General features: G+C 43.4%; 2 protein-coding genes across 5 annotated transcripts; both read left to right on the top strand.

Annotated features, from left to right (window-relative positions):
* The first annotated feature begins 277 nt into the window (after positions 1–277).
* On the top strand, positions 278–92502 carry OXSR1 (oxidative stress responsive kinase 1). Of its 3 annotated transcripts, XM_051612536.1 has the most exons (18): positions 278–445; positions 19699–19811; positions 30690–30798; positions 43360–43501; positions 57081–57136; positions 66479–66588; positions 70037–70138; positions 73402–73535; positions 75573–75621; positions 77873–77938; positions 78174–78296; positions 82834–82869; positions 84021–84215; positions 86701–86774; positions 87713–87765; positions 88176–88244; positions 88874–88938; positions 89835–92502. In XM_051612536.1, the coding sequence occupies exons 1-18, from the start codon at positions 376–378 to the stop codon at positions 89907–89909; spliced, it is 1641 nt and encodes a 546-aa protein (XP_051468496.1). In that variant the 5' UTR covers positions 278–375; the 3' UTR covers positions 89910–92502. The 3 variants fall into 3 exon arrangements, with proteins under 3 accessions (XP_051468496.1, XP_051468497.1, XP_051468498.1); XM_051612537.1 differs by lacking the exon at positions 88874–88938; XM_051612538.1 differs by lacking the exon at positions 78174–78296.
* A 1317-nt stretch (positions 92503–93819) lies between these two features.
* On the top strand, positions 93820–101262 carry LOC127381783 (solute carrier family 22 member 13-like). Of its 2 annotated transcripts, XR_007888794.1 has the most exons (11): positions 93820–94204; positions 95336–95439; positions 95790–95944; positions 96504–96672; positions 97053–97173; positions 97773–97867; positions 98058–98272; positions 98747–98855; positions 99010–99220; positions 99682–100090; positions 100304–101262. XR_007888794.1 is itself a non-coding variant. In XM_051612535.1 (10 exons), exons 1-10 carry the CDS (start codon positions 93833–93835, stop codon positions 99775–99777), a joined length of 1647 nt encoding a protein of 548 aa, XP_051468495.1. In that variant the 5' UTR covers positions 93820–93832; the 3' UTR covers positions 99778–101262. The 2 variants fall into 2 exon arrangements, 1 of the variants encoding a protein (XP_051468495.1); XM_051612535.1 differs by having other exon boundaries at positions 99682–101262.
* Positions 101263–103338: the final 2076 nt, after the last annotated feature.

Here is a 103338-nt window from a genome sequence, read left to right on the forward strand (position 1 = left end):
GCCGGCCCATCCCGTGAGGCGGGGACGGCGGGGGTCCGGATAAACCGTGAGGCGGCGGCGGCGGCGGGGGAGGGGAGGGCGGCCACGCTCAAGATGGCGGCGGGCGGCTCCCCCGGGGGGGCGGGCGGGGCGTGCGCGGGTGACGCGGGCGCGCTCTGGGCATGGGCAGGTGGAGGCAGCGGGCGAAGTTTGGCCGGCGGTAGCGGCGGAGGAGGGTTGTTGCGGCTGCCGCTTGCCGGGTAGGGGCTGGGCCGGGGGGTCGGGGGCAGGCGGGCCTGGCAGGGCAGGGCAGGGCAGCGTCTGTCCTCTCCGTTCCCTCGCTGCTTCGCGGCGCTCCCCCTCGCGGCGCCGAGAGCGGGCGGGCGCGGCGCGGCCATGGCCGAGGACCCCAGCGCTCTGCCCTGGTCTATCAACAAGGATGACTACGAGCTGCAGGAGGTCATCGGTGAGTAGCGGCGGGGCCTGAGGGAAGGTGGGGTTCTCTTCTCCCCGGGGGTGTGTGTGTGTGTGTGTGGAGGGCACCCCTCCCTTCCCCGGGGGGGGTTCCCGCTGGGAGCAGCGGGAGGTGTGGAGGGGGTTTGTCCCCCCGCAGCTGAGGTGGGGGCACTGACACACACCCTCCTCTCGACGAGGCAGAGCCTGTCTCCCTTCCCCGTGCGTGTGGAGGGTGTGAGAAGCGTTTGTGTCCCCCCCCCCGGCGCCTCGCCCCGAGTGCTTGTGGGGAACCTCTTCACGGAGCGCGGCTCTGCCCGCTCCCACCAGGGAACGCCTGCTGGGGGGGGGTCTCACCCCCTTCCCCCCCTTCCCCCCCACCCCCCACACTCCACTCCTGTCGGTGGGTTCAGCCCCACACCCCACCCGCCGTGGCTGTGCGTGTCCAGGCTTGGGGCTCCGCTTCTGCCGCTCCCCCTGGGGCTGCTCCCCCTCCTCACGCCTCGAGGGACCCATGGGGAGGGGAGAGGGTCTGCCCGGCAGACGTGTGGGGCAGTCCTGGGGGAGACACACACACACACCTGCCTGGCAGGGGCTTCTCCCGCCTCCTCTGTGTGTGTGTGTGTGTGTGTGTAAATCCCCGTGGGGACGGAGCAGGGTGGGCTCCACGCTGTAGGGGCTCTTCTGCCTGCCCGTCACCGGGTCGGTTCGGATGTGCTGGGTGTGAGGTGATGTGCGAACTCCACAGCTCACAGGGGTTTTCTTCTTCCAGGGGCACCCTCATTCTTTATGGGGGGGTGTGTGTGTGTGTGTGTGTGCGTGCAGCTGCTCTGCCGGCACTTTGAGAGCCCTGGCTTGGTTTGGTCCGTGCAGGGGATGGAGGGTTTCGTAGTGCCGCTGGACGAGCCTTTTATCCTGGGTTTTTGCTGCTGCTGTGAATTTTCATTCATTGTCCTCGTGGCTCGAGGCCCCAGCCCTTGCTCTCTCCATTAAATGATTTTTGTTCTCTCCCTCGCTCTCTCTTAACTTTAAGCTGCACAGTTACCTAAAGGCCTCTCGCTGTACTGATTTATTGGCTGTCTCGACCATTTTGCTGGGATGTGTGTTCGAGGGATATGTTGCCCTAGGGCACGTATGTGACACATCTGAGGTGGTGCTACAGGTGACTCTAAGGTCAGTGCTGCCCATCTCGCTCTCCGGAGGCATGAAATAAAGCAGGAGGTGGCAGGGCAGGCTCCTGGACAAAGGCTTTTAGGAAGGACGTTAATTTTTAGAGTAATCTTTGTGGAGCGCTTGTATTTTGAAGTTTATAAATGGTGTAGTGCTATCATGCTCAGCCTTCCAGCTCTGCCTCATGGAGAGACTAGTTTTCTGTTAAGGAGGGTGGGAGAGTTTGTGAAAATGCTGTTTTAAGAGATTAAATTCTTGGCATTGTTTAAAAGTAGGAAGGAACTAAAGCTATGGAGGGGGGGAAATCCTTCTGAAAATCCCTGTTGCTCTGTCGGATCAGGTATTGTCCTCTCCCTTTGCTCAGTGGGAGCACCAGTGCTTTAGGAAGAAGACAAACTCCCCCGAAAGAGGGAACGTGTAATCTTGCAGATCAGTCCTTTAAACCTCCTTTGGAAAAAGCGCCCTGGGGAGGATAACGTTCAGCCTCTTTGAGGAGATAAAGGTGTGGGGAGGAAGGGGGAGAACATGCTACCCATATCCCAGGGAAGAGGAACTGCATCCGTGTGTGTAGGAAATGCTATTTTTTTTTTTTGTTTTCCCCTTGGGAGCCTGGGAAGGGGTGTTCTGGTAGCGCAAATGAAGGTTTTTGAGCTTGAGTATCCTCCCATAGGAGTGAATGGACAATCTGATTCTTTGTAGCAGGAGAGCAGGGTGGGATGGAGACAAAAGGGAATGTAAATACACTTCTGCTCTTGGGAGAACTTGCCGCTGGAGACGCACATCCTACAGCCTCAAAGTAATTAGGAGGAGTGCAGAGATATGTTGTCTTGTGTTAACTGACAGAACTTGGGGAGAAAGCGAGAAAGAAGTACTTAATTTCCTCCATATAATTTCCCTGTTCCTCTGTAAACCAACTTTCTGGATGTTGCCTGCTCACTGAAAAATTGTGTTGGCGTTACGGTGTGCAGCGGAGGTTACATTGAAATGTGTGTATTGCAAGCATATGATTTCTCTTTAACTTTCCCATCCCCCCACCATTACTAATTTCAAACATTGGTGTGTCTGCCAGTGTCCTGGATGGAGATGTGACACCAGTTTCCTAGCACGTATATGATTTGTGGGACAAAATGTCACTGTGTTAACTGAGCTCGACTGCCTTGCCTCCTGCTCCGTGTCTCCTGTAAACCTCAAGGTTTTTTTCTTTTTGTTTGAGCTCTGCTTCTGTAGAGCTGTAAAAGTCTTCCAGCAGAGAACAAAGAGACGTCCTGGTGTGGAAAGAGATGAACCTTGCACCGGTGCTTTTAAAGGATTTAACTTGTTTCCTGATGAAAAACGTTGCTCTTTACATTTAGAGTCTGGCAGCCAGTAGATTACCAGCTTGGCTATTTTTCCACATCAGAATAAGGGAAATTCATGTGTAGTCCAATTCCTTAATTTGTGCTGCTTTTGCCTGAAAAAACCCACGTGGGGCTTTCATTTGATGTGGATGGCTCTGTACTGCTTTGGTGCAGGTATTGAAAGAGCAAGTTTTCTACCTGCAAAGAGAACTTCTGTAAAACTGCCCTCCTGATATTCTGGCTAATAGTGAAAAAAATTGATTACTCAGCACTGGAGATGACTCATGCCATTATAAAGCTATGAATTAATGGCTGCATTTACCATACTTGGTTAGTGTTAGTAACTGCTGACTAGTGTCCTTAGGTTAACCAACTTCTGTTCCACTGAATCAAGGAACCTTACTCAGGATCAAAACCTGACTTTAATTTTAAAAAAGGATAAAACGGAGGTGGGGTAGAAGAAGCAATTAATAAAGCATTCCTATGAAATGTATGCCCAGCGTAGTCTTTGCAGGTGAATACCTCCTCTGGAGATATCTAAATTTTCATCTTAAAATAAAAATGTAGCCTGTGCTGGTGGTTGTGAAGGTGGACTGAGCCTGGATTGCATATAAATCACAGCAGTCATCTTCTTGGTGCCTGAAAAAAAAAAAAAAAAAAATTACCTCGTGCTGCTTGTGATCAGATACACATGTAGGTTCCCTAGAATCTCAATATTCCTGGTAGTGGTAGTGAAGTTGACTGGATCTGGGTCATTCTCATTTTGCTACTTTTTTGGAAAGATGAGAGCTGTGCTGGTTGTGGCTGTTTGATTTAAGAGCATCCCCTTGCTGTGAACAGTTTGTGCCAGAAACAGAAGATAAATTAGTGGTGGGAGTGCTCCCTCGCTCTGTTCCTGTGCCCTTTCTCCCCTGACAGATTCCTGCATAGTGATGAGGACAATGCAGGCTGCACAAACAGATGTGGTGGGAGTTTCTTCACCCCTCAGATGTCAAGCTTAAATTGAAAATTGAAGTAGCCATTTAGTGAACAATCAAGTTTTTTAATGACTGTGTTTTGTGTAGCTCTTGAGTTGGGCTTTGCCTGTGAACATATTGATCTTTTGCAGTTGAGTATTTAGATTTCTAGCCATGTCCTTCTTGAGCTGTACATGGGAGCACATGTGTGACCACGTGGGAGAAATTTTCTTTTGCAGATACAGAGGAATGCCTTAGAATTAAGGTTTCTGCTTCCCCACATTTTATCACAACGTCTATGGTCACCCATCTCAAGCTTGGGTGGTGCTGAAAAAGCACTGCTGCCACTGCAAAAGAGCAGTCTGTGAGTGCTCACCAGATATGATCCAAGTCTTTGGATGTAAAAACCAAGCTGGAAGGGGAGGCTCTTGTCCAATGAGAACTTTCTAGGTTTCTCCTTTGAATTGTGGTGTTGAGTTTCACCTGTGAGCCTTAGGTGCTAGTTGCAGCCAGTTTCATATTACTAACTATTAAAAACCCATTCAAGAAAAATGTTACACTCTATAAAATATAACTGCCTGAGAACTAAATTGAGTGTTTAGACTTCAGTTTTGGTGCCATATGTTTTGTTTTAGCATTTCCTCACGGATTCCCACTCCTCCCCTCAGCCTAGCTAAACAAAATTGTTGCCTACAGCATATTCCCAGTATTCACACTGGTTAATTCATTTGAAGACTTGCTTTGTGTGTGCTCATTTGTAAGCTTTTTTCACTTAAAGTTGGTAGGAAAGCCTTTTTTTGTTCTTGTTGTTTTATATTATGTTAAAGCTTACATAAAATTATCTTTTGGCAAATGTAGATTATAAAATAATACTAGTAGAGGTCATTCATAATACTTGGTCTGCTTGAGCACTAAGGTAGGTGATGCTGGGTACCACAATTTCTCAACTGCTTGGACACAGACAAATATATCCTCTTGTGTTTTCCTGAGTGAGACTGATGAGCCAGGTTACTCCTACATCCAGACCACCTTTTCTTTGAACACTTGGCACGTCTCATTTCTTTAAGACCTTTGATACCATCACTTTACTAGAATAGGGCTAAATTGAGTTGATCTTCACCTCTTGGTAAGTAGTTGTGTGTGTGTCTTTGCGTAGTTTGAGTGCTTTCATGATGGGAGGATAAAATGCACAAAGAAGCTGAGGACATACAAAGCCAAGTGGTAGTGGAAGAGGCTGGCTGGGAAGAATACATGGTTGTTATCAAAGTGGTGTGGCTGCTTTTCTTGCTGATTTGAGGGGAGGGCAGAGATGGTTCCCACTGCTTTTGGCTGTTCTGGAGTATTAAAAACAACCCAAACCATATGGAGTGTTTCATGTGGAAGCAGTTCACACTTTCCTGTGGTTGGTTTCTGTGCAGTAGTTGCTTCTAGTGCTGCTGATTAATGTTTAACGCTTTCATTTCTCAAGAATGCCCTTTAAATATTTTCAATTGAGTGCAAATATCTTGGCTAATGCTGGGAAATTTGGATGTGATGTGCCACTGAGCACACCTGAGTGGCATATATGTTGGCTGACAAATGCATGCCTGGGAGGCTTCTTCCTTCTGCAGCTAATGAAATCTTGGAGAGGATCAACTCTTCCTCAGAACATTTGTCTATTTAAACTTGGCAGCATCTATTTTATTTCTGAGTGTTAGCAGCTTGCTCACCAAGTCAGTGTCTAGAGATATAATCTTTTATTAGAAGTTGGTGCTGTTTAAAATGATGGGCAGTAACACTGGTTCTTACTGCTAGTGATATTATTGAATAGTGAAAAACTGCATTTTGGTAAACTTTTTTTTAAGACTTTCCCTGAAGTGTGTGATACCCATCATAAATCTCTGTAGCAGTAAATTTAGCTGTGGACATGCTAATGGTGTGCTTGTAAACTTGGTGTTATTAAATTTTCTTAATAGGCAGAGACAGACTTTTCAGAGCTTTGTGGGTGTAGAAGAATAGCTGTTGGAGCAGTGGAATTTGGCATTGCAAAGTATTTTAAATATCAGTATCCTGGGACTTTCCAGATGAGTTTAGCCTGTTATCCTGCACTCACTTTAAAATCAAACAACTGAGATGCAGATACAAAGAACTTGGCTCTCCAAGTTGCTGCAGTTTCTTGTGACTTCACTTAAGGGAGTTCAGCCTTGACATCTCTAAAAAAACCCATCAAAATCTGTCCTTCCAGCAGTCATGTGGGGAAGTCCTGGAAGCAGGGTTAGGTCCCTGGCTGACAGGCAGTCCAAGCTCTTTACCAGAAGGTCATCATTCTTGGTGTATGAAAGGAGATGTGGTACCTCTGATGTGCAGAATTATGCATATGCTGATGAAGGGAGCTGTGCTCAGAGCAAAATGCAACTTGTATGAGGAAGAGAAGATCACTGGAGCAAATAGTGTCAGTACAGCTAAGTGACAACAGGGTTACAGGTATCTGAATAGGTCCATGATGCCACTTCAGTGTTTCTCATGTTCCTTTTGTGCATGAATACAAGTGAAGAGACTGACCTTAGCGTGGGATTCTGTCAACTCTGAAGTTTGATCCCTTTGCTTGTGTTGTTTGCCTTGAAACACTGCTCATGTGTGCGGTTCTCATGTTAAGCCTCAGAGCCCATGTACTCCATGTTTTTAACCAGGTTGTGTGACTGTATCACATTCTACCAGCAGGTAGGGATTTATGGTGATTCGAGTGCAAAAAGGAAAAATCCATCTTTTTTTTTTCTCACCCTTTCTCAATAGCTATAATATCCCACAACATTTTTTTTCCAAGGCCTGTCTTTCACCACTCCCCAAGGTTCTTGAAGATTGGTATTTCCTGATGTGTGTGACCTGCATTAAGCAAAAATTCTGCATGCCATTTTTTTTTTCTTTTGCTATTAAGAGAAATTTCACCCTGGAAAAAAATACTTGGTTATGTATCAGCCTTCACCAAACCTGAGTCTGACACAGTCTACAAGGATTTCTTGGACGTCTTTGGTTCTGGGAGTTCTGCAGGGAACAGCTGTCTTCGAGTCTTAAAGGCTTTGCAAATCCCATTCGTGGGTGAAGTACAGAGTAAATTCAGAGCACTGATTCACCTTCTCATCAAATTGCCAAATTAGCTGAATTTTCCCTCCACCTCCCATCCATTAAACTTTTATACAGCTTGTACAGCGTGCTTGTGAAACAGCACTTCCAGACTCTTATCACTCACTTGAATTAAAATGCATTTTTGAGGGAATACAGAAAAGCTTTTCTGAATGAGGTTTTAGTTTCTTGCCAAATTTCAATTTTATGCTCCTTCCATTTTGTCTTGAAAGTTACTGACTTGGGGGTGGGGGAGAGAAAAATTCCTTGGTTTGTTTCAGTTCACTGTTTCATGCTAAACTGTCTTAATGCTGTTCTCTCAAATGGATGTTTCCTTCAGGCAGGAAATAAGCCTATGTAAATTCATCCTGGAGAGAAAAAGTATGAGCAGCTGTTAAAGAAGAATAGTGCAAATTGAAATACTCCAGTGATTGTCTCTTGGTGTAGTAAATTCTCCTTGGGTTTTGCCAAAATGTTACTGCTTTGTAGTAATGAATGGCAATTTAAGCAAAGACTTGACTCTTTTTACTGTGAGCACCTTGCTGTTGATAAAGCTGTGTGGGAGGATGCTGTTTCCTTTTCATCTATCCACAGAATTATTAATTTGTTTAATACTACAGAGTAAAATTTTGACCTTGAGTACCCCACTGAGTCTTCTGGTGACTGCTGTTTGTCTTAGAGCGGAGTTAATTGAAAATTTTGCAGTTTGTTAGAGGGGAGAGTGTTGTGAAGTAGGAAAGTGTTCTAAGAATCTAAAAATAATCCCAACCATGGAATTTTTGTTGACGTGCTTGAGGTCAAGGTATGAGTTCATACTTCATATGTATCTTCTGACAATTTGTAAGTTTTGTAAAACTGAGGTTTTTTCCTAAATACTGGGTGAAAGCTTAGTAGCTACTATTGGACAGGGTGTGCATTTTCTTTTTCAAATTGGTGTAAGTTAGGCTCTTGCTCATTTTTTGGTCTTCAGGGGATTGTAAGTCCATTTACTTGGGTTCCAGAGTTTGTTCCAGCTCTCTGAAAAGAAAGTTTTGAAAACAGTGCAGAGAGTAGTAGAAAATGGTAGCATTTGAAAAGTGAGAGCGCAACTTAATAGCTGTGGGATGATAGCACTTAAAGGATATTTTTTCTTAAGAAAGTTGGTTGGCTGTGCTCAGAGCTGATACCTGTTGAGGTAAGTGGGGCAGTACAACGGCAATCAGACAGTTCAAGCCATCTCCAGCTTCAGGCAAATAACACAATATTAGGTTATCTTGATGGCTTAAAAACTCATAAAGAAGATGCCTCTTGTCATGGAGAAAACACCTGTCCTGCAAAATCCCCAGGGCTGGATTTCATTATGTCAATTTTCAGAATACAAATGGAAAGCTGCTGTCATTATTTTGCTGAGATGCAGACCAAGAAAGGAGTGCTGGGGTCAAGGAGTCCAGTTCCCTGCTAGAGCTGATGCCAAATTGTATAATCCCTATACCAAATTAATGAGGGCTTGTATTTGAAATGGCGCATGGGGGGATTACAGGCACACGTTCTATTAAACACTCAAACCTCTGTGTGACCCTGTAATTGCTGTATGAAACAGCTGCTTAATGGATTCCCTGTGACAGTGGGAAGTAACAATGTCTTCTCTCTTATAGTGTGTGTCTATAGCTCAGTGTTTTTCTGATGCAGCTAGCTTTATGTTCAGGCTGTATCTGCAAAGGATGTTTCCCAGTGAAGGCATGGGAGAGCTGCAGCTTGGTGTTCATGCTGTCTTCAGACCTTAAATGTGCTGTGAGTTCTTAAGATCTGCTCCTGGAAATTGAGTCCTTTGGAAACTTGATGTGTTATATGTCCTCACTGATAAGAACTTCACCTCCTAGACCAATTTTTTTGTGAGCCCCTTTCCATCTTTCACCTTGTGAGGTAGTGTGCTGAGCAAGTTGAAAGCTGAGGCCCCAAGTTCCATCCCTTCACTGAAGGAAAAATTGTAATTGAGGATGCCAAATGCTTTCTAATAAATAACATGGTAGCAGCTAATAAATACTTGTGTATTGACTTTGAGCAAACTGTACTTTGCTGGAAAAAGTGTCTTGAGCATGGACTCTCTTCTTGTTCAACAACTCACTGATGCAAATCTATATTTGAACAGCTGATGGACTAGCAGCCTGAGCATAGTTATTTGTCTGGATCCTGAGGCTCAGGATGGTTCTCATTACACTTGGTTTAAAGAATAATTTTTAACCAGTGGGCTAATCTTGTGTGCTGAGTGCACTAATAGATGCAGAAAATACTTATTCAAGCTATTCCCTGAAAAGAAAGGATAATAGCCTTCAAGAGAGGACATAGCTGATACTTAAAAGCTTATTTACCTAAAATAACCACTGTACTATCAAACATCTGCACTGTATGCAGACAGATTGTTATGTTTTGTGGAATCCTGGCCAAATAAAATATCCTCTCCAGTTGACAATTACAGTTGAGACAGAGTTCAGAGATAAAAGACTGGGAGGAAAGAAAGGAGAATGCTGGCTTGGCTACTGTACCAGGGCTGTTTTGAGCCTTGGTAATACCTGATGACAGCCAGCATGATATTTACATTGTTGCATATACCATAAAGACAACTGACAATGATTAAAAGGGAAGGATAAACCTTCCCTAGTAATATTGCTGTGTTTGGAAAGGAGATGTTTGAGCCTGCTTTCCATCGTGTAGAATGAACGCTGCATAGCTGCAGTGCTTTTTAAATTAGCCAGAGATGCTGGCACAAAATCAAATAAATATAACTGGTTTCAAACTGAAAATCTAATTTAGGCATACTAATAGCATCTTAAGTAAATGTGGCATGTCACACATGACTTGTGTAACTGTGCTATGGAATTTCCCATACTTACTACCATGGGGAAAGTGGTCATGAAGTTGTTCCCCAAATCACCTGAGCACCTTGTGCAACCAGAGGGCATTTGTATTTTCTGGCGAAGTTCTAGTCAGACCATCAATGTGTCAGTAGTGTTTCTATTCTTTTTAAGGTGAACTTCAGGTTATATCATACCTGCTTCAGGGTATGATGGGGATATATGCTAGTTTGAATTAATTTGGTGTGCCCCAGGGACTGTAGGAGGTTAGGCATACAGCCAGCAGCAGCACCCTCCCTCTGGCTGCGTTTCTCTTCTATCCTTTAGTGTTTGCAGTGAAAAGGTTGGGGAGAATATCAGATGAGCTGCCACCCCTGTTAATTCTTCTCTGCTGATATAATCTGTGACCAATGGCTTTTTCTCTTGCTTTTTGCTTGTGTCTAGGGTAGTGCTGGACACCTGGGTGGCTGCTGTGCTGTGCTCAGCAGTGCTTGGCCCAGGGAGGCAGCTGCAAGCCTGGCTCAGCTGCATGCACTGTCAACTGGTGGCTGTGGGTGAAGCTGTTCATTGGTGAAATCAAGCAGCAAAGTGACCCGGTGACAATTTTGTTGGATATCTTTCTTGATATGACAGGCTTTGCATGGCCAACCCTATTCCTCACCCTTCACTCCAGTCCTGGCCTGTGCTGTATTGACAGGCTGACCATTTGTCTCCAAAGATGTCACTTCTGTTCTTAGTCTGTAAGGATTCCATCTTGAGTGTTTGCTGAAGGTGGGAAAACAGATTGTTTTTCTGTGCTCAGGGCCTAAGAGATAACAAAAGAGTTTTGAGAGAACAATGCTATGTGGGGTGGGGTGAAAATTTCCATAAAGACTCCCCTTCCTTTCTGCAGAAACCTTGGCATTGAGTTGTGCAGTTTACAGTAGCTAGATCTCTAAAGCTTAGGAATTAAAAGTCATTTATTTATTATGTGAAGTTCAGTGAGGCCATGGGGAGATGTACCCAGCCCCGGCTATTGTCCTTCAGTTGCTGGTGGCTCTGGTGGCTCACTACTTACAAGTGACTGGCATGGGTTTGTATTCCTCATTTTGAGTTCCTGAACTGAACCAAAGACCTGGTCGGTAAGTCTGCAGTGTGGAGTGTTTCTGTGTTGATGGACTACTGGAGGGGAAGGGTGTTTAAACAAGTGCTGGCAGCACTGTGTGATCTTCACTGGTTTATCATCACTCTCCTCTGTACATGGAACATTCTGAGTCCTGAGAAAGACATTGTCTTACATGGGCAGAAGCCTTTGAGCTCTGAACACAGCACTTGGTTTTCAGTGGTATTGTCAACAACAGGAGCTCTCATCAGGATGGTGAATAATTCATTGTCAGCAAGTTTACATGCAGTTCAACTGTTTTGGCTGTATTTCTAATTTGATAGCTAAGTTTTAGAAATCTGCTTTTCCTTATTTTCTGAAATTCTTCAAGCTTACTGGATTAATGGTGGAATATTAATTGTCTGTTGGACACTGCAGGTATGAGCACAAAATGATGGAGCAAAGATTTTAAGGGAAAATATCTAATTGAGTCTTAACAACAGAAATCCCTCGTGTGCAATACTGTTTGAAATAAATGAGATCATAACTTGCAGAGACCTTGCACCTTGAGCTCTGGCTATACTGGAATAAATGACCAGAGTCACTAGAAAGAGATACACCTACAATTTAAATGTAACAAACATAGGATTTCACAAGTAATAACTGGCTTTGTCCCATTCCTCCTTTCATTTCTTTCATTACAAAGTCTAGACTGTAGTCATCCAGTGTGCTGGTGCAAAATAGAAATTATTGAAGTATTTAAGCCTTAATTCTGTGCCTGGACATATTACCTCCCAATTATTACCCTTTCTCAATGTCTTGTCCAACACATGCCCTGTGTCTTAATGTACGTGCAGTCACCTTTGGCTTGAACCCAGCTAAATGTTTGCAGCATTTGGCTGTGCTCAAGGTGAGCTTGAGAGAGAAATGAATGTGCTGCATTTGATGATGTGAGTTATGCTATATTGAAGGGCAGGGTGACATTTTGACATTGACCGCACAGAAATGCAGAGTTTTAGAATAATTTATTTTAAACAGGGTTGAGCTATTCTTTTTAAAGCCTTTTTCTCAGAAACACAAGGGCTGCTGCTCTCTTGTAAGTGTGAGGGTTCAGCTATTATGCCTGCCTGTAGGATTGCTGCACAGCCATAGTGCAGATGTCTTCATATATAGTGTGTACTTCTGCTGTGATATACCGTCAGTGGAGACTGCTGATTTTCCTCCACCCCAATATAGACTTTAAAATTGTCTTCCTCACCATTGTTCAGTTACATCTGCTTTTGCTCACTGGCCTCACTTATGATTATTTATTTCTTCCCTGCACTCTATTAACAAGTATTTCTTTCCCTTTTCTCTATTCAATATCTTTCTCCATGCACTATAGATCACATACGGCGCTACTGGAGTTGAGAGAGGGTGCACCAAGTTAAACCTTGCAGCCTCTAGCAGGGTTTTAAACAAAGTATTGACATCTTCCACTGTGGATGTGTCATCCTTCAGCTTGTGGATAAATGAATGTAAAGCCCTGATTGCACTCTCTATGGGAACTACTATTTGTAGCAAATCCAGACCAGGAATGAAAGATGTGGGAGTGAGTGTGGCAGTGTTGGTGCAGCCCCTGGGAGCTTCCTGGGCGTAGGTGCATGTCTGCACTCCCTGTGTTACTGTGGGAGGGGAGCTGCTCTCTTAGGGCTTTGTAGTGTTTTTGTTGTCCTGGCCATGGATTGCTCTTCTGCTGCTTTAGTTCCCTGAAAGTTTTCCAGCCAGGCAGAGAACCAAACTGACTGAATATTCCCTTACTGGTTTCACAGCTGCTTGCAGTGTTTTTAACAGCAGCATTGGAAGTCAGCTTGCTGTTTGGGTTTGTTCTGAGCAGTGATAGAAGCACCCAAGTGATCTTCCTATGGATTCAAAGCTGTAACTTCTTTTCTAGCATTGTTAACATTTGTAACAGTCTTCCTGAACTGGGTAGATGACACTTTATGGTGAAGCTTTCTCCTCACTGTGGGTGAGCAAATTTTTTTTTTATATCCTCTCTGTGGCAGTATTAGGAATGTTTCTGGGTCACATTCTGAATTCCTTTTGGTTTTATTAATGCTATTTGTAATTGTTACTGCGGATTGTGTCTTCCATTTTGTAGTAGGAATTTGACATGTAGTAGAGATGTGGCTGGAAGAACTGTTACTGTATTCAAGGACCATTAACACTGCATTACTTCTCTCTTCCTGAATGGTGGGATTTGTGCCAGGGAGACTTCTGACATCCAGTGAACTCTTCTTACCAAGTTCTGCTTGGGGAAAGGAGTAATCCCAGTCAGTACTGAGATGGCTACAAATTTAAGAGTGGTTTTTTTTTTGCTAGCTTGTTCTTTGCAAGAGGCCTCTTCTCACTAGAAACCTCAAATGAAGTGTAGAAAACAGAGGCATAACTTTGTCTTGACAGCAAATGGACCAAACAGTGGAAGATCAGTTTGAGTTTGCAATCTGGTGTTTAATTAGATCTGCATCTGTCCTGTGCTCTGTAAGAACATTTAAAAAATTCTATTCCCAGTCTTACAGCTTTTTGTTTTCTTAATGTATTGTCCTTGGAACAAGTAAATGTAGAGCAGGGATCCCACAGGTCTTTGGTGTGAGGCTGTCAAAGAGCTGAAGCATCTGGAGGTTCCTGTCCCTGTGCCTGCAGTGGCAAGTGTGAATACTGAGTCTGTGTTCCAAAGCCTTCTGGGCTTTGGGTGTCCTGTCTGTGTTACATGGAGCAAGGACCATTAATGTTGCATTCTTGACCAAGAGACCCTGGTGGGGGGTGACGTGTGTGTGTTTGATTCCATTGCTGGATCTTCTGCTTGTTGCAGATGTGGAATCCCATAAAAAGGTGTGAAGCAAACTGCTTCTATTGCTGCTTTGGCAGATGATTTCTCTGGTGGTTGGAACCAGCGAAGTGTAAGACAAACCTGTTGTGAGATCATGCCAGAGCCGACAGGACTTAGTTCTAAATTTTATCTTTTTTTAATCTTAAACTGGATACCTGGAGCCTGAAAGCCATGGCTTGGTCCAGAGCAGCCTTGCAGGGAAGTCTTTTGTGTGCATTGTTCATAAGAGGAAAACCCAGGGGCACAATTACAACCAGAGCCTCCGTCACGAGCGGCTTTCTGGCACTGCGCTCCAGATCGTGGAGGATGGATTCCAGATCCCACTTAAAAATAGAGGGAGCTTGATTGTGTGCTGGGGGATAGTGAAAGGAGAGGGCAGGGCTGTGCAAAGGTGTTCATCTGAGTGTAGTCTAATGCTGGAGGAGACTTGGGAACATGACTTATGGGGCCAGGCTGGGGGATCTGAGTTTTTTCAGCCTTAAAAAGAGTGAGCTAAGGGAGGATGCTGTTCCTGTCCTCAGCTACCTAGTGGGAAGTTACAGAAGAGCTGAAGCTGGACTCTACAGAGGTGCACAGTGAAAGGCTGTAGTTGGGAGCAATGTTGGAAAATCTGATTAGATAGTGAGGTGAAGAAAAGCTCTACCAGGTGGGCGGTCAAATGCAGGAGCAGCCGAAAAGGTTGTAGAAACATCTATTGTTAAAGATATTCAAAATTAGACTGAATTTGACACTGAGGAACCTGATCTGACTTGGGATTTGGCCCTGCTTGCAGCAGGAGAGTGGGCTAAAGGCCTCCAGATATTCCTTCCAACTTAAAGTGCTTGTAATGTTCATTTGACTCTGGAAGAGGGTATTTCCTTTTTGGAGGGGATTTGATACCACATTGAGATAGACTGATGCTCCAAGACTGTTATGGTAGATGTCCCATGTTGACTGAAATATGTGTGAGAATTAACTGGAAGGGAAGTGTGCACATCTCCCAGGGTACCTGAAACTCAGTTTCCAGTAGTGGGCTGGATTTAAAGTTTGGGCAACATTGTTTTCTGTGCGCTTTCCAGTGTAGCTACTTTAAATTACCCTGGCACTTGATGGGCAGATGCTTTTCTAGAGCAAGGTTTTGCTGTTTGTCTTGTGACCATTTAGCATGACTGTTCTCATTGGTTAAGCAGATACCTCAGCCAAAGGGACCTCTGGCTTCGACTGCATTTCCCTGGGAGGAGGCATCAGTGCAATTCATCCTGCTTTTACTGGGAGAGCTGCAATGTCCTTATGTGGCTGTGAGAATCCAGTTATCTTTGGAAACAAAGTGCATTTGAACGTTCTATGTCCCCAGATCAGTCCCCTGTCTTTTCACTCCCCTAAATAGCCTTGAAATTATTGGTTTACATCAACTTTGCCAGAGATTTCAGAGGGGAAGCATTGCTTTTCTTTCTTGTTTTGTTTTGTTTGTGTTTTTTTTGTTGTTGTTGTTGTTTTTTTGTTTTGTTTTTTTTTTAACTAAACTTTATATAAGTTATGTGACAGCAAGTGACTGCAGAAGAGATGGTGTCCAGCCTTCCTTGAAGGCTGCCAGTGGATTTTTGTGGGGAGTTTGTCTTAACTTTAGGAGAGGCTCAGGCTGGAGCTCTAGATGCTGAAGGTACAGGGAGTGTGGACCCAGCAGACTAGAAGAGATATCCTGGAAAATTGGGCTTAATTAACTGTATGCTTGGGGGCTTTTTGGTTTGAGTTGTTTTCATCCTTTCAGAGATTTATTTTATTTCAGAAAGAACCATTTAATCATAGAAACATGAAAGAAGCAAGAGTTAGAAAGGATATGTTTTCCTCCTTAGGCAGTGTTTCCTAAAGCAGGTCATGACCCTCTTATGCAGGAATTTTGCAGCTTCTATCCTGAGGGCTGGAACTGTATCTGAGAGCCTACAGAGGCAAAAGCAGGGGGTACTAAACAGATCCTAATACCCACTTGGGGTCTCTTTCCTTCCCCTCAGCCCTCAATAAAATGATCTCCTGCTTTTCAGGAATAAAGCAGCAAGCATTTGGCTGTGCCCAGTTTTCATTGTTTTGCTAAACCCTCATGCTGGAAGAGATTAAGTAGGGAGCAAATTTTCTCTGAAAGCTGATCTTGAGGGAGGGAGGTGGAGGGGAAGAGCCTCAGCACTGACCTTGATCAGTGTCTTGAGGGGAGCAAGCATGAGCTGAGCACGGGAACATTAACCCAGTGCTTCCCACTGCATTGAAGCTGAGTAGTGTGTGGGGTTGCAGCTGGCTGTGGTTGCAGAGATTTGTGTCTGCTGGGAGAATTGGTTTGTTTAAGTTGTGCCACTTTAGCACAAATTACCCTTATTGTTTTCTCTCTTTGAAGGTGGTTTATAGCAGCCAGGGAAATCAGTTCCCACCTTTCCCCAAGTATTTGTTACATGCTTCTAAACTTTAAAAAACTTCCTTGCCAGGCTTTTTCTCTTTGTTGGTGTCATCATCTCTATCTAGGCTTCTTTTCACTTAGCAATGTGGTTAGCATCCTCACTGCAGCTTCTCTCCTTTCCTTCTCTTGCCACCCTGGAATTTCATAAAGAAATTGGTTGCAAAGCATGACGTGGCTGTGTTGCTATGTTTTCTCTGCTCTTTGAAGAAGCATGGAAACCCGTCTTTGTTCAGTCTCAGAAGCACGGCACGCCACTGCTGCTACCAAAGAGCAGCTTGCTTGTGGCACATCGTGCTGCAGCTTGGCTTAATCCTGGCTTGATACGCTTTTGAGATTTCATTGTTTCTCTATAATTAAGTGCTCTGGGGGAGCTGAAAGAAATGGCGAATTAGCAGGAGAGGGGGGAGTGGGGAGAGCAGGTGGTGATCGAACTGAAGAGAGCTGCCAGAGAAGTAGGAGCAGCAGAGAATTAAATGGGAGGAGTCTTGAGTTGGGATGATTCCCTGCCATGTGCCCAGAAGGATTTAGTTTGGGATTTCATTGCTGTTCAAATAATGCCGAACAGATCAGGACCCTGTAGGCTGGGGCATTTCCAAACAGCTAGTGAAAAGCAGTTTTTGCCCAGAAGCTCTAGTGATCATTGATCAGGCAGGCTCAAGGATTGGGAAGAAGCTGTAGCATACACAGTCCTGCTTTTAATTAGTCTGCATCTATTGTTTCTCATAGTCTTAAAAAAAAACACCAAACAACAACAAACATAAAGCCATTCTTTGTGTAGTCACTTTTATAAAACGCTGGACTTCATTGTTGTCTTGTGACAGATTTGGTCTATAGTAGTGCTATCATGTCTGGATTGTAAGAAACACTTCTGCCAGTTGTGCTTACACCAACTGGGTTTAACTGGCACAGAAACCTGGTATGTCATGATGTGGGGGGAAGCAGGTGTTATGCTGAAGTTGTTGAGTGTCTGAAATACCCAGAAGGAATTTTTGAGCACAGATACTCTTCTTAAGAATTGTGCAGGTAGCTTTAGAGAGGAAAATGTGCACTTCCCAACTAACTGAAGAGTGAAAAGGGTTGTGTGACAAGACAGTCCTCTGAGATGCACAGTCATAAATCTTTGCAGCATCTGGCTTGTGTTTTCAGCCTCTATTACAATGCACCAAGACTTCCAAAGAAAGAAATAATATTGGTGTTTTGAATGTGTCAGCAGCAACATTTCTTTTAGGATCTAACTCTTTTCAAAGGAATGATAGAGGCACAAATGTTTGTTTTTTTGTTCTGGCTTCCAAAGGCTACCAGCAGTGCTAGGAAATGCAAACTCACTTGTTTTGCCTTTTGTCACTACTCCTGCATGTGCTGCTGCCATTATTTTGAGTCACTTTGTGTTTCCACTTATCTCCCTCCAAACAAGCAGCAGAAAAATTTGGAGAAGCGGGTACAGGGAGGCAGAGAGGGGCAGGTCAGTGTAACCAGGATTCACAGTGTGTGGGAATATCTGTGCTGGGGCTACTGCTTTTGTGTTGGAGTCTTTCCTGTACCTGTGGGACAAAGCAACCATGGGGAGTGTATGTGGAGGTTTGCTTTTGGGATGTTTGTCCTGTGCTGCTTAATGTGTATTTCAGTGCTGCTCCTGGTAGTCTGGACAAACTCACCTGTCAAAATCCCTTCCTTTTGCCTTTTCTGAGTGGTTTTTGTTAATGTTTACCTAGACATAAAAAACATCATTTCCATCCTTTGCTCAGGACCCTGCTTATAGCACTCAAGCATTGTTCTCAGAGTTCCCTGTAAATATTCTTGCCCCTATTGCTGTACTTTTCTTCCACATAAGCTTCTTTTGGTAGCTTTGTTTTGCCCTCTGCTACAAGTAGTCTCTGAAAAATATATGTTCAAGTAATTAATGGCCTCAATCTTGAACTTCTTAAAAACCCATTTGCTTCATGAAATAGCACAGCTTTAGCAATATTGATGTTTTGTGTTCTGCACATTGCTGCCTTCTGCCCTTAAAACATAAATTCTTAAGTGCAGGGAACCAACTGGTGAGCTGAAGCTGTTGTCTAGGGTACAGTTGCAATGCCTTATAAAATGAAGTGAAGCTCCTGTAGCTCCACTGTAGCAGGTACTGGTTGAAGATCAGAGGAGCAGAGTCCCACAGTTCAGAGCTTTGTAATTGATTTCAGTGTGACTTTGGTTGGTGCAGTTTCCTTTATCTTTCAGGTCTGGATTACAAGCTTTTTCCCCACTAAGCAGTTTCTTTGAGTTTGGCTGTGACTTTGTGCAGCTTTCTGTGAGAAGACTATTGGTTGTGGTTGCAGGGAGCTTCAGTAGCCTTTGTTTGAAGATGAGATTGAATGTTTTTGCCCCCGGTTTATCTGAATGTACTAGAAAAATAGTAGTCTGCAAAAATGTTGTGCTTGACCTGTATTGTGGAATCTGAAAGTATTTTTTACAGTGTGAAGAAAAGAAGAATCTGTTGAAAAGTGTTTTATTCCAAAAAGCAGAAGAGCTGTTCTTGTCTCCATCATCCACTCAAAAGTAGTAAATGAGTTATATGTGGTGGGATAATGAACAAAATAGGGGAGGTTTTATTTTTAATAGCATTTTTTTTTAGTATTGGCAATAGGGAGCTCATGAGTTATTTTCCAGCTGTCCTACCCCTTTTTTATTAATTTGAATTCCTTTTCAGTGAAGTGTGTGAATAAGAGGAGCCAAGACCAGGGTAGAAAGTAAAGCAACAAGGTGTCCTGTTGATGAGATGTGAATGTTACAACTGTTTCCAGACGCCATCAAATAAGGGTTTAGCATCAGCTAGATTTTAAGTCTAGCTGTTGCAAACTCCTTTTTATAGCAAAGGTTATGATATTGCTGAGTGGTTGCAATCCCAAACTGTTATCCCTATGTCTAGCAGATGAACAAATGTACATTAAAAGAGGGTGTTTTTTCCCCTATCTGAATTTAAATGTTCTCTGGCTGTGATTTTTCAACCCAGACACCAAGGCAGTGGGCTACTACATGAGAATTAGAGTCGAACAGGCTTGAATGAAATCTACCTTGTGTTTTTGCATAAAATGAGGGGAGATGAAAACAGCAACCAGTACCTGAAAATATTTGAAAAATGTTGTTAGTGTTGGTAGGAAAGTGTGACTTGTTTTGATACTTTGGTGAAGACATCACATTACAGCCTGTCTTTTAAAAGCACACAAGAAGAATTAGTCTTCAGTTTTAAGTAAGCTGGAGTCTGGAGGTTTTTAATCTGCAGAGCTGTACTGATCCCTCATAAAGATCCATTTGTTTTTGCTCAGTTAGCCCAGTACTTCCATGTTGCAGCTGGAGTGATCTGCTGAGTTGCACAGAGTGGGGAGTGCCTGTGGGGTTGCCTTCCTGGGGTTTTCACCTGGCTCTGCTGTCTTTAATAACCAGCACTCCTAATTTTGTTGCCTGACATCCCTTCCTTTCTGCAGAGCTCCCCTAAGATGTTGCTAACTCTTTTTTCACCCGCAGGGAGTGGAGCGACTGCAGTGGTGCAGGCAGCCTTCTGCGCTCCAAAGAAGGAGAAGGTGGCAATTAAACGGATCAATCTTGAGAAGTGTCAGACAAGCATGGATGAACTCCTGGTATGTAATCAAAATTGTCTTGGGAATTGTATTCTGGTTAGTGTGCCTTAACCTTTCTTGAGGTAATGTGAATGTGAGGAAACATGACTGATTTCGCAAGAGGCAGTTCAGTTGTCCTGATTGTAGGACACAGTACATAGAATGTTAAAATGATCCAACTGTTGGAGAACTTCAGGCTATTTGTTTAGAGCTAAGCACTTGTATAATCCCATTGTTTTGAACGGAGCTAGTGTGCAAGTGTGAAGCTCAGCTGTGCTCACAAGAGCTCTGCATTTTGAGGGGGATCCAGAGCTGTGTGCTTCCAGAATTGTTAATATTTAAGGGAATCATTTTGCTTTCTCTTCCATTCCTGTAGTTCTTTAGTTCTTTTTTTCTTCTTCACCTGTAAAGAAAAAACAAACAAACAACAACAACAAACTAGCTGCTCTTCCTCACCTCTTTCTGGTACTGTTACCAGCAAGGGATCGCTCTGGCAAGCTGCCATGTGGAAACCTCAACTAACTCTGAGCTCAGGACAAGAGATAGTCCTTTGGAGCTGTAATTGTAATTTTCTTCTGCTATTTGCCTCTTTTCTCAGGATTTTCTCAATGGAAAACAGCTTTGGGCAGATAGCCAGAAAACTTTCTCACCTGGCTTGTATGTTGATGGGCTGCTTTGTGTTCTCCTTTCTGTGTGTGTGAGCTGGTTTCTGTGTGAGCGAAATCTGTAGTACTGCAGTTGTCACATCCACCTCACATGTGGAAGGTCCCTGGATTTAAGCCAGGCAGAAACAGGCATACCTGTGAACATTGAGGGGTCTTTGCTGAAGGTGAGAAAACTTCCTTTGGAGCTGTAATTGTAATTTTCTTCTGCTATTTGCCTCTTTTCTCAGGATTTTCTCAATGGAAAACAGCTTTGGGCAGATAGCCAGAAAACTTTCTCACCTGGCTTGTATGTTGATGGGCTGCTTTGTGTTCTCCTTTCTGTGTGTGTGAGCTGGTTTCTGTGTGAGCGAAATCTGTAGTACTGCAGTTGTCACATCCACCTCACATGTGGAAGGTCCCTGGATTTAAGCCAGGCAGAAACAGGCATACCTGTGAACATTGAGGGGTCTTTGCTGAAGGTGAGAAAACTTCCTTGAGTAGAACTTCCTATAGTAAATATTGGCTGGCAGGGGTTGAGGAATGGTGAGGAGATGAGGCCATGTACCACCTCTCATTTTAAAACAACTCTCTAGGGGCTTTCCACCTGCGTTTTGACAGCCCTGACGTGTTAACTTGGGCACTTTTTTTTTGCCGATTGCAATTAGAAAGTTAAAAAATGCAGGAGTCCTACACTAGTACAATATTCAGCAGGGCACTTGAACCATGGTTCCCGTTTAAATCTAGTGACTAATGCTGTTTTTATCATTATAGGTATCTGCAAATCTGCTCTTATAAGGAGGAAAGGCTCCATCCAAGCTATCACATTTTAGCATGCCTGTGAAAGGTTGCATGTAGGACACTTAAGATGGCCTGTGTTCAAATCCTCTTATGGTTCGTGCCAGTGTAGGATTTAGAGATCTCTTCCCTTTTCACAGTCAGTCTTTGTGTCCTGGTATCAACCCTTTGCACTCTTCAGTCTTTTTTTGAGGCTTGTCCATACTTCTCTGCCTCAGTTGTGTTCCTAACTGTATTGTCATGATGCAGTAATTGAGATTGCTAGTGTTTGAGTGATTGCCAATTACAGCTAAAAGGTTAGGTTCAGAAAGATGCTGTGGAGACTTGGCATGTAATTTTAGATAAGTACTTCTAATTGCATATTTTAAATCTCTGGCTGACTCGTTCCACACAATGATTTTTCTTGTTATGGGTAGGACTGCAATGAATTGCTGTTGTCAGCTCCCTTAAGCTTCCAATTTTGTGGCCAGATCTAGTGCTGGTCCCTCTGGAGGCTTGTGTCTGTAGTGAAGGCAGATGTTTGTCTTGACATCATGTGTCAAATACTGTTCATTAATGTCAGGGATGAAGACAGGAATTTGAAGTCTTCCCATACCTGCTGTCAGTAAACAGACTTCTCATGACTTGTCTTGTAGCATTTTATAGATGACAACACAGGCATTAATGGCTCCAACTGATGAACTTGGACATGGCCTATAAAAATTAACTGCTTTAATAGTGAGATATTAGGCCAGGAGGCTGTGCAAAAATGGAGAGATTGACCTGACAATTAACTGTTCTCCAACCAAAGCCCACCAGTCCCTTCTCAGAAGTCATGTTTCAGGCTGCACAATACTGAAGATTTTATTCTAATTGTTTCATACAGATTCTTTAGGAGGGTAAGGCCTTCCCTTTCAGCCTTGGATGTGGTAGTTGGTGGGTGATTCTCCTTTTCTATGTACTCCAGAGAGCAGATGCATAGCCTAATCTTTGAAATAAGCCTTTGTGCTGTGCCTTTAGTTGTGCTCCCAAAGTTTGTAGACCCTCTAGGTAACTTGTGCATGATTTGAAGAGCATAGGTAAGTGATTAGTGCCTGAGAGTTCAGAGGAAAGAGGAAGAATCAGGCTCTGAGTGATTTTGGGATAATTGCTCCCTAAACAAGTTCTTGCCTGGACCTGTGGCAGTTGAGCTTTACTTACCAGATTTAAGCTGATCTCTTAATCATTTTTGAAAGCTCTTTAAAAGTGCAACTATAGGTATTCTTGAAGTTTAAATCATGCAGAAATGGAGGAGGGAAGAAGATGGTTCTGAGCTGTAGTAGCTTCATGGGGCACTGGTTGCCAAGGTAGACACACGAAAAATTTTTTTCCTGGGTCTGTTCTAAATTTGTAAGCTTATAGGATGTCAGTTCCCAGTGTGAGAGCTGAAATGATGCAAGTTCCTGAATTTCCTGCTGATTTCCCTACTCTGTCCCCTAAGCTTCCCTACTTTTTATCATCTCCATATTTGCTTCAAAGGAAATATTCTCAACCATTTCAGACTTGTAGTCTCGCTTCATGGCAGTTTCCTTGATCAGTTTTATTACCTTTTTGAGCAACTACTTCTTATTGCAAGATCATTCTTTTCTTCAAAAAAAAAAACGCAAACAAAAACCACCACAAAAAAAACCCCCACACCCAAACCCCAAAATCAAAGTCCTTTAGATAACAGTGGTTTTAAGAAGCAAGTGCAAAGATAAATGCGATTAGTTTATACTGGGCTAAATTATCTCTTTTCTTTGCCTTATTCTCTCCCCTGATACAGTTAAAAGCATCAACTTGGGCTTTTATTAGATCGATTATCCTTCTGCTGTGCTGAAGGTGTCTGAGCACAGTAGTCAGCTTAGGGTAAACTTTTATGTATTGCCCAGGGACAGGGAATCTGGGAGCACCTCCTGGCCTGTGGAGATGCCATGCTTCAGGTGATTAAGTGGTATGATTCATTAAGGGTATTGATCTTGATCCTTGTATCTCAACGTATGCTTGAGTGCTGTGGGTGGTTAGGGATAACCTGCACACCTTTGCAGGTGCTATATGACATTCTAGCTTAATGCAATGGATTCATTTATTGCTGCTATAGAGTATGGAAACGTAAGAAGGACCAAATATGTTGCTACGGGAGCAAACCAGGTCGAGGCAGTTCAGCTCTTCATCAGGAGTGATAATTGCTGTTAAGAATGTAGAGTGGCAGGAGTAATGCAATTCAGAGATGTGGCTTTTTCTAGCCCAGCTATTGAATTAGGTGATGTTAGTCAGGAATTTATTTAAGTGCTTGATTTTTATCTTTTTCCCTGTATGTTCTTGAATGCTCGCAGATTTTTCCTAGAAGGAAAAAAATGTACAATGTAGTTTATAGTGGTTCTTGCTCACCAGTGTAACTGGAAGTGGAATGTGTGGAGAGGTTGTCAAATGCAGCATTGTCTACAGTTGGTCTTGGACTTGGTTGTTTGTTATTGAAGTTCCACTTCTTACTTGTCTTGCAACCCACAGTAGTTAAACTTATGCAGCATTTTGGTGTGTCCTTGAAAACATTCCACTCTTGTGGTGTACTTCATTTTTGGACACTGTTCCCTGTCTTCTTTTGCTCTTGCCTCTCCTGTGCTCTGTGGGATGCTGCTTGTGTTGCTACTGTTGCCAATCCTTGAAACCATGGTAGAACATCTGCCTCAAGATAACCATGCTTCAAGCTTTGATCTTACATGTTTCCTTGTTTTAAAGAATTATTTATAAATGACCTTAAATCTCTCCTCTGTCCAGCAAACTTTGTTTTCATGCAATTAAAACTGATTTAGCTTTATTTCATCTAGGTGGGTTTTTTTTCCTCCGTGCTTTGAGTGTAGTGGATGGTATGGGTTGTTCACTGGGCAGTTAGTAGGGAAGTTGAAAAACAAAGTAGAACATAAGCTATGGGATATTTTGCATTGGGCTTTGCCAGCTGGGGAGAACTTCTGTGTTCAGTTCCTAGGTGATTCAGCAGGAGACAAGTTCAGGAAAGAGCACGTGGTGTTGCTGCTTCTAGGAAGATACTCCAAACTCTTCCTAGTCCAGAGACTAGACCATCCCTGGATGTATTTAAGGGTCATTTGGATATGGTGTTGCTGGATATGGTTTAGGGGAGAACTTTGTAGGGTAGGCATGATGGTTGGACTTGGTGATCCCAAGCAGCATTTCCAACCTGAGTAGTTGTATGATTCTATGACTGATGGAGCTGTGTCTGATAGGTCTGCATATAAGAGGACTGAAGTGAAGGTACTACTCGTCCACTGCTGTGATCAGAGGGCAGTTACGGAAGCTGAGGAACCAAGTGTAACTGCAATAAAAAGAAATGTCCTTTTGAATTTCATGGAATTAACCTGGGGAGCTTGCTGCCAATAATATGGAGATCAAACATTGCGTGAGATTAAATAAATCAACCTATACTTGAGAAGGTTAAATTAGATAGGATTTAAAAAAAGGATTATGAACTCCCCTGGTTTAAAGCATAAGCCAACTGTTAACTGCCCAGGCTTAGTCAGAAGTCCTCCCTCTGGGCAGATAATTGTGTAACTGCTTGTTACAGGGTTTTACACCTTCTTTTGAAGACTTGGACAGGATATTGAACTGGCTTTGATCTGACAGAGCAGTTCCTACAAGTGAATTACCCAGTCTATAAGGTTGTTGGGAACAAAGCAGCAGACTGCTGTAGATATAGTACAGGTGTGTCATCCATGCCTGTCATCTTATGGGAATTTCCATTATAATTAAATTTCCAGTCCTGTGGATCTTTATGCTTGCTCCAGGGGAAGAAGTCCCCAAGTATCAGTGCCAGAGAGTCTCATATATAATGGGTGCCTTCTGCATGGTTACTTGATATGTCATGTTATGTGTTTCTTGCGTGATGGGATTTGAGCTTTACAAAAGACTTTAATCTATGGTGGTTGCAACTTCATTGTATTGCTTTTCAAAGCAGCAACAACAGAAATCTTAATTACTGTGCTGGTCACAGAGTTTTTTTTAAAGTTCCATATGAACATGAGGATTACTGCTGGGTGAAATACTGAATGTAGGATGTCTCCCTTCACTTGGACTGGATGAGCATGGGAAGGTGGATGTAAATAACTTCAGAGAGTTTCCAGTTGACTGCATGGACTCACCACAAATTTTAAATGTTGAGCTGTAAGCGCTGGTTATTGAGCTGAACAACCACAAGGGTCAGCAATATGTTAATTGGCAAAGTGGGTAAAGTTGGCTTCATTTTTATCTGTGAGATGAGTCAGTCGCTTGCCTATTTGCTTCATGGCTGAAACCAAGATTAAATGGGTGTGTATTAATTGTTCTACCATAACAGTTTAAATATCTTCTTCCTTCAGTACATTGTCACTAATACTGCAGGGCCTTGACAGGGAGAGCAACCACTGAGTGATGCCTAAAAACAGCCATTGAAATGGGCAGCTGCTGAATGATTTGCCATGGGGGTTGTTTGTGCCCATCACCTAAAATGAATTTGTGGAGGAAAACTTCTTAGCCCTTTCAGAATAATTTCTTTTCCACTGTTGCTCTCTGGATGGGCTAATCTAAACCCTTTTAAACTGTGCCAGTCTTATCTCCTGTAGCCACATCTTGAGGTAAGGATCTGAACTGGATCATCAGACCATGGAAAATGGATGATCATCTCTGATTTTGAGCTCTGTGCTCTTTCCTCATCTCCTTCCAGAAAAGCTTCTCATGTTGATTGTGGTAAGGGAACATGGAATTTTTTTATGTGAAGTTTGAAAAAGGGAATTAATATTCTCAATTTGACAGCCATTTAGTTAAACCATTAGAATTTCACTTCGAGCAAAATTTGAACACTTATGACTGCCTGTAGAACCAGAGTTCTAAATCCTGCTTTGAAAGGATGAAGAAGAGCTTTAATGCCTTGTGCCTGGAGATTTCAGCAAAGAGATTAAGTTCTTTGCCAGCCATAGTTGGAGCATTGGTCCTTCCTATTGAAGGGGGAGATCACATCTGACCTGCTTTGATTTTTATTTCCACTCCCCCCCCCAGGCATGCTTTCCCTCCCCAGTTCTCTCATGGTTGTGATTGCCTTCAGACAGGGTAGCCAAGTTGACAGCCTTCTTCTGGATCCCTCTGCAGTTGCAGGTAACCACAGAAGGTTGCTGCTGCTGTTGGATCTCTTTGAGTTCCATGTCAACATGTAGGAAGTGCAAGTAAATAATTATTTTAATCCTTGTATTTGAAAGCAAGTGTCTTTGCTACATGCCTCAGGGACAGATAAACAGGAGAGTACAAGGTGATGATGTGAACAGAAAATACCAGTAAGAAAGTTCAGCCTAGTAGCTTAAACTTACCTTCTTTGTGTCTTTGCTCCTGTTAATGCAAACTTCAGTTGTATGTCAGTGAGCAAATAAACCTACTTTCAAAATAGCAGATCTCCAGAAGTATGTCTGACTTGCATGAGACTAATAGGTTTCTTACAATTCTAAATTATACTTCACAGCAGTTTTATTAGTATTTCACAGGCCTTGAAATGCTTCTTTTATTGCCCACAGAAGTGCTGAAAACATTCATTAGAACCCTTAATGGAAGACACAGAGGCCTTTATAGCTTATCCCAGTCTTTTTGCTTTTGGTATTTGACAGTACAGATATTTTTAATATCTAGCCTGGGGTGAGTATGTAACCAGTCTCCAAACCATTGCTTGTGTCTAGACATGTGTTTGTCAGTAATTCATTCTCCATAGCTGAGCAGAAGGCAGTGTAATTTATGGATCCTGAAATGGGGAATTGGCGGCAAGGTTGAGCCTCATAACTGAAGCCATCAAGCGTGGGGGTGTCTGTACACCAGCAACTGGATGGAAGGGCTGATCTGTGGCTGGTTTGAGGAGCTTGTACTAAGTGACCCAGGAATGTTGGCAGAGCAGGAGTAAAGCAATTTTTCCTAGCTTGTATATACAAGTTTCTGACTTGTATATAAAATTTTCTAACTTGTATATAAAAGCCCAGGTACTTTGTGGTGTTTAGCACTGTCATCATTACAAAGGTGTAGAATTTGCTGAGATTTTTATTAGGAGTCTTCCAATATAGTTTTGATGCTAGTGGAAGTGAAGGGAGCACAGTTGTAACTTGGTTAGTTCTTTTTGTGTAATTTGTGGATAGCAGTCTTGTTAGGGAGGAGGTGGGAAGAAGAAATCTTTGCTTTGACTGTTGTGTTTGGAGAGCAGCAAACTCTTTGAAAAACTGGAAATGGTATTGAAGCTGCACTTACTATACACAGGGAAAGACTATTGTTGCATTTTAATCCCCTCCTGCTCCCTCTTTCTCTAAGTATGCTTTTGAGCAGAGCTCCCTGGCGATGCTTGATTGGGATTCCTGCTGTAGCTACAGCTCTTCAGTCCTTGCATTTGTCCTGCTATAGCACACACTATTGCCTCTACAACAAAATTGGCTTGGTTTCAATTAAGGGAGGAAGCGTTTAAACCACAAAGCCCACTGTGATTTGCCACAATCGCTTAAAACAATTGTATGAGTTGAGCCTCCAGGATGTTGGTCTCCTCTGTGGGGGTGAAGAGGAGCAAAGCTTTGACGTAGCTGGTGAGAGATTAGCCTAGAAAACTACTGAAAATGGGGTGGGGATCTGTGGGTGAGACTCAATGTCCCCTGACTGCTGCTCTTATTGATAATAATGTAATAACACTGGAAATCATAGCTTCTGATGCAAATAATTGGAGCTGAGCTACAGTGTGTGAGAAATCGTTTAATCTGCCTGTGTTACACATCCACTGGTTGACAGAGGTGCTTAATTGCACAGATCATGTCTGTGACTTTTTTTTTTCCCTCTCTTTGCACACCAGAGCATATGACAGACTTGAGCTTTTTTTTTAAAAAAAAAAAAAAGAAACAAACTTGTTCTTCCCAGCCCAGGGAGCAGACTGGTAATAAAGGAAGAGGAAGTTCTTGGAAAATAATGAAATAGTAACTAAGCATCATGGAATGCTTGCAAAATGCTGTAGTGCAGAGCTGCTCCAATGGCAAAGATCTGATCCAGGTCTAGGCTCTTAAGTAAACGTGGTCCAGACTTTGTCTCACCATCTCCTGAATTCCAGTGGGATACATGAATATATATAAAATATAAAATGTTTGTATATATTTCTTGTACTACTCTCTTCATCTCCCAGGGAGCTGGCTCAAAATATTTTGAGTGGTCTAGCTAGGAAAAGATAAAAACAGCTCCCCTAGGTCATTTCTGCAAAGGGTATATTTTAGATAGGGCTGGTTGATATGATTATTAGCTAGTCAGCATCCTGCTTGCTTCTTCCTGTGTATGTGTGGTTTCTTTAAGTGTCAATCTGGGCACCTGAATTTGCTTACACGTTTAAAAGAAAAAAAAAAGTAAAATTAATTTAAAGCCTTAGGCTGAATGCTAATCGTGGGCTTAATGGCTGAGACAATGTCAGGTTTATGGATCCTTTAACTAGAGGCTCAGTCCAGTGCTCTGAACAAGTACAGAAACATCCAAGGGTAATTAAATGAGTTCAAAACTCTAAGCTTAGTGAGTTTTGGAAAGGTGGTGTGACTCAAGTGCTGCTCTTTCACAGACAGCAGCCCAGCCAGGTTTTGTGCAAAGTGCATGCCAGGGCACAAACCAATCACTGAGGCTGAGCTGTGTTATCCAGGGCCCCAGTTCCCATCCATCCCCTGGTAGAAATTTGGAGCAGGGGAGTAAAAAGACCATTTTTGTTGCCAGCTTTTATTGTTGAGGGTTTTTCTGCATTGCAAAGAAACCTAATTAGAAGGCATTAGAAAACTCCAGAGGTGCTGATTTATTTCCTTTTTGAAAAATAGTTTGACACAAGTGTTTGAAAGGAAGGGATCTGGAGCTGTCAGAGTAAGCAGAGGATATTGTTTCAGGCTGTATTTATTTTCACAGAGTAGTTTTTAGTCAAGGAGTGTGCTACACCAAGACAAATAGCCTAGTCCCTACTTTTCAAATATCCTTTCCTGTTTAGAAGGATTTTTCTTTAATCTGCTTGTTGGAGTTTTCCTGGAAAGTCAATGCCTCTTCTTGGGAAGCAGAAAGAGGAACCAATTGTGTTTGATTCCTCAAATGCACCTATTCCCTGAAAAGCAGTATTAAAGTGGATAAATCAACATTAGCATGTTTCTTTGTCACTGTGATTGCCAGCTAAAGGCTTGCCAAGAGGGAAGCAGTGTGCCTTTACTCTATGCCCAGGCACAAGCAAAGCTTTGTACATGAGCAGGAGAATATGCTGCATCTTCGGGGCATTCTAGACATGGCCAAGCCCCTAAACCTTCTTGGAGCCTTCTCTTGTACTTCATTGTACTGGGGAGGAAAGGATCAGGGTGTGAAGGATCTTCTCTTGTGTGCTTGGGGTTATGGGGCTCAGCTGAGTCAGTGGATGGGGAGGGGGCTGACAGTGAGCAGTGAGTAAACCCTTGTAAAGTAAGTGGCATCCATATGTTCAGTGAATGATTTTCTTAGTTGAGAGCAGAAGTTCAGGATGCCAAGGGTGGAGTAGGAGTGTCTGACATGGGTTGATGTTGCAGGGTTCAAATGGAAAGGTTTAGGGGCTTGGCTGCAGCTGCCAGCTTGGCAGAAGCACAAAGGCCCAGCTGGATGTAGTGCAGGGTGCCAGGCTTGGCTTAGTGGACAGCTTTTGTCTAAGGGTAAACTGGGAGGCTTTCTGTCCAAACTGGTGATTTGTGCTTGCATAATGAAAAATCAGTCCATGTTGTCTGTGGTGGTGTTCCCCCCATAACCTGGAAAACCTCAACACTTGACCTATAACCAAATCTAATATGAATCACAGTCAAGACTCAAACAACTTATCTGATCACTTTGCAAATTTACTTTGTAGTAACTAACCACTTTCTCATGACAAACTGGTTTCCCTTTTCTTCCACTATGAGAAAAGATATAGCTATGCTTTCTGCCTTCAATCTGCTTGAGCTAAGCCATCTGCTTTCCTGCTGGGAAGAAACATTAGGAATAAGAAGCCTTTTCTTCCCAGACGCAAATATTTCCCTTTCTCATCCAAATTATAGTCCTCAACTGATTAAGCATCTGTTGTATAAAGTCTCATTGAAAAGAGGAGTGTCATGAACTTCTTAGGTTACAAACTGGTGTGAATGTTGGTGTATACTATGTTGTAGATGCATGGAAGTGTTTTGATTGTGACCATTGTGTTGCCCTTGCCCCAACAGCTTTTTGGTCAACTTTGTTTCTTTTTCTAGACAAATAGGAAGAGCACCCTAAAATACTTTTTGGGCCTATTATGATTCAGGCTGAATGTTAAAGAATATGTCTGGATTTTCTGTGTTTAGCTTCTAGTTATCCTTTTTCTTTGCACTTTCTTCAAACGTGTTTCAAGGAAGATAATTTCTGTGTCTGAGAAACAATAATCACTGGGTCCAACTGCTAACGCTTTATTTTTTCTCTACAGAAAGAAATTCAAGCCATGAGTCAGTGCCATCACCCCAACATTGTATCTTACTACACTTCATTTGTGGTGAAAGATGAGCTTTGGCTGGTGATGAAGTTACTTAGTGGAGGTGAGTGGTCCAATTTCTTTACCCTAAAAGGCAACATAAAAAGCTGTCTCCTTGTAACACCCTTTCCCTTGTTTTCCTCCTAAGCTTTCCACGTGAGAATTGAGACATTTGAATAATAATATTTAACTTTAATCCATTCCACTCAGAAATAACTTCACATGCTATTTACATCAGTAGTGACACCTAATTACATGACTGTGCTAGCTTTTTTTCTCCCCCCTTATTGACAGTATTTCATAGAGTTCTATATGTATTTGCTGAATGACTCACTTGAGTATTTGAAAACTGGAGCATATGATTTCAGACATTGATAAGAGAAACTTCAGTGCAGACATAGTTGTTAAAACCATCCTAAACTTCCAGGAAGTAGCTCACTGTTGTCTTCTCAAATAATGGATCTGAAATGATGCTTCTCAGGTCATTGTTAATAAAAGTTTCTTTATCTTGCTCTGTAAGCCTAGGATAAGCTTGATTTTGAACTAGAGGGATGTGCAACTAACTCCACTGAGCTCAGGCGTTTCCACTAGCTTTATTGTGAGAATTGCAGCTGCTCTTGCAAGTCCCATTCCTTCACCTTTTTCTCACTTGCAGCTTGGAGGCCTGCATGGTGCTAATGGCTTGTTAGTAACCAGCTAATCTCCTGATATTTTAACTTATTTATGTATATGCTACACTTGTGAGAAATATTAAATCACCTCTATTTTGGGCAGAGCTACTCCTAGAATGTCAGTATGGCCTAGTATGGCCTTAAAAAGCAGGAGAAGATGAGTGTGGGTGCAGCTTGATTTGTGTAGTGTCATTGTTCAGGTCACCACCTAGTTAACAGAGAGCCAGGGAAACATACCTCTTTCTGGCTTTATTTGCTCAGAAACTGGAGAAACAGCTTTTTTCTCTTGTGAGAGAGAGAAAGTTTGAAAACTTCTTATCAGTAATGCTTGTTTGATGTCATCATATTTTCCAGGATCCTTGTTTACGTTACAGTTGAGACAAGAAAGGGAATCAAGTTCTGGTTGATAACACAGAAGACTGTTACTAAATCTTAGGCCTGTATTCAGGGAGTCTTGATTTTCCTGGCACCCTAGTGAAAAGGAATTGAAATCTGAAAAAAATCCAACTGTTTTCTTGCATTTAGAAAAAAAATTCTTGACTTCCCTGTTCTTGGCTTAATAGTAAGGCCTGTAAAATGTGAGAAGATGATGTGGAAAAATCTGGCTAAACCTGCTGGCTTTTACCACAAGAGCTCAACAATGACCATAGAACACATGTCTTTGAAGATCATCTGTAGAGAATTTTAGCAGTTCTCTTGGGGGCAATCAAATTTTATGCCAACTTAAGTCAGTCTTAAAGGGTTTGTAATGTCTCATGTGCTCATGTGTCATTAAGCAATCCCCTCTCTTGGAGGGACACATAACAGGTCATTAAAGATACAATTGCCCTTTTTGTGTCAAAGAATCCCCTACCAGCTTAGTGCAAGCCGTTTTGCTGTGTGTATAAAAGTGTGTCTTTGGGGAGTTGAAGAAATAACATGAAGAAATGACATTTCAGGGGTGCAGGAGTGGCAGCAGCAGTGTTCTGTGTATCTTTCAGGAGAGCACACAACCCCTTTGAAGAAAATGCACAGCTGCATTAGTATTTTCACAGCAGTTTTCTGTCAGAACAAAGTCAGGATTGGACTTATAGTTTTAACTCCAAATATTGCTTCTGTTTGTGCTAATTTTTGTGTGGTTTGTTTTTTTGGTGTAAAACTGGAAAAAAAAAATCAGACTATCTTGTTATTATCAAGGTACCACAAATGTAAAAGCCAGACTGGAAAATGTCTAGGAAAATAATAATGGCTTCAGAACCAGCCACTTGGTGGTGTGAATGATGACCTGTTTATCATTTAATATTCACACTGAATGGGCTTTTACATTATCCAGACTGGTAATTGACCCTTCTGCAGCTTTGGCATTAAGTGGGGTACTTTCAGTGAAGTAGTGCTAAGACTTAAAACCATAGAATCATAGAATGGTTTGGGTTGGAAGAGACTTTAAAGATCATTTAGTTCCAACCCCTCTGCATGGGCAGGGACACATCCCACTAGACCAGATTGCTCAAGGCCCCATCCAGCCTGCCCTTCAACACTGCCAGGGGTGGGACAGCCACAACCTCCCTGGGCAACCTGTTCCAGCATCTCACCACCCTCACAGGAAAGAACCCTTTCCTAATGTCCAACCTGAATCTCCCCTCTTTAAGCCTCAAACCATTGCCCCATGTCCTCCCACTACACACCAGTGTAAAAAGCCCTACCCTAGCTTTCTTGTAGGTCCCTTCAGATATTGGAAAGTTGCTCTAAGGTCAGCACGGAGCCTCTTCTTCTCTAGGCTGAACAACCCCAACTTCCTCAGCCTGTCTTCATAGCAGAGCTGCTCCAGCCCTCTGATCATCTTTGTGGCCCTCCTCTGGACATGCACAAGGAGTTCTATGTCCTTCTTATGTTGGGGACTCCAGAACTGGACACAAGCCTCCAGGTGGGGTCTCACCAGAGCAGAGTAAAGGGGGAGAATCACTTCTTGACCCACTGGCCGTGCTGCTTTTGATGCAGGCCAGGACACAGTTGCTTTCTGGGCTTCATGTGCACATTGACAGCTCATGTTAAGGACATCTCAGTGCTGCTTTACTCTGTTGCATATGTTGAAGACTCGAGTCATGCAATAAGTGTATTCTTTCCCCCATAGCATTTCTATGAGCCAATGTTAAATTTTCTCACTTGAAATAAAACATTTGGGGATGGGAACAATTGCTAAAATAGACAAAAAGACTTTTAGAGAATGACTTGTCACTACTTTTTATGCAGGAAGGTACCTTGAAAGGTATTTTTCAGCTGTTTATACTGTTTTCATGGCTGTATTTTGGAGATCTCATTTTAGTTCTTGTAGGCAAATTCTACAGGATAATCTTGAGGATGGGTGAAGAAACTTGTGCATCAGAGCCTTCTGACTGAAGGGCTTTTTCATTGACTTTTAATGAGACTATTTCCCGTTGTTTTTAGGCTGAGTGATTTATGTAACAAGAGACACTGTAAAAACTGCTTCTCATTCCTTTCAGCTTACTACTTATCAGTAATAAACGGGTTGGTTTTGTAGTCATCTGTTGTCTGGTGGGACAAATAATTATTTGGGTTTCTCAACAGGAAAAACCTTTGTGCTGCTTTTATAAACCAGAAAGGAGGAGGAAAAAAATAACAGGGTGCAGGCTGACTTCTTTATTCTATCTAGCTATTCAGAGAGCATGGTCTGAGATTTGTACATCCCAATAAGTCTATGTCAAATCTGTTTTGATGTCCATTCTGTATCTTGTTTGTGGCTTTTGTACTTGAGTATCTCTTCTGGGTAAAAATTCAGGCTCTTAATGCTTCTCTTCCATTAATATCAGTGTATGTTTGCATGTGTCTTCAGGCTGAAAATAGTTTTAATTTCAGCTTAAACTGACCTTATTACCTTGATAAACAACTGACAAGACAGACCAGTCTCTCATGCAAACCTGTTGTTCTAAGTACAATTTATTTTCTGGTTGTAGAAATTTTGTTGAAATCTTAACCTAGTCACATGTGCAAGTATTTTAGAAATGTCTCTGAGGGAAGATTCTCTAAATCCATGAGAGTATTGTTGGATGACAGTGCTGTGCTCCTCTGAGCAGCCCACCAGTGCCCTCAAAGGCAGTTTAATTTCCTTGCTGGCTTGTTGCTGAAACAGAACCTTTTGTTTCTACTTGACAAATACTGTGTTGGTAGGAGATACCATTTTCCACCTCTGAAAGTCGTCAGCAATGAGGAGGTGATGAACTGCTGAGCTGTTGGGGAGTAACACACAACTGCTGATCTGCATCAGAGCCAAATCTGAGGTTGAAGCTTTTGCTGAAAGCAGTTTGAACTGGCAGATTGGGCACTGAAGCAGATGTAGAGCGTAGATAGTGCTGATGGCATAAATGTGGCTGTGATGATATCCAGCTGGTAGTGACAAGAGGTGCCGGTGAGTCCAGTTCTCACACTCTTTCAGATCTGGTGAGGTGTGCCTGAGTTGGGTTTGTGAAGTATCTGCTGTTTCTGTTCCCCTCAGTAGAAATTTCAGAGCCTTTCTGACGAAAGAGTTTTGTAGGGATCCAAGCTTAGCAATGTCAACTAGCACCTTGGCCTCTTGGTTCAATGTTACTCCTAACTCAACTCCAGTGGCTATTTCTATACAACTGCTGACCTGCTCTTTGCCTCGCTGGCATTCCCCTGTTGTGAATTTTACTCATGCCTTTTTAAAGCCATTTGAAGCCCGGTCCTTCTCTCTAACTGCTGTGGCTTTTTAGCAGAAAGAGGAGCAGCTGTCCTTCTTGTGCTTTTTCTGATTGTGACCTCTTTGCTCCTCTGAATTCTTGCTGGTTTTAACAGGAGCTCTTGTTTCACAGGTGACCCAAGGCCATGGTGAACTCTACAAAACAGTTGCTTGTATGAAGCAGCTGCCTGTGGTGGCTTACTACATCATACAATTATTTTTATTGTCCTAGCCTACAGCAGATGAGACCTCCAAAGTATTTTTAAACTGTATAAATCCTTTAAATAATGAAACAATTCCATATAGGCCTCTTGGATCTTCTGCCTTCTCAAAGGCTCCTAATTAAGTTTGCTAAGGAGATTACTGTACTGAAGCAGTTAAAACTTCTATTTACCAAAAGTTTTGAAGATTATCTGATCAACTTCTTTCTTCAACCTTTGATCTTGATTATCTGATCAAGTGCTTGGCCAGCAGTTCAGCAAACCAGACCCAAAGGGAGCTATGGCAAATCTTAGGTCTCCACCAGTGAGACAGGACATCTCGATCTACTTCAGCTGTGTTAACTTCTGATCTGGCCACTCCTAATTCCAGCAGTGAGTTATGATCAAAGTGTAAGCCCACAGGTTCTTAGAAAGCCTTGTGTTTATGTTGAATTATTTTGTTAGGAGACAGCTACACTATCTTGAGTCCATCTGGAGGGTCTTTAATTTCAAACAATTAAGGATGGGGTAATTTAGAGGAAGAAGATAAGGACTCTACATGATAGCAGAACATGAAGTGTGTAGATATATTGCCACTCCTAGCTGTAACAGGAAAAGTATGAAAAAAATAGTTTGTCTTCAGATTTTCTCCTCTAAGTGCCTCAGACTCAACTGCAATAGACTGTTTTGCCTCCTTTAAGGTAGGAAGCAATATAATACAATAATTTGTCCTATTTCTTACACATCCATGCAAGTGCTCTAAAGGGAAGGAAGCAAAAAGTGGAAGTTTCCTTAACTCTCCCTCTGTGCAGAGGTGGTTTAAGCAGGGTTAGGAAGAAACTTCAACACCAGAACCTGAGCAGTCTACTTCAATGTCTTTTTCCTTTATTTTGTATAACTTGTTCTTACCTTTCTTATCTTCACTTTGGTGTTCTTTTGCTCCGTCTGTATTCCTCTGCCTCAGAAGTACTGAATCCGAGCAGCTGTTCCTTATTGTTTTGCATTTTCTTTCTCTGTCAGAGGCTGACAAGATGCAGATTTAATTCTTGGCTCAGACAGTCAGGCTCACCAAAATCACTGGCTTCTGCTGAAATGTCTTAAGAGAAGCAGCAATGAATCCCGCCAACTCCTGGTTCTCAGAGATGCAGCGTGTTTGTCATCAGTGTCCATCAGGTTTGGGACAGATACTGATTCTCACAAAATTGTGTAGTGATCCTCAGTGTAGTTTTCCAGCCTGTTGATGCCAAGCCTCTGAATGACAAATCAGTCCAGGTACTGTTACCTGCTTCTTTTGTTGGAAATTAAGTCAGAATATTCTTTTTGTTCTGCTTTCCAGACAAATTTACAGGATAAGTTAAATGAAAACTCCTTTATGTTTGTCCTGTCACTTAGGTTATACTATAACATGCAAGATATGGCTCCCACAGCACCTAGCTCTGCTGTACATTTCTTTTACCTCTGGGTGCATATACAATTCCAGCTGTAAAACCCTTGCATTTACCTGTAATCTTCTAAACCAGCTTTCCTTTCTGCTCAGGTTTTCCTACCCGTCTCTGCTTCAGCCCCATGTGCTGAAGCATTAAGCAGTGTCACTGAGGGCTGTCACTTGGACACTTTCTCCCTCTCCTGAGGAGGAACACCAGCAGCAGGCTTCCTAAATGCCATTGCCTGTGCTTGCTCATGTAGGTGAGGTCAAAGAGCTCTGGATTTGGAACAGGAAGTGCGGGTGATTGCGGTGGCTTGCTGTTGAAAGTGAATCAGTGGAACAATTAGGACTTCTTGCCCCTAGGGTGTGATTATACAAAAGTTTTCTCCAGCAGTGAAGCTTGTTTAAGAAGTTCCTGGCTGCTCTGTCTCCACCCTGCCTGGAAAACTGCATTACCAGTTATTGCAATGATCTCATTTACAGTATGGCTTCGTAAGCAGATGCACTGGGACAACATGGAGGTGGTGAACTGGGGAACTCTTTAATCTGGTTTTGCTGCTGAAGAAAACACTGGAGAGGCACATAGTACCAAGTGTCGAAGGAGATGGTTTTACTGGGTACATATGTGGGGTGCAGGACAGAGCTGCATTGACTAAATTTCAGGACACTTCTTTGCAAATGGTCTGCCTGATATCAATGCACAAAAAGTGAACATCCCTCTCTTAGAAATTCAGGCTATTGGTCTGCTTGAGGATTTCTTGTGTCTTTGTCACTCAGATCTTGCTCTCATGGGTGGAAATCCATTGCTTGCTTCTAGAAAGTTAGAACTGGCTTCTGTGGATCAAGTCAGGTCTAAGCAGATAGGAGTCCAGCCATGCAAAAAAGGGAAAAGCCAACTGTGGGGCTTCCTGCTCTTCACTCCTGGGGGCAGTGGAGGTAGCAGGAGGTGTCTGTTCTAGTTGTGGACCTGGATAGAGATTAGCTTCTCTGCTGCAGAACTGGTATGAGCAATAGGGACCCCAGAAAAACCTGCTCACTGTGTGTTTGTCTTTGACCTTCAATAGTTAGAGGCTGGATTTTGTTGGGTGAGGTTAAGTCTGTACAGTGAGTTCCTGGGGACTTCCGCTGTCATCAGGAGCTATTGCATTAGCAGCTTTCAGAGCAGACTAGGAAGCTTGTGAGTTTGAGTAGAAAACCAATTAACTTTCAATTGCTATATCACTTTGCACTGAGAGATTGGGCTTTACTAAGTAGATGCAATACAGTTTGTGTCTGGTGTCAGAACATACTGAGACACTTTAATGAGACACTTCAATTAACAGTGAATGATGAATAATGTGAGATGCTTTATCAGGTTGCACAATATCTTGAAGACTTCCTCTTGGTGTGCTGCTCAGTGTATATTTGAGCAGGAATTTGTTCGTAGCTGCTTTTTTTTTCCACATCAATCTCTAAATGTCCTCTCCTTTCTTTTGTCTTCTTTTAGGGCTTTGAGATCAGTTGCTCATCACCAGAGTTCTTTAAACATCCTTAATAATGACAGCATTATTTACATTTAGGCTCCAGTTCTGGTTCTTTCCTCTGTCTTGTTTTGTCTTTTCCTGATATGCTTTCCCTTCTGGGCTTGGAGGAGTTTTCCAGTCAGTCTTGGCCAAATTTAATTTCTTTCTCAGCTTAAACCTGATCCTCTGTGCTGTGTTTCTGTAGCTTCTACTTGGAAAACTCAAGAGGAGGGAACTGTTGTAATCAAATGTAGTACCATGTATAATAGACACTAGAATACTTCAGCGTTACCTGAAATAGAAATTTTAATCTACATAGGAGTCAAATTATTATTATGTTTAAAAACACCTTGCAGTGGTTTCTTTTTCCTTTTGTTCTCTGATATAGAATGGGTGCCATATTTCCTGTGTGAACCTCATTGTCTGTCCACTAGATTATGAGAAATTTTTTGTCTTACTGATGAGATTGAACAGTTTGCACCTGAAGCACACAAATCCATACAAAAACTATATTTAACTCTTAAACTGAGTAACTGGAATCATGCTGGTGTTCTGAAACAGGATGATGGATTTGTGAAGCACCTGCTCTTGTGTAGATCAGATCTTGGTTCCAGTTCAGCTGAATTAGTTTCCAATTAATTTCCTAAAATCATACAATGCTTTGGGTTGGAAGGGACCTTAAGATCATCTACATCCAACCCACCTCCATGGGCAGGGACACCTCCCACTAGACCAGGTTGCTCCAAGCCCCATCCATCCTGGCTCTTGAACACTTCCAGGGATGGGGCTTCCACAGCTTCTCTGGGCAACCTGTTCCAGTGTCTCACCACCCTCATAGTGAAGAATTTTCTCCTAATGTCTAACTTCAATCTCCCCTCTTCCAGTTTTAATCCATTACCCCTTGTCCTCTCACTATGCACCCTTGTAAAAAGTCCCTCCCCATCTTTTCTGTAGGCCCTTCATGTACTGGAAGGCCATTATGAGGTCTCTGTGGAGCCTTCTCTTTTCCAGGCTGAACAACCCCAACTCTCTCAGCCTGTTTCCATAGCAGAGGTGCTCCAGCCCTCTGATCATCTTTGTGGCCCTCCTCTGGACTTTCCCCAGGAGCTTCTTAGGTTGGGGACTCCAGAACTGGACACAGGAATGCAGTAGAGGTCTCACAAATGCTGAGTAGAGGGGGAGAATCACCTCCCTTGACCTGCTGGCCACACTTCTTTTGATGCAGCCCAGGATGTGGTTGGCTTTTTGGGCTGCAAGCAAACATTGCCAGCTTCTGCTCATGTCCACCATCACCCTTAAGTCCTTCTTCTCTGGACAGTCTTCTATCCATTTTCCACCCAGTCTTTATTTGTGCTTGGGATTGCCCTGACCCAGGTGCAGGACCTTGCACTTGGCCTTGTTGAGCTTCATGCAGTTTGTATGAGCCCACCTCTCAAGCCTGTCAGGGTCCCTCTGGAAGGCCTCCCTTCCCTCCAGTGTGTCAGCCTCACCGTGCACTTTTTGGTGTTGTTGGCAAACTTGCTGAGGGTGCACAAATTAAGCAGGATTTGCCCTTGATGAAGCCATCTTGGCTGTCACCATCACCCCTTTGCTTTTCATGTGTCTTAGCAGATCCTTCAGGAGAATCTGCTCCATGATCATGCAGGGCACAGAGGTCAAACTGACTGGTCTATAGTTCCCTGGGCCTTCCTTTTTTCCCTTCTTGAAAATGGGAGTTGTGTTTCCCCTTTTCCAGTCAGTGGGAATTTCTCCAAACTGCCAAAGTAATTTCTAGCAGTTAACATATTACTGGACTGGGAACAGGCCACTTTGTGCAAAATGGTCACTTTTCCCCTTAGGCTAGGGATGAGGCTCTGACCTACTCGTCTGTAGTTCAAGTGTAATACAATTTAAGAGAGAAAACTTGTTTCCATCCTAAGGCAGTGGAGATCTTGCCCTGCTAAGTGTGTCACACACTTAACTCAGATCCTTGGGAATGACAGCATTTCAGCATCAGCCTGATAAATCCAATGCAGTATCTGCCTTCTAACAGAAAGTGTTTCCTTCATCAGTTAAAGTCCCAAGTATCTTTGTGCTTGAGTTTCTGTTTGGGAATCTGGGTATTCAGTTGCTCCATGCCAGGCTTCCTGAGCTGGAGTGCCAGAAGGTTTTGAACACAGCATGAAGCAGTGTATGGAAATGCAACCTGGCTTGATTCTTCATATCCTGTGGTGCTGTACTTGATGAAGTTGCAATTTGAATCAGGAGTCAGTACCTACCTCCCAAATTTACTGATGTCTGAGGTGGAAAAAATGGTGTTGCTGTGCCAGTAGCAAAACTTTTTCCCCTGTGCAAAGTGGGGATCATCCAAATAACACTTTCTTCAACTGGAGGGTGGCTCTGGGCTGGCTTTTCTGCTGTTTCCTGAACCTGAGTATTTTGCTCGTGGCTTTTTTGCTGTTCTGCTTTCTGTAGAAGACTGGAAAATTCCTCCACTTCTTTGAACATCTGAATGTGAAAATGGATTTTTAAAAATGTTCTTGGAAAGTGGCAGTCTGGACTGGAAACAGAGTATGGGTGTGAATCAACCCTTTCACAATGAAGGCTGGCTCTGTGCATGCCATCTTGTCTGTCTAACCCCCACCCCCTTTTCTGGGTTAAATACAACCTCTGACTTGGCTAAATAGAGGACTTTTTTTGACCAAATGAATTTGAACACCATATGATCTGCCTCCTCATGTTCCTTGAGCCCTTTGCAGGAGAGGGAAATGTTTTTGAACAAACTCTGCTAGCAGAGTTGTGGGTGGAAAGAGGACGAAACGAGTACGTGAAGAACCACATATTTTCACTGGACTTCTAAAACAAGTGACAGTTTGTTCTCCAGATAAAGGCACATTTGAGAGCAAAAACCTGAACACTGACAGCAGAGGCTTTTTTGGTGCATTTTTCTTAGGTGTCACAAATATTCTTGTCCAAAATAAGAAATATCGAGGCTTGTAAGCATGTCCTTTTTAGAATCCCAGGTGAGTCCTCGTGACACACAGCAGAGGATCCTTTTCTTAAACACTAGACCCTAAAGGCAAGATACCAGTGAAGGGGAGACTACTGTGATGTCTGGGGTTTCAGTTTACTTAGGTAGAGATAAGCTTGCTCCTTTGCAGGAAGTCAAACAAATGTTGAAACAACCTGAGTTACAGCTGGGTGAAACCTTTGGCTAACTAATGAAGACCTATGTCAAAACTCACTGGAAGATGAGTGTGTTTACATGCTCAGACAGGGTAAGGGATGAGTCAACACTGCTAAGGGTATTCTTGCATAAAATGTTGGGGAGGATGCAAATGTGTGTTCCTTCCTCCTTCGTATCCTCCTTTTCATTGGCTCTGAAACTCATCTGTTCAAAGACTTTGCTCACTACCAACCAAATACACGTGTGGGGTTTCTTTTTTTCCCTCTGTTTATTTATGGGGGGAGGATTAGTGGGTGACTTGGTGTATGCTGTGATGGCAGGCTCTGGTGGGCCAGAGAAGATGGAAAGCGTGTGGCTTGGCAGAGTGGGGAATAGTGACTCTCCTGACTGCTAAAAGCTGTTAGATAAACTTGGCATGTGCCATTCATTTCTCACAAACGAAGGGACAGCTCGATCTCATTTAATTGTTTCCTGTGCACTTCAAATTGTGCAAAACAAGCTTTTCCATGTTGTGTTCAGATTCAAACCCTGCAGCCTTTTTACTTTTAGGTGACAATCCAAAAGTGAAGTACTTTGCTAAGCAAAAACCTATCTGCATGATTGTTTTGACCAAGAAATTCAAATAGGATGGTTAATAAATTAAATTTTAAAAGGGGAGAAGTTTTTTGTCAACTTTAACATTAAGAATAAACAGAAAAAAACCCAACCTCTATTGTATTTTTCTGCTTGCTTCAAGAATTTACAAGGTGAAACTTGTAAATTCTTCATTTACCAAATTAATGAAAGTAAGTTGTTGTTTTTTTCTTCAGCTTTTACTATTCTTGAGATAATTTTTTTTCTCGTTTTGTTTTGTTTGAAGTTAGGAAAAATGAACTTCCAGCTTTTCTAAACTAGCTCAGTTAGTGCTGAGAGGTTCTTTCCCTGTAAACTAGCTGTTCAAAGACAGTCAAGGCTGGAATTTCTGCTCTGCAGTTGTGCCTGGTTTTCTCATTATTTAAGAGTAACTCAGCACTGCTGACATTACTTTGTGTCCATAGCTCTAAAAATCCTACTAGCTGACAATCCAGTCATTAAACCATAGAAACCCAAGTTTGGAGGGGCTAAATAGCACAGGCCTGGAAAACAGGCTTAGACATCCCATACTGGAGCAGTAAAAGTGTAGTTCTGAGAAGACTGTCTTCAGTCCAGATGCGAAGGATACAGTACACAAGATAACATGAAAACAGGACCTTGCACAAGAGGCTTGTTACTAGTCACTGATTCCATTTATTCCTGGGTGCAATTCAAAGAGGTGGTGTGCTTTAAAAAGTGTGATTTGTCATGAAAGATGATGCAATTCACACCACAGTTGGGAGAGAGTCTCTGATGTTTCTAGGGAAGGATCTAAGCTATTTCAGTTTTGTATGCAGTGAAGTGACTTATTGTCAGAATTCATGCTAATTTATTCTCTCTAATAATTTCCACCATTTTCTTTTAGGACTGTTATCCCTTAGTGCATTAGATTTTTCTTGCTATTCTTCTGCATCAAGTGTGTAAGAGCTGAAAAAGAGTCTAATTTTATCAACTTGTTGCCTTTGGTTTGTGAGTCCTGGCAGCCCCCTGCTTTTTCCATTTCCCCCTCCTGCTTTTCTGGGACTTGGTACTAAACCAGCTGTAGCATCAGTATCTCTTTAAAACCCTTCCAAGAGTCCTGTGTATGTGTAGTTGGCTTGTTCAAATAACTTCTCAGTTACTTATGATCACAGGGATTTTACAGCCCCCCTTGAGGATCTTCAGGCATGTGAGGTGTGCATCGTTGCCTCTGCTTTGCTGCAGCAAAGGCTTCAGCTACTGACTCTGATCTTGACCATCATTTATTCCCCTCCCAATAAACTCCTCAGACCTGTGTATTGAGTGATAATCAAGTACACTAAGCTGTGAATCAGTTATTCTGGCTTAAACTAACATGTTTAACTCTTTTATCTAGGCTCTGTTTTGGATATTATAAAGCACATTGTGGCCAAAGGAGAGCACAAGACTGGTGTCCTGGATGAACCCTGTATAGCCACAATCCTTAAGGAGGTGCTGGAGGGGCTGGACTACCTGCATAAAAATGGACAAATCCACAGGTACTTTCTGTTTTTCTTATCTTTGTCCCAAAATGCGTGTTGCTGAAATAGAACAGTTGAGCAGATTAAGTGTCATCCTACAACCAGCTGTGAGGGCATGGAAAGAGGAAAATAAAGTTGGGAGCTTAATCAAAAGTCAGAACTCAAATGTCTGTATAGTAGCTGCTGCTTTAGAAAATACTAAGATTAGGGTAAGTTTGGGTAAACTTTGAGGTATCAAAAGTTCTCACATAGAGAATGTCTTTCCAAATGTCAACATCCAGCTGCAAAGTGTAGTTGTTGGAGCTGGAACATTTCAGCTGGTTTTGTTCCTTGCAGAGCTGCAAGTCCCCAGGAGCACTGCATACAAAGTGACCAGTTTAATAAGGAACCATTCAAGCCCTGTTCTTTATTTTTGTTTTGTTTTAAGGCTAGCTGCAAGACCATTAAATTTGAATTTGGGTAATTTCATTAAAAAAAAAAAAAGGAAACAAAATGGATGGAAAAGCTTCTCTAGGCAAAATTAATGGTCTGTGATTTGATGGATCACTAAAACTTGTGGATTTCTCTGTTGCTGTGTCATTTGGGAGGTATTTTTAAATCATGTTTTCCTCTCCCCTGGTGTCAAGGTGTGGTGTAGCTCAGGAAGAGAATACTAAGTCAGTATGTTCTGCCCTTAAAAAGAATGAGATGTGCTGAAAATAGAATATACCACTTATGGGTAATATACACATAATCCCAGCCACATTCTGCTGCTGGGAACAAGAGCCTCTTCTTTCTTGGGAATTTTGTGAGCTTGGCTGTTGTCTGGTACAATGTCATTATAAGCATTGTTGATGCTTTGCTGAAGTAAGTTTGTCTCTCTCTGATAACTGTGAAAGAGGAGGTAACTATTTTTGCCAAAACGTTGTTTTAATGAGAAAATGAGTATTTATTTCATATTTTTAGTCTAACTGGCTGGCTTTTATAGATTTGTCTTGGGTTAAAAAGAAGTGGTTGGAAACAATCATGGTGGAATTCTTTTCTCTGAAAAAGTATCAAATTTCAGTTTCCAGTCTCTATTAAAATTCTAACTGAACAAGAATGGTTGTCTTCACTGAGACAGTTTGGATTTCACAGCTAGTTGCTTAACTTTGTTTTTTAGATATAAGATTTCAGGCAGCTCTGGAAAGTTCAAGTAACAGACTGACTTACTCACTGAGTACCTGATAAATTTTCACCCTTGCCATAAGTAATTTAAAAAAACATGCTCATCTGTGACTTGCAATTAATTTGCTTGACTGATTTATTTCATCTTCTGGTCTGATGAACTCAAAGGATATGTTAAAGCAGCAGTAACCTGTTAAATATCAGTTTTTCTGAAGATGTTGCATAGTGATTTCTGTACTGAAAGAGAAGGTGGTTCTCCATTTGACTTGCTGTAGTGAAACAGCAAAACTAGTAGTTGTGGTAAAAGTTAGAGAAAATACATGAATGTGTGTTGGGTTTTTTTTTCACTGCACTTAGGAAAAAATATGATGTTCAAACTGCTTGGTCTGAAGAAAATGTGGTTCATATTGAATCATTTGGAAGCAGACTGAACCAAACCTGCTGTGATCATTCTTGCTGTGCTTGCTTCAAGCATTTTGCCCTTATTTAGGGGACCCGAGCAAAAAAACCAAAGTTGTCATTGCTGCAGCTTCGGGTTGTGGTTTTGCCTCAGCTATTTTGCATGTGTTGCACCCCTGTATTTTGAGGCTGCTCTGACAGTTGCATCATGTTTTATCAGAAAGAAAGACACCACCTTTGGGTTATCTCCTTGTGTTGGGGGCAGGGTGGTCTGTGAAATTCATAGAAGTGGTAATAGTCAAGATACAGAAGGAAAGTGGTGTTTCCTACCTGTGATGCACAGGATGGTTTTTTAACTGTTGGCAGAAAGCAAGCTTACATGCCTCTGAGGGATGAAGCATGTTTCCTTAATGGAGTTAATCGTGCTGTCTTGCATTTTATCCAGATGTGTGTACGCTGTTGAGAATAACACAGTTGAAAGTTGTAGTGCAGATGGGGCCTTTCCTCAGGCATAGGAATATCTTTATGGTTTTCCCATTTTGCTTAACACAAGGGGTCATCATGTTGGCCATGCCTGATGGGAATGGCAGGTGGGAATCTTGCAGTTGTGCCAGAGATGCTCTGAGAGGAAGTGTTTAAAATAACTTAACTTTGGTCCCCTGGGTCAGCTTAAAGTATCTGGCTCTAAAGGAAATCACATCAGGTGATGGCTGAAGGGCTGAATATAGTGTCTGTGATGGGGGGCAGCTGTGGGGTGAACTTCAGGCCAAAACAAGGTCAGCTGTAAAGGGTCAAAACTGAATGGCTTCGGTTAGACCTGGAATGACCAACCCATAGCAAGCAGCCATCCAGCAGAGCAAAGTGTTCAGCTGGTTACAGTAAAAAAAAACAACTCATACAAATGAGTCCTAGGAGAAAATGGGTTGATAAAGTTAGAGACACAGTATGGATGAAATGAATGTGATTAGCACACCTGAAGGTGGACAGCCAGGCTAGTGGCAGAGATTGAGGGATGAATATCTGGACCCAAATGTAATTTTCTGGACACAGTTGCCCTGAAGCAGGGACAGCTTGTTACTGCTGTAAATCATCAGTGAGGTCAGAGAATGTGTCTGACAGTGGAGCTGCTCGATGCTTTTAAATTGTACATCATCTTAAATGGGTAAATTAAGTTAGCACGTGGAAGACTGGCTTAATGAAATTCTGCTGCTGCTGAATTTTACTCCGAATAAACCCGCCTTGAACTTAATGCCACTTTCAATTAAGGTTCGGGGAGCTGGCTTTGCATGGAAGAGTAAATCCCTCCTTTGGACAGGGGAGTAGCTTGACAGTATTCTCTAGCGGAGATTAGAAAGCCAAATATCTAGTGAAGGCTTAAATTATATTTGTTTACTTTCCTAATGAACAGCCAGAGCGAGGCGGGGGCTTGAATAGATGCCATTGTTCAGCAGCAAATGCTTAAGTCTCCCACACTGTCCAAAGTCATATTATTTTGCTTTTTGTCTTGCAAAAGCTGTTGGGAACAGTGTCTGAGGCCTGACAGAAAAGACAAAAAAGAAGGCAGAATCATTATTTTAATGAAATGCTTTATAGCAAGATAACAATTACAAAAGATCCTCATCTTTCTCTAAAATCCCCACTGCCTCCAATAGCTCAGAGCTGGCACCTCGCTGCCTTCATTGCCACGTGCCTGTGCCAGCTGCTGCTCTTCCTTTTGTGGTGTTCTGTGTAGCTTGGTGATCCCAATGACAATTTGAAATCCTAACAATCCAGCTCATCTTCAGTGAGTTAAATACCTGGGCACCAGCCAGCATGCTGAGAACAGAGGACCCAACTCAGAAACCTTCAGGTGAAGCTGTCATGCAGGAATCTGCTCAAACACATTTATTTTTTTTAATGGAAGTTGAGCAAGACTGACATGCTCTGAGAGGTTGTTCCTGGGCTAATCTTGTCTGGGTGACACACAGGGTATGTTGCACCTCTTCCCCACTTGGACTCTGATTCTTGTGTGTATTTGGGGATCAGCAGGAGTTTGAATGACTTGGAAATAAAATTAAAGCAAAACCAACCCAAGAGGTTTTATTGCTTAAAAGGACTTGTTGGAGGGAAGTTCAAGGCTTTTTCAGGTGGTGCTCTTTATGGCAGTCTGATGAATCATGCTGATTAACTGTTACAAGGTCTCTCTGTCTTTCTCCCTATTTTTATCTCTGAGCTTATCTTCTGTTCATGATTAGCTGTTGTGTAACTGAATATTTCAGTTAGCCCAGGTGAAATGATACGCTGCTCAAATACAATCAGATTCTCCTATGGCAGCATAATAAATGTGATACTCATGCTTTTCTGTAAAAACAAAAAGGCTTAGGAAGTGGTTTAGGGTTGCATGCACTGGAAATATTGGCATGGCAGTGATCCAGCTATTAATTTGTTTGCTGCTCTACTTCTTAGGAGGTGGGAGGTACAACCGCACATTTGATATGTGGGGTTGGATCAGTTTGTGTCCCCATATGGAATGTTTTGGGGAGGAGTTTGGTGTCCCTTCAAAATCAGCTTTTAGAGTGTGGGGCAGCAGGGTGCTGTGGCAGCCAACTGAATGTTGCCTTGAAGAGACCCTGGAAAAAATACTCTTGCTGTGGTTTATGCCAAATATCCTAGCTTCTTTTTTGAACCTTAGGATGGTTTTGACATGGGGTTGAAGTGTAATTGTCTGCCTATTTTACCTATGTTAAGAGAAAATAATTCCTCAAAAAAGAATGTCTGTATGTGAGCACATACACATCACCAGTACTTGCATGGGGGGTTTTGTCCTCTTGTAGTGAGTTTCAGCTTTAAGATGAAGGAGCTGATGGATGTATTTTGGCAGAATCCAGCAGTCCTACAGGATTCAAGCTTAATTTTCATGTAGCTGATTAATGAATTGATAGTCATGCTGGCAGATATTTTGGTTAAACTGGATTCCAGTATGCCTCTGATTATTTTGATCACTGAAATACTGTATTTTTTTGTTTCTGTAGCAATACTGTAGGGTAACTTCACAGCCCTCCTCTCCACGGTGCTGTCATCTTGCTTTGGGGATTGTTTTCAAACTGAAGTTTGGTAGGGGAGGCTTAAGGGATGGATAACGGGATGTGGAGCCTTCCACCTCTAATTGTCAGTTTGATTTTAAGTCGGGACACTATTAATTTGAAATCTAGGTATTGCTCAGCTGTGGAAAGTGGAATTTTATATTTGGAGAGTGTATTTTGTTGTTTTCTCCCTTCTAGTATGGGATGGGCAGAAGTAACCCTTAGAGGTAATTAATATACATTTTAAAGCTTTTATTTTTAAACAGTTCAGTAGCCAAAACAATAGAAAGGTTATTGGCTGTCTTGGTGGGAAGGAAGATGTTACTCTAGATTGTACTGAGCAATTTATTCCCCCAAATATACACCTTGCTGTGCAGTGTCAAGGGCACAAGGACCCTCTCATTCCCACTCTGTACACAGCAGTCAGACTGCGATGTGTTGTGGTGGTTTGGAGAACCAGCATGTTCTCCTGGTGGCTGTTTCTTCCACTGCATCATGCAGAAATGAATTGTTTTTAAAAAGAAAAGTTCCCTTGTGGTTGCAGAGAGAAAATACAAACCAGACGTAAATCCCAGATCTTCAGACAGCCATAAACAATAGCTTCTGTGGAGACAGTTTTCCTCAGAGGGGATCAAGACACAATCTCTGCCCTGAAGCCTGAAAACCTGGCAATTAAAACTTTGATGGTAAATATCACTGCAGATGAAAGCACAGGGGGCCCTGCAGTGGCTTCAGGCTACTGTCAGTGCCCCAACCCCCAGGGGTCTGTGTGTTAGTGGCTCACAGGGTGATGCCTGAATCCAAGTGCTTGCTGTACGACTGTTGCATTCAGGTGTCTGTCCTGGAAGCATTCTCCTTGAACCCAAGTGCTGCTCCTGGGCTTTATCACTGAGCGTCCTGCCATTACTCCAAGTAACTTCAATTTAGTCCAAGGGAAAAACAACTTTTTGTATCAATACTATGCACTGCATTAAAAGGGAGGTGAGTTTTTAGGGTTTTCTTCCCCCTTGGTTACAGAGATGAGAAGCAGGAAGAATGTCACTAAGAACAGGAGATGGAGGTCAGCGTGATCTCTGAAAGGTTCAACAGCAATGACAGATTTTGGTCAGTGATTCATAACTGAGTTGCACACTCAACTAATATGGTTTCTAGCAATTCTCAAGTTGTCAGGAGTATTTGGATTTGATGTGTTTCCAGGGGAAAGCTGTCTGAAGTGTTAATTGTATCAGGTGAAAAGGTAACAGACTCTCTTAGCTGGTCACATGTACACTAAGCCAGTCTGTTCATGACATCCTTCTCATGTCACTGCTTTTATCAAGTGTAGATTACTGGGACTAGATCAGCCAGTACAGGCTTTTGCAGCATCTCTCCAGCAGTAATTGTTAAAATCACTGCTTGTTGATCCTTTCTACTGCAATGTATCAACTGAATAACCAACTCCATGAAGATGGCCTTGAATACTGTCTCCTGCTATAATGCAGATTTTCTGAGCTCCATAGATTTTAAAAGCTGCATATGTGGAGATGCCTTAAACATTTGCTCAGACCACAGCAGTCTTTTCATTAGTATCTTAGGTTAAAGCATGAGAAAAAGGTGATTTACTAAATTTTTGTGGTAAAATATTAACACACTTGAAAATTTTGCAAGGCTGTGTCAAATTATTTTTGCATGTTTACTAAACCAAATTATATTCTGTCTTGCAGAGTTCTCTTAAGCTTTACTTTTAATGTTAAAGTTTTAATATTTCCCAACCAAAAGTGTAACAAAGCTCTCATACAATTAGGGTAGCATATAGGGAACTGCCACAGAGAAATCTATAATTTTATGGCAGCCTGGAAAGCATCACCAAGGGAGTGCTGAGAGGACTGTTGTCGTTGTACAGACAACTAATTTTATAACTGTTTTCTCCATTTTGTAGCACTAGCTTGTAAGAAATAAGGAGATCTTTCCTCTTCGTATGCTGGCCATGCTTAAAACTGTCATAGGTTTTGGAGAAGGAAGTGGAGCTGGCAAGTCTCTCTTGAGCTCCAGTTGTCTTGAATTTCTCCTGTGTCATGTTGCAAACACAGCTGAATGAAAGCTGTGGGTGACTTTGTAGATATGGATGGCTCTTGGCTGCATAGGGGAATGCCTTGGACCTTGCGTGTATAGATACACATACCTCTTCTCCAGAACAGGGGTGCTTATTGCCTTTTGGAAATTGAGGTCTTTCTGAGCCATCCTTTATACAAGTTTTTTCCCCTATTTGATCCAAGTTTGACTACGTGTTTCCTGCAATGAACTTTCATCTCTCCATCATGGCAGCGAGATGTGGGCTTTCCAGTTTCTTCTGCTACCTGATCCATCTTTTACTCAAACTGGGGCTATCTGCATGTGGTAGTTTTGGGAAGAGTCCTGTTTCTGAGCACACTATGAACATGCTTTAGCATGCAGGAGATACTGCAGCATGGGTGGTGTGCATCACTAGCATTGCCACAGGAAGCATCTCCACGTCCTTGCATGTTAAATCATTTGACATGAAACATTGAAATAAGGCCACATTATAACATGACTCCTTTCTTTTCACTAGTGACCAAGGTAAGGCCTCCCAGAAATACCTGGGCCTCCGTGGATAGGAGGCAGGCCTTGTGACTCCAGAGCTTGTTCTATGTGTTGCTTTTCCTGCAGCAGCTGTTAAAGGAGCTTTGTACCTTGTCCCCATTCCAATCCTTAGGAAGTAGGATCAGGAAATGGAAGGGTTGAATAGATGAATTTGTGGAAGAAACCCTAGTACATTTTTAGCTGCTGTTCAGTGGTATGAAAACTTTATTTTCAAGCCTGCTGGGCAGAGCCCTTTCCTTATGGGGGGTATGAGAGTAAAAACTGAAGTTCTGACTGAATAGAGGAAACTTTAAAAAGCCATATATGAGGTTAGAGATGTAGCTTCTCTCTTGCATTGGATGCTGAACCTGTTAGGAGCTGTAGCTGCTTGGCAAATTCTCCTTGCCAGAAGTTGATATTACAGCAGTGATGGGGTGAATATGTGAAGCAACAGCCTCTGTTGTGGGAGGAAGAAGCGGGGCTATGAGTGTTGGTATGATCAGATTCTCTCCATGCTGGGAGATAGGGCAAGTCTAGTGTTTGTAACATTTTATTTTCTGACTCAAAGAGCTGATCTGTCCGAAACCTGGCTTTTTAAGGTTTTAATTTTAGCTGGAGCAGCTTCTCCAACACTGCTGTGCATTTGAGGTTACTTGAGCACTGATGCTGGGCTGGAGGCATGGTGATAGCTGGGAGGTGAAGGCCAAGGTAGACACGATCTGTCATTGAATGGCATCTTCCTTTACTTGTCTTTAGCCTTGTAAACATATGGGAAGAGAAGGAACTAATGGGAGACCAAGACCATCAAAGGCAAAGTTGGCACAGGAACAAAATGTGTAAGCTGGTTGTAATGTGCTGAGATAAAGGAAAGTTGCAGATGTTGTGCTAACAGAGACCATGTGACAGACAGGAAGGCAGTCAGTGATGTGACATGCCACTTGCTGTCTCACTTCATGTTAGGACTCACACTGAGTTAGCCCAAGGTTTGCAGCTCTTTCTTTACTGCCTCAGCATCTCAACATCCCCTGGAGTTACTCAGATAACTAAGATGACAGAGTGGATTTTGGGAGGTTCTCCTGCAGCACTTTTTGGTGAGCCCACCCTTGTTTGAGTTGACATAGCAGCTTAACCTAAAATGAATCAGACTTCTGAGTCATGGTTTCTTGGACCCCAAATACTGCTTGAAGCAGCAGTTCACTTCTGCAGCAGTGGAGGGCAAAAAAATCAGGAGGATTTTTGCCTAGTGAGTGCATTGCAGATCCTCTGAAGTGTGTTATGTTTTTAGCTAAAATAAAGTACAACAGGAGATTAATTTCTCATGTAGACTTACTGGGGTTTCTGTTTGCCCATGTCAGGAGACTGGATGCAGTTATCTCTCCCAAGAGGTCTCTTCACCAGGCTGTGATCTGCCTGAATGTTGAGGGCAGGGCACAGTGAAGACAAATAGTCGATGTACTTGAACAGCTTGTCTTGTTGGAAGCTGACAGTTCTTTCCAGTAAGAGGCTTTATCTGCACACCCCTCTGCAAAGCCACAGTCTGTCAGTCGCTTCTGCCTTTCAAAGTCTTTCTTCATGCTGCTTAAAAGAACCAAAAAAGAACTATTTAAAATTCCTGAAAACACTGGATTATTCATCTAACTTTTTCTAGACATTAAAATGACCATTAAAAAGCCCTTAAATATTCTTATCTTCCTAGCCCCCATGAAGCTGGGGCTTTAAAAATGCCTTCACCTTTAAAAATGCCTCTCTCCTTGGAGAAGTGGAGTAAATCATCAGCTGCTTTGTGCTGCTGGCATTTAGCTCCTGCTTGGAGGCCCTGATCTTTCACCCTGGCCCAGCAGCTGGCAGAGCAGCTCAGAGAAGATGGCAGAAGCAGTTGCTGTGCTTCCCTGATCCTGAGCAATAAAGCACATCACTGGGCTGGTCCCCTGCTGTAGTTTATAGCAGCCTGGCTGCTGCCACTGGTCCCAGCTGCCAGTGGCCACAAGGACCTGCTGAGAGGGCTGTGGATGAGCAGGGCTGAAGCAAGCTGTGGACTTGGCTCTCTCTTCCCCCTGCTTATGCCTGCCTTAGCAGGGAGGCTGGAGAGAGGAGAGCTGCTTTGCCAGCCCTTAGCTGTTGGAAGACCTTCAAGCTTTGAGAGATGTTCCTGAGTCCAACTTTGCAGAGTTAAGTACAACACCATAACAGACAGTAATTGCATCTTGCCCACGAGTTTGGGACTTGAGGCTTAACCCTGTGGCATGAAAACTTCAGTACCTGGGGCTTTTCTGAGCAGAAACATGGAACATGCTAATGTTGTACATTGTAACACAGTTGTCTTGAATGCCTTCTTTTACATTGTGCTGAACATGCTGACATTTGAGACAGTAAAAATACTATTCTGGTAGCATGTTCCAAGGCTAGTTTCCATTTTGCAGCTCTGTCTCAAGTGGTAAAGCTTTTATGTCTTGGCTTTTAAGGCAAAGGGGAGAGGTGACATAAGTAGCAGCATATAAATGAAAGAAGAGCAGTGCTCAGGGGAATAGTGCTTTTTGGTGTATAATGTCACAAATTTCTTAATGTTTAACTGTATGTAGAGATATTGTCCTGGGAGTATTTTGCAAATTACTCAGAACAATGCAAACTCCAGCAATCAGTTGCATTCAGTATAAATATTTTGAGTTGCTCATTACCATTAATGGAAAATAGTAATTCTTGTATCTTGCACCGTCTCTTTTTAAAAATGAAAGTTGGCAGGACTAACCACTGCTTCCTCATGCCAAATTATGTGCTATAGAGTTCAGTCCATGAAAATTTATTGTTCCAGTTGATGTAAATTGCATCTAATGGGCAGATGACTCATGGCTGTGCTGACAGCCAGCATTGCATCCGAAAGGCACATCTGAGCAGGTTGGAAGCAATGACGTAAGCAGATCTTAACTCCATTTCCCTCTTCATGTGACAGTTTTCTTCTCAGTTCTGGGCTACAGGAATCCTGGGATGCCACTTTTTGCTCAGGTCACTTGTATCATGGTTGCAGTGGCCTTAAATTGTTTTTCCCAATGCAGACTTTGGAACAGAAGCTAAGTGAGTCCTATTTGATTTCCAAACAATATTAAGGAGCTTGTTTGAAAAAACAGTAGCTTAGCATGTTTCATTGTGTTTCTTGGAAGTGCTGGTTCTTTGAAGTCTGTAATGTGAAGTTTTATTGCATGTGCCAGGATTGCAGAGTTGCAGCTGGTTATTGATAATGCTGCTCTCCATTATGGACCAGTAAGTCTTGCTTTTTCCCTTAGTGTCATTACCAGTATATGGAGGTGCCAAGGATGGAAGGCTATGAGTGAGGGCAGATCTGATCACTTACCAGGATTCTAAGGACTCGTGTAGCTTCTTATAGTGGGGACAAGCCTTTAGAATAGAGTTCCTGTAGTTTTCACTCCCTCTGAATTAATTGTGAGCAGAATCATCTCACTGCCTTCCTGTGCTCTCCAGTCTCCTGTAGCTGGATACTTGATGGTAATTCTCTTGGACTGGGGATTGGTTTTGGTTATATCACCTAATGCTTATGGCCCAACCCTAACCTGGAGGCTTTAATGTGATGTGACTGGTACATCAGCCTTTTGGTTATGCAGGGAAGCTAAACCAGTTTGGAATGCAGATGGGGAAGGGTTTTCTGACCGGCTTCAAAACCTTTCAGGGTTGATGTGGAGAATCCACCCCTCTTCCCACTCAGGTTGTGAAGTATGAGATAAATAGAAAACATAATCATTATTTTGTGGAAGGGCCCTTGGAGGCTTTAGAAGAGCAGAAGATGGCAGCTGCAGAGCAGGTATGTCCAGAACTCCAGTAGCATTTGTTAAGCTACTGGCAAGAAAGAGTTTACTCCAGCCTTCTGTAACTTCATGTAAAAGGTGACATAATTACTGTTTACATGACAGCCTAAAGCTGCTTCCTGTTTCCACTATGGTAGTTATGCCAGAGGCACACCATTTATTCCAAGTGGATCAGCCCAGGGACATGGTCATTAGCACATTAATAGAAGAAGTACCTTCAAATTGTTGTACTTGGCAATAACTATATCCTGGAGTAACAAACTTCTCACCATTCAGCTTGCGAGTTTATAAGCATCCCCTGATGAGAATAAACAGGAAAGCACTGTTCCCCTCTCCCCTGCCCATTGCTTTAAATGCAATTATTTCACCTTAAAGATGGTTTTAAAGGAGAGCCTAATTTGAAGGCACTGCTGGTGACCCCAGTATCTGCTAAAGAAAAGGATCTGTGTTCACCCACTGTTACTGCTGCTCACCCTGTGCTGTTGCAGGGGTGACACGATGCCAATACACTGGGGTGAGGAATGGGGAAGGTGGAAGTTGCCTCTGTGGTGCAGAACCTCTGAAATGGAGTTGGTGTCCCCAGGCAGCTTCCTGTCAATCCATTTTGCTGCTCTGGGGTGGAGTAAACCAAGCTGGGGTGAGTAATGGCCTTCTCAGAGGGTTGGTCACCAGGAGGAAATGCCACATCAAATGGTGATTTAATTCTGCAGCTTGACTTGGATATTTGGCAGTGGCTGTTGTTGGTATCCTGGATTTCTTGTAGCAGCAACTTGTAATTTCTTGAACTAGCTTGAAGCACACTATTTCCTGACTTTTGTTTCCAACAAGAAAATATGTAAATTTACATGTTTCCAAGCTGAAGTTCAAAAGAAAACAAGCCTCTGCATTGGAGGGGGCCAAGGGGCTGGAGTCCTTTGGCTCTTTTTTCCTATGCAATTCAATCCAAGTGCTTGTTTCACCACTTTTTGCACTCCAAGCCTGTCAGCTTGCTGTGCTGTGGTAGAATGCTCTGGTGGTATTGAATGCTTTCTGGCTGCTGTTGCTACATCAGTGAAATCTGCCTGGGTTTTTTTTGAAATCTGCAGTGCATGAGGATTGAGGCTTCATCCTTAATTCTGCTTAGACATTTCCCTGGCACTTCATTGTTGGACAGGGTCTGCTTTGGGGGTTCTCTGAGCTGCACATGCTGAAGTAATATTTACTAGCACTGTCATACGGACAGTCCTGGTTCACTGTAGTTCTGCTGTGTGCTGGGGAAAGCCTTGCCATGCCAATGTCCTAGAGTGGGTATTGGGAACCATCTAACAACTGTTAATGCCAGAGAGGATGTGTTTAAAATTATCCTGGCCTGGAACTGGCAGCAGCCCAGACTCTTCTTCAGAAGAGCAAAGCCAGGAAGGAGATTTCCAAGGCCTGACCAGAGCTCTCATGCCAGTTCTGTTCTCATGATGCACAAGGGAGGAGAGGAAAAAAATATCTTAACTTTTTTTTGTGTGTGTGTGAAAGGATTTGGAATATTTGTGGAAGGCAGTGGAGGGAGAATCTGCTTGGTTTGTTTTTTGTTTTTGTTTTTCCTTTTCTCTCCCATGCAGATGGTGGCCATTAAGGGGAGGTGTGTTGGGAATTGCTATCTATCCCCTAGCATCCATTCCCCAGGCAGTTGCATTGCTTGTAGCCTTTCTTGAGGCAGGACCTGCATGGGCTCTGGGTCTGCATGGTTCTCTAACCAGTCCATACTTAGCAGCCATGCTCAAGAACATGGATGTCGACTACAAAGGTGCTTCTCCTGGTTTTGTGTGGGGAGCAGCCTGTGAAAGTAAGCTGTAAAACTTGAAAGCAAATTTGGAGTGAAAGCAGCATTTTTTTGGCTAGAAAGAGGATAATACAGTAATTTTTCACAGCATGTGCCGGATATTCTTGTGTGTTTGTTGATTTCAGTAAAAAAAAAAATAAAATTATGGAGACTTTAGTGAAAAAGTTGAGACTTCACAAGACAGTTGAGTGACCCCACTTGCCTGTTCTCACTGTCTCTGTTGTACCAGCTCTGCTCATCTGACCCTTGGTAATGTGGTTCAGCTCATTAAGCCATAAGTAAACAAAGTTTTTCTTCTGTCTGGATTTTTCCCCAGTGTATGGGGCCAAACTGGCCTCCCAAGGAAGCATGTGAACTCCTCCAGGGCTGGAGAGAAGTGAGACTTGGGGCTGGAAAAGAGTAGGATTCATTCAGGGATAGTAAAATCAAAAGGATACATGAGTATCAGGTCAGTGCTAGGTTCTGTTTCACATTTTTAGCTAATTAAACAAGCTGGGACAGACCACACTCCTTGTATGTTTGAGGGTACCTTCTGATAAGTTTTCAAGTATTTTTTGGTGCATATTACTTAAAATGCAAGTAGCTATAAATCCTACAAATACCACTTAGTGTCTGTCTGCTGAAGTTTCAATTGGTGTTAAGTCCCTGCTGTTCCTGCAGGATTTGAAGCAGAAGGTGCTAATGCAAGAAAACAAAATATAAGAAGCAATGTTTCATGTATTTTTGTTGGTCGAAAGGAAGATTTAATGACTTCCACTTACTGTTGCTTTATTTTTCTGCAGGGATGTGAAAGCAGGAAATATCCTTCTTGGAGAAGATGGCTCAGTGCAAATTGCAGGTAACTTTCCTGGTGGCTTTGGATTAACTTCAGGGTTAACTGTATCCAAATAGGTGGTTTAATGATCAGGGAGGAACCTACATAAAAACTTTAGCTTCAGGAAGTGCAACAGTTCTTAAACAAAACAAATAACAGCAGAAAACACAACAATAAACAAACCACCAAAAAAACCAGTGGATTTTATTACATCTTGTTATCTTAAAACAACTGTTCTTTGGAGTAGTAGCGATCAGCATGAATAAATCCTTTGACTGATAAGTCCTTAGAAGCAGTAGATTAGATAAAATTCTTGGCATAAGCTGTTCAGATTTTAAAACCAGCAAGTTCATAGGCTGGGAAGGGGACTGCACAGACCACAGTGATTTATCCCTGATGTGGAAGGTGGCTTGCAGAACGACTGCTGTGAACAGTAGGTAGATTTATTGGAAGGAAATTGGTCTGTTTGATGGTGGAAGTCACTTGCAACTTGGCCTTAACTGAAGATTTGCTGGTCAAACTGCTCACGTGGATGCTCCCTAGTCCACTTCAGTTGAACCAAATGGCAGAATGCAACTGACTGTCCTAGCCCAGCCCAAACTGGGATGAACTGGAAGTCTTGGAAGCAGTTGTGAAAGCTAAGGTACAAGGTAGGGAAGACTGGTAAGACGGTTGCTTTAGCTAATACAGATGTACCTGGAGATGTCTGTTGTAGTCACTGCTGACATGGGCTACATCAACACAGGTGTGTTAGAAACTGTGGATGGATCATTTGTGGAAATGGGTGTTGTGTGGTATTTGGGGGGGGGGAAGAAACAAAACAACCCACAAACACTACTTTTCTGGTCTTTTATACGTGTTTCTATAGACATTGCTGTTCTTTCCAGAAATAAAAAAAATATTATTTTAGATTTAAATAAGATTTTTGGAGAGCACATTTAGAACCTGTGACACTTTGGTTTTCCTCTTCCCTGTGTGCCATTTTCCTGTCCTGAGTGTGATTGCTCTCTGACTGTCCTTTCCCTCTGGCCTGTTCTCTTCCCCTGAATCCTGTGGCATGAGGGCTGGAAAGGCATGATCTCTTAACTCAAAGGCAGAGCTTGCATCTGCTCCTACCATCTTAGCAAAAGTCCTTTTAGGTGTTTAACTTTGTCAGGCCCATAATTAATTGGAAAGAGCCATATCTGTTTGAGGTTTCTTTTTTAGTGCCTTTTAGTGAGCTAAGCCGTTGTGCTGGGGGTTAAGGGACAGGGTTTTGCAGCTTTGTGGCTGTCCTGTCAGGCAGAAGTGTCTGTTGCATTGGGTAGCACTGAGGGTATGGACCTTTGGTTTATGTGTGCCTGGATTTGCATCTTGGAATGAGGTGTAGATTTTCTCTTGGGAGGCAGAGCACAGTGCAATGCACAGGTTTTTATAGGCAGCTCTTCTCCCTTTGCAGAAGGCTATAAGCCATTTTACAGGACATAACATCTAAAATACAAGACTCCTGTTTAAAACCTGAAGTTATTTTGTTTTCCTTTTTGTCTCCCAGTGCTCTTAGTGCCTGCTGTTACATTTCTGATGGATTGTAAATAATTCATCCAGTGTGGCAGCTGATGGAAGGTTGGGAGTGGCTTCTAAAATGCTCAAAAGAGCAAACTTCATAGAGTGAAATCTTACAGTTTTTCAATAATGAGGCCAAGATGCAACATTTTGGAGTTGTAATTGTAGAGGGCTTTAAATTATGTTCTGGGAGAGGCTGAAATAGCTGTTGCATTAGAGCAATGCACTGTTGTTCCAAGTGTTTCTGCCAGCCTAGCAGAAACCTGCTTCTGTTTCTCTTTCACAAGAGTGGAAGGACTTGGCTTTCTTTCTTAAGGCTTACTGATGGTAGGTAGCTGTTAATATAGATATATTTTTCCTGCTGAGTAATTTTTAGTTGATAAGTAATTTTAAGGTTGACTGGTCTTACTTATACAACTTGCAGAGGATTTATTTTGTCTGTGATTTGTGCACGTTCCCCTGGACTCAACTGTCTCCTAGTGGTTTGTATGTGCAACATATCCTGTGAAAGCTACATTGTGAGATGTGCAAAGTTCCCCCTTTACAAATTATTTCTTTGAATGTGCAGCAGGACTAATGCTGTAACTTCTGAGGCACAGCAGAGCCACTAAACTTACCCAAGGTCAGCAAGTTCACCACAGGGACGGGAAGCTCCTTTCTGTGAAGGCAGCTGATGACTTGAAAGAAAGAAAAATAAATGAATGACTGAATGCTAGACAAGAGCCTGACCTGGTCATAACATGAGATTTTGTTTCTGTGGGAATTTCTGACACTTAAGCTTCCTTTCCTCCTGACCCAGGATGATATAGCAACATTTCTTGTAAATTTTTTTGAGGAGGGGAAAAAATGTTGGAAACAAACCAATACCAATAAACTGAGTTTTGTTTCAGTGAGATCAAAGCACTTGTCTTTGACAATAATATTAATGCATATTAGGAATAATTCTGTTGACCGCTGAGTGCTTCAATTATCAACTGGGTGACATCACTACGTTCCCATGAAACAAAGTGTTTAAGTTTCACTGGAAAGTTACACCACAAGGGAAAAAAAAAGGTTGATCAACTGTGGAATGAAGCCTTGAGGGTTCATTAGACAGAATGGGGCACCTCCCTTGAAGGAGCTGGTTTACTGTACATAAAAAATGCAAATAATGTAGCAGGAAAGAATGACTTCAATTCTTTTGTAATGACTCCTTTCAGTCTTGACATCCCTCTATCAAAACTGTCTGTGAACAGTTGTTAAGAAGGTCTTGCTCAATGTTTGGCTTCTGTGACCTGTTCCTGTGGGTTTCCTACTGCTTGACACAATTCATGTTTCTTGTCTCGGAAGAAATGTAAATGTTGAATGTAAACTGTAAGGAATGTAAGTTTCAACCTGGAAATCCTTGGAGAGAAAATCAAAGCTGCTTTCAAGGTTTAGGGGGGAAAAAAAAAAAAAAAAGCTTGACCCTGTGGTGGAGGAAACCCCACTGCCAGGCTGTACCTCCACAGCATGTCAGGGAATTTGATTACTTGGGAAAATTTCACTGTATAGAATTCGTGGTAATGATTTTGCTGCAGGATTTTACAATTCTAATTACTTTCATTAATTTGGGCTGTGGAGTTCTGTTAAGGCTGAACAGCAAAAGCTGATGAAGGTGAATCCAGCATTTCTCAGGTTCTGTTAGTAACTCCAAATTGGGTATGCAGCAGATGTGAAAGCTGCTGTGGGAGCTCTTCGAGCTGAGATGGGCACTGGTAAAATGAGGGAGGAGAAATCTGTGATCATGGGGGCGTTTGCTGGAAGTAAGAACTCTAAAAATTCCTCTGATGGCCTGTACAAATGCCCAGCTTCAGACTCCTCCCCAAGTCCTGGGATTTGGTATTTTTACCCATGGCTCTCTTTTTAACTCTATAGCTCCTTTTGCTTTTCCAGTGTGCATCCACTGAACCAAGGCATAAAACTGCCTTTAACAGATCCAGCTGAGCAGCGAGACCTGAACTGAGACTCTTTGCTTCTATCCTAACGTAATTTCCACCCCCTCCCCCTTCCAAGGCTTGGACTTGTGGCTTAGGCCCAAGTTTTTGGAGCCTGTTACAACTCAGAGTATCACTTTCTCAGTTTGAAGTGTTGTCCTGCACATTGAATTAATTTATCTTCTGGAGAGAGCAGGACCCTTTCCCAGATACCATTGTTCTGGGCTGTGCTGATGGCGGTTGCAATGTAAATTGAGATAGCTGCATTCTTTTGTATTCCTGCCTCTCCATGGCAATTATTGTATTTTTTTGTTTAATCAGAGCATAAAACCTCTTCCCCCTGGCAGTTATTGGCTCCCTGGAGTCTAAAAGCTGCCAGGGTAAAAACACTCTTTGTCAACATAAACTGCATCAACACCAATATTGCTGCATAAACCAGGAGAGTTTGCACAGTAAGTGAGGCTCAATATTCTTCAGTTTATTTAACTGTGCGGGCCCTATAAATTATTGTGAAATGAAATGAGAATTTTGATAGACTAAGAAGGGATGGGAGAGGTTGCGGGAAGTTCTCCCAGGGTGCACGAGACTCACTTGGTGTGAACCACACTCCAACCATGGCATGATTTCAGCACCATACTGAGGCTGAGAGCAGAATAAATACTTCTTGCCCCACATTTTATCCACTCGGATATTAAATAATGCTGGCACCCACCCCTTGGTGGTTGAGTGTGAAGAAGCAGGGGGTCTAACTGGAGGCTGAAAGGCTCATGTCCTTCCACGTGTGGAATTTTTCTGTTGTAGGGCAAATAACACAATATCTTCAGGTTTTAAAACCAGTTGGGGCTGTGAACGTGTCCTGCAGGGCGCCTGGTCTTTCTGCTGTGGTCTGGGCAGGCTGTGTTGCCAAGCGGTTGAAGTAGATTGAGATTTCACCAAGTTGTTCAGGACTTGCTAATTGATACTGGGCAAATTGCCTAACCCCCTCTGGCTTTATCTATTTATAAAATGGGGATAGTTAAGGCCAGGCAAAACTTGTGTAACTGAATTTGTGTAACTTTCCACAAATCCATGCCAGCTTGTCACCGGTTCGCTGTGTTCCTGACTGCTCTTAATTCATTATACTAAAATAGAGCTCTACATAAGCATCGAGCTATGATGCAGGCAGTGTCATTCCCCCACTTTCCCTTAGGAAACTAACTTTGGGAGCTGAAATTGCTTTAACAAGGGGCAAGATTAAATTGCTTTAACTAGAGGAGAGCAGTGCCAATTGCAGGGCTGACTTGAGCAGCCGGTGTTATTTCACAGATACTCTTGAGCCTCTTCTGTCTTTCAAAAAAGGGCTGAAAGTATTTTTCTTGGTGGTTGGTGGAGAGAGTTTTGGTGCTTTCACTAGAGCAGCGTGGTGTAAAGTAATGTATTCCTTATGTTGCTTTTAATATCTGTTTCCTAAAGAGATGTTCTGCTATTTGGTTGTTTAAACCGCTCGTGAACCTCTCCGAGGGCGTTTGCTTTACCTGGCCTGGGCTTTGTTATTCTTTAGTTCCTTTGTGCAGTATTAGCATATCTATTAACAAGCTGTTGGGGCTTGGTTTTATTTAGATGCGATCCATGTTTACTCACCAGAGGGATTTTGTGCATCTTTTATGTATCTTGACAAGGCTAAACTTGTGATGCAATAAAGCTGCTGCTCTGCTTGTGAGTTGATTAGCAGTGTATGGGACTGTAGAGATCTACCTTTCCAAATGAGAATTTGGAAGAACAAGTGTCTTTATACATCCAAACCCACTCTATAACCACGTAGTCTCTAAAAGGAAAGAAGTTTTTGGTTCTTGTTCTTCACTAATCTTCCTTTTAACTAGTGTCTCACCACTCGCTGTGTTCTCAGCACAATTGCTATTTACCACTGTCCTCCTTCCTGCCAGACATTATTCATCTTCAGTGCTCTAGAAGCTGTCAGATTTGCAGAAAAACACTACATACAACTGCAAATGTTTTCTGATGATGAACAACTGAACAGAAAGGTGACCAGTGAAAAAAAAACACTTTGTGCTGTCTTCTGAAATGTGTTTTAGTTTTGCTTCAGGAGGGATAATATCTCAGCTACCCAAGTTTAGAAACAACTTTGAGAGGTGTGAAGCCAAGATTGGTTTATTCTGTTGTTCTGCTCCCATTGAAGCTGGGAACTACTTTAGGGTCTGGTCCAAACCCGCCAAACTCTGTAGAAGTCTTCAGGCTTTGGTCAGTAGGCTCTGGTCCTGGCTCTTAGTTAGTGCAGAGTTATCTTTCTGTTCTACCTACCTGAGGTTGTAGGTACTTAGACTTTTTAGGAGTAAGGTAGTGTTAGAGTATGAGATGACCAAAGAGAGATGACTTTTAATGGCTGACTTCTAGACTTGGGTAATATAAGTATGTAAGTACAAAAATGAAGTATGATACTGTAGAAATGTGTCTTCCTGAGGTGCACAGCAGCAATGGTGCCTGTTGTGGTCCTGCCACAAGGTTCTTGTGTTGATAGAATTGTTCAGACTGAGTTTATTTTTCTGCAATGCAGTGTAGTCAGAGGAGATTTTCCTTTCAGCTTTTGCCTTTCATGAGTGTCCAGAATAGTTCTCAAGTTGAACAACTTGGATACTTTAATTGAACAATTGTTGCCTAACGCCATGTTTTTTCAAACACTAGTCTTCAACTTCATTGCCACAGTAGAGTGTTTTGTAGGGTGTGTGGTTTCACACACTGAAAAAGACAAAATTGGCCTTTCTTTCTGCAGAGCCTGCCTCAGAATTGTCATTTCTATTCTGGATTGGTTTTGCTCTGGAGATTTTTGTTGTTTTTAAATAAGTTTTTGGGTTATATTGCTGAAACGGGTCCAGCAGATGAATATTTTCTACACTGCTTCAGAAAAATTGTTAACAAAATGATCCTACCACTTGCATCCAGACACCGTGTAGACTGTTCCTTGCTAGCAGACTGCTGGAAGTCTGCAATCCTTGGGCTCCTTTAGGCTATTTGACAGTCGTTGGATTCCCAGTAGTGGTGGTTACTGGTATTGCAGGCCAAATCCGAACATTCCAGTTCCTCCCTGCTTCTGGTGGTGCAGTCCTTTCCAGTTATCCCCGCAGTGAGCCAATATAAAGCACAAGCTGCCAAAGAAGAGTACAAATGTAAACACTCCTGAGCTATCTTAGCTCTGGAATTTCATGACCTTCCCCATTTCCTAGAGGGAAGTTATCCTTTGCAATAACCTAGTTCTGTTTTAGCCTTTCTGAGGGTAGAGAAAATGAGACATGGGTTCTACCAACTGCTTTTAAGTAAGAACTGAACCCTAACTTGTAGATAGGATTTTGTTTTATTGCTTCATTGTTATTTCCTGTGAGCAGGCACATGCTTATCTTAATATCTAGGACTTGGATAAAGTTAGTAAAATGACATTTGAGAAGATGGTTTCCAAGTACTTTCTTACAGCAGAGTAGCACAGGTGGGTTGTGCCTGTTTTAGCCCACTGGAAATTAGGGGAAATTGATGGGGAAAACATTGAATAAATCAACCATGTAACAGAATACTATTTAATTCCATTTAAGCTTTCTGCTGACCTCAGAGGGCAGACAAGGGCACAATTTTTAGCTGGAATTGATTAAACCCACATTTATGAAATGTGGTGAATGCTGTGGGTGCTGTGTAAAGGGCTTGTGTTTTTACTGCTGGAATGCTTTTGCTCAGAATGGCATTTCCTTTACCCTCAAAATGACTACATGGAAACTTGAGGTAGGATAATATACACAAGTTCAAATACAGCACATCACAATAACTTGCTGATGGCATTTGGACAAGTTTCTGTTAGTATTATCTTATTTAAAAGAACTTCTAATTGTTCTTGTGTTTAGAACAATAGGTCTTGTGAGACTTCCCGTAATGAGGGGGAAAGTGCAAGTCATTTTACTCTGAACTTTTTAGGAAGCTCGTTCAGTTTTTTGAGAAAAGCAAAGATGCTGGGTACACACATGGAAGGTGTCAGAGCAAAATCACAACTGCAAAAAGCGGGCTTCTGGAAAAATACAAATTTCATTGCTGACAGGCATAGTGACCCATCTAGATGTGCTAAAATGTCAAGGTTAGCAGGAAGACATACACCTGGGAAGAGTGAAGAGAACAGGACAGTGCAGCTGGAAGAAGCTGAACCCTAATGACAAGCATTTGCTAGTGCTTGTTTTAGCCCTGTGATTTCTGTGGAATTTTCTTTAATCTCAACTTTAATCCATGTCCAGTACTTTAGTTAGTGCTAAGTTCCTGTCGTTGGAAGCCTCTAACCTAAGTGAGCTGGAAGCTTTCAGCATCTTATTCTTCTGGGTGATAATTTCAGTGGTGTTTCTTAAATGTTAAAAGACTGGTGAGAAGGGGCTTGTTGCACTGCTGGTGTGGTGCAGAGGGAAGCTTGGCACTGTCCTCATGTAGATGCCATTGCTTCCAAGTTGCAAAGAGGAACCTTTTGTTGCTGTTGCTTCCTCAGTTAGGATAACATCCTTAGGCTGTGAAATAACTCTGTGGCTTCTCAGAGTGAAAGTTCTCTACATTTAGTTACCGATGTTAGCTGAGTTTCAAGAGTTTTCAACCCAGTTTGGGTCAATAATGTTCTGTTTTTATGTGAAATATCCCTTGAACTTCAGAGACCAATCCTTGAAGCCAGTCATCAATCTCAAAAATTGCATTTAAGATTTTTGATTGCTTGAACTGTGTTTAAAAAAAGAGCAGTAGATAAAATTGAGTTATGGAGAATGACCCATTGCAGGTGTCTAATTATTCAGTAGATAAGCAGTGTAGTTTAGAGCAAATTGAGAAGAAATACTTCTACAGTTTTGTGTTTACAGCTTCCCTGTCACCTGATTTATTTTGCTTGTTTTTCTTTTTTCCCAGAGGAAGGTTTGCTATCCTCTCTTGAATGACTTGGATGCCAAATCTTCTGTAATGCTCTTCTCTGAACAAACATACTTTATCCCATTGTTGTCCCTGCACACACCACTGCTGCTGTTCACAGATCCTGCTTTCTGTGTCATTCTTAATTGCATAAAACATCAGTGTTATCTTTGAAAGCAGTTTTTCTGAAAAGGAATTAGTTACTTTCATACAATTACCAGGGATTGTATGGGGCATCCTTGAATATCCTCCAGCTTGTGAAAGATGTTTCAAGGGGGGGTGAGGCTGTGAATACCTGTCTGCAAGGCAGTTTCTGGGCTAGTTAGCAGCACGTGCTGCTCGATTTAGTAAGGCTGCTGTATCCTCAGGAACCCATCCAAGTTCCTGTGAAAGCACTGAGCATCTCAGTGATGGAAGATTACCAGGCAAAGTCTGTTCTGGTAATAAAACATCCAGAACATGGGGCTGATACTGCAGGATGCAGTTAGGACAGTTAAATGTTTATAAAGTCTGGTAGCTTTCTATGTACTTGACTTCATTGCTGCAAATACTATTAGGATGCTAATTGAAGTGCAATTACTGCTTGTTATGTATGCATACAAATGTAAATAAAGCCCTGGCAGTCAGAGGCAGGTTTGTACTGTATCAGGTCTGCTGGGGGAGTGCAGCCCTGCTGTAATGTGACCAGTGGGCCGTGATAGAAAGTGGAATTTTCCTCTCTGCCAGCCAGCCCTGAAAGCTCTGCTGTCCCTGCTAATTTGAGTGGTGGACTACAGGCTGTTCATGTACCAGCCCACTTAGCTAACTGTTGATCATTCTTCCTTTATTAGGAAGCTCCTCATGCATAACTGTGTGATCTAGTGCTTAGTAGATGGCTGGGAATATGAGGGGAAAGTGGGGACAACCCTTCAGTTTGTTTGAGATGTGTTCTTAATCAAATCTGCTTTTGTTTTCTTTTCAGACTTTGGTGTTAGTGCGTTTCTGGCCACCGGTGGTGACATTACCAGAAATAAAGTCAGGAAAACTTTTGTGGGCACACCTTGCTGGATGGCACCAGAAGTTATGGAACAGGTGAATTTTTTTTCCTAGTATTCTGTTAGCTGGTTTGCACTTGGAATTCCCTATTGTCAGCAGTGGCTGCGTTTATTTCAAACTAAGATGAAAATTTGATATCCTGTGAGGCTTTATTAAAACCACAGGATTTTCTTTTATTTGCCTGTTTCAGCCAGGCTTGTACTGGGGAAATACTAAGTGTTCAGTAGGTTTTTGCTCTGTTGCTTCTCTTCAGGCTCCCACCTCAGGTAAGGATGAGACAGCTCAACTGTTGCATAAAGAAGATTAACCTGCCTGTCCCTCTTGCCTAAACATGAGGTAGAATATAAATAGTTTTACACGTGGTAAATGTGCACATACATAGCTCAGTAACATGCTCTTCTGCATCTGCAAATAAGAGAATTTGGGGTAGCTAATTGCAACCTGTCAGAGAGGGGTGTTATTGCATTAAAATAACATGTAGCTGACTTTATTCAGCTTTTTAGTTTCTCTTGGCTTCTTGTGAGTATCCAGACTGTAAATACTGAGGAATGCTTGCCTCTCCACCTTCCTTGTCTGCCTTTTTGGCTAGCTAAAAGGTACCATACTTCCTATTGGGTGCAGATAGATCAGTTTTTGTTTTCCACTACTTTTAGTCTAAACTATAGAAGCTTTTTTCTATGTGACTTCTGATGAAGGCCACCTGGAAACTTTACTTAATGTAAAATATCACTGCAGATGTCTGAGCAAGATCTGCAAATTATGGCACAGGCTATTTGTAGTAGCTGTCTGTTGCATTGATGTTCATTGCCATAAGCATTCTGGAAGTTTTCCCTCATCCTCTTAAAAACAGTTTGACAGAAGGCTGGACTCAGGGTTTGATTTTTGGCCAGTAGAGGTACAACTTGACTGAATGTTTTTTCCATTTTTTCCTTCTAAGAATCTTTGAAACAAAAACATTTTGGGAAATCAGTGTTTTATTAAAGTAACCCTGGTTACTTTTTTTCCTTCCTGTTCACAATAAAATACTTTGAACTGTAGGAGGAACTTAAATAAGACCTGTGTGTATGTGTGTGTGTGTGTGTGTATATATATATATAAAAAACATGAAATGCAACTAAAATGGTGGTAGAACTTCAATGCATTTTTTTGAAAATTTAAAGCTTCTTGAAGGATTAAGATAACTTTGGAATAACTTAAATATGCTGTTGATGAAAGGCTTTTTCAATGGTTAGCCTTTAAGTGGCTCCTCATGGTGGTGTTGAGGGGCTGGTGAGTTAGAACACTCCTGTAGCCTCAGGGTGTAAGTCTGACACCACAGAGTACAACACACACTTCCCAAGTCAGGAGACATCTCTGCAAACTTGCTTCTGAACTGCTTCACTGTCATATACTTCTGGATTTTTGCTATGTTGTTTTTTAAAAAATAAAACAGTCTGTTTCTAAAATCAGATCAAAGTTGTTGTCCCCTGCCTGTCTGCCCTTTGGGTCCTGTCCTGCTGCACAGGACCAGGCTGGCTGGGACCTTATTGTACTGCTCCAGGCTCACTGTAGGTAGGGTGGCTAAAACCTGCATGACAACAGAGGGGAAAGATCTTAAGGAGGGTGTTAAAAAGAGCAAAAGAAGCTTTTAGTGACAAAGGGGGGATTTTTGATGCAACAGATGTGTTTCCAAAGGAGGCACATTTTCTAAGGAGTCCATCCACGAAGGCTGCGCACATCTAGCTTGTTGCAAACATGAGGTGGCAAGGAGGTATTTTAGATGCTGCTGTGAAATCGCTTCCATGTCCGTTTGTATCATCATGCTGCCTGCCAGCAGGTGTCACTCTGAGCCGCTATATGCAACCCGGGGAAAAAGGACGAAGGGGTTGCTGTAGGTTATAACACCTTCTGTATGTAGGTGTTATCAACCCAATTCCATCTGGTTTACTTCAGCATCTTTAAGTTCCTTTAGCATGTTAATAGATGATCACCTGGCATTGTCTTTTAATGCACCTTTACTCAAGAGATTTATGGCCAAAAAAAGGTGATGAGGAAAACAAGTGTTATTGCTATAAACTAAGTGCAGGGTGGTGAGTAGTATATTTACTGGACAGATGTCAAGATGAACTGCTGTAGACAGTTTGGAGCTTCATAGCTTTCATTTGCATGCAGGATTATAGGATATGATTACAAGAAAACCCCACTAAACAGTTACAATCCTGGTGGGGAATGGGGAGTTGTACAGTGTATAGATCTGCTGCAAGACTGAAAGATAAAGCTTAGAAATGTCCCAAAGTTGTTCTCAAAACCTTAAAGTAGTGTGAAGGGAAAAAACCTGCCCTTACAGCATATTTCTTCCTGCACTGTTCTTTTCAATTATCTGTGCTTATTTAGTTAAATGATTTTAAATTTGTTAATAATGATTTCCATAAACTTCAAGAAACCTTTCAGACCTCTGAGGCTCATGAAAATGATGCCTACAGAGTTCAAGAAGATAATGCAAGATACTAACTCCTCTTGCTACAGTAAATTTCAGTTCAGCTGTAATATTATATGAAAAATAGCACAAGAGTTTTGTTTGTTTGCTAAAATTCATCATCATCTTAAAGGTAGTTTGAGAAACATCTTTGGCTTCATCACAATAAGTGGTGAATCTTCCTAAAGCCTGTTACTTTAGCTGAACACAACATCCCCATTAGCTTTCCTCTGATTCAGGATTCATTTTTCCATAGACTAGTGAGAAGAAAATACAAACCATTCTAAGCAGCCAAAACACTTTGATTTTTGTGCCTGCTCTTGAAGTTAGTACATAATGTCTGTCCCCTGCAGTGGAGAAAGCAAGTGCCAAAATATTACCTAATGATAATGAGGAAGTAACCACTTTGGCATATGAAATATTTTTTCCTGTGCATGAGAGGAAGTAAATGCTATAAATTTTCCTGAACAAGTCTGTGTTTAATGTCAAGTGCAGGAGCTGCTATTAATTAGTGAAGGGAAACAGTAGTCTGCTGACAGGAATGAGGGGCCTTTTACTGAGCTGCTGTGTCCTGAGGTTTCAGGACTGAGCATGTTTGCAGTCAGATTGATGAAGTGGTTGACTAAAAGTGTAGTGAGGTGTATGTCCCAAGGCGATAACAGTCCATCCATTAAATATGAGAGTTCCATTGTACTGTGTAAGGTCTTTGTATCTTCGTGTAGAACTCAGAGCCAGGGTTAACCCATTGCCCCTTCATCTTCTATGTATGAAGAGGTTTATGGCAGAGCAATCCTAGTTGCACAGGCCCCAGCTATAGCTTTCATCAGACTATGACTTCTAAAACACCTCCTTGAAGGAATAAGGAGCTGGAGGGAGAGGAGAGAGAAGAGTTCTTATCATCCCTTTAACATTATAGTGCTGGTCTTTCCAGATTCGAGGGGAAGGGAAGGAAAGGGAGAAAGGCTGAAGAAAATGATTGTATTTCAGGAGAGCCAGAGGCACATGCTAACACACTCTAATATTTTTCAGGTCAGAGGATATGATTTCAAGGCAGACATCTGGAGCTTTGGGATCACAGCTATTGAACTGGCTACAGGGGCAGCTCCTTACCATAAATATCCACCGATGAAGGTGAGCAGGTCTCCAGATACTTGTGCAAGATAAAGGATCAGTGTGTTCTGTGTGTGTTTCCAAGAATCTGGCCAGCATGTTTTGTTCAAGAGTTTGTCCTCTCAGCTTGCACTTGTGGATCATGATGTTCTGGGGTTTATCTGAAGTCACCTTTTAAAAATATGCCACTTGAACAGCATTGTCTGAAACTGCAGTTTTTATTTAGATCTGGAGCCTCACCAGGGTCACTATCCTTGAGTAATGTGCTGTGTGTTAATACTAGAGCCTCTGAAGGTAGCAGATGTTTCTAGGGCTCCCATCCTGCAATTACAATGGCATTTGGGAATCCAGTAGCTCCTAACTCATTAGAACAGGCACATCCATGTATTGCTATAAATGCCAGGACTTCATACTGGTTAAACTCTTGTAGAGCAGAATTTTAAGATGTATCGTCTGTATGCAGGGACTGCTGAGTAGATGAGTGGTTCAGAAATGCCACTAAAGTTTGTACCATATCAGTGATTGTGGCAGAGCAGTGAGGAGTGCTCATTAATACTTCCTTCTGTCCTGTGATTATTGGTAGCATTTTGCAGTAGCTACTGCAAGCAGTACTTCTGTTTGTGGTTTGAGTGCCTGGATTGTAGCTTTGAATACAAAGACTGCATATTTGCTATTGGGCATTGTCATATGGTAGATAGAATTATGAATATCCAATTCTGTTAGGTATGGGTTTCAGTCATAGAATCACAGAATCATCAAGGTTGGAAAAGACCTTCAAGAACACGAAGTCCAACCCTCCACCCTACAACCCCTAACCACTAAACCATCTCCCTCAGCACCACATCTGCCTGTTTTTTGAACACCTCCAGGGATGGGGACTCCACCACCTCCCTGGGCAGCCTGTTCCAATGTTTCACCACTCCTTCTGTGAATAAATATTGTCTAATATCCAATCTGCACCTCTCCTGGCACAACTTGACCCCATTTCCTCTTGTCCTATCGCTGGTCGCTAGGGAGAAGAGACCAACACACACAACACTACAACCTCCTTTCACGTAGTTGTAGAGAGCAGTGAGGTCTCCCCTCAGCCTGCTCTTCTCCAGGCTGAACAGCCCCAGCTCCCTCAGCCTCTCCTCATAGGGCTGGTTCTCAAGACCCCTCATCAGCCTAGTTGCCCTTCTCTGCAGCACTTCAAGGTCCTTCTTATCCTGCAGCACCCAAAACTGCACACAGGGCTTGAGGTGTGGCCTCACCAAGACCAAATAGAGGGGCCGGATCACCTCCCTGGTCCTCCTGCTCACACTGTTTCTGATGCAGGCCAGGATGGTGTTGGCCTTCTTGGCCACCTGGACACATTGCTGGCTCACGTTCAGTAGCTGGCTGTCTGTCAGCACCCCCACGTCCCTCTCTGCTGAGCAGGTCTCCAGCCACTCCTCCCCAAGCCTGTGGCACTGCCAGGGGCTGTTGTGGCCAAAGTGCAGGACCCAACATTAGGTCTTATTGAAACTCCTGCCATTTGCCTTGACCCATCGATCAGGCCTGTCCAGGTCCCTCTGCAGAGCCTTCCTGCCCTCAAGCAGATCGACACTCCCACCCAATGCAGTGTCATCTGCACACTTACTGAGGGTGCACTCTTATCCCCTCATCCAAATCATCAATAAAGATGTTAAACCAGAGCAGCCCCAGCACTGAGCCCTGGGGAACACCACTCGTGACTGGCTGCCCAGTGGATTTAACTCCACTGAACACAACTCTTTGGATCTAGCCGTCCAACCAATATTTTATCCAGCAAATTGTGTGCAAATCCAAGCCACGAGCAGCCAGCTTCTCTAAGAGAATGCTGTGGGAAACCTTGTCAGAGGCCTTGCTACAGTCAAGGTAGACAACATCCATAGCTCTTCCCTCATCCGATAAGCAGGTCACCCTACCATAGAAGGAGATGAGGTTAGTCAAACATGACCTGCCTTTCACTATAAGGATGGTGAGGAACTGGAATGGGTTGCCCAGGGAGGTTGTTGATGCCCCATCCCTGGAGTTTGGATGAGGTTTTGTGCAACCTGGTCTAGTGGTAGGATTCCCTGCTCATGGCAGGGGAGTCGGAACTTGATGATCTTTGAGGTCCCTTCCAACCTTAATGATTCTATGATTCATGAACCCCTGCTGACTGGGCCTGATGACCTTGTTGTTCTGCATGTACTGCATAACTGTACACAGGATGATCTGTTCTATCAGCTTCCCTGCAGGAGGATTTGTTTTATTTTTTAAATGTAATTGCATTTCACTGCAGATTAATTTTGTTATGCAACAAAATGACCCATGCATTAAGTGACCCCCCCAAGGAGAAGGAGTAAAGGCAGGGAATTCTGTCATGGACTGTATAATTTCAGCTAGATTGATGGGCTCTTGCTGCACTAAGCAATATAGCTGTTGAAAGCTATTTAAATGTACTATGTGTTGCTTCCTTTTCTAAAAATAGATATTCATATGTATGTAGGTGACAAGTGAAAATGGAAATGAGTAATTTTCTTCCTTCAGAATATCTGAGTGATGTGAACGGAATAATCAGGTTGGTTTGATGGGTGCTTGTGTGAGAAATGTCTTCACCTACTGAATTTTTTTTATGTTGTCCTTCTGCTTTTTCATTAATTTGACTTCTAGCTGAGAAATACCTGCAGGGAGATCCAAACAGAGCCTTTGAATCAAATGCCTTGCACATCTGCTCATCTCAGATGAGGAAGGCTGGTAGAAGTTCTGCTGTGCCTATGCTTTTAATCCTACCAAGAGGCTCTGAGAGCACATCCCAGCCTTGTGTTTGGCCTGCAGACTGCACTGTGGGCCAGGAGATGGGATGGAAAACAGTAGTGTAAGTTGTTGGGTATAAATTAGCCTGGCTTCCCAAGGAGAGGAGGTAGAGGTAACTGTCTCTAGATCCTGTTGTATGAGTTTTAAACCTCTGAGCTGACAGTCAGAATTTGCAGAGGCATGAGGATTTTGAAAAGAATTGCTTCTACAAAGTTAGTGTGGGAAGCAGAGGGAAGAGGAGAGACCCTGTAATTGCCTGAGGAAAAGGTAGGTGAATTTTTGCTGCCTGGTGGATGGGGAGACAGTCTAAATTGTAAGAAACTTCACTCGGAGCTCAGGCTGCCCTCAGAGAGCCATTGTAATGAAACAGTCCTTGTTGACTCAGGTGCTTGATGAAAAGGATTGTCTAAAGCAGTGTTCTCAAGATCTGGCTCTAACCAAGGCAAGAAAAATCTCATTGCCAATAGATGTAATCCTTTCAGGTCTTAATGCTGACGCTACAAAATGATCCTCCATCTTTGGAAACTGGTGTGCAAGATAAGGAGATGCTGAAGAAGTATGGGAAGTCATTTAGGAAGATGATTTCATCGTGTCTACAGAAAGATCCAGAAAAAAGGTAAGAACCAAAAAAATATTTTAAGGCCCTTAAAACAAAACCACAAAACTAATTGTACTCTGTAGTTTTGAAGCTGGTGTACACTGTCTCTCCACCCTTTCAGTCACAAGGAACACAGCAGTCCTCCTGCGTGGCAGCACATTCTCTTGGCTGTCCTTATTTTTAAGGATAAATGTCTGGCATTGTGCCTGGCCAGAGCACACATCTTCCACTGGAGTTAATGAGAGTGCATCCCAGTCCACTGTGTGTGTTGTGCCATTCTTTCCCTGGCTACCTCCAGCAGGTGACTGCAGTTCATGTTTTGTTGCCAGTCAGAACTGCTCTGTGTTTATAAATTGGAAATTACATGTTGGGCAATATGTGTTTACTTGCAAAGCTTCATAAATAAACTTCTTAAAATTGGCCAGTGCAGAGAAGGCTTTCAGTGTAGTTTTGACTTGCTTGATTATAAGTTTGTAGGGGGATGGGAAATACCAGGAAAAACACTGGTAAATTTTACCAACATGTTTTCATCGATGCAGATTGTGTAAGTGACCTGATGACACTTCCAGTCTTCCTTGTAACATTAACTTGATTACTCAGTGATGTTAGAAATACTACCAAGGGGGTGGTGCATATGTTGTGGTTTTCCCAGGATAGCATTTTATCCTTATGCTATGGCAGCCCTCAAAGCTTTGGGAGGGTCCAGCTGTCTGTGGCACTGCTCAAAACATGTCACATAGGAAAGCTCAGACATGTTTCTATGGAGGACATTTGTACCCTTTGCCACTCTGTGGAGCTGTTTAAAGGAGTGTTCATCCTGCATTAAAAATAGTGTTGCTTAAAATGTGAAGGTAAAGAAACAAGCATTCCCTCAGATCAGTTTTTATACCTTTTAGTTTGTTTGGTTGTTGTTTTTTTTTCCTTAGTAGAACAAACTAATTCTGGAAAGGGAAAAAGTCCCTTCATAAAATAATGATAATGAAGACATTTTTCAGTTCCCTCTTGTGATGGATCCAGGAACAAAGGGTTCTCACGCATTGAGAGATGGGATCTCTCTTCTAACAAGCTTTACACTTGAAATGTTTAATGAATCCAGTGAAGTGCTTGATAAATGCTGATACCAGGGTTTTTTTTCCCAACATGATGTTTTTTCTGCTTTCCAAAGCATATCCTGTCCCTGCAGGTCAGAATGTGAGCTGATCTGAATTAAACGTAATCACTTTGAAGCACAGCATATCCCTTCTCTCACTATCATCATCCTGGCTGTGGGTGCAGGAGGTTGGCAACTAGAAGAATCAGATATGCTTATGCATATTGTATGGGTTCTCAAAGAGAAGGATTTAGTGCCATTACTTATGAATTATTTTTGGGGCTCCCTTGCTATAAGGGGGATGATATTTTGTTAGAGTAGTCTGAGGTGAAATAAACCCTGTGATGAATGGCCTTGGCAAGTCACTAATTAAATTCTGTTACTATTTAAGCACAGTTGGCAGTGTGGGAAAAGCTGTAAGCTGGTACTTTCTCATGTAGACCTGAGGCTTTAGAAAGCTTCTTCTAAATTGACCAAGGGATGTCTTTTACTTTCCAGTCCTTATCCTCAAATCTAACTTAAAGGGAAAATAATTTGTACTTGTTCTTATTCTGTTAGACAAAGGTTGATCACCCTGCCTGTGTTTAATAGAACTACTTACACACAGATAATCAAGTATCTCAGAAATAATTGTTACTTGCACATGGCAAGGTCTGCACTCTTACTGTAGGTGATGATCCTTCATTTCGTTTCCGTGTTCCTCAAGTTCAGCAGCTTCTCCCCCCTGCCCCCAAGTTATTCGCTGCTTTTGAACAGAATAGGCTTTGATCAGAATACACTTGAGTGTTTAAAAGACTGCTGGTGTAAAATTTACTTGGAGCATTGACTGATTTCTAGGGGAATTGTGCAGAAGAAGCCGATGTCCTTATGAGATGCCATGTTACAACAAGCTGCAGCAACCTGGAGGACTGTTGTGTTGAAAGGGAGCATTTATAATTCTTTTCTACATCTGTTTTTATTGACAGACCGACAGCAGCAGAACTCTTAAGGCACAAATTTTTCACGAAAGCAAAGGTAAGAAAACACTTCCTAAAATTGTCTGTGGAGAGGACTTTTCAGAGGTACGATAGGTGTGGTGACAGCTTTATTGGCATGTGTGGGCTGTTTCACTTAGGGCCAGCATAGCTGAGTGAGTTGAATGGGTCATTGTGAACAACCAGAATAAAATCCCTCTTCTGGACCTCCTTGTGTATGCTGCTCTTAGGAGACATTATCTATAAATTCTTGAGCATTTTAATGTCTTTCTGTGGCTTTTGGGTTTTGTGTTTTTTTTTTTTCTTTTAATGGTGCCATTCTGGCTGTTGGTCCAACTATAAAGGTCTCTGTGGCAATAAATGTAAATTATATTTTAGTAAAGTCTATAGTCAGTCTGTATGCAAAGCAGTGAATGAGGCCCACTGTGCAGAGGGCTACCTAAAACTATTTCACCCTGTGTTGCCTTATGGAAAACGAGGATTCTGTCATATAAAATAGTAGGAAACTCCCATTTCTAGTCTGGAAGTGAACTGCCAGTGAGCATTTATGTAATTACTGCCTGGAGATTAGTGTATATGCAAGGTCTTATTGAGGAAGACAGAAATAATACAGAGGAGAATTCATATTTCCATGGGAATGAGGAAATATGTTCTGTTTGCTTATAGTTTTCTATGGCATGTTTGTGATAAAAATAAATGGGTGTTATAGCAAAACACTGTCAAAAAGCTATCTGATAGTTGGGGTAGCACAGCAACAGCACCAATTAAAGTAGTCTTCACCTCCTGGATTAAGATGCTTAAATGAAAATGGCCTTGTCTAGATATCTGTATAGGAGTTGGATGTCCTATTGATGTTGACAGAAATCTTAACAAATGCAACCAAGGAAGTCTAGAGAGTGATCCAGTTTATGAAATGCAGGAGTTTGCTTTCAGGCATGTTTAATTGATGCCTGGGCTCTTGATGATATTAACTAGGCTTTCTTTGTCCATAATGGGATTTTAGACAACTGAATGCTCTGTATCTAAATGCTGGGTGCACGCTTGGTGTCCAAAGTGACAAGATAGTTTACACATTGCTGACCTTTCTCAGTTTGGTTATGCGAGTTCTGGTTCATGTTATACTTCATTGTGTGTTAAATCTCCTTCATGCTTTCATTAAGCTGCTGCAGAGTAACATATTAGCATATGTGGTGATAGAAAATTAACATTATTGTAAATGAGGCAACACTTAAAGTGGCACCCAAAGTGAAATTGTGTGCCAGCTAATGCTTAGTGTTGAATTACTTTCATACATCAGCCAGTGCCAAGCTGACAGCTGTGACTTGAGGACAGAGGAATCCAACTGCTATACATCTGTGTTGAACCATATATTTAAATACAGTCTATTATGTAAAAACATGCTTTGATGAGAGCCACTTACCAGGAAGTGACAGTGTGTGTCTTGAGGCTCCCCATCCTATGTGCAAGAAACCATCACAGGGGAGTTCTGGGAGCACTTCATGGGCAGAGGCTGCAGGGCTACCCAACCTCAGTCCTGTGGTGTGAAATATCCAGCCAGGTCCCAGTGCTAAAGCCAGGGTGCTTGTTTGGCCTGCCCCTCCTGTAGCCAGCAGCTTGGCAATTTTCCCAGTGGCTGGAAAACTGTATGCTCAGGAGCCCACATGTTAGCCAGTCGAGAGTAGCTTCTTGAAGAGGAAATTTAATGCAGTAAAGCATAACAGCAGGTTCTCAGTATTTAATGTGTTGTGATCACACATTTACTTCCTCTCTAAGTGCCATGCACTTTATATTTTTTCAGCCACTCTTAACTCCTGTTGCCCTAATTCCTGAGTCTCATTACTCCAGCATATTGAAGTTCCTGCATCCCAGCCTGCCTGACATCTGAGATTTGCCTTTGGCAGTTGAACAGACACAAATTTAGGGGCAAGATAAAACAGAGTGGATGGATGCAGGTGGTGTAGTATCTGGGAATGGAAGAATGCCAGATGTCTCAGCAGGGTATCAGATGCTGTGATATAATAAGTATGTTTCCTAGTGAATTGGACAGAACAGTATACAACTGATCAATTGTTAATTCCGTATCACTTTGCATAGAGGAAAGTGCCACTGCCAGCTGAGAAGTTATTTAGGATGAAATATCATGTACTGTAGTTAATATCTTAGAAAGAATGAGGATGAAACATATAAAACACCTTCTGCTAGAAATAGCAAAATAGTTTCTTTATTAGGGACACTGGAGCAATCAAAGGGCATTTCCAGCAATGCAAATGTTTGGTATTTTTCTTTTGCAGAATAAAGAATTTTTACAAGAGAAGATGTTGCAGAGAGCCCCAACAATCACTGAAAGATCCAAAAAGGTACTGAAAAATCTCCTGGGCTCTTGCTCTTACAGTTGTACTAGTGTTTTATGCTTGTGTTCACATTTTAAATGCTTATTATTTTAGTACAGCATTTTCTAGTTACAGAGCTAAACATTTCCATAAAATACCCAAGCATCCTGGTGGGTGTTTCAACCTGAGGATGTTCTTGTACTGTCTCTCCTAAAAAAAGATCAAGTGCTTGACACATCAGTTCTGTCTTTGTGCTGAGCAGGTCCGAAGAGTCCCAGGTTCCAGCGGGCGTCTTCATAAGACTGAAGATGGTGGCTGGGAATGGAGTGATGATGAACTAGATGAAGAAAGTGAGGAAGGCAGAGCAGCAATTTCACAGCTCAGGGTGGGTCCTCCAATTCCAGTAGCTTTACTGTCTCTTGTTTTCCAACTGTGGTATCTCTAAACATCCCTGGGAAGCACGTGGCCTTGTTCTAAGTATGATACACAATAAATTATAATCCCTCACTTCAGGTTTGTAGCTGAGCCAGAGAAAGACTGAGGTTAAAGGGATTGTATTGATCTCTTTTCTGCCATGTTCTGGGGCACAGCTGGTCTCCTTCAGGAATGCTGAGCATTGGGAACGTGAATTCAGACAATCTGCTGCCAGCTCAGCGTAGTAGTTCACTTGAGCTAGGATATTCTTGTTTTTAAGGGTGCTGACTCTGAGATGCTTTCTTCTAGAAGTGTCAGGAGAGGCTTTGTCCTACTGCCCTCTCCAGGATGGAGCTGAAATCGATAGGGCCTGTGCTTGTGGCTGATACCTGAAACACACAGGGCCTAGTTCTGGCCCCTCAGTTACAACGAAGTGGATTTGTCCTGGTAGAAAATATTAAGGCATCTCTGAAGTCACAGTGATTGGTCTAGCTCTTGAAAATTCTCAAAAAAACACCTCACCCTCTCCCAACACGTGCTCAAAAAGCTCCAAACCCAGAAACACAGGAGTAATGCATACAGATCAATTAACATGGCAATAAATTCCCATATTGTCTTCCTCCCAGAAGTCAGCAGTGTGGATTTTGACTGTCATGGCTTGCCTGTTCACTACAGCAGGGAGTTTGAAGAGGACTGTGTTTTAATCATTCTGGAATTGAATGACTGAGACAGTGGAGAATTATTAGAGGAAGCTTTTCAGTACAAAAGGGGAAAAAAAAGCAGTATTGGTTTGAAGGATTTAACTTTTCTCTGTTCTCTTTCATTGGTCTTCCTTCTACTGACATTTTGTTTAGACACTTAACCATTAAATGCAAGATTTTACATCCTTTTAGCATCCCTTGAAATGCTTGAGGTTTTTTTTAAGTCCACTATCAGTATAGTAATTCCATACTTTGTGGCAACAACTATTGTGATTTTTTTAAGTGCTCATTTTATCTGGCTTTGTATTACATAGTCAAGGAGGATCTCTTGGTACCAAGGGGCTACTACTGAAATTCTTGATGCTTTATGAGCTGAAATCTTCTATCCTTTTTAGCCTAAAATATAATGAAGTTTTAGGAAGCAATATGGTAAAAGATCCTAATTCTATTTCAGAGGTTACTTAGAACTCCTCTCTTGTGTCCAAGCTCAGGGTACTATGACTTAACACTGGTTACTGTATTGTGGACAGTACTTGCTTATTTCATTCCTCTTATGCAGGAAAAAAAAGCAGCTTGGCACGTGTTTACAAGCTCCTTTTCAAGTCAGTTGTTGTTTTTTTTTTTCTCTTGGAGCTTTGGCATATTTCCTTGCACTGTTGTCTGTTCTGACTGCTCTGCTTTGGGTGGTGCTTGGTCTTTACTTCTAGGTCTCTTGGTCAAGAAACCTTTAGGATGGACATTGGCATACTAGGTCTCAATTCAGTTACCTAAATACAGGTGTGTATTGCCATTTTGGGGGCATTTTGTGTAGATGTAACACAGAACTTTGTGAGAACTGTACCTTCCTGGAGGTCAGGAAGGGCACCATGGCATCTTAGACCTCACCACATGCTTTCCTAGATACTTGAATGTCTTTCCTCTGCACAGCTTTTTAAAAAATAATTGTCTTCAGTCCATGTAGCTCTTGCAGGATGATCCCTTTCCAAACAATCTTATGACTTGTATTTAAACAGCTAGTGTTTGCCACAAATACAGTGTTGTTCTTGAGGACTAGTATTAATCCTGTGGCTTGACCTTATTTCAAACACAGGGTGTAAATTCCACCTGCCTGTAATCCTTCAGCAATTTTAACCAAGTTGTAAGATAGAATAACTTATATTAACTAGGTGTCTGTCACCTTTTATTCCTGCCCGTGGCAAAGGTGTTGGACAAGATGGATCTTTAAAAGTCCTTTCTAACCCAAACCATTCTTTGATTCCATCTGTACCTGTGTTTAACTGGTGTCAGACTTTAAGTCAATCTGCAAGCCATTCTTTTAACTTTATTTGCTAAAACACTTCAGTGTTATCCTGCCTAAAAGCTTCTGCATAAATGTGAAGTGCATTTTTTTGCTTGTCTCCACTTCTCAGAAAACGTAAAGTGAATTTAATGTGTATAGACATTTATTTTACAAGTCTCTTGCTAGGACTGCAGCTGAAAGCAGACAAAATACTTATTGCAAACAACCAGAAATATCTGGCCAGATATTTGAATCAGAGAATCATGAAGGTTGGAAAGGACCTCTGCGATCATCAAGCCCAACCTTCAGTATAAAAATAATAACTAACTTACTGGCTCCAACATTACCTTTTGGAGATAAAGACTTACTGAACAACTTTGTTCTTGATATTTAAAACCTTGAATTCAAATGAGAGCAGTCGTGCCATGTGGGCTCTTAGCTCATTCACCTTCTGTTACTCAATAAATCCCTGCAGCAGTCTCATTGCACTGGTTACTCACATCACCTCTCATAGCGCAAGAAAATGTAAATTAGAACTTACTAATTTCCACATATTCTCTAAGTCATCCTATTTGTTCCTTGATCACAGAATCACTTAGGTTGGAAAAGAGCTTGAAGATAGAGTTCAACATCTTTATCAATGACCTTGATGACAGGTCAGACTATCTTCTCAGTAAGTTTGCTAATGGCATGAAGCTAGGAGGATTGGCTGATTCACCAGAAGGCTGTGTAGCCATTCAGCAAGACTTGGACAGGCTGGAGAGCTGGGCAAAGAGGAACCAAATGAGATTCAACAAGAGCAAGTGCAGAGTCTTGCTCCTGGGAAGGAACAACAAAATGCACCAGTACAGGCTAGGAGGTGATCTGCTAGAGAGCAGCTCTGTGGAGAAGGACCTTGGAGTCCTGGTAGACAACAAGTTATCCATGGGACAACATTGTGCACTTGTGGCCAAGAAGGCCAATGGTATCTTGAGGTGCATTAAGAGGAGTGTCTCCAGCAGGTCGAGGGAGGTTCTTCTCCCCCTCTACTCAGCCCTGGTGAGACCTCACTTGGAGTGTTGTGTCCAGTTCTGGGCTCCCCAGTTCAAGAGGGACAGGGATCTACTTGAGAGAGTCCAACGAAGGGCTACAAGGATGATGAAGGGACTGGAACACCTGCCTTACTAGGAAAGGCTGAGAGACCTGGGGCTTTTAGTCTGGAGAGGAGAAGGCTGAGGGGGGACCTAATTAATGTCTATAAATACATGAGGGCATCAAGGAGGCAGGGACAACCTCTTGTCACTTGTGCCCTGTGATAGGATGAGGGGCAATGGGTGCAAACTAGAGCACAGGAAGTTCCACCTCAACATGAAGAACTTCTTTACTGTGAGGGTTACAGAGCACTGAACAGGCTGCCCAGAGAGGTTGTGAAGTCTCCTTTTCTGGAGACTTTCAAGACCCATCTGGATGCCTTTCTGAGTGATCTGCCCTAGGTTTTTTTTTTGTTTGTTTGTTTTTTTTGGTCCTTCTCTGGCAGGGGGATTGGACTAGATCTCTGGAGGTCCCTTCCAACCCCTAATATTCTGTGATACTGTGATCTTAAAATGTTACAAATGTTACAAATCCTATTTCCTTTCTGTCCATGTTTTTCCTTAGTTTACTTCTGTTTGCCATTTTTCTGGGTTAGTTGGTAGCTGTGGGGCAGGGCCAGTGTTTCTGTGCTTGTCTGTACAGTGTCTAGCACACTGGGATCTTTCAGATAAGCTCCTTTTGAGTTATTCCTCTTGGATATGAGCTTTGTGCCTGAAAGAACAGCGCTGCAACTGTGACCTGCAGATGTGGATCATGGATGTTTATCTCTGGGAGCAACTCCACCTTTTTCATCTTGCCTGGTAACTATCAAGTGAAGGATCAACATACTGAGATGGATTTCATTCACCCTTTACCTTTCCAGCTGCATGACTTTTTTCCTGACCCTGTCTGTACTTAGTCACTGTGAACAAGCTGTTCTCTTCCTGTCCAGAGGGCTTCTTCTGTCAAACTAGTACTGTCTTAATCACAACCTGTCTTTTAGACTGTTTGGTGGGCAAGGAACATCTATTTTATGAATCCCAACATGGACCAAGCCATCCCACCTGTCTGCTCCACAGGGTAGTTGAACCTGTTAGAAGTCAAAGCTCTTTCTGCAAGATTTGAGTAGCTTAAAATGGAATTTGCCGTACTGGTGCACAAGGAGTTTCATTCAGTCTGAGGGATCTTCAAGAGTTCTTGATTCTGCTAATCGTTAATGATAATAGCAGCTTAGGGCACTGTGTGCCAGTATGTAGGTCTCAACTCTAAGTTCTGAAACATGACTGTTTCTGGGTTATATGATATGATTAGGTTGCCAACAAACTGTAGGATTTCCCTTTTATTATGTGTCTTAATACATATGCAGAAGGTGAAAGCAATTAAGTAGATTTCATATGTTCAGTATGATTCTCACAAGTCCACCTCATCAATAAGTTTCATTTTTGTCTAGGCAATGACAGCTTTTTCTCTCTTTTCAGTCTCCTAGAGTGAAAGAACCTGTACAGAATTCCGAGGTAAGTTATAATTGCACATGGCTTCCCAAAATGATGACTCCTAGTTATTGCTGATTTTGCAAGGAATGTGTTTGTATTAGCCTTTCAAAACAATCTTGTGTGAAGTAGAAGCTACTATCTAGCTGAGCTGTGCTTGAAAACACTCTATAAAAGGAATCATTAGCTGTGTAACTCTAGGAGGTCTGTCTGAGTTAAGTTTGGTGTATATCTTTTCAACTTTACTTGCTGTAGCAAAAGTCTGTTTATTGTAAGATAATTGGTCGGTCATAAGAGCAACCTAAGCAAAATAACTGTGTTCTGATTTTCTCTTTAAAAAACCCCCAGCAAAGCACAACTTTGAAAATGTCTAGTTTGCACAGTCTAATTCACTGGTTTGAAACCCATGCTCAGCACTGTGAAGTAAATCTGTAGTAGTATTTGATAGCAAACAACCTTCAATTGCATTTTATAGTCTGCCTTCAGTTCTGGGTTTTTCTTAAGTTAGGAATATTAGTGTATCTTGTTGTGATAGAGAATGCTTATCTTCTAGAGACTGGGCTATGTCTGTCTTTTCCCTTCCTGTGTGGAAAGATAAACAAGAGCTGTCTCCTAGAATTAGTCTTCAGTTAGACTGTCCTGTTCTTCCTTTGTCTGTTTCCAAGGATTGATTATAAAGGGACATCTTAAGAAAGTCTGCAGTTCTGGCACTATAATTTGATATAAAATCTATTCAAAGAAACAGCTGAAAACCAGAATCCCTTTGGGATTAATTTTCCTGTCGTGTTACATCCCTTGAGATACATAGTGAGTTTAGGGGGACTGCTGCCTGGGTGACTTACAGTTCCTCCACCTTAGCAGAGTAAGTAGGAGGGCACATTGAAGAAGTGCCGTCAGGCTTACAGTTCTGTGGCTACCCTGCCAAAATCAGTTGCTCTCTTCTCAATAACACAAGAGGTAAAAAGATTAAACTTTCATTGCAACTCTTTTCCCCCCACCCTCAAATAGATTGCATGTCTTTTATTTTCAAGGGACTAAGTCAGTCCAATCCTCAACAGTCTTGTCTTGTGTGTTTTGAAGAACTTAGGTGGCAAACAAGTGCTTTTTTGGAAAGTTGGTGCTTAAGTCAGAACTCTTGAATCCCTTTACTCATTAAAATGCCTTTTTGCTTGCAGCTGTTCCCACCAGCTGAGCCTCCAGGTCCTTCACTCAATGCTCCAGCACAGGCACCTACTCAACTACCTCAGGCTGCAGGGCAAGTACCTGCACAACCTCCAACTGCTGTACCTCCACCTAGTCAGGCTCCTCCAGCAGCCCCAGCAGCAGCCCCAGCAGCAGCCCCAGCAGCAGCCCCAGCAGCAGCCGCCCAGGTAAGATCAGAATCACTTTGTACCAGCTTTGCACTTTTCATACTGTTCCAGATGTGCTAGAACAATCTAAAGCCTTGAGAGCTGCTTGTCTGGAGTTGCCTTAGTGCTGCTGCTGGTGCAGAAGTGACAGGTGGCCTGGTGACTTCCAAAAGTCACCAAAACTTCCACAGTCAATGAGGACTCAGCAGTTTTTCTTTCTTATTCTGTGGGTGAGCAGTGACTTTTTATGCTATTCAGGGGGTGGACCCTGGCTTGAGGCAAGGTTTTAAAGGTATGAAGAGTCTCATGTAAGTGGCAGCTGTTTGCTCCTGGTATTTCAGATGTGGCAGAAACAGGCTCTGATTGTGTTTCACCATTGCTGGCATACATGGCATAATACATGGGATAAGAGTGGAGAGAAAAGTGGGAGGGAGAAACTAGAACATGCAAGTTCTCCAGACATCAGAAGAGATACAGGAAGCCTAGGTTAAAACTGTCCTTGTACCAGTCACACATTGTGGAGAAACTCCATCTTTGAGAAACTCTGAACCTTGTGCTTTCAAACAATTCCACTTTAGGCAGAGAGGGGAGAATGGACTTTTGAGGGGAAGGACAGGGAATGTGAGAGCTTGACAACTTTAATTCTTAGCAATGTCACCCGAAAGTGTAGCATATAGGTCAGATAGGCAGGCATAGCAAAGTCAGGAAAGAGCTTTGACTTGTGTTAAGAAGAGAAAAGTGGCCAACTCAAATAATTACAGAGCCACTTGGAACATGTCTTGTGGTTTGCTGGAGTGAAGCACTGCACTTTGCCAGGCTCCTGAATGATGGCACCTCTTTATAAAAGACAACAACGTTCATATTTGTTGGTGGGGAGAGGCAGTCACTGTTGGAGAGGACTGAGCTGCCATCACCCTTTGGCAGACTTGAGAGGAAGACACTTGGCAGTGTTGGTCAGAAAAATAAGTCTTAGGCTTCCTCCTTCCTAGAAATGTTTCATTATTTTTGTTTCAAAGAATGCAGAAAGATACTGCTTCACTGCAGTCAGCTCGTGGTCCTGTTCACAAAACTGTTAAAGACAGCACACTAGTCATGAAATAAAAGTAGTGAAGTTGGGGTCTGATATACTCTTGGCTGCATTAAAAGTAGCTTTGATACTTAAATCAAGCCTCTTCAAATCTCTTGAAAGAGGGCCAGTGTTTAATCCCTGAATTTTATGCAGCAGTTGAAACACCAGCAGCAGTGAAGGGTCAGGACTCAGAGTGGTAAAGTGAAGTAGCAGTGTTAGTCTCAGTGAAAGTGGTTTGATTTGCACTAGCAGAGCATCTTGCTTCCTGCCACTAGTGCTCAATAGCTTATTTGTTGGTAGCTTGTCCTAAAGTGAACTTCATACCTTTGTGTCAGTGTATTTTTTTTTTATAGCTCTTCTTTGTCAACATGTTCTTCTCTAGAGCTCTTTGTATCTGTGTGTTATTCTTTATAGCTCTCTTCTGGTTCTTGTAGCTCGTTGGTTACTGTTTTGCAGACTCTGGGTTTCTCTATGAACCCTTGTTTGTTTTCACTGACCTGGTAAAGCTTTCAGCTTCAACAAAACCCAGGTTGTGATCAGAAGCCCTTAGCTGCATTGCTGGCAAAAAAGAACCAACAAATGGAGTAAAATTGGTATTTTACTAAGTTATTAAGCAAAAGGTTATTTTTTTCTTTCACCAAAAAGCATGTGATCTAGGTGAAAAAGCTTGGTTAAGACTTCTAGGCTTGAATTACCAGCCTAGCAATGTGTCTGTCTTGTTGCTGCAGATTTAAAATCCCTGCCTCAGCCTGTGCAGTACAGATGACTTGTGCAGTAGAAGAGTAACCAACCCTGCATTTGTTTGTTTTTTTTTTTTTTGCTAGAGGTTGATTGGAAACCACCTGGATCTTTCCTATTGGAAATCTGCTGCCCAACACAAAATGCTTTGCTTACACGTTCCAGCAATTAGAAGTAATTTAGAAGTGAAAACAGGCAGCTATAAAATTACTGCTAGATGCTCTTAAAACCTTTGAATAAAAATACACCAACTAGGAGTATATGCCAATCTGCCAATTAAATGATTGCCTAGGTACTTTTCATAATTGTATCAGGTTTTAAAAACAGATGTGTGGGGCAGGGATTAAAAAACAGGAGGTCTTGAAGCTGAATGCCCAAACTGCTAAAGTTTTGATGCAAAGCAAGCAGTCTTTTTACATTTAGCACTTCTTTTGAAGTCTCCAGCCATTTTGGCATTTCCCAAAGTTGTGTAGATTTTTTTTTTTTTGAGACACTTTTAGAGAGAACCTCCCAGGTTACTATTTAAGCCTGAAGTTCTCCAGTTTCATTACTCTGTCATCTTTTTCACTGTGGTGTCATGATTCCAATGCTGAGTTAAACTTTTATTTGCATTTATAGTTGATTGAGGTTATCTCTGGTTTTAAAACCAGATATAAAGGAAGTGATAATCTGTTTTAAAATGATCTAATCCTATTGCAGGCCCCACCTGCCCCTGCTGCGGCTCCGGTACAGGAAGATACAAAAGTCCCTATCAGCCTTGTACTAAGGTTAAGGTAAGCACACCAAACTGACCTGTTCTATCAAAGTGAGCCTTTCTTGAGAAGGACACTGGCAGATTTCTGTGGTGCATCTTGTCATCTGCCTTTTCATTAAAAAGTTGGGGGTTATATGGTATTTGGCAGCTTGGATTTCATCCATTCTTCCGAAACTGGGACCCAGGAAAGTGGTTAATCTCATATCCACTTCTTGAGTTCACCAAGAGCTGTAGATTGAGAGAGGTTTTGATATTTGTCTAAATATCCCTAAATTCTAACAGTGTGGGAAGGAGGAATTAGCTGGGTTCTCTGAAGGGGATCAAGGATCCAAGGTTCTGGCTTTGGGCTGGACCATCAGTTCATGAATTCAGACTTCAACCAGTTCTGAGAATGAAGAGCTTTTACCCAGTTCAAGGCATGGATTCTGGTCTGTGTCCCTAGAAATAGGCAGAAGAGGGAGTATAAGCTCATTCTACTGTCATCAATGACATTTCTCATTTGAGGAACCTGCCTCTCATCTCTGTAGGCATCTTGGTTGCTGATAGACATGGGACTGGGACTTCCGAGCATTGCCTCCCAGTCATTTCTGGACAGCTGCACAATGTGTGTGCATTTGCAGTCAGTCAGTGCTTCCTTCCTCTGAAAGATATGTTCCAAGGATGTATCTGCTGACAGATAGGAGTTCTGGGACAGTGGAACAACGTGGCCTTATACCAGAGGTGGCATTCATTTCTCCTGGGCTTCAGCCCTCTCAGGCTCTGTCAGGTTGAGAGGCAGACTGTGCAGAGAGCCCTGCTTCCAGACACACACACACCCAAGTAATTAGTTTCTGCCCTCTGAGGGGAAAGGGTGCAACAAATTCAATTCACCAATTATTCAGTGACAGCACTTTCTTTTGGGCACCCATCAGTGCAATGAAATGGTCCCTTCTAAGTAAAATTCTCTTCTTTCCACAGGAATTCGAAAAAAGAGCTCAATGATATTCGCTTTGAATTTACCCCAGGGAGAGGTGAGCTGGGGGGAAATTCCAGTGTGTGAAGATGGCTTTGGTGATGGGAAACTTGTGTTTGGTGCTGTGCACTTGTGTGTATGGTGACTCTGTAGGAATGTCTGTCCAAAGTGTCTTTCTAAAGGAATCTCTAGAGCTTGCCTTAGGTTGGGCTGATTGCTAATGCTTGGGGCACTGCTGTTGAGAAAACCCTTCTTGAAAAACTGTCATGGATATGACCAAAGTGCAGCTCTTTGAATTCCAGCTCAGGGCTGTCTGACTGCACCTGGTGTACACCCCCAATATCTCTCTTGTGTAAACAACACTTATGCTGCTTGGTTTGTACAAGCTCCTCTAGATTTCTATGTGATGACTGCATCAGCTGGACAATTTGTTATGTGGTGACTGGCTCTTGGGTTTTTCCCCAACAGATACTGCTGATGGTGTGTCTCAAGAACTCATTTCAGCAGGTCTTGTTGATGGCAGAGATCTGGTAATAGGTAATTACATAATTTTTTCTACTCTACCCATTTCAGTAATTTTTTTTTATATGTCAAAGATAACCTGATTAGTGGGTGCTGGGTGAGTTTTCTGTGGCCTTGGTTCTCTACCCTAACAGCTCTACAAAACTGCTGTTACTTCTGGTGGCAGTTCTGTGCCAGTACAGTTAGGCAAGCCCCAGTCCACAATAACATGATCTAGTTGGAACCATTATGAAGCAAATGCTCCTTGTAATGCAAAATGAGGGCTAACCAATGCATTAGCTAAAACATTCTCATCTGACACAAATTGCTGCCCAAGCCTGTACTGCTCATGGGTCCTGTGCAAGAGAGGTCTGGGACTGGAATCAGCCAGGCTTTGTTGTTTGAAGCTTATTGCTACTAATCCCAGCACTTCCAGGAAAAAATAACTACCTCTGAAAAAGAAGCATAGTAACAAATTACTATGCATTTTCACAGTTTAAAGCTCTAGATTTAAGTAGATTTAGTCTGAGACCTACACTTTTTTTATCATTTAAAAAAGTTCGAAGTTGCTGAGTGATAGAAAGAGGCCTAATGAGTTTGGGATGTTTTTCTCTAGCCTGTCCTAATATTTGCCCGTTTTCTTTGTTGTGTGTATGTGATTTCAGTTGCAGCTAATTTGCAGAAAATTGTGGAAGAGCCCCAAGCAAACAGATCCGTCACTTTCAAACTGGTATTTATTCCTGTTCCCTAATTGAACGAGTTGTCACTTGCAAAGAGAAGGCATTGCATATAGATGCCTCTGATGTCTCCTGTAGGCATCTAATGTATGCACTCCAAATCCTCCCTTCTTTCCTAAAGCTTCCTGCTGGTTTCCTAACAGCAGGCAAGGCAGGTTCCCTGCTTGTGTCCCCTGAGCAGCACCTGGGTTAAAGAACTGTGTGAGATGATGTGCTAACACAGACATGCCCTTAACCTGCCTAATAAGAATATCAAAATGTTACAAGAGGGTATTTTCTGGGCTTGGAATGTACACTTGCCCAGAGAGGGCAGAAATGCTTCAGGGCAGGTAAGTGGGCTAAGAAATGCCTCAGCCTCCTTTCTTGGAGGAAGAGAATGGGGAGGGTCCAGATATATTGTTTCTGAGGAGAAAATAGAGATGAGAAAAAAAACAGCAGAGGCAAAAGTAAGGATAGGCTAGGAGAGGAGGAGGAACAACAGATGAATCCTTCAGAGATGGTGAAATTCAGAGGTAGTTATAGTGGCAAGGCAAAGGTCTAACCAGTTTATTGGTAGCGAAGCAGTAAGTGCCGTTGGTTTTGGACTCTTTCTGTAAGGAGTTACCACTTGTTCTGACCCAGTTAGTGCATGTAGCCCTAGTCAGAGCAGATGTTGGCAAAACTTCAGTCCCAGCCCTTCCTAGCTTCAAAAAAAAAAAAAAGGCAAAAAGAAACAAAAGCGCTCAATTTCAACTTTGGGTAGTGCCAGCTGCTGGACACAGTGCAGAGCTGCCCTGTGCCTGCTCCCTCTCCAGGCCATGGTTGATACACCTGGTTGTGATGAGCAGTGTGGTACATGTTGAGGGCAGAGCAGTGTGTTGCTATGTGGATTCTGTTCCTTGTGTTGCAGGCATCTGGTGTGGAAGGCTCAGATATTCCTGATGATGGCAAACTGATAGGATTTGCACAGCTCAGCATCAGCTAAACAATGGTCCCAGGAGATGTTTCCCAACTGAGAACCCACATGTGCATATTCGTAATGCTTCTGTTACCCTAAAAAAAACCCAACAAACAACCACTACTGCCAAAGAATTGAACTACAGCCCCCTTCCTAGAAGCTTTAACATTTTCCTTCATAGGATCACAAACCTTCCTGAAATTATGGATGGCGTTTACACCTTTTGTAAACAACTCTCATGTTTTTGTATCTGTCATCTCAAACATGCAGACCCAACACATCATTGCCTGCATGTTAATTTTATTATTGCCTTACTTTAAAGAAAAAAAATACTACTGAGTACGAAGCAGGGGGTTCCACTGCTCTGATCTTGCCTAAATGTTTGCTTACATGTGGTTTCATTTTTTTTTTTCACTTGCTATTTTTGCACAAGTTTTAATACTGAATGGATCTTTTTTTTTTTTTTGCTCTTTACCTGCTTCTCCTTCTATCTGAAACACCATGTACATGTTGTTTGGGTCACCTGGAGTGCTGAGAAATCTGCTTCTCTTCGGCTGTGTTTTTTAAAACTGCTGGTGTGAATGCTTGCACCTGAGATAGCAAGCCAAGTCTTAACCCACGGGAGGGAGAGCTGCCTTCCCTTTGTGTTTGTGTTTTTTGAGAAGTTCCTTGACTCTGAGGTGGTAGAAGTCAGCTTTCCTTTGTAAACTGCCTTAATTTTATTTTATTTTTTTTACCATTTTGGTTCTCTCCACATGAGTGCCAGGCATGGCATGAGGGCTGAACCTTTTAATTTACGTTAAGCAGTCCTTCCTCAAAAGGTCTTTCATGCTGCATCTTAGATGTAGTCTGTTCTTGAAGCAGACCCGTGAGGCATTGCTGCCTGGAAACTGGTCTTTGAGATGACCTGCAGGACGTTCACAGTCGGAGGGAGAGGAGCTCTGTCTCACTCTGCGTTTGGCAAAGACGCCCTTCAGACCTGAAACCCAGTCTGTTCTGCCCGGCTGTGCGAGTCCTCCCGACGTCTTTCCCAGCCCTCTGCAAACTGGTACCCGTGGAACCCTCCCTCTGGTGTTTTACAGCAATAACCAGCTGCCAGCAGAGCGGTGGGCCTGGGCAGGCGGGCGCCGGGCCGTGTCCCCCCTGCCCTGCTGGCCTGGGGCCTCTGCCTGTGGTCAGGATGTCACTGAAACCCTGTCACACACCTCTGTAGCTTTCAGTTCTGTGGGGTTGCATTGGAGTTTCTACATGAATCATTATCAATTATACTCTGCGTTTGGTAAGAGACACTCGTCCTGCAATGTGTGAGTAATAAATGGTGTTGATTTCTTTCTTTCCCTCTTCCCCCCTCCTGTTTCACAGTTGGCCTTTGTCACTGCTATTGGCTCTGGAGTGTTTTCCACACAGAAATTGTGAGCCTGTAATTTAACACACAGATGGAAACGTGTTTGGTTTCCATCAGCCACAAACAATGCAGAAACAGAGTGTTAGAGTGGAATGACTGGGTTCAATTAGGACTTTTTTTTTTATTTCCAAGTCTTCTGATGAACAATCTGTATTTATATATTGATCTCGATGAGCAGCTGTGGAAGCTTCCTGAATTGTGCATGTTCTTTTTATACCGCCCTTGTTGCTTTTAGCCTCTAGGTGGATATTGGATATGTCCCCATGGGCTGTTTGCAGCCCCGTGGCTGATGAGTGTGAAGGGGAGGGAGAGGAGAGAGAGAGAGTTTGGGATCAAGAGTGTCCCGGGGTGCTGAGCAGATGCTCTGAAGAGCCCAGAAAGCGAGTGCCCATTACCAGGGAGTTGGTGGTGGCTGGGTTTGGCCAAGTGTGCCTTTGCATGTGGCACCTCTGGCACTTCCTCTTGTTGTCTGACGCAAAGCACTCCCTCTGGCTTCCTCCATCAAGCTTTTTGGCTTGGGAAGAGCAAGCTGCCATCCTGGTTTAAGTGTCACCCTGTGGTTGATAGGGATGTATTGGAAACCCTTTAGCATACGGAGACAAGGTAGTCTTGGTGCAGTATTATTTCGCCTCTGTCTGCGTGCCATGGGGACCTCCTTGTTCGTTTGTGTACTGGTGCTGAGAAAGGTAGGACTCAAACTGCTCAAATGGAACAATGCAGCATCTATTTATTAAGTTATTCCCCACCTTCCCAAAGCCAGGACTTAGAGAGCTTGAACTCACACTATTCCAAGGCTCCTTAGTTCCTTAAGGGAGAAAACAAGTAAGGAAGAAATGGATGTTTTTTTGCTCTGTAGATCTCCAGATGTTTTTGGGTAGGGATCCAAAATATTTACTTGGGCTATTACAGTGCTAGACAACTGTCTTTTCAGATGTTGTTCCAGTAAGTGCCAATGCTGTTCATAATTGTTTTCCAGTGTCATTAAGAATTTGGTTTTTGTGCAAATTTCTCATCTGAACCTGGAAGCAGGTGGTAATTTTTAGTTCCTACTTTTAAGGACAATACTCTGTTAATGAAAACGGATCCTCTTCACAACTTTGGTGTATTGTAGATTATAATGAAAGATGTAAAATATTCAGGCTTTTTTCCTTTTTTGGACTTTGTATTTTACTGCATGTCTCTAATTTTTAATCAATAAAGAACAAATTGTCCATTGCCGTGTGTTTGGTGTCTGTGGTTTACATGTCATTGGGTTGGATTGTGTGTCTCAGGGAAGGGTTTTGTCTGAGTGGTGTCTGCAGCCCTTGGGGCATTTCTGTTTGGGATGGAGGTGAGGAAGAGGTGGGGATGCTCTGCAGAAGCTGTGAGCAGAAAATGGAGCCAGGGTGGCACTTGAGGTTATACTCTGAGGACTTGGCTCCAGCTGAAAAGTTTGCTCTAAGCAAAACGTCTCATACTGCTCATGCCTCTGGGTCTCCCTACCCTTCCTGCATAAGGGATAGACTGAAGGGAGCTGGATTCATGTTCTCAGATGTTCATTTTAAGGCATGAAGGTGTTTGAGATGAGATTTACCAAACCTGCCTCAAGTGGTGTTGCCTTGTGTCAGGTTTCCCCCATCCCTGTACGCCTTCCCCATATTAGCCCCCACCAGCCTCCAGGGTGGCCAGAACTGATGGGAAGGGTGGTCATCGGGTGTGTGGTTGCACTGGGAAGCTGTAAAGGATGAAGGAAATAACAATCACAAATAGTTTGGGTTGGAAGGGACCTTAAGGTTCATCTAGTTTCACCCCCTCTGCATGGGCAGGGACACCTCCCAGTAAACCAGATTGCTCCAAGCCCTATCCAACCTGTTGTTGAGCACTTTCAGGGATGGGGCAGCCACAACTCCTCTGGACAACCTGTTCCAATGTCTCACCACCCTCATAATGAAGAACTTTTTCCTAATATCTAACCTAAATCTCCCCTTTTCCAGCTTAAAACCATTCCCCCTTGTCTTCTTGCTACAAGCCCTGGTAAAAAGTTCCTCCCCAGCGTTCCTGTAGGTCCCCTTGCCTGGGACTGCAGACAACTGGCCATGCTTTCTCATCTCCAGCTCTACCCAGCCATCAGCATAACTCCCTTTATTCCCCTGGACTTTTCCCAGCTCTGCACCAGGCTGAGCTGTCTCGGTCCCTGTGAACCTTGCTTTCCTAAGTGGAAAAAGCAGGTCAACAAAGGCAGGTCTCAGCAGGTCAACAAACGCAGCGCTTGCTTTGGAGAAGAGTCTTCTCCCCTGTCAGTGCCACCCAGGTGGCCCAGGTTGCGTAAAAGCAGGGTCCTTCTGCTCCAGCAGCAGAAGCCACCGTATGGTTGTGAGTGGCGCGGAGGTGATTAATGTGTTACGTGGTGTGCTTAGGAGGGGTAAAACATGAGGCCTCGTCTATCCTGACTTTACATATTTGTGGTGGCTGCCTCTGACTGCAGAGCTTATCTTAGGTTTAAACATTAATTCCAGCCCTCTGCAAAGCCTGTCCCAGCACTGCCCTGTTCCAGAAGAAGCCACCAATGTCAGGCGTCGGGGAAATCCTGAAAGCGGTTGGTGATTTTGGGCCATTTCAGAAGCGGCTGGTGCTGATCGCCGTGGTTCCATGCCTCAGCGTGGCTTTCCAACAGTTTTGCCAGCTTTTTATGGTGCCAAATGTGCCTCACCACTGTGACACCAGCTGGATCCGTGCCGTGGGGCCCAACCTGACGGAGGAAGAGCAGCTGAACCTCACGCTGCCCCGGGACGCGGACGGGGCGTACGAGCGCTGCTCCAGATACTCGCCGGTGGGCTGGGACCTGGGCTCCATCCTGGCGTACGGCCTGAACGCCACGGAGAGCTGCAGAGATGGCTGGGTGTACCCCTCAGCACAGCCCCCCTCCCTGCTCACTGAGGTCTGTAACCACCTTCTGGTGGGGTGGGGAGGTGGGAGGGGTGGGACACCCGAGCGACCGCCCGGCTCTGCAGTTCAGTGGCAGCCGTTGTGCCAAGGGGCTGGGTTGAGATCCACCTCAGGTGTCTTTTGGGGAGCTTGGCTCCACCACCCAACCACCCCGGTGTGGTCCTGGAAGGGCTGCCTGCAAGCAGGCTGCAATATAGACACCAGCAGGGCTGCAGGCAGAGCCAGCCGAGAGATGAATCCCTCTTGGTGGGACCTTTTTGGTCTCCCTGCCCCAGCTGCCTATCTGCAGACTGCAGGTAACCTTCCAACTTGTCCCCGGGCACAGCTGTGTGCTTTGGACACCCCGGGCAGGGGGATGAGGCAGGGATCAGCTCTTGACTTCTACTCCCTCTCATGGTGGGAAACTGCTAGGGTGAGCAGCTGTGAGGTCTGCTGCAGGGTCTTGTCATGGCCACTCTAGCTAAGGGTTGTTCCAAACAGCTCAAGTTCCTCATCACTCCTCACTCTGTGTGGAGCTACCAGGTTTCATGAAGAGAGCTTGCGATGATTGTCACCAGGAGCTCCAGCAACAGCAGCAATGCCCCAAAGAGCAGAGCTAAAACTTCTTCCACCACTTCCCAACCTCTCTCTATCTCCTGTACGTGCTCCCCCCTATGAGGCTCCTTCTATAGATACTTTCTGGATGCTGACACTTGCAGAACATCTCTAACAGAAACCACTTGGCCCAGGAATCAGTGCAACACTCATCCTTTTTCCTCTGGAAGGCAAGTCAGTCTAGGATAAAGCAATCTGCTGGGGTTTCTGCCCCACTGTAAGCAAAATTTGCCAAGCAGGAGTCTCCGGTGGAGCTACCTGGGCTGGGGGGGATCCCTGCAGGTCTCAGTGCTTGGGAGAGGGACACCACTGAGTGCCCCATGACTTTGTCTCACCACTAACTTGTGAGTGTTGTGCGCACCATGGAGACTTGTGCCCTTGGGGGGTGGGATGTCTGCTCCTAGGGGCTGGAGCAAAAGCTTGGGCATCCCACTCTTGAGTCCACCTTGGGCAGCCAGAAGGGCTGTCTACCCTCAGAAATCAGCTGGAGCCTGTTGAGAGTGAAAGCATCTATGTTTTCTTCCTATAGTTTGACCTGGTGTGTGACAGGAAGGACCTGCATGACATCTCCCAGTCTGTCTACATGCTGGGTCTGTTCCTAGGATCCGTCATCTTTGGGCCACTAAGTGACAGGTGAGGAGACACAGTCGCCCTGCCAGAGTCTGCACAAGCTGGTGGAGTGACAGGCTGCTCCCAGCCTCCCTGGGCACTGCACCCTGCACTTTCTGTCACCACTCCTCACTAACAAGGACCCTGACCAAAGTCCTCGGGTGCCATGAGGACATGACCACATGGGGTTGGAACGGAGAAGGGCAGAGCATATGTGCAGGGTCCTTCACATGTCAACCCAGAGCCTAGTCTGAGCCTCATCACCCTCCAGAAGGGGCAATGCAATCAGTGTGTGACCTGCAGGACTCCACCACATCTCCACAGAGTCTCACCGGGCACCAACTGTCTCTTCCCTCTTCCTTCTTCCTTCTCAGGATCGGCCGCCGGCCAGTCATTCTGATCTCCATCTTCCTCCAGGGCTTGTTTGGTGTGGGAACTGCCTTTGTGCCCCACTTCTATGTGTACATGGCCTTCAGATGTGTCGTGGGGGCTTCTGTGACAGGGATCACCATGACGTTACTGTCCTTAGGTGAGTAGGATGCCCTGAGGCAGGCAGATGTGACCTCTCAAGATACAACTGGAAAGGTCTGTAAAGAAATAAAAATTATCATGTACAACTTGAAAAACACCCCGGTGGGGACAGGTCTTGCTCTGCCACAGCCCTTTGGCACTTTGGCATCTCTCCAACCTGGGTGAGAGCCACAGGAATCATCTCTCCCACGCCAGTGCTCAGAGGAGGGCAATGGGACAGTCTGCCAGCTCCAGGAGGTCAGTGCAGGGAGAGAGCCCCATGGATCTGGGACATGATCTGGGCCCAGCTCTGCCCAGTGAGGGGCTCTGTGGATGCTGGCAGAAGAGAGGTTGTGTACCTGAGCTTCATGTCCTCTTGAGAGGACCAGGACAGCCTGAAGATAAGGAGAGGTGATGCATCTAATGAAATGATGGTGACTTACATGTGTGACTGATGCCAGAGCTCTGACTGCTGGCCTCCTAACCTCCTGGAGAGCCCTTCTCCAGGGGAAACACCCTGTAAGTATCAGGGGAAATGGTTTGCATGGGTGACTCTGAACCTTCATTCCTCTCCTCAGCTGCAGAGTGGATTGGTGTCTCCCAGAGGCCAAAGGCAGTGCTCATTTCTCACTGCTGCTTTGCCCTTGGAGAGATGATCTTGGCTGGATTGAGTTATGGGATCCGCCACTGGAGGCTGCTGCAGATTGCAGGGTCTGCTCCTATATTTGCCTTTTTCTTCTACATGCGGTAAGTTGGACGTGGACAGAGCTTCTTGCTCTGTCATGACTTGACAGCAGTGGGTGTGAGGGGTGGCCATGAGCAGGGACCAGCTCAGGAGCAGGCTGGGTCTTCCCCATTGAAGTGCAGATGCTGGAGGGGCTTCTGCAGAGCTCAGCACTTCTCCCTGGGGCGCTGGGCCCCCAAGACCAGCAGCTGCTTTGCTTCAGCTCTTCAAAAGTGCCCTTTGGGCCCTAAATGTAAGCCTGGCACAACTGACCTGAGGAGGAGCTTAGGCCCAGCCATCACATCTGATGCCCATTACTTGCTGGGACATGGTCGCAAGGAGCAGGGCTGTGGGAAACCTCAGCAGGTCACAGCACCACCTCCTGATTTCATCTCCTTGGCAGGGTGCTCCCAGAATCAGCTCGGTGGCTGGTGACAAAAGGCAGAGTAGAAGAAGCTAAGCAGCTCCTTCAGAAGGCAGCATCCACAAACAAGTGCACCATCCCAGCAGGACTCCTGGAGCAGGTACCTGGAGTGACAGGGGCAACTGCTTGTTATCTTCAGAGACTTCCCTGGGTTTGTAGCAGCCACTGAAGCTGAGGCCGTTGATCAACATCTTCCCATGCCCACTGGGGATGATTTGGGATGGACTGTGGGTGATTCCAGCTTCAGCTGCTTTGTACAGAGTCAGGGCAAGGTCTGTGTTGCAAGGGCAGGGGAGAGCACAGCTGCTGCTGAGGCTCAGCCTGGAACTTGCTGGAGTCCTCCTTGGAGGGGAAGAAAGGACCCACGTGCTTCCCTGGCTTTTCTTCAGGGAGGATCAGCATGAAGTCTCTTGAGCCTGTGGCTTTCCATGCATAAATGCCCAAACACAGGCCCCCCCCCCCAAGCCCCTGCCCTGGGGAAATGTTCACCCCAAGGAATCTCCTGGTCACCAAACTCCTGGGCCAGGCACCCAGAGCACGGGCACAGGACCCCAGCCCCACTGGGCCACCTTCCCTCCCAGAGCAGGCTGGGGTCACCAGCCTGTCCCACTGAGGCTTTCCTCTGCCTGCAGCTGGGAAAGGAGCTGCCCGTGGGTTTCCTTTGCCTGCTCTGACTCCTTGGCTTTCTACCTTTTGAAGCTGAAGCCCGAGATACAGAGCAAGCCTGGAAGTGTCCTGGATCTCTTTCGGAAGAAGCACCTCCGGAAGGTGACTCTAATCATGTCATGCACCTGGTAAGACACTTTCTGCTCCTCTCTGAACTTGCAGGTGAATAAAAGAAGGGACTGTCAACCTTTACTTTAAATTCACCTCGTGGTTTTTTGGGTGTCCTTGAGGGATCTTTCTGTCTCTGGCTACACAAGATGTTATGTGGCTTGTTCATGGCTAATAGACATGCTGAGTGTCACCCTGCCTGGCTTCCAGGTTTGCAGACAGCCTTGCCTACTATGGACTGAGTCTGAACGTGTCAAATTTTGGTCTGGACATCTACCTGACCCAGCTTGCCTTTGGAGCAGTGGAAATTCCATCCCGCATTGTTTGTATCTTCATTCTGCAGTGGTTTGGGAGGAAGAAAACCCAGGCTCTTCTCCTGCTGCTGAGTGGCCTGGTGTGTCTGGTCATCACTGGCATCCCTGAAGGTGAACAACCTCTTCCCATCCTGAGAGGACAACCTGTGGTACAGGGAGACATGGAGCCTCAACCTTTCCATTGCTGGGACAGGTCCTGTCCTCCCAACCAAGCTGACTCATACCTCTCAGGGCTTGTGCTGACCCTGATGCCATGACCACAAGGCACTTGGTCAACTCCCCATGGCCCATTCTGGTCAGCAAGCCTTTGTGATGGGAGAGGGTAGAGCTGAGCCCAATAGGCCACCTATTAGCAGAGTTGTTCTCTAGGAGAATTAATATGTGGGGAGGTGAGATGATGGTTGCAAAGTGCAGTGGAGGTGGCCCCCAGGCCACAGCTGTTCCTCAGCCCACATTCAGGAATCGTTCATAGGTGACGGCTCCCTGAAGGTGACACAGTTGTCATTGTGCATCCCCAGCCTCCATCCCCAAAGAGTGCTGGACCCTCCCTTGTCCCACAGTGGCCTTCTCTCCTCCTCCCCTCAGACCAGCCTGTGGTGACCACCGTCCTGGCCATCATTGGCAAGTTCACCGCCTCGGCCGCCTTCTCCACCTCCTACGTCTACAGCGCAGAGCTCTTCCCCACGGTCCTCAGGTGAGGTCTCCCCACGCACTGGGGCTTCCCTTTGCCATGGCTGGTGTCAGTGGAGGGGAAAAAGCCCAGTTGTCTCCATGTCTGCCCTCGGTTCCATGGTGGCTCAGGGGGTCCAAGCCCTGCCCACACCTCCCGCTGCCCCTTGCTCCCCCAGGCAGACCGGCCTGGGAATGTGCTCGATGTCAGCGCGGGTGTCGGGGATCATGGCCCCCTTGATCCTTCTCCTGGACCAGTACCACCCAGTCATCCCCATGGCCATCTTCGGGAGCGTCTCCGTAGTGGTGGGGCTGCTGTGCTTCCTGCTGCCTGAGACCCGTGGCACTGAGCTGGCAGATGACATGGGGGACAGCCACCCCCCAGCTGAGGTGGGTTCCCTGCTGCCTTGCAGGCTGGGGCTGGGGGTTTCTTCAAGGGCTTACAAAGATGGGAGGGCAGGGAGAGGGGCTCACTCGCTGCAGAGGGAGGGGACGAGACCCCATAACAGTGCCCATGGTGGCCGTCGTCCCTTCATTCCCATCCTTGGAATGGAAGGGCTCCTGCAGTGGCCAGGGCTTCACCTGTCCTTCTGCCAGTGAAAGGCTGGTGCCTTGTAGGTGTGTCCTCTGACTTGTGGCCTTGTGTAGCCCCCAGCACCCCATTGCCCATGGGAGAGAGCGGAATTGTGCCCCGAAACTTCTCCCTTTGCTGGGAGAAGGGTCTTTTGTGGGGTCCCAGAGAGAGAGTGATGAATGGGAAGCCAGGTTGCTGAAGGCTGCGTGTCTCGGAAGGCTGTTGTCAGCTCCTGGTGGGTCTGGCTTGGCGTTTTAACTCTCTTCCCTCCCACTAGGTCCGTGAAAATGCCAACAGCAGTTCTGAGAAAGGGCACGTGAAAGGAAAAGATGGTGGCCAAGACAATGAATGCACAAAGACCACTTACTTCTAGCTGGGCCTGCACGTGGCTGTGGCAAAAGGCAACCCAGTGCTGTGAGGCAGTGAGGAGAGGCAGGGTCTCCATTTGTGGGCCACCACCACCTCTCCAGCCATCACTGCCAATCCCTGTTTTTCCTTTTCTTTGTTTGCCTTCCCCTATCTCCCTCTCTAGCTCATCCCTGGGCACTACATGCTGCCCCTGGTGTTCCACAAGCTCTTGTTGGAGAAAACCCGATGCTTTTCCACCTAAGGGACAAAAGAAAGAAATCAGAAACCAGGAAGGAGGCAACATTTTCTTTTTTTTTTCCTGTCCCATCTCCAGGAAGGTGAGGCTGTAAACTTCGTCCAAGTGAGACACCTGCTAGAGCACTGAACAGCCTCACCACAGGGTGCTGTGCTCAGTAAAGAGAAAGCCAGAGCAGTTGCAGCTCTGAAAACAAGCTCACATGTGCAAGAAGGAGTGATTTGCCTTGACTACCATCACCTTGCCACCCTCTCTTAAAAACACTCCTTTTATGTTTTGTTTTTTTAATTTTCAGTTTGAGACAGCTGAGGAAAAGAAAACAACAAAGATGTGATGACCAAAGCAGTGAGCAAGGATGTCTGACAGGCAGCAGGTTTTTTGTCTTGGTGTTGGTGGCTTTGAGTGAAAGCATGTCATGATGCTCTGTGCACAGAAAATTGGGCTGTGGTGTAGGACCATGTTAACCTGTCTGTTCCAGGAAGCTGAGAGACACGGTGGCAGCTGGTCTCTTAGAAGAAAGTGCAGGTCTTTCTGGGAACTATCAGGTCTGTTCTGTTCTCTTCTAGTCTGTTCCTTCCTGCTGTGCCCATTTCTGTCTTTAAACAATTTAGGACTATTTTTTTTTCCCTTGTATTATGAAGAAAAAAAACCCTATGTTTTTCCTGTTCTTCCCCTCCTATCATCTCCTGTCCCTCAAGATGAATTTCTTTTACCACTGGCTTGGAACAGATGAAGCTCAGAAGTTACTCATGGTGGTGTTCCAGCTCTGTCTGTACACAGCTCAAAGGGTATTTTCAGATAGTGTCAAGAAGCTTTTAAAGCAGACTTTGTTCTCTCTGTTGTCATGCCTGCATGTTTCCATGGATCAAAGTATGGATGTGCAGTTTGATGAAGACTGAGTTTTGGATAAAATCTGTGACATGTGACAATGCCCCACCAGGAGGGGCTGCCTGTGGTGCCATCTTCTCTCTGGCACTGCTCTTCTGAGGATTAGCTGTTGTGCTCCTGTTGGGTGGCCCTGAGGATAGAAGAGCTCAGTCCTTTGCCCAAGGACACACTTTCCTTGGCACAGCCTGGAGCTGCCTCCTTTGGGCTTCTATGGAAAATAAGGTGTTGGGGGTGAAGGCTGAGGGAAGAGCTTGGAGCAAAATGCTCAGTTATTGACTGAACCTCAGCTCCTTTGGAGAATTCTGCTCTAAGAGTTTCTGTTTCTGCTTGCTTCCTAAATAAAGGTGTCCAAGCACATCTGATGTACTTCTGCTTCCATCTCATTCATGCCTCCAGTAGGCCAAAGGTCCATGTCATCTGCTCTTCTCTAGGCCACTGCACCTGGTAGTTTGAAGACCAATGGTTGGTGCACTTTTGGCTGAAGAGCACCTGAATAGTTTGACTAATTCTGTTTTGCCCAGCTCAGCAAAACTGGGGGGGGGTCTCCAATGGGTTTGCTGGTGCTTAATGTTGCTGCTGCCTGGTCCACACGTGATCTTGCACTGTGCTAACAGAGCCCACAGCACAGAGCTGAGCTAGGTGTGGTGGGACAGTGTGTGAGAATGCAAGTAACTTTTGCAGGCATGCAATGGGATGCTTTGGGCTTTTTTGGAGTCCTCTGTAGCTTGGAAAGCCTTTCTTCTCTGTGGATCTCAACATATGGGTTCCACTTCCCCTGCCCTGGTAGTTTCCATCCATGGCTTACTTAGCTCCCATGGCCCTGGTATCCAGAGCCTACAGTATCCTACTGTGCCTAAAAATCCTCACAGTCGAGGTATTTCTACAGTAGTCTGGACACATTCTGGGTCAGCTTTGTCCTTCTTTTAATACAAAACCTAGATGTTTTGCTTCCTAACAAGACAGCTGAAGCTGACCTTTTTTCTGCTAAAACAGTACATAGATGTACAGTGTCTTTTATATAGGTGTCCTCATCTGTGCTTGCTATAAGCAAATCACCTACATGGTTTGCCTGGTAGTTTTATGTCTTCATGAAGAAATGGTAGGAGACTCTACAAACCCTTGTGGGAGATGCATCCAGGTTAATTCTTGTCTGTTGCACTGAAAGGCAAACAGAAGTTGGCTGTCCTCACCTAAAGGGGTACTAAAGCAGGTGCTGGTTAGATTAATCACAGTAAAATGTCTTGCCCAATGTGGCATTTGAAAAAGTCTGGTTGAGGGATCGGGCACCACTGGATGAGAAGCCACTACGTGTTTGTTATCTACCAGCAGATCTTGCACAAAACAGTCTTACAGGTCCCCAAATTCATCTAATTTATTATTATTTTTTAAATTGGTTTTGAATGCTCTTTTCATCTTCCTGGGGAAGAGGACATTGTTTCACAGCTGGACAGGGGTTTCTTACCTTTGTTTTTATACTTATGGGTTGAACTGAATCAACTCATCCTACATCTGTACCAAGTAGACTGGTATTTAGCCCAAAAGAAATGTTAAAAGTGTGTGTGTCACCATGTAGCACTCTCATACTCCCTGTGAAAAATAATGTTATGATGTAAAGGGTCAAGCCTTACAGATTCCCAGTTGAATTAGTTGCAGTTGCTGCAGCTGAAGTTCTTTCTCCAGGTTTTCGTACTCCTTTTTGGCCATCCTCTTCCTGGTGGTTATCTACTCAATTACCTCATACAAACCAACAATCCATTTGTTCTGGGAATCTATTCTTTAGATGATGCCGCAAAAAGGTGAGTCTTTGCTGATGAAAAGTCTCTTGTGGTGGCCACTGTTCTGCTGGGTTTCTATCTCAGTTTATGAACGACCAACCTTCTTGGCGTAAAGTAACCGAGGGCTTTTTTTATAAGTCCACAAATAAATTTCCCCCCAGTTCTGTAAGACCTTGCCCAAGGTTTTCCACTTTTCTACCTCAAGAGCATTTCCTGTTTCTTCCTCTTCCCTCAGGCTTGACCTTAGGTTTCCCAGAACAAAGCCTCAGGTATCAAATCCTATTGTATAAAAAAACAATTCATTCCCATGATGCAGTGGAAAACCAGCTTGAGCTGGATCCCTCTGGGGAGGGACCCTGAAAAAGAAATCTCTGGGCAATTATACCCTTACATTCTAAATACCACCCCCCCCCCCCCATGTGATTATTTGGTCTAATAGTGGTATTAGGGTGTGGAGTCTTCCTATGCCTCACTGGATCCTTTCTCAGTCTCCAAGTAGGCTGTTCCTTTTCTTATCTTGATGGATGCAGCTTCTGCTGATGGCTGTAGTTTCCTTATCCTTCAGCTTGAACATGCTCTGGTGCCTTGTCCTACTGAACTAGGCAGAGATTCAACATAAAAGTTCAGCATCTGCCTAGGTGAAAGTTCACAGCTTCAGCAGCTCTAG

This window comes from Apus apus, chromosome 2 (genome assembly GCF_020740795.1).
Source record: "Apus apus isolate bApuApu2 chromosome 2, bApuApu2.pri.cur, whole genome shotgun sequence".
In the NCBI taxonomy this organism is placed as follows: Eukaryota; Metazoa; Chordata; class Aves; order Apodiformes; family Apodidae; genus Apus; species Apus apus.

Bases quoted from the DNA above. Each gene is read 5' to 3' on its own strand.
- LOC127381783 (XM_051612535.1), top strand. From the start codon at position 93,833: ATGTCAGGCGTCGGGGAAATCCTGAAAGCGGTTGGTGATTTTGGGCCA. The intron at 95,440-95,789 runs GTGAGGAGACAC...CTTCCTTCTCAG, and splicing joins TTTGGGCCACTAAGTGACAG to GATCGGCCGCCGGCCAGTCA. The intron at 98,856-99,009 runs GTGAGGTCTCCC...TTGCTCCCCCAG, and splicing joins CTCTTCCCCACGGTCCTCAG to GCAGACCGGCCTGGGAATGT.
- OXSR1 (XM_051612536.1), top strand. From the start codon at position 376: ATGGCCGAGGACCCCAGCGCTCTGCCCTGGTCTATCAACAAGGATGAC. The intron at 70,139-73,401 runs GTGAGCAGGTCT...TAATCCTTTCAG, and splicing joins ATAAATATCCACCGATGAAG to GTCTTAATGCTGACGCTACA. The intron at 77,939-78,173 runs GTACTGAAAAAT...TGTGCTGAGCAG, and splicing joins TCACTGAAAGATCCAAAAAG to GTCCGAAGAGTCCCAGGTTC.